Here is a 127,319-nt window from a genome sequence, read left to right as displayed (position 1 = left end):
AGGGTGGTTCTGCTGGAAAGGCAGGTAGTGTAGACAGGGTGGACCTGCTTGAAAGGCAGGTACTGTACACAGGGTGGATCTGCTGGATAGGCTGGTAGTGTAGACAGGGTGGATCTGCTGGCCAGGCAGGTAGTACAGGCAGGGTGGATCTGCTGGCCAGGCAGGTAGTATAGACAGGGTGGATCTGCTGGCCAGGGAGGTAGTATAGACAGGGTGGATCTGCTGTATATGAAGGTAGTGTAGACAGGGTGGATCTGCTGGCCAGGCAGGTAGTGTAGATAGCGTGGATCTACTGGCCAGGCAGGTAGTGTAGACTGGGTGGATCTGCTGGGGAGGCATGTACTGTAGACAGGGTGGATCTGCGGGGCAGGCAGGTAGTGTAGACAGGGAGGACCTGTTGGACAGGCAGGTAGTGTAGACAGGGTGGATCTGCTGGCCAGGCACCGAGTGTAGATAGCGTGGATCTGCTGGCCAGGCAGGTAGTGTAGATAGCGTGTATCTACTGGCCAGGCAGGTTGTGTAGACAGAGTGGACCTGCTGGACAGGCAGGTACTGTAGACAGGGTAGAAATGCTGGACAGGCAGTTAATGTAGACAGGGTGGACCTGCTAGACAGGCAGGTAGTGTAGACAGGTTGGATCTGCTGGACAGGCAGGTAGTGTAGACAGGGTGGATCTGCTGGCAAGGCAGCTAGTATAGACAGGGTGTATCTGCTGGCCAGGCAGGTAGTATACACAGGGTGGGACGGCTGGCCAGGCAGGTAGTATAGACAGGGTGGATCTAGTGGACAGGCAGGTAGTGTAGACAGGGTGGATCTGCTGGGCAGGCAGGTAGTGTAGACAGGGTAAATCTGCTGGACATGCAGGTAGTGTAGACAGGGTGGATCTGCTGGACAGGCAGGTAGTGTAGACAGGGTGGATCTGCTGGGCAGGGAGGTAGTGTAGACAGGGTGTACCTGCTGGATAGGCAGGTATTGTAGAAAGGGTGGATCTGCTTGACAGGCAGGTAGTATAGACACGGTGGATCTCCTCCACAGGCAGGTGGTGTAGAGAGCGTGGATCTACTGACCAGCCAGGTAGTGTAGACAGGGTGGATCTACTGGCCAGCCAGGTATTGTAGACAGGGTGGATCAGCTGGGCAGGCACGTAGTGTAGACATGGTGGATCTGCAGGAGAAGCAGGTAGTGTACACAGGGTGGATCTGCTGCCCAGGCAAGTAGTGTAGATAGCGTGGATCTAATGGCCAGGCAGGTAGTGTAGACAGGGTGGATCTGCTGGGCAAGCAGGTAGTGTACACAGGGTGGACCTGCTGGACAGGCAGGTAGTATAGACAGGGTGCATCTGCCCGAAAGGCAGGTAGTATAGACAGGGTGAATCTGCTGGACAGGCAGGGAGTGTAGATAGCCTGGATCTAATGGCCAGGCATGTAGTGTAGACAGGGTGGATCTGCAGGGTAGGCAGGTAGTGTAGACAGGGTAGACCTGCTGGAGAAGCAAGTAGTGTAGACAAGGCGGATCTGCTGCCCAGGCAGGTAGTGTAGATAGGCTGGATCTACTGTACAGGGAGGTAGTATAGACAGGGTGGATCTGTTGGGTAGGCAGGTAGTGTAGACAGGGTGGATCTACTGGACAAGCAGGTAGTGTAGACAGGGCGGATCTGCTGGGCTGGCAGTTAGCGTAGACAGGGCCGACCTGCTGTGCAGGCAGGTAGTGTAAACAGGTTGGTCTGCTGGACAGGCAGGTAGTATAGACAGGGTGGATCTGCTGGTCCGGCAGGTAGTATAGACAGGGTGGATCAGCTGGCCAGGGAGGTAGTATAGACAGAGTGGATCTGCTGGACAGGCAGATAGTATAGACAGGGTGTATCTGCTGGCCAGGCAGGTAGTGTAGATAGTGTGGAGATAATGGCCAGGCAGGTAGTGTAGACATGGTGGATCTGCTGGCCAGGCAGGTAGTGTAGATAGCGTGGATCTACTCGACAGGCAGGTAATGTAGACAGGGTGGATCTGCTGGGCAGGCAGGTAGTGTAGACAGAGTGGATCTGCTGGCAAGGCAGGTAGTATAGACAGGGTGGATCTCCTGGCCAGGGAGGTAGTATAGACAGGGTGGATCTTCTGGACAGGCAGGTAGTATAGACAGGGTGGATCTGCTCGCCAGGCAGGTAGTTTAGATAGCGTGGATCTACTGGGCAGGCAGGTAGTGTAGACAGGGTGGATCTGCTGGGCAGGCAGGTAGTGTAGACAGGGTGGACCTGCTGGATAGGCAGATAGTGTAGACAGGGTGGATCTGCTGGCTAGGCAGGTAGTGTAGATTGCGTGGATCGGCTGGACAGGCAGGTAGTGTAGACAGTGCGGATCTGCTAGCCAGGCAGGTAGTATAGACAGGGTGGATCTGCTGGCCAGGGAGGTAGGATAGACAGTGTGGATCTAATGGACTGGCAGGTAGTATAAACAGGGTGGATCTGCTATCCAGGCAGGTAGTGTGGACAAGGTGGATCTGCTGTGGAGGCAGTTAGTGTAGACAGGGTGGATCTGCTGGGAGGCAGGTACTGTAGACAGGTAGGATCTGCGGGGTAGGCAGGTAATGTAGACAGGGTGGACTTGCTGGACAAGCAGGTAGTGTAGACTGGGTGGATCTGCTGGCCAGGCAGGTAGTGTAGATTGTGTGGATCTGCTGGCCAGGCAGGTAGTGTAGATTGTGTGGATCTGCTGGCCAGGCAGGTAGTGTACACAGGGTAGATCTGCTGGACAGGTACGTAGTGTACACAGGGTGGATCTGGTAGACAGGCAGGTAGTGTAGACAGGTTTGATCTGCTGGATAGGCAGGTAGTATTGACAGGGTGGATCTGCTGGACAGGCAGGGAGTGTAGATAGCATGGATGCAATGGCCAGGCAGGTAGTGTAGACAGGGTAGATCTGCAGGCCAGGCAGGTAGTTTAGACAGGGTGGATCTACTGGACAAGCAGGAAGTGTAGACAGGGCGGATCTGCTGGGCAGGCAGGTAGTGTAGACAGGGGCGACCTGCTAGGCAGGCAGGTAGTGTAGACAGGTTGGTCTGCTGGACAGGCAGGTAGTATAGACACGGTGGATCTGCCGGCCAGGCACGTAGTATAGACAGGGTGGATCAGCTGGTCAGGGAGGTAGTGTAGACAGGGTGGATCTGCTGGACAGGCAGATAGTATGGACAGGGTGTATCTGCTGGCCAGGCATGTTGTGCAGATAGCGTGGACATAATTGGCAGGCAGGTAGTGTAGACAGGGTGGATCTGCTGGTCAGGCAGGTAGTGTAGATAGCGTTGATCTACTGGACAGGCAGGTAGTGTAGACAGCGTGGATCTGCTGGGCAGGAAGGTAATGTAGACAGGGTGGATCTGCTGGCCAGGCAGGTAGTGTAGACAGGTCGGATCGGCTGGCCAGGCAGGTAGTATAGACAGGGCGGATATGCTGGCCAGGGTGGTGGTATAGACAGGGCGGACATGCTGGACAGGCAGGTAGTGTATACAGGGTGGATCTGCTGTCCAGGCACATAGTGTAGATAGCGTGGATCTACTGGCCTGGCAGGTAGTATGGACAGGTTGTATCTGCCGGGCAGGCAGGTAGTGTAGGCAGGGTAGATCTGCTGGATAGGCAGGTAGTATAGACAGGGTGGATCTGCTGGAGGGGCAGGTAGTGTAGAGAGGGTGGATCTGCTGGACGGGCAGGTAGTGTAGATAGGGCGGACCTGCTGGACGGGCAGCTAGTGTAGACAGGGTCGACCTGTTGGACAGGCAAGTAGTGTAGACAGGGTGGACCTGCTGGCCAGGCCTGTAGTGTAGATATCGTGGATGTATTGGCCAGGCAGTTAGTGTAGACAGGGCGGATCTGCTGGTCAGGTAGGTAGTGTAGACAGGGCGAATCTGCTGGCCAGGCATGTAGTGTAGATAAGATGGATCTACTGGCCAGGCATGTCGTGTAGACAGGGCGAATCTGCTGGACAGGCAGGTAGTATAGACACGGTGGACGTGCTGGCGAGGGAGGTAGTATACACAGGGCAGATCTGCTGGAGAGGCAGGAAGTGTACACAGAGTTGATGTGCTGGACAGGCAGGTCGTGTAGATACGGTGCACGTGCTGGACAGGCTGGTAGTTTAGACAGGGTGGACCTGCTGGGAAGCAGGTAGTGTAGACAGGGTGGATCTCCTGGCAAGGCATGTAGTTGTAGATAGCTTGGATCTTCTGGCCAGGCAGGTAGTGTAGACAGGGTCGATCTTGTGGACAGGCTGGCAGTATAGAGAGGGTGGATCTGCTGGACAGGTAGGTAGTGGAGATAGCGTGGATCTACTGGCCAGGCAGGTAGTGTAGATGGGGTGGATCTGCTGGCAGGAACGTAGTGTAGACAGGGTGGACCTGCTGGACAAACAGGTAGTGTAGAGAGGGTGGATCTGCTGGCCAGGGAGGTAGTGTAGATAGCTTGGATCTAATGACCAGGCAGGTAGTGTAGACAGGGTGGATCTGCTGGGCAAGCCGGTGGTGTAGACAGGGTGGACCTGGTTCATAGGTAGGTAGTATAGACAGGGTGGATCTGCTGGACAGGCAGGTAGTATAGACAGGGTGGATCTGCTGGACAGGGAGTGTAGATAGCATGGATGTAATGGCCAGGCAGGTAGTGTAGACATGGTGGATCTGCAGGGCAGGCAGGTCGTGTAGACGGGGTAGACCTGCTGGATAAGCAAGTAGTGTAGACAGGGCGGATCTGCTGGCCAGGCAGGTAGTGTAGATAGCGTGAATCTACTGGCCAGGGAGGTAGTATAGACAGGGTGGATCTGCTGGGCAGGCAGGTAGTGTAGACAGGGTAGATCTACTGGACAAGCAGGTAGTGTGGACAGGGCGGATATGCTGGGCAGGCAGGTAGTGTAGACAGGGGCGACCTGCTGGGCAGGCATGTAGTGTAGACTGGTTGGTCTGCTGGCCAGGGAGGTAGTATAGACAGGGTGGATCTGCTGGACAGGAAGATAGTATAGATAGGGTGTATCTGCTGGCCAGGCATGTAGTGCAGATAGCGTTGAGATAATGGCCAGGCAGGTAGTGTAGACAGGTTGGATCTGCTGGCCAGGCAGGTAGTGTAGATAGCGTGGATCTACTGGACAGGCAGGTAGTGTAGACAGGGTGGATCTGCTGGGCAGGCAGGTAGTGTAGACAGGGTGGATCTGCTGGCCAGGCAGGTAGTATAGACAGGGCGGATCTGCTGGACAGGCAGGTAGTATAGACAGGGCGGATCTGCTGGCCAGGGAGGTGGTATAGACAGAGCGGGCATGCTGGACAGGCAGGTAGTGTATACAGGGTGGACATGCTGGACACTCAGGTAGTGTATACAGGGTGGATCTGCTGTCCAGGCACATAGTGTAGATAGCGTGGATCTACTGGCCAGGCAGGTAGTATAGACAGGTTGGATCTGCTGGGAAGGCAGGTGGTGTAGACAGGGTAGATCTGCTGGATAGGCAGGTAGTATAGACAGGTTGGATCTGCTGGCCAGGCAGGTAGTGTAGATAGCGTGGATCTACTGGACAGGCAGGTAGTGTAGACAGGGTGGATCTGCTGGACTGGCAGGTAGTGTAGACAGGGTGGATCTGCTGGAGGGGCAGGTAGTGTAGGTAGGGCGGACCTGCTGGACAGGCAGCTAGTGTAGACAGCGTGGACCTGCTGGACAGGCAGGTAGTGTAGACAGGGTGGATCTGCTGGCCAGGCCGGTAGTGTAGATAGCGTGGATCTATTGGCCAGGGAGGTAGTGTAGACAGGGCGGACCTGCTGGCCAGGCAGGTAGTGTAGACAGGGTGGATCTGCAGGGCAGGCAGGTAGTGTAGACAGGGTATTCCTGCTGCACAATCAAGTAGTGTAGACAGGGCGGATCTGCTGGCCAGGCAGGTAGTGTAGATAGTGTGGATGTACTGGCCAGGGAGGTAGTATAGATAGGGTGGATCTGCTGGCCAGGCATGTAGTGCAGATAGGGTGGATCTACTGGCCAGGCAGGTAGTGTAGGGAGGGCGGATCTGCTGTTCAGGCAGGTAGTGTACAGGGTGGATGTGCTGGTTAGGCAGGTAGTATAGACAGGGCGGATCTGCTGGACAGGGAGGTAGTGTAGACAGAGTGAATCTGCTGGACAGGCAAGTAATATAGACAGGGCGTGTCTGCTGGTCATGCAGGTAGTGGAGATAGCGTGGAACTACTGGCCAGGCAGGTGGTATAGACAGGGTGGATCTGCTGGGAAGGCAGGTAGTGTAGGCAGGGTAGATCTGCTGGATAGGCAGGTAGTATAGACAGGGTGGATCTGCTGGAGGGGCAGGTAGTGTAGAGAGGGTGGATCTGCTGGACGGGCAGGTAGTGTAGATAGGGCGGACCTGCTGGACGGGCAGCTAGTGTAGACAGGGTCGACCTGTTGGACAGGCAAGTAGTGTAGACAGGGTGGACCTGCTGGCCAGGCCTGTAGTGTAGATATCGTGGATGTATTGGCCAGGCAGTTAGTGTAGACAGGGCGGATCTGCTGGTCAGGTAGGTAGTGTAGACAGGGCGAATCTGCTGGCCAGGCATGTAGTGTAGATAAGGTGGATCTAGTGGCCAGGCATGTCGTGTAGACAGGGCGAATCTGCTGGACAGGCAGGTAGTATAGACACGGTGGACGTGCTGGAGAGGCAGGTAGTATACACAGGGCGGATCTGCTGGAGAGGCAGGAAGTGTACACAGAGTTGATGTGCTGGACAGGCAGGTCGTGTAGATACGGTGCAAGTGCTGGACAGGCTGGTAGTTTAGACAGGGTGGACCTGCTGGGAAGCAGGTAGTGTAGACAGGGTGGATCTGCTGGCAAGGCATGTAGTTGTAGATAGCTTGGATCTTCTGGCCAGGTAGTATAGACAGGGTCGATCTGCTGGACAGGCTGGTAGTATAGAGAGGGTGGATCTGCTGCACAGATAGGTAGTGGAGATAGCGTGGATCTACTGGCCAGGCAGGTAGTGTAGACGGGGTGGATCTGCTGGCAGGCACGTAGTGTAGACAGGGTGGACCTGCTGGACAAACAGGTAGTGTAGAGAGGGTGGATCTGCTGGCCAGGGAGGTAGTGTAGATAGCTTGGATCTAATGACCAGGCAGGTAGTGTAGACAGGGTGGATCTGCTGGGTAAGCCGGTGGTGTAGACAGGGTGGACCTGCTTGATAGGTAGGTAGTATAGACAGGGTGGATCTGCTGGCCAGGCAGGTAGTGTGGATAGCGTGGATCTATTGGCCAGGCAGGTAGTGTAGACAGGGCGGATCTGCTGGTCAGGTAGGTAGTGCAGACAGGGCGAATCTGCTGGCCAGGCATGTAGTGTAGACAGGGTGGATCTACTGGCCAGGCAGGTAGTGTAGACAGGGCTGAACTGCTGGAGAGGCAAGTAGTATAGACAGGGCGTGTCTGCTGGTCAGGCAAGTAGTGGAGATATCGTGGAACTACTGACCAGGCAGGTAGTATAGACAGGGTGGATCTGCTCGGAAGGCAGGTAGTGTATACAGGGTGGACCTGCTGGAGAAGCAGATTGTGATGACAGGGTGCATCTCCTGGCCAGGCAGGTATTGTAGATAGCGTGGATCTACTGGACAGGCAGGTTGTGTAGACAGCGTGGATCTGCTGGGCAGGGTAGTAGTGTCGACAGGGTGGACCTGCTGGATAGGGAGGTAGTATAGAGAGGGTGGATCTGCTCAACAGGCAGGTAGTATAGACATGGTGGATCTGCTGGATAGGCAGGTAGTTTAGATAGGGTGCACCTGCTGTACTGGCAGGTAGTGTAGACAGGGTGGACCTGCTGGACAAGCAGGTAGTGTAGACAGGGTGGATCTGCTGGACAGGCAGGTAGTGGAGATAGCGTGGATCTACTGGCCCGGCAGGTAGTGTAGACAGGGTCGATCTGCTGGACAGGCAGGTAGTATAGACAGGGTGGATCTGCTGGACAGGCAGGTAGTGGAGATAGCGTGGATCTACTGCCCAGGCAGGTCATGTAGACAGGTTGGATCTGCTGACAGGCATGTAGTATAGACAGGGTGGACCTGCTGGACAAGCAGGTGGTGTAGACAGCGTGGATCTGCTGTCCAGGCAGGCGGTGTAGATAGCGTGGATCTACTGTCCAGGCAGGTAGTGTAGACAGCGTGGATCGGCTGCGCTAGCACGTAGTGTAGACAGGGTTTACGTGCTGGATAGGCAGGTAGTATAGACAGGGTGGATCTGCTCAATAGGCAGGTAGAATAGACACGGTGGATCTGCTGGGCAGGCAGGTAGTGTAGATAGGGTGCACCTGCTGGACAGGAAGGTAGTGTAGACAGGGTGGACCTGCTGGACAAGCAGGTAGTGTAGACAGGGTGGATCTGCTTTCCAGGCAGGCAGTGTAGATACCGTGGATCTACTGTCCAGGCAGGTAGTGTAGACAGCGTGGATCTGCTTGGCAAGCAGGTAGTGTAGACAGGGTGGACTTGCTGGATAGGCAGGTAGTATAGACAGGGTGGATCTGCTGGAAAGGAAGTTGGTATAGACAGGGTGTATGTGCTGGACAGGCAGGGAGTGTAGATAGCGTGGATCTACTGGCCAGGCAGGTAGTGTAGACAGGGTGGATATGCTGGGCAGGCAGGTAGTGTAGGCAGGTTGGACCTGCTGGACAAGCAAGTAGTGTAGACAGGGTGTAGCTGCTGGCCAGGTAGGTAGTGTAGATAGCGTGGATCTATTGGCCTGGCAGGTAGTATAGACAGGGTGGATCTGCTGGACAAACAGGTAGCGTAGATAGGGTGGACATGCTGGACAGGCAGCTAGTGTAGACAGGGTGGATCTGCTGGAGAAGCAGGTAGTGTAGACAGGGTGGATCTTCTGGGCAGGCAGGTAGTGTAGACAGGGTGGATCTGCTGGCCAGGCAGGTTGTACAGACAGGGTGGATGTGCTGGCCAGGCAGTTAGTATAGATAGGGCAGATCTGCTGGACAGGAAGGTAGTGTAGACACAGAGGAACTGCAGGACAGGCAAGTAGTATAGACAGGGCAGGTCTCCTGAACAGGCAGGTAGTGGAGATAGCGTGGAACTACTGGCCAGGTAGGTAGTGTAGACAGGGTGGATCTGCTGGGTAGGCAGGTAGTGTAGACTGGGTGGACCTGCTGGACAAGCAGGTAGTGTAGACAGGGTGGATCTGCTGGCCAGGCAGGCAGTGTAGATAGCATGGATCTACTGTCTGGGCAGGTAGTGTAGACAGGGTGGATCTGCTGGCTACGCAGGTAGTGTAGATTGCGTGGATGGGCTGGACAGGCAGGTAGTGTAGACAGGGCAGATCTGCTGGCCAGGCAGGTAGTGTAGACAGGGTGGACCTGCTGGGGAGGCAGGTAGTGTAGACAGGGTGGATCTGCTGACCAGGCAGGTAGTGTAGAAAGGGTGGATCTGCTGGCCAGGCAGCTAGTGTAGACAGGGTGGATCTGCTGGCCAGGCAGGTAGTATAGACAGGGTGGATCTGCTGGACAGGCACGTAGTGTATAGAGGGTGGACCTGCTGGACAAGCAGGTAGTGTAGACAGGGTGGATCTGCTGGGCAGGCAGGTAGTGTAGATAGGGTAGATCTGCTGGACAGGCAGTTAGTATAGACAGGACGGATCTGCTGGACAGGCAGGTAGTGTGGACATGGCGGATGTGCTGGCCAGGCAAGTAGTACAGAAAGGGCGGATCTGCTGGGCAGGCAGGTAGTGTAGACAGGGCGGATCTGCTGGACAGGCAGGTAGTGTAGACAGGGTGGTTCTGCTGGAAAGGCAGGTAGTGTAGACAGGGTGGACCTGCTTGAAAGGCAGGTACTGTACACAGGGTGGATCTGCTGGATAGGCTGGTAGTGTAGACAGGGTGGATCTGCTGGCCAGGCAGGTAGTACAGGCAGGGTGGATCTGCTGGCCAGGCAGGTAGTATAGACAGGGTGGATCTGCTGGCCAGGGAGGTAGTATAGACAGGGTGGATCTGCTGTATATGAAGGTAGTGTAGACAGGGTGGATCTGCTGGCCAGGCAGGTAGTGTAGATAGCGTGGATCTACTGGCCAGGCAGGTAGTGTAGACTGGGTGGATCTGCTGGGGAGGCATGTACTGTAGACAGGGTGGATCTGCGGGGCAGGCAGGTAGTGTAGACAGGGAGGACCTGTTGGACAGGCAGGTAGTGTAGACAGGGTGGATCTGCTGGCCAGGCACCGAGTGTAGATAGCGTGGATCTGCTGGCCAGGCAGGTAGTGTAGATAGCGTGTATCTACTGGCCAGGCAGGTTGTGTAGACAGAGTGGACCTGCTGGACAGGCAGGTACTGTAGACAGGGTAGAAATGCTGGACAGGCAGTTAATGTAGACAGGGTGGACCTGCTAGACAGGCAGGTAGTGTAGACAGGTTGGATCTGCTGGACAGGCAGGTAGTGTAGACAGGGTGGATCTGCTGGCAAGGCAGCTAGTATAGACAGGGTGTATCTGCTGGCCAGGCAGGTAGTATACACAGGGTGGGACGGCTGGCCAGGCAGGTAGTATAGACAGGGTGGATCTAGTGGACAGGCAGGTAGTGTAGACAGGGTGGATCTGCTGGGCAGGCAGGTAGTGTAGACAGGGTAAATCTGCTGGACATGCAGGTAGTGTAGACAGGGTGGATCTGCTGGACAGGCAGGTAGTGTAGACAGGGTGGATCTGCTGGGCAGGGAGGTAGTGTAGACAGGGTGTACCTGCTGGATAGGCAGGTATTGTAGAAAGGGTGGATCTGCTTGACAGGCAGGTAGTATAGACACGGTGGATCTCCTCCACAGGCAGGTGGTGTAGAGAGCGTGGATCTACTGACCAGCCAGGTAGTGTAGACAGGGTGGATCTACTGGCCAGCCAGGTATTGTAGACAGGGTGGATCAGCTGGGCAGGCACGTAGTGTAGACATGGTGGATCTGCAGGAGAAGCAGGTAGTGTACACAGGGTGGATCTGCTGCCCAGGCAAGTAGTGTAGATAGCGTGGATCTAATGGCCAGGCAGGTAGTGTAGACAGGGTGGATCTGCTGGGCAAGCAGGTAGTGTACACAGGGTGGACCTGCTGGACAGGCAGGTAGTATAGACAGGGTGCATCTGCCCGAAAGGCAGGTAGTATAGACAGGGTGAATCTGCTGGACAGGCAGGGAGTGTAGATAGCCTGGATCTAATGGCCAGGCATGTAGTGTAGACAGGGTGGATCTGCAGGGTAGGCAGGTAGTGTAGACAGGGTAGACCTGCTGGAGAAGCAAGTAGTGTAGACAAGGCGGATCTGCTGCCCAGGCAGGTAGTGTAGATAGGCTGGATCTACTGTACAGGGAGGTAGTATAGACAGGGTGGATCTGTTGGGTAGGCAGGTAGTGTAGACAGGGTGGATCTACTGGACAAGCAGGTAGTGTAGACAGGGCGGATCTGCTGGGCTGGCAGTTAGCGTAGACAGGGCCGACCTGCTGTGCAGGCAGGTAGTGTAAACAGGTTGGTCTGCTGGACAGGCAGGTAGTATAGACAGGGTGGATCTGCTGGTCCGGCAGGTAGTATAGACAGGGTGGATCAGCTGGCCAGGGAGGTAGTATAGACAGAGTGGATCTGCTGGACAGGCAGATAGTATAGACAGGGTGTATCTGCTGGCCAGGCAGGTAGTGTAGATAGTGTGGAGATAATGGCCAGGCAGGTAGTGTAGACATGGTGGATCTGCTGGCCAGGCAGGTAGTGTAGATAGCGTGGATCTACTCGACAGGCAGGTAATGTAGACAGGGTGGATCTGCTGGGCAGGCAGGTAGTGTAGACAGAGTGGATCTGCTGGCAAGGCAGGTAGTATAGACAGGGTGGATCTCCTGGCCAGGGAGGTAGTATAGACAGGGTGGATCTTCTGGACAGGCAGGTAGTATAGACAGGGTGGATCTGCTCGCCAGGCAGGTAGTTTAGATAGCGTGGATCTACTGGGCAGGCAGGTAGTGTAGACAGGGTGGATCTGCTGGGCAGGCAGGTAGTGTAGACAGGGTGGACCTGCTGGATAGGCAGATAGTGTAGACAGGGTGGATCTGCTGGCTAGGCAGGTAGTGTAGATTGCGTGGATCGGCTGGACAGGCAGGTAGTGTAGACAGTGCGGATCTGCTAGCCAGGCAGGTAGTATAGACAGGGTGGATCTGCTGGCCAGGGAGGTAGGATAGACAGTGTGGATCTAATGGACTGGCAGGTAGTATAAACAGGGTGGATCTGCTATCCAGGCAGGTAGTGTGGACAAGGTGGATCTGCTGTGGAGGCAGTTAGTGTAGACAGGGTGGATCTGCTGGGAGGCAGGTACTGTAGACAGGTAGGATCTGCGGGGTAGGCAGGTAATGTAGACAGGGTGGACTTGCTGGACAAGCAGGTAGTGTAGACTGGGTGGATCTGCTGGCCAGGCAGGTAGTGTAGATTGTGTGGATCTGCTGGCCAGGCAGGTAGTGTAGATTGTGTGGATCTGCTGGCCAGGCAGGTAGTGTACACAGGGTAGATCTGCTGGACAGGTACGTAGTGTACACAGGGTGGATCTGGTAGACAGGCAGGTAGTGTAGACAGGTTTGATCTGCTGGATAGGCAGGTAGTATTGACAGGGTGGATCTGCTGGACAGGCAGGGAGTGTAGATAGCATGGATGCAATGGCCAGGCAGGTAGTGTAGACAGGGTAGATCTGCAGGCCAGGCAGGTAGTTTAGACAGGGTGGATCTACTGGACAAGCAGGAAGTGTAGACAGGGCGGATCTGCTGGGCAGGCAGGTAGTGTAGACAGGGGCGACCTGCTAGGCAGGCAGGTAGTGTAGACAGGTTGGTCTGCTGGACAGGCAGGTAGTATAGACACGGTGGATCTGCCGGCCAGGCACGTAGTATAGACAGGGTGGATCAGCTGGTCAGGGAGGTAGTGTAGACAGGGTGGATCTGCTGGACAGGCAGATAGTATGGACAGGGTGTATCTGCTGGCCAGGCATGTTGTGCAGATAGCGTGGACATAATTGGCAGGCAGGTAGTGTAGACAGGGTGGATCTGCTGGTCAGGCAGGTAGTGTAGATAGCGTTGATCTACTGGACAGGCAGGTAGTGTAGACAGCGTGGATCTGCTGGGCAGGAAGGTAATGTAGACAGGGTGGATCTGCTGGCCAGGCAGGTAGTGTAGACAGGTCGGATCGGCTGGCCAGGCAGGTAGTATAGACAGGGCGGATATGCTGGCCAGGGTGGTGGTATAGACAGGGCGGACATGCTGGACAGGCAGGTAGTGTATACAGGGTGGATCTGCTGTCCAGGCACATAGTGTAGATAGCGTGGATCTACTGGCCTGGCAGGTAGTATGGACAGGTTGTATCTGCCGGGCAGGCAGGTAGTGTAGGCAGGGTAGATCTGCTGGATAGGCAGGTAGTATAGACAGGGTGGATCTGCTGGAGGGGCAGGTAGTGTAGAGAGGGTGGATCTGCTGGACGGGCAGGTAGTGTAGATAGGGCGGACCTGCTGGACGGGCAGCTAGTGTAGACAGGGTCGACCTGTTGGACAGGCAAGTAGTGTAGACAGGGTGGACCTGCTGGCCAGGCCTGTAGTGTAGATATCGTGGATGTATTGGCCAGGCAGTTAGTGTAGACAGGGCGGATCTGCTGGTCAGGTAGGTAGTGTAGACAGGGCGAATCTGCTGGCCAGGCATGTAGTGTAGATAAGATGGATCTACTGGCCAGGCATGTCGTGTAGACAGGGCGAATCTGCTGGACAGGCAGGTAGTATAGACACGGTGGACGTGCTGGCGAGGGAGGTAGTATACACAGGGCAGATCTGCTGGAGAGGCAGGAAGTGTACACAGAGTTGATGTGCTGGACAGGCAGGTCGTGTAGATACGGTGCACGTGCTGGACAGGCTGGTAGTTTAGACAGGGTGGACCTGCTGGGAAGCAGGTAGTGTAGACAGGGTGGATCTCCTGGCAAGGCATGTAGTTGTAGATAGCTTGGATCTTCTGGCCAGGCAGGTAGTGTAGACAGGGTCGATCTTGTGGACAGGCTGGCAGTATAGAGAGGGTGGATCTGCTGGACAGGTAGGTAGTGGAGATAGCGTGGATCTACTGGCCAGGCAGGTAGTGTAGATGGGGTGGATCTGCTGGCAGGAACGTAGTGTAGACAGGGTGGACCTGCTGGACAAACAGGTAGTGTAGAGAGGGTGGATCTGCTGGCCAGGGAGGTAGTGTAGATAGCTTGGATCTAATGACCAGGCAGGTAGTGTAGACAGGGTGGATCTGCTGGGCAAGCCGGTGGTGTAGACAGGGTGGACCTGGTTCATAGGTAGGTAGTATAGACAGGGTGGATCTGCTGGACAGGCAGGTAGTATAGACAGGGTGGATCTGCTGGACAGGGAGTGTAGATAGCATGGATGTAATGGCCAGGCAGGTAGTGTAGACATGGTGGATCTGCAGGGCAGGCAGGTCGTGTAGACGGGGTAGACCTGCTGGATAAGCAAGTAGTGTAGACAGGGCGGATCTGCTGGCCAGGCAGGTAGTGTAGATAGCGTGAATCTACTGGCCAGGGAGGTAGTATAGACAGGGTGGATCTGCTGGGCAGGCAGGTAGTGTAGACAGGGTAGATCTACTGGACAAGCAGGTAGTGTGGACAGGGCGGATATGCTGGGCAGGCAGGTAGTGTAGACAGGGGCGACCTGCTGGGCAGGCATGTAGTGTAGACTGGTTGGTCTGCTGGCCAGGGAGGTAGTATAGACAGGGTGGATCTGCTGGACAGGAAGATAGTATAGATAGGGTGTATCTGCTGGCCAGGCATGTAGTGCAGATAGCGTTGAGATAATGGCCAGGCAGGTAGTGTAGACAGGTTGGATCTGCTGGCCAGGCAGGTAGTGTAGATAGCGTGGATCTACTGGACAGGCAGGTAGTGTAGACAGGGTGGATCTGCTGGGCAGGCAGGTAGTGTAGACAGGGTGGATCTGCTGGCCAGGCAGGTAGTATAGACAGGGCGGATCTGCTGGACAGGCAGGTAGTATAGACAGGGCGGATCTGCTGGCCAGGGAGGTGGTATAGACAGAGCGGGCATGCTGGACAGGCAGGTAGTGTATACAGGGTGGACATGCTGGACACTCAGGTAGTGTATACAGGGTGGATCTGCTGTCCAGGCACATAGTGTAGATAGCGTGGATCTACTGGCCAGGCAGGTAGTATAGACAGGTTGGATCTGCTGGGAAGGCAGGTGGTGTAGACAGGGTAGATCTGCTGGATAGGCAGGTAGTATAGACAGGTTGGATCTGCTGGCCAGGCAGGTAGTGTAGATAGCGTGGATCTACTGGACAGGCAGGTAGTGTAGACAGGGTGGATCTGCTGGACTGGCAGGTAGTGTAGACAGGGTGGATCTGCTGGAGGGGCAGGTAGTGTAGGTAGGGCGGACCTGCTGGACAGGCAGCTAGTGTAGACAGCGTGGACCTGCTGGACAGGCAGGTAGTGTAGACAGGGTGGATCTGCTGGCCAGGCCGGTAGTGTAGATAGCGTGGATCTATTGGCCAGGGAGGTAGTGTAGACAGGGCGGACCTGCTGGCCAGGCAGGTAGTGTAGACAGGGTGGATCTGCAGGGCAGGCAGGTAGTGTAGACAGGGTATTCCTGCTGCACAATCAAGTAGTGTAGACAGGGCGGATCTGCTGGCCAGGCAGGTAGTGTAGATAGTGTGGATGTACTGGCCAGGGAGGTAGTATAGATAGGGTGGATCTGCTGGCCAGGCATGTAGTGCAGATAGGGTGGATCTACTGGCCAGGCAGGTAGTGTAGGGAGGGCGGATCTGCTGTTCAGGCAGGTAGTGTACAGGGTGGATGTGCTGGTTAGGCAGGTAGTATAGACAGGGCGGATCTGCTGGACAGGGAGGTAGTGTAGACAGAGTGAATCTGCTGGACAGGCAAGTAATATAGACAGGGCGTGTCTGCTGGTCATGCAGGTAGTGGAGATAGCGTGGAACTACTGGCCAGGCAGGTGGTATAGACAGGGTGGATCTGCTGGGAAGGCAGGTAGTGTAGGCAGGGTAGATCTGCTGGATAGGCAGGTAGTATAGACAGGGTGGATCTGCTGGAGGGGCAGGTAGTGTAGAGAGGGTGGATCTGCTGGACGGGCAGGTAGTGTAGATAGGGCGGACCTGCTGGACGGGCAGCTAGTGTAGACAGGGTCGACCTGTTGGACAGGCAAGTAGTGTAGACAGGGTGGACCTGCTGGCCAGGCCTGTAGTGTAGATATCGTGGATGTATTGGCCAGGCAGTTAGTGTAGACAGGGCGGATCTGCTGGTCAGGTAGGTAGTGTAGACAGGGCGAATCTGCTGGCCAGGCATGTAGTGTAGATAAGGTGGATCTAGTGGCCAGGCATGTCGTGTAGACAGGGCGAATCTGCTGGACAGGCAGGTAGTATAGACACGGTGGACGTGCTGGAGAGGCAGGTAGTATACACAGGGCGGATCTGCTGGAGAGGCAGGAAGTGTACACAGAGTTGATGTGCTGGACAGGCAGGTCGTGTAGATACGGTGCAAGTGCTGGACAGGCTGGTAGTTTAGACAGGGTGGACCTGCTGGGAAGCAGGTAGTGTAGACAGGGTGGATCTGCTGGCAAGGCATGTAGTTGTAGATAGCTTGGATCTTCTGGCCAGGTAGTATAGACAGGGTCGATCTGCTGGACAGGCTGGTAGTATAGAGAGGGTGGATCTGCTGGACAGATAGGTAGTGGAGATAGCGTGGATCTACTGGCCAGGCAGGTAGTGTAGACGGGGTGGATCTGCTGGCAGGCACGTAGTGTAGACAGGGTGGACCTGCTGGACAAACAGGTAGTGTAGAGAGGGTGGATCTGCTGGCCAGGGAGGTAGTGTAGATAGCTTGGATCTAATGACCAGGCAGGTAGTGTAGACAGGGTGGATCTGCTGGGTAAGCCGGTGGTGTAGACAGGGTGGACCTGCTTGATAGGTAGGTAGTATAGACAGGGTGGATCTGCTGGCCAGGCAGGTAGTGTGGATAGCGTGGATCTATTGGCCAGGCAGGTAGTGTAGACAGGGCGGATCTGCTGGTCAGGTAGGTAGTGCAGACAGGGCGAATCTGCTGGCCAGGCATGTAGTGTAGACAGGGTGGATCTACTGGCCAGGCAGGTAGTGTAGACAGGGCTGAACTGCTGGAGAGGCAAGTAGTATAGACAGGGCGTGTCTGCTGGTCAGGCAAGTAGTGGAGATATCGTGGAACTACTGACCAGGCAGGTAGTATAGACAGGGTGGATCTGCTCGGAAGGCAGGTAGTGTATACAGGGTGGACCTGCTGGAGAAGCAGATTGTGATGACAGGGTGCATCTCCTGGCCAGGCAGGTATTGTAGATAGCGTGGATCTACTGGACAGGCAGGTTGTGTAGACAGCGTGGATCTGCTGGGCAGGGTAGTAGTGTCGACAGGGTGGACCTGCTGGATAGGGAGGTAGTATAGAGAGGGTGGATCTGCTCAACAGGCAGGTAGTATAGACATGGTGGATCTGCTGGATAGGCAGGTAGTTTAGATAGGGTGCACCTGCTGTACTGGCAGGTAGTGTAGACAGGGTGGACCTGCTGGACAAGCAGGTAGTGTAGACAGGGTGGATCTGCTGGACAGGCAGGTAGTGGAGATAGCGTGGATCTACTGGCCCGGCAGGTAGTGTAGACAGGGTCGATCTGCTGGACAGGCAGGTAGTATAGACAGGGTGGATCTGCTGGACAGGCAGGTAGTGGAGATAGCGTGGATCTACTGCCCAGGCAGGTCATGTAGACAGGTTGGATCTGCTGACAGGCATGTAGTATAGACAGGGTGGACCTGCTGGACAAGCAGGTGGTGTAGACAGCGTGGATCTGCTGTCCAGGCAGGCGGTGTAGATAGCGTGGATCTACTGTCCAGGCAGGTAGTGTAGACAGCGTGGATCGGCTGCGCTAGCACGTAGTGTAGACAGGGTTTACGTGCTGGATAGGCAGGTAGTATAGACAGGGTGGATCTGCTCAATAGGCAGGTAGAATAGACACGGTGGATCTGCTGGGCAGGCAGGTAGTGTAGATAGGGTGCACCTGCTGGACAGGAAGGTAGTGTAGACAGGGTGGACCTGCTGGACAAGCAGGTAGTGTAGACAGGGTGGATCTGCTTTCCAGGCAGGCAGTGTAGATACCGTGGATCTACTGTCCAGGCAGGTAGTGTAGACAGCGTGGATCTGCTTGGCAAGCAGGTAGTGTAGACAGGGTGGACTTGCTGGATAGGCAGGTAGTATAGACAGGGTGGATCTGCTGGAAAGGAAGTTGGTATAGACAGGGTGTATGTGCTGGACAGGCAGGGAGTGTAGATAGCGTGGATCTACTGGCCAGGCAGGTAGTGTAGACAGGGTGGATATGCTGGGCAGGCAGGTAGTGTAGGCAGGTTGGACCTGCTGGACAAGCAAGTAGTGTAGACAGGGTGTAGCTGCTGGCCAGGTAGGTAGTGTAGATAGCGTGGATCTATTGGCCTGGCAGGTAGTATAGACAGGGTGGATCTGCTGGACAAACAGGTAGCGTAGATAGGGTGGACATGCTGGACAGGCAGCTAGTGTAGACAGGGTGGATCTGCTGGAGAAGCAGGTAGTGTAGACAGGGTGGATCTTCTGGGCAGGCAGGTAGTGTAGACAGGGTGGATCTGCTGGCCAGGCAGGTTGTACAGACAGGGTGGATGTGCTGGCCAGGCAGTTAGTATAGATAGGGCAGATCTGCTGGACAGGAAGGTAGTGTAGACACAGAGGAACTGCAGGACAGGCAAGTAGTATAGACAGGGCAGGTCTCCTGAACAGGCAGGTAGTGGAGATAGCGTGGAACTACTGGCCAGGTAGGTAGTGTAGACAGGGTGGATCTGCTGGGTAGGCAGGTAGTGTAGACTGGGTGGACCTGCTGGACAAGCAGGTAGTGTAGACAGGGTGGATCTGCTGGCCAGGCAGGCAGTGTAGATAGCATGGATCTACTGTCTGGGCAGGTAGTGTAGACAGGGTGGATCTGCTGGCTACGCAGGTAGTGTAGATTGCGTGGATGGGCTGGACAGGCAGGTAGTGTAGACAGGGCAGATCTGCTGGCCAGGCAGGTAGTGTAGACAGGGTGGACCTGCTGGGGAGGCAGGTAGTGTAGACAGGGTGGATCTGCTGACCAGGCAGGTAGGGTAGAAAGGGTGGATCTGCTGGCCAGGCAGCTAGTGTAGACAGGGTGGATCTGCTGGCCAGGCAGGTAGTATAGACAGGGTGGATCTGCTGGACAGGCACGTAGTGTATAGAGGGTGGACCTGCTGGACAAGCAGGTAGTGTAGACAGGGTGGATCTGCTGGGCAGGCAGGTAGTGTAGATAGGGTAGATCTGCTGGACAGGCAGTTAGTATAGACAGGACGGATCTGCTGGACAGGCAGGTAGTGTGGACATGGCGGATGTGCTGGCCAGGCAAGTAGTACAGAAAGGGCGGATCTGCTGGGCAGGCAGGTAGTGTAGACAGGGCGGATCTGCTGGACAGGCAGGTAGTGTAGACAGGGTGGTTCTGCTGGAAAGGCAGGTAGTGTAGACAGGGTGGACCTGCTTGAAAGGCAGGTACTGTACACAGGGTGGATCTGCTGGATAGGCTGGTAGTGTAGACAGGGTGGATCTGCTGGCCAGGCAGGTAGTACAGGCAGGGTGGATCTGCTGGCCAGGGAGGTAGTATAGACAGGGTGGATCTGCTGGCCAGGGAGGTAGTATAGACAGGGTGGATCTGCTGTATATGAAGGTAGTGTAGACAGGGTGGATCTGCTGGCCAGGCAGGTAGTGTAGATAGCGTGGATCTACTGGCCAGGCAGGTAGTGTAGACTGGGTGGATCTGCTGGGGAGGCATGTACTGTAGACAGGGTGGATCTGCGGGGCAGGCAGGTAGTGTAGACAGGGAGGACCTGTTGGACAGGCAGGTAGTGTAGACAGGGTGGATCTGCTGGCCAGGCACCGAGTGTAGATAGCGTGGATCTGCTGGCCAGGCAGGTAGTGTAGATAGCGTGTATCTACTGGCCAGGCAGGTTGTGTAGACAGAGTGGACCTGCTGGACAGGCAGGTACTGTAGACAGGGTAGAAATGCTGGACAGGCAGTTAATGTAGACAGGGTGGACCTGCTAGACAGGCAGGTAGTGTAGACAGGTTGGATCTGCTGGACAGGCAGGTAGTGTAGACAGGGTGGATCTGCTGGCAAGGCAGCTAGTATAGACAGGGTGTATCTGCTGGCCAGGCAGGTAGTATACACAGGGTGGGACGGCTGGCCAGGCAGGTAGTATAGACAGGGTGGATCTAGTGGACAGGCAGGTAGTGTAGACAGGGTGGATCTGCTGGGCAGGCAGGTAGTGTAGACAGGGTAAATCTGCTGGACATGCAGGTAGTGTAGACAGGGTGGATCTGCTGGACAGGCAGGTAGTGTAGACAGGGTGGATCTGCTGGGCAGGGAGGTAGTGTAGACAGGGTGTACCTGCTGGATAGGCAGGTATTGTAGAAAGGGTGGATCTGCTTGACAGGCAGGTAGTATAGACACGGTGGATCTCCTCCACAGGCAGGTGGTGTAGAGAGCGTGGATCTACTGACCAGCCAGGTAGTGTAGACAGGGTGGATCTACTGGCCAGCCAGGTATTGTAGACAGGGTGGATCAGCTGGGCAGGCACGTAGTGTAGACATGGTGGATCTGCAGGAGAAGCAGGTAGTGTACACAGGGTGGATCTGCTGCCCAGGCAAGTAGTGTAGATAGCGTGGATCTAATGGCCAGGCAGGTAGTGTAGACAGGGTGGATCTGCTGGGCAAGCAGGTAGTGTACACAGGGTGGACCTGCTGGACAGGCAGGTAGTATAGACAGGGTGCATCTGCCCGAAAGGCAGGTAGTATAGACAGGGTGAATCTGCTGGACAGGCAGGGAGTGTAGATAGCCTGGATCTAATGGCCAGGCATGTAGTGTAGACAGGGTGGATCTGCAGGGTAGGCAGGTAGTGTAGACAGGGTAGACCTGCTGGAGAAGCAAGTAGTGTAGACAAGGCGGATCTGCTGCCCAGGCAGGTAGTGTAGATAGGCTGGATCTACTGTACAGGGAGGTAGTATAGACAGGGTGGATCTGTTGGGTAGGCAGGTAGTGTAGACAGGGTGGATCTACTGGACAAGCAGGTAGTGTAGACAGGGCGGATCTGCTGGGCTGGCAGTTAGCGTAGACAGGGCCGACCTGCTGTGCAGGCAGGTAGTGTAAACAGGTTGGTCTGCTGGACAGGCAGGTAGTATAGACAGGGTGGATCTGCTGGTCCGGCAGGTAGTATAGACAGGGTGGATCAGCTGGCCAGGGAGGTAGTATAGACAGAGTGGATCTGCTGGACAGGCAGATAGTATAGACAGGGTGTATCTGCTGGCCAGGCAGGTAGTGTAGATAGTGTGGAGATAATGGCCAGGCAGGTAGTGTAGACATGGTGGATCTGCTGGCCAGGCAGGTAGTGTAGATAGCGTGGATCTACTCGACAGGCAGGTAATGTAGACAGGGTGGATCTGCTGGGCAGGCAGGTAGTGTAGACAGAGTGGATCTGCTGGCAAGGCAGGTAGTATAGACAGGGTGGATCTCCTGGCCAGGGAGGTAGTATAGACAGGGTGGATCTTCTGGACAGGCAGGTAGTATAGACAGGGTGGATCTGCTCGCCAGGCAGGTAGTTTAGATAGCGTGGATCTACTGGGCAGGCAGGTAGTGTAGACAGGGTGGATCTGCTGGGCAGGCAGGTAGTGTAGACAGGGTGGACCTGCTGGATAGGCAGATAGTGTAGACAGGGTGGATCTGCTGGCTAGGCAGGTAGTGTAGATTGCGTGGATCGGCTGGACAGGCAGGTAGTGTAGACAGTGCGGATCTGCTAGCCAGGCAGGTAGTATAGACAGGGTGGATCTGCTGGCCAGGGAGGTAGGATAGACAGTGTGGATCTAATGGACTGGCAGGTAGTATGAACAGGGTGGATCTGCTATCCAGGCAGGTAGTGTGGACAAGGTGGATCTGCTGTGGAGGCAGTTAGTGTAGACAGGGTGGATCTGCTGGGAGGCAGGTACTGTAGACAGGTAGGATCTGCGGGGTAGGCAGGTAATGTAGACAGGGTGGACTTGCTGGACAAGCAGGTAGTGTAGACTGGGTGGATCTGCTGGCCAGGCAGGTAGTGTAGATTGTGTGGATCTGCTGGCCAGGCAGGTAGTGTAGACAGGGTGGATCTGCTGGATAGGCAGGTAGTGTACGCAGGGTAGATCTGCTGGACAGGTACGTAGTGTACACAGGGTGGATCTGGTAGACAGGCAGGTAGTGTAGACAGGTTTGATCTGCTGGATAGGCAGGTAGTATTGACAGGGTGGATCTGCTGGACAGGCAGGGAGTGTAGATAGCATGGATGCAATGGCCAGGCAGGTAGTGTAGACAGGGTAGATCTGCAGGCCAGGCAGGTAGTTTAGACAGGGTGGATCTACTGGACAAGCAGGAAGTGTAGACAGGGCGGATCTGCTGGGCAGGCAGGTAGTGTAGACAGGGGCGACCTGCTAGGCAGGCAGGTAGTGTAGACAGGTTGGTCTGCTGGACAGGCAGGTAGTATAGACACGGTGGATCTGCCGGCCAGGCACGTAGTATAGACAGGGTGGATCAGCTGGTCAGGGAGGTAGTGTAGACAGGGTGGATCTGCTGGACAGGCAGATAGTATGGACAGGGTGTATCTGCTGGCCAGGCATGTTGTGCAGATAGCGTGGACATAATTGGCAGGCAGGTAGTGTAGACAGGGTGGATCTGCTGGTCAGGCAGGTAGTGTAGATAGCGTTGATCTACTGGACAGGCAGGTAGTGTAGACAGCGTGGATCTGCTTGGCAGGAAGGTAATGTAGACAGGGTGGATCTGCTGGCCAGGCAGGTAGTGTAGACAGGTCGGATCGGCTGGCCAGGCAGGTAGTATAGACAGGGCGGATATGCTGGCCAGGGTGGTGGTATAGACAGGGCGGACATGCTGGACAGGCAGGTAGTGTATACAGGGTGGATCTGCTGTCCAGGCACATAGTGTAGATAGCGTGGATCTACTGGCCTGGCAGGTAGTATGGACAGGTTGTATCTGCCGGGCAGGCAGGTAGTGTAGGCAGGGTAGATCTGCTGGATAGGCAGGTAGTATAGACAGGGTGGATCTGCTGGAGGGGCAGGTAGTGTAGAGAGGGTGGATCTGCTGGACGGGCAGGTAGTGTAGATAGGGCGGACCTGCTGGACGGGCAGCTAGTGTAGACAGGGTCGACCTGTTGGACAGGCAAGTAGTGTAGACAGGGTGGACCTGCTGGCCAGGCCTGTAGTGTAGATATCGTGGATGTATTGGCCAGGCAGTTAGTGTAGACAGGGCGGATCTGCTGGTCAGGTAGGTAGTGTAGACAGGGCGAATCTGCTGGCCAGGCATGTAGTGTAGATAAGATGGATCTACTGGCCAGGCATGTCGTGTAGACAGGGCGAATCTGCTGGACAGGCAGGTAGTATAGACACGGTGGACGTGCTGGCGAGGGAGGTAGTATACACAGGGCAGATCTGCTGGAGAGGCAGGAAGTGTACACAGAGTTGATGTGCTGGACAGGCAGGTCGTGTAGATAACGGTGCACGTGCTGGACAGGCTGGTAGTTTAGACAGGGTGGACCTGCTGGGAAGCAGGTAGTGTAGACAGGGTGGATCTCCTGGCAAGGCATGTAGTTGTAGATAGCTTGGATCTTCTGGCCAGGCAGGTAGTGTAGACAGGGTCGATCTTGTGGACAGGCTGGCAGTATAGAGAGGGTGGATCTGCTGGACAGGTAGGTAGTGGAGATAGCGTGGATCTACTGGCCAGGCAGGTAGTGTAGATGGGGTGGATCTGCTGGCAGGAACGTAGTGTAGACAGGGTGGACCTGCTGGACAAACAGGTAGTGTAGAGAGGGTGGATCTGCTGGCCAGGGAGGTAGTGTAGATAGCTTGGATCTAATGACCAGGCAGGTAGTGTAGACAGGGTGGATCTGCTGGGCAAGCCGGTGGTGTAGACAGGGTGGACCTGGTTCATAGGTAGGTAGTATAGACAGGGTGGATCTGCTGGACAGGCAGGTAGTATAGACAGGGTGGATCTGCTGGACAGGGAGTGTAGATAGCATGGATGTAATGGCCAGGCAGGTAGTGTAGACATGGTGGATCTGCAGGGCAGGCAGGTCGTGTAGACGGGGTAGACCTGCTGGATAAGCAAGTAGTGTAGACAGGGCGGATCTGCTGGCCAGGCAGGTAGTGTAGATAGCGTGAATCTACTGGCCAGGGAGGTAGTATAGACAGGGTGGATCTGCTGGGCAGGCAGGTAGTGTAGACAGGGTAGATCTACTGGACAAGCAGGTAGTGTGGACAGGGCGGATATGCTGGGCAGGCAGGTAGTGTAGACAGGGGCGACCTGCTGGGCAGGCATGTAGTGTAGACTGGTTGGTCTGCTGGACAGGCAGGTAGTATAGACACGGTGGATCTGCTGGCCAGGCAGGTTGTATAGACAGGGTGGTTCAGCTGGCCAGGGAGGTAGTATAGACAGGGTGGATCTGCTGGACAGGAAGATAGTATAGATAGGGTGTATCTGCTGGCCAGGCATGTAGTGCAGATAGCGTTGAGATAATGGCCAGGCAGGTAGTGTAGACAGGTTGGATCTGCTGGCCAGGCAGGTAGTGTAGATAGCGTGGATCTACTGGACAGGCAGGTAGTGTAGACAGGGTGGATCTGCTGGGCAGGCAGGTAGTGTAGACAGGGTGGATCTGCTGGCCAGGCAGGTAGTATAGACAGGGCGGATCTGCTGGACAGGCAGGTAGTATAGACAGGGCGGATCTGCTGGCCAGGGAGGTGGTATAGACAGAGCGGGCATGCTGGACAGGCAGGTAGTGTATACAGGGTGGACATGCTGGACACTCAGGTAGTGTATACAGGGTGGATCTGCTGTCCAGGCACATAGTGTAGATAGCGTGGATCTACTGGCCAGGCAGGTAGTATAGACAGGTTGGATCTGCTGGGAAGGCAGGTGGTGTAGACAGGGTAGATCTGCTGGATAGGCAGGTAGTATAGACAGGTTGGATCTGCTGGCCAGGCAGGTAGTGTAGATAGCGTGGATCTACTGGACAGGCAGGTAGTGTAGACAGGGTGGATCTGCTGGACTGGCAGGTAGTGTAGACAGGGTGGATCTGCTGGAGGGGCAGGTAGTGTAGGTAGGGCGGACCTGCTGGACAGGCAGCTAGTGTAGACAGCGTGGACCTGCTGGACAGGCAGGTAGTGTAGACAGGGTGGATCTGCTGGCCAGGCCGGTAGTGTAGATAGCGTGGATCTATTGGCCAGGGAGGTAGTGTAGACAGGGCGGACCTGCTGGCCAGGCAGGTAGTGTAGACAGGGTGGATCTGCAGGGCAGGCAGGTAGTGTAGACAGGGTATTCCTGCTGCACAATCAAGTAGTGTAGACAGGGCGGATCTGCTGGCCAGGCAGGTAGTGTAGATAGTGTGGATGTACTGGCCAGGGAGGTAGTATAGATAGGGTGGATCTGCTGGCCAGGCATGTAGTGCAGATAGGGTGGATCTACTGGCCAGGCAGGTAGTGTAGGGAGGGCGGATCTGCTGTTCAGGCAGGTAGTGTACAGGGTGGATGTGCTGGTTAGGCAGGTAGTATAGACAGGGCGGATCTGCTGGACAGGGAGGTAGTGTAGACAGAGTGAATCTGCTGGACAGGCAAGTAATATAGACAGGGCGTGTCTGCTGGTCATGCAGGTAGTGGAGATAGCGTGGAACTACTGGCCAGGCAGGTGGTATAGACAGGGTGGATCTGCTGGGAAGGCAGGTAGTGTAGATAGGGTGCACCTGCTGGATAGGCAGGTAGTGTATACAGGGTGGACCTGCTGGGCAAGCAGGTAGTGTAGACAAGGTGGATGTGCTGGCAAGGCAGATAGTGTCGATAGCGTGGATCTACTGGCCCGGCACGTAGTGTAGACAGGGTCGATCTGCTGGACAGGCAGGTAGTATAGACAGGGTGGATCTGCTGGACAGGCAGGTAGTGGAGATAGCATGGAACTACTGGCCAGGCAGGTAGTGTAGACAGGTTCGATCTGCTGGCAGGCACGTAGTGTAGACAGGGTGGACCTGCTGGACAAGCAGGTAGTGTAGACAGGGTGGATCTGCTGGCCAGGCAGGTAGTGTAGATAGCGTGGATCTACTGGACAGGCGGGTTGTGTAGACAGGATGGATCTGCTGGGCAGGTAGGTTGTGTAGACAGGGTGGTCCTGCTGGGCAGGGAGGTAGTGTAGACAGGGTGGATCTGCTCGGCAGGCAGGTAGTATAGACAGGAGGGATCTGCTCGACGGGCAGGTAGTATAGACAGGGTGGATCTGCTCGACGGGCAGGTAGTGTAGATAGCGTGGATCTGCTGGACAGGCAGGTAGTGTAGACAGGGTGGACCTGCTGGACAAGCAGGTAGAGTAGACAGGGTGGATCTGCTGGCCAGGTAGGCAGTGAAGACAGGGTAGATCTGCTGGGCAGGCAGGCAGTGTAGACAGGGTAGATATGCTGGATAGGCAGGTAGTATAGACAGCGTGGATCTGCTGGACAGTCAGGTAGTGTAGACAGGGTGGATCTTCTGGACTGGCAGGTATTGTAGAGAGGGTGGACCTGCTGGATAAGCATGTAGTGTAGACAAGGTGGATCTGCTTGTAAGGCAGGTAGTGTAGATAGCGTGGATCTGCTGTCCAGGCAGGTAGTGTAGAGAGGGTCAATGTGCTGGACAAGAAGGTAGTAAAGAGAGGGTGAATCTGCTGGAAAGGCAGGTAGTGGAGATAGCATGGATCTACTGTCCAGGCAGGTAGTGTAGACAGCTTGGATCTGCTGGCCGGCACGTAGTTTAGACAGGGTGGACCTGCTGGACAAGCAGGTAGTGTAGACTGGGTGGATCTGCTGGCCAGGGAGGTAGTGTAGGTACCGTGGATCTACTGGCCAGGCAGGTATTGTAGACAGGGTGGACCTGCTGGATAGGCAGGTAGTATAGACAGGGTGGATCGGCTCGAAAGGCAGGTAGTATAGACAGGGTGGGTCTGCTGGTCAGGTAGGGATTGTAGATAGCGTGGATCTACTGGCCAGGGAGGTAGTATTGAGAGGGTGGATCTGCTGGGCAGGCAGGTAGTGTAGAGAGGGTGGACCTGCTGGAAAAGCAAGTAGTGTAGACCTTGTGGATCTGCTGGACAGGCAGGTAGTGTAGATAGCGTGGATCTACTGGCCAGGTAGGGAGTATAGAGAGGGCGGATCTGCTGGGCAGGCAGGTAGTGTAGAGAGGGTGGACCTGCTGGAAAGGCAGGTAGTGTAGACCTTGTGGATCTCCTGGACAGGCAGGTAGTATAGATAGCGTGGATCTACTGGCCAGGTAGGGAGTATAGACAGTGTGGATCTGCTGGGCAGGCGGGTAGTATAGACAGGGCGGATCTGCTGGCCAGGGAGGTAGTATAGACAGAGCGGACATGCTGCACAGGCAGGTAGTGTATACAGGGTGGACATGCTGGACAGGCAGGTATTGTAGACAGGGTGGATCTGCTGGCCAGGCACATAGTGTAGATAGTGTGGATCTACTGGCCAGGCAGGTAGTATAGACAGGTTGGATCTGCTGGGCAGGCAGGCGGTGTAGACAGGGTAGATCTGCTGGATAGGCAGGTAGTATAGACAGGGTGGATCTGCTGGACTGGCAGGTAGTGTAGACAGCGTGGATCTGCTGGAGGGGCAGGTAGTGTAGGTAGGGCGGACCTGCTGGACAGGCAGCTAGTGTAGACAGCGTGGACCTGCTGGACAGGCAGGTAGTGTAGACAGGGTGGATCTGCTGGCGAGGCCGGTAGTGTAGATAGCGTGGATCTATTGGTCAGGCAGGTAGTGTAGACAGGGCGGACCTGCTGGTCTGGTAGGTAGTGTAGACAGGGCGAATCTGCTGGCCAGGCATGTAGTGCAGATAGGGTGGATCTACTGGCCAGGCAGGTAGTGTAGACAGGGCGGATCTGCTGTTCAGGGAGGTAGTGTACAGGGTGGATGTGCTGGTTAGGCAGGTAGTATAGGCAGGGTGGATCTGCTGGACAGGGAGGTAGTGTAGACAGAGTGAATCTGCTGGACAGGCAAGTAATATAGACAGGGCGTGTCTGCTGGTCATGCAGGTAGTGGAGATAGCGTGGAACTACTGGCCAGGCAGGTGGTATAGACAGTTTGGATCTACTGGGAAGGCAGGTAGTGTAGATAGGGTGCACCTGCTGGATAGGCAGGTAGTGTATACAGGGTGGACCTGCTGGACAAGCAGGTAGTGTAGACAGGGTGGATCTGCTGGCAAGGCAGATAGTGTCGATAGCGTGGATCTACTGGCCCGGCACGTAGTGTAGACAGGGTCGATCTGCTGGACAGGCAGGTAGTATAGACAGGGTGGATCTGCTGGACAGGCAGGTAGTGGAGATAGCATGGAACTACTGGCCAGGCAGGTAGTGTAGACAGGTTCGATCTGCTGGCAGGCACGTAGTGTAGACAGGGTGGACCTGCTGGACAAGCAGGTACTGTAGACAGGTTGGATCTGTTGGCCAGGCAGGTAGTGTAGATAGCGTGGATCTACTGGACAGGTGTGTTGTGTAGACAGGATGGATCTGCTGGGCAGGGAGGTTGTGTAGACAGGGTGGTCCTGCTGGGCAGGGAGGTAGTGTAGACAGCGTGGACCTGCTGGACAAGCAAGTAGTGTAGACAGTACGGACCTGCTCGCCAGGCATGTAGTGTAGATTGCATGGATCTACTGGCCAGGCAGGTAGTATAGACAGTGTGGATCTGCTGAGCAGGCAGGTAGTGTAGACAGGGTGTATCTGCTGGACGGGCAGGTTGTGTATGCAGGGCGGATGTGCTGTGTAGGCAGGTAGTATAGACAGGGCGGATCTGCTGGGCAGGCAGCTAGTGTAGACAGGGTGGTCTGCTGGACAGGCAGGTAGCATAGACACGGTGGATCTGCTGGCCAGGCAGGTAGTATAGACAGATTGGGTCAGCTGGCCAGTGAGGTAGTATAGACAGGGTGGATCTGCTGGAGAGGTAGGTAGTATAGACAGGGTGTATATCCTGGCCAGGCAGGTAGTGTAGATAGCGTGGAGCTAATGGCCAGGCAGGTAGTGTAGACATGGTGGATCTGCACGCCAGGCAGGTAGTGTAGATAGCGTGGATCTACTGGGCAAGCAGGTGGTGTAGAAAGGGTGGATCTGCTGGGCAGGCAGGTAGTGTAGACAGGGCGGATGTGCTGGCCAGTCAGGTAGTATAGATTGGGCGGATCTGCTGGACAGGCAGGTAGTGTAGACAGGGTGGACCTGCTGGACAGGCTGGTAGTGTAGACAGGGTGGACCTGCTTGAAAGGCATGTAGTGTAGACAGGGTAGACCTGCTTGAAAGGCAGGTAGTGTAGACAAGGTGGATCTGCTGGACAGGCAGGTAGTGTAGACAGGGTGGATCTGCAGGAAAGGCAGGTAGTGTAGACATGGCGGAACTGCTAGACAGGCAGGTAGTGTAGACAGGGCGGATCTGCTGGCCAGGGAGGTAGTATAGACAGGGGGTATCTGCTGTACAGGCAGGTAGTGTGTAGAGGGTGGACCTGCTGGACAAGTAGGTAGTGTAGACAGGGTGGATCTGCTGGCCAGGCACGTAGTGTAGACAGCGTGGATATACTGGCCAGGCAGGTAATATAGACAGGGTGGATCTGCTGGGCAGGCAGGTAGTGTAGACAGGGTAGATCTGCTGGACAGGCAGGTAGTGTAGACAGGGTGGATCTGCTGGACAGGCAGGTAGTGTAGAGAGGGCGGATCTGCTGGATAGGCAGGTAGTGTAGACAGGGCGGATGTGCTGGCCAGGCAGGTAGTATAGAAATGGCGGATCTGCTGGACAGGCAGATAGTGTAGACAGGGCGGATCTGCGGGACAGGCAGGTAGTGTAGACAGGGCGGACCTGCTGGATTGGCAGGTAGTGTAGACAGGGTGGACCTGCTTTAAAGGCAGGTACTGTAGACAGGGTGGATCTGCTGGACAGGCAGGTAGTGTAGACAGGGTGGACCTGCTGGCCAGGCAGGTAGTATAGACAGCGTAGGTCCGCTGGCCAGGCAGGTAGTATAGACAGCGTAGGTCCGCTGGCCAGGCAGGTAGTGTAGACAGCGTGGATCTTCTGGCCAGGCAGATAGTGTAGACAGGGTGGATCTGCTGGGCAGGCAGGTAGTGTAGACAGAGTGGACCTGCTGTATAGGCAGGTAGTATAGACAGCGTGGAGCCGCTGGACAGGCAGGTAGTGTAGATAGCGTGGATCTACTGGCCAGGCAGATAGTGTAGACAGGGTGTATCTGCTGGGCAGGGAGGTAGTGTAGACAGGGTGGATCTGCTGGACGGGCAGGTAGTGTGTATAGGGTGCATCTGCTGTACGGGCAGCTGGTGTAGACAGGGTGGACCTGCTGGACAAACAGGTAGTGTAGACAGGGTGGTTCTGCTGGCCAGGCAGGTAATGTAGATAGCGTGGATGTATTGGCCAGGTAGATAGTGTAGACAGGGCGGATCTGCTGGCCAGGTAGGTATTGTAGACAGAGTGGATGTGCTGGAGAGGCAGGTAGTAGAGACAGGGTGGATCTGCTGGACAGGCAGGGAGTGTAGATAGCATGGATGTAATGGCCAGGCAGGTAGTGTAGACAGGGTAGATCTGCAGGCCAGGCAGGTAGTTTAGACGGGGTGGACCTACTGGACAAGCAGGTAGTGTAGACAGGGCGGATCTGCTGGCAGGCACGTAGTGTAGACAGGGTGGACCTGCTGGACAAGCAGATAGTGTAGACAGGGTGGATCTGCTGGCCAGGCAGGTAGTGTAGATAGCGTGCATCTACTGGACAGGCGGTTTGTGTAGACAGGATGGAGCTGCTGGGGAGGAAGGTTGTGTAGACAGGGTGGTCCTGCTGGGCAGGGAGGTAGTGTAGACAGGGTGGATCTGCTCGACCGGCAGGTAGTGTAGATAGCGTGGATCTGCTGGACAGGCAGGTAGTGTAGACAGGGTGGACCTGCTGGACAAGCAGGTAGAGTAGACAGGGTGGATCTGCTGGCCAGGTAGGTAGTGAAGACAGGGTAGATCTGCTGGGCAGGCAGGCAGTGTAGACAGGGTAGATATGCTGGATAGGCAGGTAGTATAGACAGCGTGGATCTGCTGGACAGGCAGGTAGTGTAGACAGGGTGGATCTTCTGGACTGGCAGGTATTGTAGAGAGGGTGGACCTCCTGGACAAGCATGTAGCGTAGACAAGGTGGATCTGCTTGTAAGGCAGGTAGTGTAGATAGCGTGGATCTGCTGTCCAGGCAGGTAGTGTAGAGAGGGTCAATGTGCTGGACAGGAAGGTAGTAAAGAGAGGGTGGATCTGCTGGAAAGTCAGGTAGTGGAGATAGCATGGATCTACTGTCCAGGCAGGTAGTGTAGACAGCTTGGATCTGCTGGCCGGCACGTAGTTTAGACAGGGTGGACCTGCTGGACAAGCAGGTAGTGTAGACTAGGTGGATCTGCTGGCCAGGGAGGTAGTGTAGGTACCGTGGATCTACTGGCAGGCAGGTATTGTAGACAGGGTGGACCTGCTGGATAGGCAGGTAGTATAGACAGGGTGTATCTGCTCGACAGGCAGGTAGTGTAAACAGGGTGGCTGTGCTTGACAGGTAGGGATTGTAGATAGCGTGGATCTGCTGGCCAGGGAGGTAGTGTAGATAGCATGGATCTCCTGGCCAGGCAGGTAGTGTAGACAGGGTGGATCTGCTGGGCAGGCAGGTAGTGTAGACAGGGTGGACCTGCTGGACAGGCAGATAGTGTAGACAGGGTGGATCTGCTGGCCAGGCCCGTAGTGTAGATAGCATGGATGTACTGGCCAGGCAGGTAGTGTAGACAGGGTGGATCTCCTGGGCAGGCAGGTAGTGTAGACTGGGTGCATCTGCTGGACAGGCAGGTATTATAGACAGGGTGGATCTCCTGGACAGGTAGGGAGTGGAGATAGCGTGGATCTACTGGCCAGGCAGGTAGTGCAGACAGGGTGCTTCTGCTGGGCAGGCAGATAGTGTTGGTAGGGTGGATCTGCTGGGCAGACAGGTAGTGTAGACAGGGTGGATCTGCTAGCCAGGCAGGTATTATAGACAGGGCGGATGTGCTGGGTAGGCAGGTAGTGTAGACAGGGTGGATCTTCTGGACTGGCAGGTATTGTAGAGAGGGTGGACCTCCTGGACAAGCATGTAGTGTAGACAAGGTGGATCTGCTTGTAAGGCAGGTAGTGTAGATAGTGTGGATCTGCTGGCCAGGCAGGTAGTATAGAGAGGGTGGATCTGCCGAGCAGGCAGGTAGTGTAGACAGGGTAGATCTGCTGGATAGGCAGGTAGTGTAGACAAGGGGGATCTGCTGGACAGGCAGGTATTAGAGACAGTGTCGTTCTGCTAGACAGGCAGGTAGCGTAGATAGGGTGGACATGCTGGACAGGCAGCTAGTGTACACAGGGTGGATCTGCTGGCCAAGCAGGTAGTGTAGACAGGGTTGATCTGCAAGGCAGGCAGGTAGTGTAGACAGGGTATTCCTGCTGCACAAGCAAGTAGTGTAGACAGGGCGGATCTGCTGGCCAGGCAGGTAGTGTAGATAGCGTGGATCTACTGGACAGGCAGGTAGTGTAGACAGGGTGGATCTGCTGGGCAGGCAGGTAGTGTAGACAGGGTGGATCTGCTGGCCAGGCGGGTAGTATAGACAGGGCGGATCTGCTGGACAGGCAGGTAGTATAGACAGGGCGGATCTGCTGGCCAGGGAGGTAATATAGGCAGCATGGACATGCTGGACAGGCAGGTAGTGTATACAGGATGGACATGCCTGACAGGCAGGTAATGTAGACAGGGTGGATCTGCTCGACAGGCAGGTAGTATAGACAGGTTGGGTCTGCTGGCCAGGGAGGTAGTATAGACTGGGTGGATCTTCTGGACAGGCAGGTAGTATAGACAGGGTGGATCTGCTGGTCAGGCAAGTAGTGTGGATAGCGTGGATCTACTGGCCAGACAGGTAGTATAGAGAGGGTGGATCTGCTGGGTAGACAGGTAGTGTAGACAGGGTGGATCTGCTGGAGAAGCAGCTAGTGTAGAGAAGGTGGATCTGCTGGCTAGGCAGGTAGTGTTGATTGCGTGGATGGGCTGGACAGGCAGGTAGTGTAGACAGGGCGGATCTGCTGGCCAGGCAGGTAGTGTAGACAGGGTGGATCTGCTGGCCAGGTAGGTAGTATAGTCAGGGTGGATTTACTGGCCAGGGAGGTTGTATGGACATGGTTGATCTATTGGAAAGGCAGGTAGTGTAGAGAGGGTGGATCTGCTGGCCAGGCAGGTAGTGTAGACAGGGTATTCCTGCTGCACAAGCAAGTAGTGTAGACAGGTCGGATCTGCTGGCCAGGCAGGTAGTGTAGATAGCGTGGCTCTACTGGCCAGGGAGGTAGTATAGACAGGGTGGATCTGCAGGGCAGGGAGGTAGTGTAGACAGGGTATTCCTGCTGCACAAGCAAGTAGTGTAGACAGGTCGGATCTGCTGGCCAGGCAGGTAGTGTAGATAGCGTGGCTCTACTGGCCAGGGAGGTAGTATAGACAGGGTGGATCTGCTGGGCAGGCAGGTAGTGTAGACAGGACGGATCTACTGGACAAGCAGGTAGTGTAGACAGGGCGGATCTGCTGGGTAGGCAGGTAGTGTAGACAGGGCGGACCTGCTGAGCAGCCAGGTAGTGTGGACAGGTTGGTCTGCTGGACAGGCAGGTAGTATAGACACGGTGGATCTGCTGGCCAGGCAGGTAGTATTGACAGGGTGGATCAGCTGGACAGGGAGGTAGTATAGACAGGGTGGATCTGCTGTACAGGCAGATAGTATAGACAGGGTGTATTTGTTGGCCAGGAAGGTAGTGTAGATAGCGTGGAGATAATGGGCAGGCAGGTAGTGTAGACAGGGTGGATCTGCTGGCCAGGCAGGTAGTGTATAGCCTGGATCTACTGGACAGGCAGGTAGTGTAGACTGGGTGGGTCTGCTGGGCAGGCAGGTAGTGTAGACAGGGTGGATCTGCTGGCTAGGCAGGTAGTATACACCGGACGGATCGGCTGGACAGGCAGGTAGTGTAGACAGGGTGAACCTGCTGTATAGGCAGGTAGTGTAGACAGGGTGGATCTGCTCGACAGGCAGGTAGTATAGACAGGGTGGATCTGCTGGCCAGGCAGGTAGTATTGACAGCGTGGATCTGCTGGACAGGCAGGTAGTGTAGATAGCGTGGATCTACTGGCCAGTCACGTAGTGTAGACAGGGTGGACCTGCTGGGCAGGCAGGTAGTGTAGACAGGGTGGACCTGCTGGGCAGGGAGGTAGTGTAGACAGGGTGGATCTGCTGGGCAGGCAGGTAGTGTAGACACGGTGGACCTGCTGGACAATCAAGTAGTGTAGAGAGTTGGATCTGCTGGCCAGGCAGGTAGTGTAGATTGCGTGGATCTACTGGCCAGGCAGGTAGTATAGACAGTGTGGATCTGCTGAGTAGGCAGGTAATGTAGACAGCGTGTATCTGCTGGACAAGCGGGTTGTGTAGACAGGGCGGATGTGCTGTGTAGGCAGGTAGTATAGACAGGGCGGATCTGCTGGGCAGGCAGGTAGTGTAGACAGGGTGGTCTGCTGGACAGGCAGGTAGCGTAGACACGGTGGATCTGCTGGCCAGGCAGGTAGTATAGACAGGTTGGGTCAGGTGGCCAGGGAGGTAGTATAGACAGGGTGGATCTGTTGGAGATGTAGGTAATATAGGCAGGGTGTATATCCTGGCCAGGCAGGTAGTGTAGATAGCGTGGAGCTAATGGCCAGGCAGGTAGTGTAGACATGGTGGATCTGCTCGCCAGGCAGGTAGTGTAGATAGCGTGGATCTATTGGGCAGGCAGGTAGTGTAGAAAGGGCGGATGTGCTGGCCAGTCAGGTAGTATAGATTGGGCGGGTCTGCTGGACAGGCAGGCAGTGTAGACAGGGCAGATCTGCTGGACCGGCAGGTAGTGTAGACAGGGTGGACCTGCTGGACAGGCAGGTAGTGTAGACAGGGTGGACCTGCTTGAAAGGCATGTGGTGTAGACAGGGCGGATCTGCTGGCCATGCAGGTAGTGTAGATAGCGTGGATCTACTGTCCAGGGAGGTAGTATAGACAGGGTGGATCTGCTAGGCAGGCACGTAGTGTAGACAGGGTAGATCTGCTGGATAGGCAGGTAGTATAGACAGGGTGGATCTGCTGGATAGGCAGGGAGTGTAGATAGCATGGGTGTAATGGCCAGGCAGGTAGCGTAGACAGGGTAGATCTGCAGGGCAGGCAGGTAGTGTAGACAGGGTGGATCTACTGGACAAGCAGGTAGTGTAGACAGGGCGGATCTGCTGGGCAGGCAGGTAGTATAGACAGGGGCGACCTGCTGGGCAGGCAGGTAGTGTAGACAGGTTGGTCTGCTGGACAGGCAGGTAGTATAGACACGGTGGATCTGCTGGCCAGGCAGGTTGTATAGACAGTGTGGTTCAGCTGGCCAGGAGGTAGTATAGACAGGGTGGATCTGCTGGACAGGTAGATAGTATAGATAGGGTGTATCTGCTGGCCAGGCAGGTAGTGCAGATAGCTTTGAGATAATGGCCAGGCAGGTAGTGTAGATAGCGTGGATCTACTGGACAGGCAGGTAGTGTAGACAGGGTGGAATCGCTGGATAGGCAGGTAGCGTAGATAGTGTGGATCTACTGGCCAGGCAGGTATTGTAGACAGGGTGGACCTGCTGGGCAGGCAGGTAGTGTAGACAGGGTGGATCTGCTTGACAGGCAGGTAATGTAGACTGGGTGGATCTGCTGGACAGGCAGGTAGTATAGACAGGTTGGATCTGCTGGCCAGGGGGGTAGTATAGACCGGGTGGATCTTCTGGACAGGCAGGTAGTATAGACAGGGTGGATCTGCTGGGCAGGCAGGTAGTGAAGACAGGGCGGACCTGCTGGGCAGCCTGGTAGTGTGGACAGGTTGGTCTGCTGGACAGGCAGTTAGTATAGACATGGTGGATCTGCTGGCCAGGCAGGTAGTATAGACAGGGTGGATCAGCTGGCCAGGGAGGTAGTATAGACAGGGTGGATCTGCTGGACAGGCAGATAGTATAGACAGGGTGTATTTGTTGGCCAGGAAGGTAGTGTAGGTAGCGTGGAGATAATGGGCAGGCAGGTAGTGTAGACAGGGTGGATCTGCTGGCCAGGCAGGTAGTGAAGACAGGGCGGACCTGCTGGGCAGCCTGGTAGTGTGGACAGGTTGGTCTGCTGGACAGGCAGTTAGTATAGACATGGTGGATCTGCTGGCCAGGCAGGTAGTATAGACAGGGTGGATCAGCTGGCCAGGGAGGTAGTATAGACAGGGTGGATCTGCTGGACAGGCAGATAGTATAGACAGGGTGTATTTGTTGGCCAGGAAGGTAGTGTAGGTAGCGTGGAGATAATGGGCAGGCAGGTAGTGTAGACAGGGTGGATCTGCTGGCCAGGCAGGTAGTGTATATAGCCTGGATCTACTGGACAGGCAGGTAGTGTAGACTGGGTGGATCTGCTGGGCAGGCAGGTAGGGTAGACAGGGTGGATCTGCTGGCTAGGCAGGTAGTATACACCGGACGGATCTGCTGGACAGGCAGGTAGTGTAGACAGGGTGAACCTGCTGTATGGGCAGGTAGTGTAGACAGGGTGGATCTGCTCGACAGGCAGGTAGTATAGACAGGGTGGATCTGCTGGCCAGGCAGGTAGTATTGACAGCGTGGATCTGCTGGACAGGGAGGTAGTATAGACAGCGTGGATCTGCTGGCCAGGCAGGTAGTATAGACAGCGTGGATCTGCTGGACAGGCAGGTAGTGTAGATAGCGTGGATCTACTGGCCAGGTACGTAGTGTAGACAGGGTGGACCTGCTGGGCAGGCAGGTAGTGTAGACAGCTTGGATCTGCTGGCAGGCACGTAGTTTAGAGAGGATGGACCTGCTAGACAAGCAGGTAGTGTAGACTGGGTGGATCTGCTGGCCAGGGAGGTAGTGTAGGTACCGTGGATCTACTGGCCAGGGAGGTAGTATAGAGAGGGTGGATCTGCTGGGCAGGCAGGTAGTGTAGAGAGGGTGGACCTGCTGGAAAAGCAAGTAGTGTAGACCTTGTGGATCTGCTGGACAGGCAGGTAGTGTAGACAGAGTGGATGTGCTGGAGAGGCATGTAGTAGAGACAGGGCGGATCTGCTGGACTGGCAGGTAGTGTAGACAGAGTGGATCTGCTGCACAGGCACGTAGTATAGACAGGGCGTGTCTGCTGGTCAGGCAGGTAGTGGAGATAGTGTGGAACTACTGGCCAGGCAGGTAGTATAGACAGGGTGGATCTGCTGGTAAGGCAGGTAGTGTGTACAGGGTGGACCTCCTGGAGAAGCAGGTTGTGATGACATGGTGGATCTGCTGGCCTGGCAGGTAGTGTATATAGCGTGGATCGACTGGCCAGGCAGGGTGTGTAGACAGGGTGGATCTGCTGGGCAGGGTGGTAGTGTCGACAGGGTGGATCTGCTGGATAGGCAGGTAGTATAGACAGGGTGGATCTGCTGGACAGGCAGGTAGTGTAGATAGGGTGCACCTGCTGGACAGACAGGTAGTGTAGACAGGGTGGATCTGGTCGACGGGCAGGTAGTATAGACAGGAGGGATCTGCTCGTCGGGCAGGTAGTACAGACAGGGTGGATCTGCTCGACAGGCAGGTAGTGTAGATAGCGTGGATCTGCTGGGCAGGCAGGTAGTGTAGACAGGGTAGATCTGCTGGGCAGGCAGGCAGTGTAGACAGTGTAGATATGCTGTATAGGCAGGTAGTGTAGAGAGAGTGGACCTGCTGGACAGGCAGGTAGTGTAGACCTTGTGGATCTCCTGGACAGGCAGGTAGTATAGATAGCATGGATCTACTGGCCAGGTAGGGTGTATAGACAGTGTGGATCTGCTGGGCAGGCAGGTAGTGTAGACAGGGTGGACCTGCTGGATAGGCAGGTAGTATAGACAGGGTGTATCTGCTCGACAGGCAGGTAGTATAGACAGGTTGGATCTGCTGGACATGAAGGTAGTGTAGATAGCGTGGGTCTACTGGCCAGTCAGGTAGTGTAGACAGGGTGGATCTGCTTTGCAGGCAGGTAGTGTAGACAGGGTGGACCTGCTGGATAAGCAGGTAGTGTCGAGAGGGTGGATCTGCTTGCCAGGCAGGCAGTGTAGATAGCGTGGATGTACTGGCCAGTCAGGTAGTATAGACAGGGTGGACCTGCTGGACAAGCAGGTAGTATAGACAGGGCGGATCTGCTGGCCAGGGAGGTAGTATAGACAGGGCGGATCTGCTGGACAGGCAGGTAGTGTGTAGAGGGTGGACCTGCTGGACAAGCAGGTTGTGTAGACAGGGTGGATCTGCTGGACAGGCAGGTAGTGTGTAGAGGGTGGACCTGCTGGACAAGCAGGTACTGTAGACAGGGCGGATCTGCGGGACAGGCAGGTCATGTGGACAGTGTGGACCTGCTGGACAGGCAGGTAGTGTAGACAGGGTGGACCTGCTTTAAAGGCAGGTACTGTAGACAGGGTGGATCTGCTGGACAGGCAGGTAGTGTAGACAGGGTGGACTTGCTGTATAGGCAGGTAGTATAGAAAGGGTGGATCTGCTCGATAGGCAGGTAGTATAGACAGGGTGGATCTGCTGGCCAGTCAGGTAGTATAGACAGCGTGGATCCGCTGGACAGGCAGGTAATGTAGATAGCGTGGATCTACTGGCCAGGCAGATAGTGTAGACAGGGTAGATCTGCTGGGCAGGCAGGTAGTGTAGACAGGGTGGACCTGCTGTACAGGCAGGTCGTATAGACAGCGTGGATTCGCTGGACAGGCAGGTAGTGTAGATAGCGTGGATCTACTGGCCAGGCCGGTAGTATAGATAGGTTGAATCTGCTGGGCCGCCAGGTAGTGTAGACAGGGTAGATCTGCTGGATAGGCAGGTAGTATAGACAGGGTGGATCTGCTGGATGGGCAGGTAGTGTATATAGGGTGGATCTGCTGTACGGGCAGCTGGTGTAGGCAGGGTGGACCTGCTAGACAAACAGGTAGTGTAGACAGGGTGGTTCTGCTGGCCAGGCAGGTAATGTAGATAGCGTGGATGTATTGGCCAGGTAGATAGTGTAGACAGGGCGGATCTGCTAGTCAGGTAGGTAGTGTAGACAGGGCGGATCTGCTGGCCAGGGATACAGTGTAGATAGGGTTGATCTACTGGCCAGGCAGGTAGTGTAGACAGAGTGGATGTGCTGGAGAGGCAGGTAGTAGAGACAGGGCGGATCTGCTGGACTGGCAGGTAGTGTAGACAGAGTGGATCTGCTGCACAGGCACGTAGTATAGACAGGGCGTGTCTGCTGGTCAGGCAGGTAGTGGAGATAGCGTGGAACTACTGGCCAGGCAGGTAGTATAGACAGGGTGGATCTGCTGGTAAGGCAGGTAGTGTGTACAGGGTGGACCTCCTGGAGAAGCAGGTTGTGATGACATGGTGGATCTGCTGGCCTGGCAGGTAGTGTATATAGCGTGGATCGACTGGTCAGGCAGGGTGTGTAGACAGGGTGGATCTGCTGGGCAGGGTGGTAGTGTCGACAGGGTGGACCTGCTGGATAGGCAGGTAGTATAGACAGGGTGGATCTGCTGGACAGGCAGGTAGTGTAGATAGGGTGCACCTGCTGGACAGGCAGGTAGTGTAGACAGGGTGGACCTGCTGGACAGGCAGGTAGTGTAAACAGGGTGGATCTGCTTTCAAGGCAGGTAGTGTAGATAGCGTGGATCTACTGGCCTGGCAGGTAGTGTAGACAGGGTCGATCTGCTGGACAAGCAGGTAGTATAGACAGGGTAGATCTGCTGGACAGGCAGGTAGTGTAGATAGCGTGGATGTACTGGCCAGGCAGGTAGTGTAGACAGGTTGCATCTGCTGGCAGGCACTTAGTGTACACAGGGTGGACCTGCTGGACAAGCAGGTAATATAGACAGGGTGGATCTGCTGTCCAGGCAGGCAGTGTAGACAGCGTGGATCTGCTGTCCAGGCAGGTAGTGTAGACAGCGTGGATCTGCTGGGCAAGCAGGTAGTGTAGACACGGTGGACTTGCTGGGTAGGCAGGTAGTATAGACAGGGTGGATCTGCTGGGTAGGCAGGTAGTGTAGACAGGGTGGATCTACTGGACAAGCAGGTAGTGTAGACAGGGCGGATCTGCTGGGCAGGCCGGTAGTGTAGACAGGGTGGACCTGCTGGGCAGCCAGGTACTGTGGACAGGTTGGTCTGCTGGACAGGCAGGTAGTATAGACATGGTGGATCTGCTGGCCAGGCAGGTAGTATAGACAGGGTGGATCAGCTGGCCAGGGAGGTAGTATAGACAGGGTAGATCTGCTGGACAGGCAGATAGTATAGACAGGGTGTATTTGTTGGCCAGGAAGGTAGTGTAGATAGCGTGGAGATGATGTCCAGGGAGGTAGTGTAGACAGGGTGGATCTGCTGGCCTGGCAGGTAGTGTAGATAGCATAGATCTACTGGACAGGCAGGTAGTGTAGACAGGGTGGACCTGCTGGGCAGGCAGGTAGTGTAGACAGGGTGGACCTGCTGAGCAGGCTGGTAGTGTAGACAGGGTGGATCTGCTGGCCTGGCCCGTAGTGTAGATAGCGTGGATGTACTGGCCAGGCAGGTAGTGTAGACAGGGTGGATCTCCTGGGCAGGCAGGTAGTGTAGACTGGGTGCATCTGCTGGACAGGCAGATATTATAGACAGGGTGGATCTCCTGGACAGGTAGGGAGTGGAGATAGCGTGGATCTACTGGCCAGGTAGGTAGTGCAGACAGGGTGCTTCTGCTGGGCAGGCAGATAGTGTTGGTAGGGTGGATCTGCTGGGCAGACAGGTAGTATAGACAGGGTGGATCTGCTGGACAGGCTGGTAGTGTAGACAGGGTGGACCTGCTTGAAAGGCATGTAGTGTAGACAGGGTAGACCTGCTTGAAAGGCAGGTAGTGTAGACAAGGTGGATCTGCTGGACAGGCAGGTAGTGTAGACAGGGTGGATCTGCAGGACAGGCAGGTAGTGTAGACATGGCGGAACTGCTGGAGAGGCAGGTAGTGTAGACAGGGGGGATCTGCTGGACAGGCAGGTAGTGTAGACAGAGTGGACCTGCTGGACAGGCTGGTAGTGTAGACAGGGTGGACCTGCTTGAAAGGCATGTAGTGTAGACAGGGTAGACCTGCTTGAAAGGCAGGTAGTGTAGACAAGGTGGATCTGCTGAACAGGCAGGTAGTGTAGACAGGGTGGATCTGCAGGACAGGCAGGTAGTGTAGACATGGCGGAACTGCTGGAGAGGCAGGTAGTGTAGACAGGGCGGATCTGCTGGCCAGGGAGGTAGTATAGACAGGGCGGATCTGCTGGACAGGCAGGTAGTGTGTAGAGGGTGGACCTGTTGGACAAGTAGGTGGTGTAGACAGGGTGGATCTGCTGGCCAGGCACGTAGTGTAGATAGCGTGTATCTACTGGCCAGGCAGGTAGTATAGACAGGGTGGATCTGCTGGGCAGGCATGTAGTGTAGTCAGGGTAGATCTGCTGGATAGGCAGGTAGTATAGACACGGTGGATCTGCTGGCCAGGCAGGTAGTATAGACAGATTGGGTCAGCTGGCCAGTGAGGTAGTATAGAGAGGGTGGATCTGCTGGAGAGGTAGGTAGTATAGACAGGGTGTATATCCTATCCAGGCAAGTAGTGTAGATAGCGTGGAGCTAATGGCCATGCAGGTAGTGTAGACATGGTGGATCTGCACGCCAGGCAGGTAGTGTAGATAGCGTGGATCTACTGGGCAAGCAGGTGGTGTAGAAAGGGTGGATCTGCTGGGCAGGCAGGTAGTGTAGACAGGGCGGATGTGCTGGCCAGTCAGGTAGTATAGATTGGGTGGATCTGCTGGACAGGCAGGTAGTGTAGACAGGGTGGACCTGTTGGACAGGCTGGTAGTGTAGACAGGGTGGACCTGCTTGAAAGGCATGTAGTGTAGACAGGGTAGACCTGCTTGAAAGGCAGGTAGTGTAGACAAGGTGGATCTGCTGGACAGGCAGGTAGTGTAGACAGGGTGGATCTGCAGGACAGGCAGGTAGTGTAGACATGGCGGAACTGCTGGAGAGGCAGGTAGTGTAGACAGGGTGGATCTGCTGGCCAGGGAGGTAGTATAGACAGGGCGGATCTGCTGGACAGGCAGGTAGTGTGTAGAGGGTGGACCTGCTGGACAAGTAGGTGGTGTAGACAGGGTGGATCTGCTGGCCAGGCACGTAGTGTAGATAGCGTGTATCTACTGGCCAGGCAGGTAGTATAGACAGGGTGGATCTGCTGGGCAGGCATGTAGTGTAGACAGGGTAGATCTGCTGGACAGGCAGGTAGTATAGACAGGGTGGATCTGCTGGACAGGCAGGTAGTGTAGAGAGGGCGGATCTGCTGGACAGGCAGGTAGTGTAGACAGGGCGGATGTGCTGGCCAGGCAGGTAGTATAGAAATGGCGGATCTGCTGGACAGGCAGGTAGTGTAGACAGGGCGGACCTGCTGGACAGGCAGGTAGTGTAGACAGGGTGGACCTGCTTTAAAGGCAGGTACTGTAGACAGGGTGGATCTGCTGGACAGGCAGGTAGTGTAGACAGGGTGGACTTGCTGGCCAGGTAGATAGTATAGACAGCGTAGATCCGCTGGACAGGGAGGTAGTGTAGATAGCGTGGATCTACTGGCCAGGCAGATAATGTAGAGAGGGTGGATCTGCTGGGCAGGCAGGTAGTGTAGACAGGGTGGACCTGCTGTATAGGCAGGTAGTATAGACAACGTGGAGCCGCTGGACAGGCAGGTAGTGTAGATAGCGTGGATCTACTGGCCAGGCAGTTAGTGTAGACAGGGTGGATCTGCTGCGTAGGCAGGTAGTGTAGATAGGGTGGATCTACTGGCCAGGCAGATAGTGTAGACAGGGGGGATCTGCTGGAGAGGCAGGTAGCATAGACAGGGTGGATCTGCTGTATAGGCAGGTAGTATAGACAACGTGGAGCCGCTGGACAGGCAGGTAGTGTAGATAGCGTGGATCTACTGGCCAGGCAGGTAGTGTAGACAGGGTGGACCTGCTGAGCAGGCTGGTAGTGTAGACAGGGTGGATCTCCTGGCCAGGCAGGTAGTGTAGATAGCATTGATCTGCTGGCCAGGCAGGTAGTGTAGACAGGGTGGATCTGCTGGGCAGGCAGGTAGTGTAGACAGGGTGGACCTGCTGGACAGGCAGGTAGTGTAGACACGGTGGATCTGCTGGCCAGGCCCGTAGTGTAGATAGCGTGGATGTACTGGCCAGGCAGGTAGTGTAGACAGGGTGGATCTGCTGGATAGGCAGGTAGTGTAGACAAGGGGGATCTGCTGGACAGGCAGGTATTAGAGACAGGGTGGTTCTGCTGGACAGGCAGGTAGCGTAGATAGGGTGGATATGCTGGACAGGCAGCTAGTGTACACAGGATGGATCTGCTGGCCAAGCAGGTAATGTAGACAGGGTGGATCTGCAAGGCAGGCAGTTAGTGTAGACGGTATTCCTGCTGCACAAGCAAGTAGTGTAGACAGAGCAGATATGCTGGCCAGGCAGGTAGTGTAGATAGCGTGGATCTACTGGCCAGGGAGGTAGTATAGACAGGGTGGATCTGCAGGCCAGGCAGGTAGTGTAGACAGGGTGGATCTACTGGACAGGCAGGTAGTGTAGACAGGGCGGATCTGCTGGGCAGGCAGGTAGTGTAGACAGGGCGGACCTGCTGGGTAGCCAGGTAGTTTGGACAGGTTGGTCTGCTGGACAGGCAGGTAGTATAGACACGGTGGATCTGCTGGCCAGGCACGTAGTATTGAAAGGGTGGATCAGCTGGCCAGGGAGGTAGTATAGACAGGGTGGATCTGTTGGACAGGCAGATAGTATAGACAGGGTGTATTTGTTGGCTTGGAAGGTAGTGTAGATAGCGTGGAGATAATGGCCAGGGAGGTAGTGTAGACAGGGTGGATCTGCTGGCCAGGCAGGTGGTGTAGATAGCATGGATCTACTGGACAGGCAGGTAGTGTATACTGGGTGGATCTGCTGGGCAGGCAGGTAGTGTAGACAGGGTGGATCTGTTCGCCAGGCAGGTAGTGTATATAGCGTGGATCTACTGGGCTGGTAGGTAGTGTAGAAAGGGTGGATCTGCTGGGTAGGGAGGTAGTGTAGACAGGGCGGATGTGCTGGCCAGTCAGGTAGTATAGATTGGGCGGATCTGCTGGACAGGCAGGCAGTGTAGACAGGGCGGATCTGCTGGACAGGCAGGTAGTGTAGACAGGGTGGACCTGCTGGACAGGCAGGTAGTGTAGACTGGGTGGACCTGGTTGAAAGGCATGTAGTGTAGACAGGGTAGACCTGCTTGAAAGGGAGGTAGTGTAGACAGGGTGGATCTGCTGGATAGGCAGGTAGTGTAGATAGCATGGATCTGCTGGCCAGGAAGGTAGTGTAGACAGGGTGGATCTGCTGGGCAGGCAGGTAGTGTAGACAGGGTGGACCTGCTGGAGAGGCAGGTAGTGTAGACAGGGTGGATCTGCTGGCCAGGCCGGTAGTGTAGATAGCGTGGATGTACTGGCCAGGCAGGTAGTGTAGACAGGGTGGATCTCCTGGGCAGGCAGGTAGTGTAGACAGGGTGGATTTGTTGGACAGGCAGGTAGTATAGACAGGGTGGATGTGCTGGGCAGGCAGGGAGTGGAGATAGCGTGGATCTTCTGGCCAGGCAGGTAGTGCACACAGGGTACTTCTGCTGGGCAGGCAAATAGTGTAGGCAGGGTGGATCTGCTGGGCAGAGAGGTAGTGTAGACAGGGTGTATGTGCTAGCCAGGCAGGTAGTATAGACAGGGCGGATGTGCTGGGTAGGCAGGTAGTGTAGATAGGGGGGACCTGCTGGGCAAGCGGGTTGTGTTGACAGGGTGTATCTGCTGGCCAGACAGGTTGTGTAGATAGCGTGGATCTTCTGGCCAGGCAGGTAGTATAGACAGGGTGGATCTGCTGAGCAGGCAGGTAGTGTAGACAGGGTAGATCTGCTGGATAGGCAGGTAGTGTAGACAAGGGGGATCTGCTGGACAGGCAGGTATTAAGAGACAGGGTGGTTCTGCTGGACAGGCAGGTAGCGTAGATAGGGTGGACATGCTGGACAGGCAGCTAGTGTAGACAGGGTGGATCTGCTGGCCAAGCAGGTAGTGTAGACAGGGCGGATCTTCTGGGAAGGCAGGTAGTGTAGACAGGGTAGATCTGCTCGCCAGGTAGGGACTGTAGACAGGGTGGATATGCATGGACAGGCAGGTAGTACAGACAGGGTAGATCTGGTGGTCAGCCAAGTAGTGTAGATAGCGTGGATCTACTGGCCAGGTAGGTAGTGCAGACAGGGTGGATCTGCAGGGTAGGCAAGTAGTTTAGACAGGGTGGACCTGCTGGACAGGCAGGTAGTATATACAGGGTGTGTCTGCTGGTCAGGCAGGTAGTTTAGATAGCGTGGAACTACTGGTCAGGCAGGTAGTATCGACAGGGTGGATCTGCTGGGAAGGCAAGTAGTGTATACAGGGTGGACCTGCTGGAGAAGCGGGTAGTGATGACAGGGTGGATCTCCTGGCCAGGCAGGTAGTGTAGATAGCGTGGATCTACTGGCCTGGCAGGTAGTGTAGACAGGGTGGATCTTCTGGGCAAGCAGGTTGTGTAGGCAGGGTGGACCTGCTCGATAGGCAGGTAGTATAGACAGGTTGGATCGGCTCGAAAGGCAGGTAGTATAGACAGGGTGCCTCTGCTGGACAGGAAGGGAGTGTAGACAGCGTGGATCTACTGGCCAGGCAGGTAGTATAGACAGGGTGGATCTGCTGGGCAGGCAGGTAGTGTAGACAAGATGGACCTGCTGGGCAAGGAATTAGTGTAGACAGTGTGGATCTGCTGGACAGGCAGGTAGTGTAGATAGTGTGGATCTACTGGCCAGGTAGGGAGTATAGACAGGACGTCTCCGCTGGGCAGGCAGGTAGTGTAGACAGGGTCGACCTGCTTGACAGGCAGGTAGTATAGACGGGGTGAATCTGCTCGATAGGCAGATAGTATAGACTGGTTGGATCTGCTGGACAGGAAGGTAGCTTAGATAGCATGGGTCTACTGGCCAGTCAGGTAGTGTAAACAGGGTGGACCTGCTGGATAGGCAGGTAGTATAGACAGGGTGTAACGGCTTGAAAGGCAGGTAGTATAGACAAAGTGGATCTGCTGGATAGGCAGACAGTGTAGACAGGGTGGATCTGTTCAACAGGCGGGTAGTATAGACAGGGTGGATCTGTTGGAGAGGCAGGTAGTGTAGATAGGGTGCACCTGCTCCACAGGCAGGTAGTTTAGACAGGGTGGACCTGCTGGACAAGCAGGTAGTGTAGACAGGGTGGATCTGCTTGCAAGTCAGGTAGTGTATATAGCATGGATCTACTGGCCCGGCAGGTAGTGTAGACAGGGTCGATCTGCTGGACAGGATGGTAGTATAGACAGGGTGGATCTGCTGGTACCCTGCCCAGAGGCATGAGCCCCTGCCACACACTGGCTCCTCCCACGCTGAGAGAGGTCAGCGTGAGCCCTTGCCTCACACCGGCCCCTCCCACGCTGAGAGAGGTCAGCGTGAGCCCTTTGCCTCACACCGGCCCCTCCCACGCTGAGAGAGGTCGGCGTGAGCCCCTTGCCTCACACCGGCCTCTCCCACGTTGAGAGAGGTCGGCGTGAGCCCTTGCCTCACACCGGCCCCTCCCACACTGACAGAGGTCCATGGGAGCCCCTTGCCTCACACCGGCCCCTCCCACGCTGAGAGAGGTCGGCGTGACCCCCTGCCTCAACAGGCCACCGTGAGGGAGGAGCAGGGTCGCACGCGGGCTGCTGGGAGGCACGCAGGGACTTGGGCCTGGGAGGTTGCGGTGGGGCGAGAGCTGGGTCTGGAGACTCCCCTGGGAGGCAACAGCGGGGCCTACAGACTCTGTTCTCCAGCCGGAGCTGGGACTGTTCAGGTACTGGGAGGCGGGATGTGGGTCTGAAGAGCTTGGTTGCAGAAACTTCGGGGTCTACAAACGCAGGCGGGAGCTGAGCCAAAAAAGCTTGTTTGCTGGGAGGCGGGAGATGCAGCCAGGAGAAACAGCTGTGCCTGCAGAGGCCGCCATGCGGGAGGCGGAGGCCGGGCCTCCTCAAATCGGCCTCTCCAGACCCACTTGCAGCCTCCCGGCATCCTCTCCGGGCCCAGCTCTTCCTCCCGGCTGCGTCTCCAGGCCTGACTCTGGCCTCCCAACAACGTCTCTGGACTCAGCTCCTGCCCAACTCCCAGCAGGCCCAAGTTGTCGTCAAGTCGGCCTGGAATTGGGCCCGGAAGAGCAGCAAGTCGGCCTCCCCGGGCCCAGCTCCGTCCTCTCGGCGGCCTCTCCAGGTGCAAAACTTTCTCGAGTCAGCCTCTCCAGGCCCAGCTCCTCCTGCCTCCCAGTGGCCTCTTTCAGCCCAGACCAGCTCATGGCTCTCGGCGGCCTTCCCAGGCCCCGCTTTTGACTTTTGGCGGCCTCTTCAGGCCCAGAACTTGACCTCCAGTGGGCCTTTGCAGGCCCGGCCTCCTGCCTCTCGAAGGCCTGCACGGGCCCGGACTCACAGCGGACTCACAGCGGACTCTCCATGCCCAGCTAGCTCTCGCCTCATTGCGGCCTCCCGAGTCCAAAGCTCCTGCCTCTCGGCCGCTTCGGCAGGCCCAGCTCCCGCCTGCCAGTGGCCTCTTTAGGCCCAGCTCATTCCTCACAACGGCCTTCCCAGGCCCCGTTTTTCCCTTCTGGCAGCCTCTTGGCCTCTAATTTGTTTATCTTTTGTGTATAAATCCCAAAATATTGAATTTTGGAATATTTCCACCATTATGTAAATATTTTGGTAGGTGATTTATTTGGAGTGAGTTTCTGCACCAAGCCCGAATTTTTTATTTTATTTTCCTTATTATTTGGTGTTAAACAGGTTTAATGACGGTTATGGCAACTTTTTGGCACAATGAAAAATATCGCCCATGATCAACGTGTTCTGTTCTGGGGAAGGGGGCAAAGGCAGGGTGAATCACTTTCTGAAAAAATATAGCTCAAGTTGGGAGTGCAGAGGGAATGGGGAGAAAACCCTCCCGCTGCCTGTGTCGAAGTGCAGGAGCCCCCACCCCCATACTCACCTGAGTCCAGCCCCTCTGGGGAAAGAAGGGGTGCATGAACTCCCCCTAGTCCACAGGCACCTCCCTGTGGCCCAAGGCCCTCTTCACACTCCATCTTGTAGCCCCAACAGGAGCTATTTTCCGAAAAGTGAAAAGCTCTGAAGGTCCCACAATTCATGGTATGTACAGGGGCTCGGAGGAGGGAAACTGCCCAGCTTTCCCCCGGCGCAGCTGCAGGGGTAGGGGGTTATAGATAAGAGGAGCAGGCGTTGGCCAGGCGTGGTGGCTCACGCCTGTAATCCCAGCACTTTGGGAGGTGGAGGCAGGTGGATCACGATGTCAGGAGATCGAAATCAGCCTGGCCAAGATGATGAAGCCCCGTCTGTACTAAAAGTACAAAAATTAGCCGGACGTGGTAGCGTGCACCTGTAATCCTAGCTACCCGGAAGGCTGAGGCAGGAGAATGGGGTGAACCCGGCAGGAAGAGGTTGCAGTGAGCCAAGATCGCACCACTGCACTCCAGCCTGGGCGACAGAGCAAGACTCCGTCTCAAAAAAAAAAAAAAAAAAAAGGCAGGCCTTATTCCATCCCAAACCGAAAGGATTTGGGACCCTGATGACTGAGGAGCCTGGTAGCTCCAGGTCACCCACGCTTTCAGGCCTCTTGCCCCAGAAGGTGGCAGGATCCAATGGGAGGAAACAGGTCACCTTGGAAGGCGTCCGTGGGTCCCCATCCCCAGGGGTAGGGGCCATAGGGGGCCCGCTCTGCTGCCTTGACCATACTCCTGGGCTTTGAAGGCTCCTGGGCCCAGTGAGAAGGAGGTGGGTGCCAAGGTTGAGGAGGAAGCATCCGAGTATGTGTAGGAGGAGGACAGGGTGGGACCATAGACTTTGCCAAAAGCTGCAGGTGGATCGGGGGACCGTGGGGGCTCAGGATCCAGCAAGGGGCGGCAGGAGTAAAGGAGGAAGGAATGACAGGTGCAAATACCTTCCCACCAAAGCCCTTGTTGCCCTCTGGCTCCTCCCCAGAGTTGTCCCCACTCTCAGTCGGTCACCCACTCCTTGAACTTGAGATCAGTGTCAGTGGTGCTAAAGCCATCATCAGCAATGACATCATCACCCCCTCCTCCTCATGGATGACTGTGTGCTCCTCATCACTCGCTATGTCCTCACTGGCCATGTGCTGGGAATGAGCAGCTCAGGTGGACAGCAGCAGGGCTGCCCACTGGTCACCTCCCTCACCAGGGGCTGCAAAGTGGCCTGGAGCTCCATACTGAGTAGAAGGCTTTGGGCCAGAGTATGATGCAGTGCCAGACACCACCTGTGTCAGTTCCTGTAGTGCCTGACGGTCTATTTCCCTGCCGTCCAGGCTGTGTACCCCCCTGTGGGAGAAGGCTTGGGCCAGGCTGAGCCAGGTTCCCTGACTGTGCAGTTAACGCAATTATCACAGGGTCCTGCGGGGACATTCATCCTCAGCTTACGAAGATGACCGGATTAAGAGATTAAAGACAGGCATAGGAAATCACAAGGGTATTGATTGGGGAAGTGATAAGTGTCCATGAAATCTTCAGAATTTATGTTCAGAGATTGCAGTAAAGACAGGCCTAAGAAATTATAGAAGTATTAATTTGGGGAACTGATAAATGTCCATGAAATCTTCACAATTTATGTTCTTCTGCCGTGGCTTCAGCCGGTCCCTCCGTTTGGGGTCCCTGACTTCCCGCAACACGTTTCTCTCTACTCACAGATTTCTGACCAAATGTGTGTGCGGAGTTTCTACACCAGTTCTCCAACTCTCTGGATGCCAACTGCGTATCCCACGATTCCATTCTGACACTACCTAGAGTTAGCACAGAACCCACAGGTTAGGGGCTCAGCCCCACAAGACCACCCTCACTTCAGATGCCAGTTGCAAGTCCTAGGTTGTCACCTGTATTTGGACCAACCAGTTAGAAATCAGGGTTTCCCATGACCCTCTTCTTGAGTTTAATTATTTACTAGAACAACTCACAGAACTTAGAAAAACAGGTTTTTTTTCTTTTCTTTTTAAGACACAGGGCCTCGCTCTGTTGTCCAAGCTGGTGTGCAGTGGTGCAATCATAGCTCATTGAAGCCTCAACCTCCAGGGCTCAAGTGATTCTCCTGCTTCAGCCTCTCAAGTAGCTGGAATTACAGGGTTCCCACCACCACATTTGGCTAATGTCTTTTATTTTTTGTATAGATGGGGTCTTCTTATGTTGTTGGTTAGGGTTAGGGTTAGGGTTAGGGTCAGGGTCAGGGTGTTAGGGTTAGGGTCTGGGTCAGGGTCAGGGTCAGGGTCAGGGTCAGTTTAGCAATTCTAACAGATATAGACCAGCTGTGCTATCTCATTGTGGTTTTCAATTGTAACCACATTGTGGTTTCAATGTGTTTACTTGCCATCTGTAGATCTTCTTTGGTGAGGTGTCTGTTCAGATGTGTGTGCATTTTTAGTTGGGCTGTTTAACTTATTGTTTAGTTTTAATAATTTTTTATATATTTTGAAGACAAATTCTTTCTCAGATGTGTATTTTGCAAATATTTTCTTCAATATGTGGCTTGTCTTTTTGTTCTCTTAACAAGGTCTCTTCCAGAGTATAAACTTTAAATATTAAGAAATCCACACTGTCATTTCTTTTGTGTATATCTACCTTTTGTGTCATTTGTTAAAATTCATTACCAAACCCAAAGGCAGATAGCTTTTCTTCTATTGTTTCTTCTAGAAATTGTATAGTTTTGCATTTTTAGTGTAAGGATGATTTTGAGTGATTATTTGTGTAAGTTGTAAAGTTTTCATCTATATCCATATCATTTCTTATGGTTTCCAATTAATCGTTCCCTCACTATTTTTGGGAAAGTCACAGGATAGTGGGCTTTGTTAGAGTAGATAGGTAGCTAGACATGAACAGGAGGGGCCCTCCTGGAAAAGGGAAAGTCTGGGAAGGCTCACCTGGAGGGACCACCAAAAATTCACATATTAGTAGCATCTCTAGTGCTGGAGTGGATGGGCACTTGTCAATTGTGGGTAGGAGGGAGAAGAGGTGCCTATGCAGAAAGAAACACCCTAGAACTCCTCTGAAGATGCCCCAATCATTCACTCTGCAATAAAAATGTCAGAATATTGCTAGCTACATGCTGATAAGAAGGCCAAAGGGGACATTCTTAAGAGAAACCTGGCACCATAAGTACAGATTAGGGCAGAGAAGGACATTCAAAAGAGGCAGGTGCAGTAGGTACAAATGTGATCGCTGTCAGCGTGCCTGGGATGGTGGGAAGGAGGCTGGTGCTAAAGTGGATTCATATTGATCACCACACATGTACCTCAACCAACAGTGAGGAGGTCCCACAAGCCTAAGTGGGGCAAGTTGGGGAGCTAAGGCAGTAGCAGGAAAACCAGACAAAGAAAACAGGTGGAGACTTGAGACAGAGGCAGGAATGTGAAGAAATCCAAAATAAAATTCCCTGCACAGGACTCTTAGGCTGCTTTAATGCACGCTCAGCCCACTCCTCCCTATTTTTCTACAATAAGCTCTTTACACTGTATTTCTTTTCAATGAAGTTATCTGCCATCTTTGTACTGCCTCTTGGTGAAAATGTTTCTTCCAAGTTAAACAAGAACTGGGACATCAGCTCTCCCCAGTAATAGCTCCGTTTCAGTTTGAATTTACAGAACTGATGGGGCTTAATAACTGGCGCTCTGACTTTAGTGGTGCAGGAGGCCGTCACACCGGGACCAAGAGGGCCCTGCCTAGTCCCCATCTGCCCGCAGGTGGTGTGCTGCCACGACACTGACAGCAATAGGGTCCAGCAGTGTCCCCAGCTGCCAGCAGTGGGCGTACGACGACTACACTGTGAGCAAGAGGGCCCTGCAGTGTCCTCAGCTGCCAGCAGGTGGCGTACGGGCACCACACCATGAGCAAGAGGGCCCTGCAGTGCCCTGTCGTGCTGCCACTACACTGTGAGCAAGAGGATCCTGTCGTGTCCCCAGCGGCCAGAAGAGGGCGTGCCCCGACTACACTGCAAGCAAGAGGGCCTGGCAGTGTCCCCATCTGCCAGCAGGCGGGCGTGCTGCCACTACACTGTGAGCAAGAGGGCCCTGCAACGTCCCTAGCTGCCTGCAGGCGGCGTGCCGCCACTATATTGCGAGCAAGAGAGCCCTGCAGTGCCCCGGCGCCAGCAGGGGGCGCTGGCCACCACTGTAAGCAAGAGGGCCCTGCAGTTGCCCTAGTCGCTAGCAGGGGGGGCACTGGGACGGCACCGCGGACAAGCGGGTCCTGTAGTGTCCGGCTGCAAGCAGGGGGCGCCTGAGCCCGGCTTTTCGGATTACTGAGGTTCAACCCGTCTCTGCGCCGCGCCCCCGGGGACGTGCGTCTCTGCGCCTACAACGCTCCACCCCGGCGGTGGCGTGTGACTCTGCGTCTGCACCACTCACCTCCCCCCAAACCCACAGCCCAACGACGTGCGTCTCTGCGCCTGCGCTGCGCCTCCCCCCGCCCCCCAGGGGACGCGCCTGCGCCGGCGCGCCTCAGTCAATTTAGAAAGCTTATTTTGCCAAGATTAAGGACACGCCCATGACACAGCCTCAGGAGGTCCTGACGACGTGTGTCCAAGGTGGCCAGGGTAGAGCTTGCTTTTGTACATTTTAGGGATACATGAGACGTGTAAGATGTACAGTCATTTGGCCCAGTAAGGCGGGACAACTGGAAGCAGGAAGTGGGGGTGCTTCCAGGTCAGAAGTAGGTTAGAGACAAAAGGCTGCATTCTTTTGAATCCTTCATCAGCCTTCCACTGAATACACAATTTAGTCTGGCTCAATGAATCTGCATTTTTACATAAATAATAGGGCAGAGGAAGCAGTCAGATATGCATCTGTCTCAGGTGAGGGATGACTTTGAGTGCTGTCTGTCCTTTGTCCAAAAGGAAATTCTTTGTGGGCAAATTGTGAGTGAGGTATGTACCTTTTTATCTTTGTAGCTATCTTAGTTAGGAATAGAATGAGGGCAGGTTTGCCTGACATAGCTCCCAGCTTGACTTTTCCCTTGGCTTAGTGATTTGGGGGTCCTGTGATTTATTTTCCTTTCATGGTATCAGAACAGAGAAAAGGTAATGCGTTGAGCCATGAGCTTATGACAAGATGGCTAGGAAGGAATTTTTCAGCTCCATTTTTATCTCATGGGACCACCATCATATGTATGCAATGCACGAGTGTAAAATCACATTTAGTTAAGTCAGCTTACACTAAGCTATGGACCCAGATGGTCCTGGGGCCTTTTTCCACTGGGAGATCTTTAAGGACCTTTCTTAGCTTTTCTATGCTAATTGGTATATTCATAGTTGCCTTATTTCAGTGCCCATTTTGTTAATGTGTATTTTTACTAGGAAGTCACCCATTTTTTCTAGGTTTCCAGTTTGATGCAATTATTTGACTTTTAATTTCTCTTCTGTTCTTAGTTTTGTACATAATTTTCCTATCTACTTTTGCACTCTTTTTTCCATCAACAATATTTTTAAAATATACTTTTTAGCTTTTTTGAAGAATTGTTATGTTTGACAATTTTTTATGACCCAATCATGACCGTAAATGATTTTTAATTAATTTCAGGTTAATGTCTTTTGTAGGGCACAACTGTTAAAATACAAAATTACAACAAATGTGGGTTTGCAGATCTTAATTGGCTTTTTTTTTTTGTGGTCCTAGAATCAGGCAGCAGTCCAGACCAAAAATGGTTCAGAATGATCTGCCACACAACATGTGCGGGTTATATTTATAGCCAGAGAAAAAAAGTGACATACAGAAAACAGAAGTGAGGTATAGAGGTTGCTGGATTGGTTACAGACCTGGTTACAGCCCGGATTTGCCTTCTTGGAACTTGTTTTGAACAGCTGGCTGCCGGCCATTGACTGACACTCGGCTGATGTGATTGGCTGAACCGCCGCTATTTGTTACCATGATACATTCCCAAGTCAGATTTTCAGTTTGTTTCTATACTAAATTAGGTTGCGATTCTTCTTCTTCTTCTTTTTTCTTTTTTGAGGCGGAGTCTCGCTCTGTCGCCCAGGCTGGAGTGCAGTGGCGCGATCTCAGCTCACAGCAAGCTCCGCCTCCTGGGTTCATGCCATTCTCCTGTCCCGGCCTCCCGAGTAGCTGGGACTGCAGGCTGCCGCCACCAAGTCCGGCTAATTTTTTTGTATTTTTTTTTAGTAGAGACTGGGTTTCACCTTGTAAGCCATGATGGTCTCGATTTCCTGACCTCATGATCCACCCATCTCGGCCTCCCAAAGTGCCGGGATTACAGGCGTGAGCCACGGCGCCCGGCCGCGACTCTTTACAAGGACTCCTTGGGAGGCTTCTAAAGCCCAAATGTTGTTTGATGTAAGAATTCCTCCCTTTTGGTCAGCCTCTCAATTTTGAGATATTGATCAAAACTTTGGGCATTGGTGTCACTCTTTGTTATCGTTGTAAATTGAGTTATTAGGACTTATTTGCTTTCAGTGTGGCATTTTCAAGTTTTATTTGGTCTCAGTGCCCTCTGGGCAATATCAGAACACTGTTGTGTAAGGCGGAAATAGAGCAATAGAAAATAACAACTGATTTGTTAATATCAGATTACTTCAAGTTACTTGTTTTGGTAAGAATTAAAGCAGAGGGGACTTCTTTATGCTGACTCAGGTAGACTGGAATCTCTTCAGGGAAAAAGGGAGCTCTTTTGGGATCTATCTACTTCCTTAAAGTTTCAGCTTTGTTGTGTGTCATTCAGCGTGAGTGTCTCCATTCTGGTTTTGCCTGCTCAGTGTGGCCTAATGCGGGAGTTGTGACCAAAACAATGACCTCCCGTAATTTGTTCAACAGTTCTCCCCTTTTGGTTAGGTTCCTACCTAGATGAGGGTGTGACTAAAAACTTAGGGCATTAGCAGTATTCTCAGTAACTATCATTTTAGGTTTCCGGTCTCAACACATCATTTAAGAAGTCAGTAAAGCTTTCTTCTATTGTGACAGCATATTTAATACTGAGAAAGAAAAGAAAATTTCTATCTTGCGAATGTGAGCTTCCTCTAAATTATCAGGTCCAGGGAGGCGTGGGAATGAGGCAGCAGTCACGTCCCATTTCCCTCTTAGCTAAGTAATCATATCTTGAAGGTGCTTGCTATGTAGACTAGACTGACTGTCATCAGCTATAGATTAACCTAAGAGTGTCTTTGAATATTTTTTCCAGTGGCAAATATTTGCTTCTGTTGTATCGTAGCTGCAAGGAATGCTGGGAAACAAAATAAAGACAAGCATTCATTAGAACAAGTGATCCAGTCACAAGGAATCAATTTGAACTTTTTTTTTTTTTCACAAAGTCATACTTTGAAAACGTCCAGCCATAAATTGAAATAGTCTCCAAAATGTGAATTTTTTTCCCTGGTTCTAAGATGACCAGCTTTCTTAGAGAGTGAACTACACCATAAGAAAAATGATATGACCATGTTTACACGTATATGTTATCTTAACATAAAACATGTAAAAGGGGCATTTCTTTGAAAGTATATATTAGTCTGTATAATTTACTTTGCAGTATCATGAATGCTCTTATTTTTAAAAGTAGGAGTAGTTACTGTCAATTACTAATTTTTAGTACAAATAATTTAGCAGATATCTGAAAAAATTACAATTTTTAAAGAGGTTTTATTTTAAATTTGTTTTAGATTCATACAGAAATTGGGAAGAAAATGCAGATTTCCCATGTAGATGCAACCTAGTTTCCCCTCTTTTTAACATATCAACATGTATCAGATAGGTTTAACATTTTTTTTTTTTCCCAGACAGAGTCTCAACCAGGCTGGAGTGCAGTGGCATGATCTCGGCTCACTGCAACCTCCGCCTCCCAGGTTCAAGCGATTCTCCTGCCTCAGCCTCCTGAGTAGCTGGTATTACAGGCGCCTGCCATCATGCCCGGCTAATTTTTGTATTTTTAGTAGAGATGAGGTTTCACCACGTTGGCCAGGCTGGTCTTGAACTCCTGATCTCAGGTGATCCGCCCGCCTCAGCCTCCCAAAGTGCTGGGATTACAGGCATGAGCCACCACTCCTGACCAACATCTTACATCATTTCTTGTCATACTTAATGACTGGGTATTACTATATTATTAAATAAGCTCACATCTTATTTGGTTTCCCTTAGTTCTGCCTTTTTCTCTCCCAGGATCCTATCTAGGATCCCATAGGACATTTAGTCATCATGTCAGGCTCTTCTTGGCTGTGACAGTCTCTCAGACTTTACTTCTGAGGACCTGGAACAGTGTTAGGAGGATTGGTCAGGTATTGTGTAGAATGTCCTCCATTGTGGTTTACTTGGGGTTTTTCTCATAATCAGCCTGGGTTTAGGGGTTTGCGGGAAGCAGAGCAGATGTGTAGTGTGTCCACAAAAAGAGTCAAAGACTGTAAAATATTTGAAGAGATGTATTCTGAGCCAAATATTAGTGACCATGGCCCTTGACACAGCCCTCAGGAGACCCTGAGAACATGTGCTCAAGGTCGTTGGGGTACAGGTTGGTTCTATACATTTTAGGGAGATAGGAGACATCAATCAAGTGTATTTAAGATATATATTGGTTCGGTCCAGAAAGGTGGGACAACCCAATGGATTAGGGTGGGGTGGGGCTTCCAGGTTATAGGTACATTTAAAATTTTTCTGACTGGCAGTTTGTTGAAAGACTTACTATCAATAGAAAGGAGTGTCTGGGCTATGATAAGGGGTTATGGAGACCAAGGTTTTGTCATGGAGATGAAGCTTGCAGGTAGCAGGCTTCAGAGAGAATAGATTGTAAATGTTTCTTATCAGATTTTAGGTTGTGTTGATGTTAAATGCTGATTGGCTTTTCCTGAATTCCAAAAGGGAGGAGGGCATCATGAGGCATGTCTGACCACCTCTTTCCCATCATAGCCTGAACCAGTCTTCCAGGTTAACTTTGGTGTCCCCTGGTGGAGAGGTGGTTGTGGGAAAGATCTTTGAATTTTATTTTTGGTTTGCAAGTGCTAGTCTAGTCACTTCATGCTCTCAAGATGTGTTATCACCATTAATGTTAACTTTTATCACTTGGTTGAGGCAGTGTTTTCAGGTTTTTCACTGTGAAGTTACTTTTTTCCCATGTCTATATTGTATGTATGCTTTTGGAGGAAGTCATCATGCAGAGCTCATACTTAAAGGAGTGGGGAGTTAGCCCCACCTCCTTGATGGCTGTCTATATCAGGTATTTGGAATTCTTCTGTATAAGAGATTTCTATTCAGCCCATTTGCGTATCTGTTTAATCATTTATTTATACCAGTATGGGTCCACAGATAGTTACTTTAATCTTTTGGTGGTTATCTAATTCTACAGTATTTTGTTGCCCTTTGTTCATAGCTGTGGCCATTGGTAGCTCTTTCCACTGGCTCCTTTTACATAATTTCATGGGTTTTTTTTATAATTTATTTTTGTTACTTCAAAAGTACCCTGGCTCATATATTTTCTGTCCCAGTCCTAGTTTCAGCTATTTCTTCTAATAGCCCTGATTTCTTTTGTTAGAGAATGGTATGAAAAACTTACATCTGGCCACTAAATGTGGTCATTGCATCATGACACTTACAGCTGACAGTGCAAAGAAATATATGTGTGTCTTCTAACTTATATGTACCCACTTAATTATAAAGGTTTCTATGTGGAACCATCTATGTATATGTTAAGCTAAATGTGAGTTTATACTTATGTTGTATATATATATATTCTGACTCATTATGACAGAGATCATTCTAGGCTTCCCTATTTTTTATCTGTAACTTCTCACTGTAATAGTGAGGAACCTGGCTCCTACTATCTGCCATTTATTTCATCCCTTGTACCATTGGGAACAAGGAGTTCATTCTTGATCAAGATTCCAGGTTGGGACTTAATAAGAAATATATGTTTGGTCTGTGTCTGCAGTTCCTAGTACAGAGCTTCTAAAACTATTATAATTTCCTGAACAGTAGGGGTGCTAGGAGCATCTTGTGTTCTAATATTTGGTCTTTGGCCCTGGTTCCTGATGCAGAGTTCCTAAATCTCTTGGAATCTCCTGGATAATAGGAATGGCTTCTGTTCTAATAAGGACACTCTGTGGGTTCCTGGATGGTTTCAGGATGGGGATGGTCACCAGAAAGACCAAGCCATGATAAGAAGGTTGTAACTTTTAGCTTAACATGCAATCCTTTGAAGGTGTGAAGGGACTGGAAATGGAGTTAATAATCCGTCATGTCTACATGATGAAGCTTCCATAAAAATTCCTAAAATATGGAATTTGGAAAGTTCCAGATCAAGGCTGACAGATTTGATGTCTAGTGAGGGCTCATCTATCATAGATAGTGCCTTTTAGCATGTTGTGACATGGCAGAATGGGGAAACGGGCTCCTAGATGCTTTTATAAGGGCACTGGTTTCATTCATGAGGACAGCACTCTCATGATCCGATCACCTCTCGGTTACCTCTGAATACCATCCCTTTGGGGATTACATTTCAAAATAGGAATTTGGGGTGGGGGTGTACACACATTGAGACCATAATAACTAGTAAACATAAGTAAGTATTTCCTAGTTCCATAAGCCATCATAGCAAATTGTCAAACCTGAAGAGGGGGTGTAGGAATACCTAGTTTCTAGCCAAGTCATATAGAAGTTTGGGTAAACTGGGGATTCACAACTTGTGACTGGCATCTGAGGTTGTGGACAGTCTGGTGTTACTAAGCCCTTAACCTGTAGGGTGTATACTAACTCCAGGTAATCAGTGTCACAGTTGAATTACAGGATACCCAATTGTTTTCCAGAGAGTTGGAATATCCGTTGGTATGGGAAACACCCCCCATCCCCCACAATTTGCTGTTAAAAGTGGAGTATTGATAGTATAGAGGAAAATCATGGTTATTTTTCTTTTTACAGATATAGTAGTTTCAAAATTAACTATTATCCCTATGGGAAATAACTTTGTAAAATAGAGTCCACTGTTCGTGTATATAGTACGTTTTGTTTTTAGTCTATGGATTCTACTCATTTCCAGCTCAGCACCTTTGGCCCACCACTTGCAACATACATTGGTAATACAGTTAGATTCTTGGTTGCACTCTGTATTTTGTCCTTAGATACTTCCACATCCTAAATAATTTAATTTGTGTAGATTGTGATTTGTTCTTTGTGCATTAAAATTCTGTGGGTTTTATCAAATGCATAGTGTCAGATATCCACTACTGAAGTAGCATACAGAATACTTCAAATCCCCACCCCAGACAGTCACTGATCTGACTATCATCTCTTTGGTTGTGCTTTTTCCAGAATGTTATATGAATGGAGTCATATAATGTATAGCATCTTCATACTGCCACCCTTTACTTAGCAACATAGATGCAAGATTCATTCATTTGTTTTCATGGATTGACAGTTCATTCCTTTCTGTTGGTGAATGGTATTCCATTGCATGGTTGTACTTCAAATTGATTGTGCGTTCAGCTATTGAAGAACGTTCTGATTACTTCAAGTTTTGGCCATTATGAGTAGAGTGCCTCGTATATAATTACATGCTAGTTTTTGTTTGAACATAATTTTTCAAAGCAGCTGTCTAAACATACACAATTTAGGGGTGCATTTGTTGGATTGTAAGGTAAGACTTGTTTATCTTTGGGAAAAACTGTCAAACTATTTCCCAAAGTGGCTGTACCCATTCATGCATTCTGCCAGTAATGAATGGCCGTACCTATTGTTCTTCAACCTCCAATTGTTACTGTTGAGCTTTTTTAAGAGTCCCACAGTTGTACTAGGTGTGCAGTGATATCTCAGCATTATTTTAATTTGCAGTCTCCTAATGAGATATATTGAGCATCCTTTTGTGTGATTATGTGCTATCTGTATATTTTCTTTTTTTTCTTTTTTCTTTCTATTTTTATTGAGATAGAGTCTCGTTCTGTCACTCAGGCTGGAGTGCAGTGGCGTGATCTTGGGTCACTGCAACCTCCACCTCCGATGTTCAAGCAATTCTCTTGCATCAGCCTCCCAAGTAGCTGGGATTACAGGCACCCACCAACATGCCTGGCTAATTTTTTTGTATTTTTAGTAGAGAGGGGGTATCACTATGTTGGCCAGGCTGATCTCAAATTCCTGACCTCGGGTGACTCACCCACCTCAGCCTCCCAAAGTGCTGGGGTTATAGGCATGAGCCACCACACCTGGCCTGCTATCTATATATTTTATTTGGCTGGATGTCTGTTCAGATATTTACCCAGTTTTATTTGGGTTTTTAGTTTTCTTAGTGTTCGTTTGAAGAGTTCTTTGTGTATTTTCAATACAGTTTTTAAAATCACGTTTGTATTCTGTAAATATCTTCTCACAGTGTGTCTTGTCTTTTTGTTCCCTGAATAGGGATTTTCATAGTAGAAAATTTAGCTTTATAAAGTCTGTTCTCAGTATTTTCACGAATTGGCACTTGATGCTGTGTGTTAAAACTCAACACCAGATCCAATGTCTCTTAGGTTTTCTTTTAGATTATTTATAGTTTTGCATTTGAAGTTGTAGTCTCTGGACTATTTTGAGTAGGTTTTTGTGTTTTAATTTGTGTATAGAATCATTTCATTCTATATGGCTTCCAAATAATTCTTCCATCACCATTTATGGGAAGGGTATGGATATAGTGGCCTTTATTTCGGTTTGAATTTGCAAAATTATGACACTGAATAAACTGAATATTGAATTTTGTAGGTATTTCAGGACAGCCAGGAGGGGGCGCACATCCGCCGAGAAACTGTGGGCAAGAGCGTCTGTGCTGAACCACGGAGCCACCAGAGGGCGCGCGATCCCGCCCCAACCAACTTCCCGCGGAGGTGCCAGAAGCAGCGAGGAGCTTCAACTTCCTCAGGGCAGCACGAGGGTCGTGTTAACTTGGTGTTCTTCATTGGTGAGTAAAAAGCTCCTGTCCACGGCCCTGAGTGCCAAGGAGTGAGTCTTTAGAGTACTCAGCAGAGGAAGAAATTCATCTAGAAAAATAAAATCCCCAAATCTCACTGTTTGGAGTACACCTTAATATCATTGTCAACGTCCAAGACACAGTGGCTGCTAATATATATTCTTACAGTGGCCTCTAATATAATAATCACACGGTGCCCTACATTACTATGATATCCACACCGTGCCCTAACACCCATATAATATCCACACCATGCCCTAACACTGATGTAATCCACACCATCGCTTCCAATACTAATGTAGTAATATCCACACCATGCCCTAACACTGATCTAATCCACACCATCGCTTCCAATACTAATGTAATAATATCCACACCATGCCCTATCACTGATCTAGTCCACACCATCGCATCCAATACTAATGTAATAATATCCACACCATGCCCTATCACTGATCTAATACACCATCGCTTCGAATACTAATGTAATAATATCCACACCATGCCCTATCACTGATCTAGTCCACACCATCGCTTCCAATACTAATGTAATAATATCCACACCATGCCCTATCACTGATCTAATACACCATCGCTTCGAATACTAATGTAATAATATCCACACCATGCCCTATCACTGATCTAGTACACACCATCGCTTCCAATACTAATGTAGTAATATCCACACCATGCCCTATCACTGATCTAATCCACACCATTGCTTCCAATGCTAATGTAATAATATCCACACCATGCCCAATCACTGATCTAATCCACACCATCGCTTCCAATGCTAATGTAATAATATCCACACCCTGCCCTATCACTAATCTAATCCACACCATCGCTTCCAATACTAATGTAATAATATCCACACCATGCCCTATCACTGATCTAGTCCACACCATCGCTTCCAATACTAACGTAATAATATCCACACCATGCCCTAACACTGATCAAATCCACACCATCGCTTCAATGTTAATGTAATAATATCCACACCATCCCTGTCACTGATCTAATCCACAACATCGCTTCCAATACTAATGTAGTAATACCCACACCATGCCCTATCACTGATCTAATCCACACCATCGCTTACAATACTAATGTAATAATATCCACACCATGCCCTATCACTGATCTAGTCCACACCATCGCTTCCAATACTAATGTAGTAATATCCACACCATGCCCTATCACTGATCTAATCCACACCATCGCTTCCAATACTAATGTAATAATATCCACACCATGCCCTATCACTGATCTAGTCCACACCATCGCTTCCAATACTAACGTAATAATATCCACACCATGCCCTAACACTGATCAAATCCACACCATCGCTTCAATGTTAATGTAATAATATCCACACCATCCCTGTCACTGATCTAATCCACAACATCGCTTCCAATACTAATGCAGTAATATCCACACCATGCCCTAACACTGATCTAATCCACACCATCGCTTAGAATACTAATGTAATAATATCCACAACATGCCCTATCACTGATCTAATCCACACCATCGCTTCCAATACTAATGAAGCAATATCCACACCATGCCCTATCACTGATCTAGTCCACACCATCGTTCCCAATACTAATGTAGTAATATCCACACCATGCCCTATCACTGATCTAGTCCACACAATCGCTTCCAATACAAATGTAATAATATCCACACCATGCCCTATCACTGATCTAGTCCACACCATTGCCTTCCATACTAATGTAAGAATATCCACACCATCACCTCCAATACTAATTTAGTAATATACACACCATGCCCTATCACTGATCTAGTCCACACCATTGCCTCCCATACTAATGTAAGAATATACACACCATACCCTATCATGGATCTAATAAACAACATTGCTTCCAATAGTAATGTAATAATATCCACACCATGCCCTATCACTGATCTAGTCCACACCATCGCTTCCAATACTAATGCTGTAATATAAACACCATGGCCTTATACTGATCTAGTCCATGCCACCTCTTCCAATACTAATGTAATAATATCCACACGATGCCCTATCACTGATCTAGTCCACACCATCGCTTCAAATACTAATGTAATAATATCCACACCACGCCCTATCACTGATCTAGTCCACATCATCGCTTCCAATGCTAATGTAATAATATCCACACCATGCCCTATCACTGATCTAGTCCAGACCGTCGCTTCCAATACAAATGTAATGATATCCACACCATGCCCTATCACTGATCTAGTCCACACCATCGCTTCCAATACTAATGTAGTAGTATCCACACCATGCCCTATCACTGATCTAGTCCACACCATCGCTTCCAATACTAATGTAGTAATATCCACACCATGCCCTATGACTGATCTAGTCCACACCATTGCTTCCTATGGTAATGTAATAATATGCACACCATGCCCTATCACTGATCTATTCCACACAATCGCCTTGAATACTAATGTAATAATATCCACACCATGCCCTATCACTGATCTAATCCACACCATCGCTTCCAATACTAATGTAGTTATATCCACACCACGACCTAACACTGATCTAATCCACACCATCGCTTCCAATGCTAATGTAATAATATCCACAGCACGCCCTATCACTGATCTAGTGCACACCATCGCTCCCAATGCTAATGTAATAATATCCACAGCATGCCCTATCACTGATCTAGTCCAAACCATCGCTTCCAATGCTAATATGATAATATCCACACCCTGCGCTATCACTGATGTAATCCACACCATCGCTTCCAATACTAATGTAGTAATATCCACACCATGCCCTAACACTGATCTAATCCACAGCATCGCTTCCAATACTATTGTAATAATATCCACACCATGCCCTAACACTGATCTAATCCACACCATCACTTCCAATACTAATGTAATAATATCCTCACCATGCCTTAACACTGATGTAATCCTCACAATCGCCTCCAGTACTAATGTAATAGTATCCACCCCATACCCTATCAATGATCTAATTCACAGCATCGCTTCCAAGACTAATGTAATAATATCCACACCATGCCTTAACACTGATCTAATCCGCACCATCACTTCCAATACTAATGTAATAATATACACACCATGCCCTATCACTGATCTAATCCACACCATCGCTTTCAATACTAATGTAATAATATCCACACCATGCCCTATCACTGATCTAATCCACACCATCGCTTACAATACTAATGTAATAATATCCACACCATGCCCTAACACTGATCTAATCCACACCATCGCCTCCAATACTAATGTAATAATATCTGCACCATGCCCTAACAGTGATGTAATCCACACCATCGCTTCCAATACTAATGTAGTAATATCCACACCATGCCCTAACACTGATCTAATCCACAGCATCACTTCCAATACTATTGTAATAATATCCACACCATGCCCTATCACTGATCTAATCCACACCATCGCCTCCAATACTAATGTAATAATATCTGCACCATGCCCTAACAGTGATGTAATCCACACCATTGCTTCCAATACTAATGTAATAATATCCACACCATGCCCTATCACTGATCTAATCCACACCATCGCTTTCAATACTAATGTAATAATATCCACACCATGCCCTATCACTGATGTAGTCCAAACCATCGCTTACAATACTAATGTAATAATATCCACACCATGCCCTAACACTAATCTAATCCACACCATCGCCTCCAATACTAATGTAATAATATCTGCACCATGCCCTAACAGTGATGTAATCCACACCATCGCTTCCAATACTAATGTAATAATATCCACACCATGCCCTAACACTGATATAATCCACATCATCGCTTCCAATACTAATGTAGTAATATCCACACCATGCCCTAACACTGATCTAATCAACACCATCACTTCCAATACTAATGTACTAATATCCACACCATACCCTATCACTGATCTAGTCCACACCATGGCTTCCAATGCTAATGTCATAATATCCACACCATGCCCTGTCGGTGATCTAATCCACACCATCGCTTCCAATACTATTGTAGTAATATCCACACCAGGACCTAACAGTGATCTAATCCACACCATCTCTTCGAATACTAATGTAATTATATCCACACCACGCCCTATCACTGATCTAGTCCACGGCATTGCTTCCAATACTAATGAAATGATTTCCACACCATGCCCTATGACTGATCTAATCCACACCATCGCTTCCAATACTAAAGTAGTATTATCCGCAACATGCCCTATCACTGTTCTAATTCACACCATCGCTTCCAATACTAATATAGTAATATCCACACCATGCCCTGTCACTGATCTAATCCACACCATCGCTTCTGATATTAATGTAATAAAATCCACAACATGCCCTATCACTGATCTAGTCCACACCATCGCTTCCACTAGTAATGTAATAAAATCCACACCATGCCCTAACACTGATCTAATCCACACCATCATTTCCAATACTAATGTAATAATATACACAGCATACCCTATCACTGATCTAATCCACACCATTGCTTCCAATACTAATGTAATAATATCCACACCATGCCCTATCACCGATCTTATCCACACCTTCACTTCCAATACTAATGTAATAATATCCACACCATGCCCTATCACTGATCTAATCTACACCATCGCTTCCAATACTAATGTAGTAATATCCACACCATGCCCTATCACTGATCTAATCCACACCATCGCTTCCAATACTAATGTAGCAATATCCACACCATGCCCTATCACTGATCTAATCGACACCATCGCTTCCAATACTAATGTAGTAATGTCCACACCGCGTCCTATCAGTGATCTAATCCACACCACCGCTTCCAATACTAATGTAAGAATATCCACACCATGCCCTATCACTGATCTAATCCACACCATCGCTTCCAATACTAATGTAGTAATATCCACACCATGCCCTAACACGGATCTAATCCACACCATCGCCTCCAATACTAATATAATAATATCCACACCATGCGCTATCACTGATCTAGTCCACACCATCGCTTCCAATGCTAATGTAATAATATCCACAGCATGCCCTATCACTGATCTAATCCACACCATCGCTTACAATGCTAAAGTAAGAATATCCACACCATGCCCTATCACTGATGCAATCCACACCATCGCTTCCAATGCTAATGTAATAATATCTACACCATGCCCTAACACTGATCTAACCCACACCATCACTTCCAATACTTATATCGTAATATCCACACCATGCCCTAACACTGATCTAGTCCACACCATTGCTTCCAATGCTAATGTAATAATATCGACATCATGCCCTATCACTGATCTAATCCACACCATCGCTTCCAATACTAATGTAATAATATCCACACCATGCCCTATCACTGATCTAGTCCACACCATCGCTTCCAATACTAATGTAGTAATATCCAAACCATGCCCTAACACTGATCTAATCCACACCATCACTTCCAATACTAATGTAATAGTATCCACACCATGCCCTATCACTTATCTAATCCACACCATGGCTTCCAATACTAATTTAGTAATATACACACCATGCCCTCTCACTGATCTAGTCCACACCATTGCCTTCCATACTAATGTAAGAATATCCACACCATGCCCTATCATGGATCTAATCCACACCATCGCTTCCAATACTAATGTAATAATATCCACACCATGCCCTATCACTGATCTAATCCACACCATCACTTCGAATAGCAATGTAATTATATCCACACCATGCCCTATCACTGATCTAGTCCACGCCATCGCTTCCAATACTAATGAAATGATTTCCACACCATGCCCTATGACTGATCTAATCCACACCATCGCTTCCAATACTAAAGTAGTATTATCCACACCATGCCCTATCACTGATCTAATTCACACCATCGCTTCCAACACTAATGTAATAATATCCACACCATGCCCTGTCACTGATCTAATCCACAACGTCGCTTCTCATATTCATGTAATAAAATCCGCAACATGCCCTATCACTGATCTAGTCCACACCATCGCTTCCACTACTAATGTAATAATATCAACACCATGCCCTAACACTGATCTAATCCACAACATCATTTCCAATACTAATGTAATAATATATACAGCATACCCTATCACTGATCTAATCCACACCATCGCTTCCAATACTAATGTAATAATATCCACACCATGCCCTATCACTGACCTAGTCCACACCATCGCATCCAATACTAATGTAATAATATCCACACCATGCCCTATGTCTGATCTAGTCCACACCATCGCTTCCAATACTCATGTAATGATATCCACACCAGGCCCTATCACTGATCTAATCCACACCATGGCTTCCAATACTAATGCAGTTATATGAACACCATGCCCTATCACTGATCTAGTCCACACCATCGCTTCCACTGCTAATGCAATAACATCCGCACCATGCCCTAACACCGATGTAATCCACACCATCGCCTCCAATACTAATGTAGTGATATCCACACCATGACCTATCACTGACGTAATCCACACCATCGCTTCCAATACTAATGTAATAACATCCACACCAAGTCCTATCACTGATCTAATCCACACCATCGCTTCCAATATTAATGTAATTATATCCACACTGTGCCCTATCAGAGATCTAGTCCACACCATCGTTTCCAATACTAATGTACTAATCTCCACACCATGCCCTAACACTGATCTAATCCACACCATCGCTTCCAATACTAATATAATAATATCCACACACTGCCCTATCACTGATCTAATCCACACCATCGCTTCCAATACTAATGTAGTAATATCCACACCTTGCCCTATCACTGATCTAATCCACACCATCGCTTCCAATGCTAATGAAATAATTTCCACACAATAACCTATCACCGATCTAATCCACACCATCACTTCCAATATTAATGTAGTAATATCCACACCATGCCCTATCAGTGATCTAGTTCACACCGTCGTTTGCAAAGCTAACGTAATAATATCCACACCATACCCTAACACTGATCCAATCCACACCATCGCTTCCAATACTAATGTAGTAATACCCACACCATGACCTAACACTGATCTAATCCACACCATCGCTTCCACTGCTAATGTAATAATATCCACACCATGCCCTATCACTGATCTAATCCACACCATTGCTTTCAATACTAATGTAGTAATGTCCACACCATGCCCTAACACTGATCTAATCCACAGCATCGCCTCCAATACTAATGTGATAATATCCACAGGATGCAGTAACACTGATCTAATCCACACTATCCTTTCCAATACTAATGTAATAATATCCACACCATGTCCTATCACTGATCTAATACACAGCATCGCTTCCAGTACTAATGTAGTAATATCCACACCATGCCCTATCACTGATCTAATCCACACCATCACTTCCAATACTAATGTAATAATATCCACACCATGTCCTATCACTGATCTAATACACAGCATTGCTTCCAATACTAATGTAGTAATATCCACACCATGCCCTATCAGTGATCTAGTCCACAGCATCCCTTCCAATACTAAGGTAGTAATATCCACACCATGCCCTGTCACTGATCTAGTCCACACCATCGCTTCCAATACTAATATAATAATATCCACACCATGTCCTATCACTGATCTAGTCCACACCATCGCCTCCAATAGTAATGAAATAATATCCACACCATGCCCTATCACTGATGTAATCGACAACATCGCTTCCAATACTAATGTAATAATATCCACACCTTGCCTTAACACTGATCTAATCGACACCATCACTTCCAATACTAATGTAATAATATCCACACCATGCCCTATCACTGATCTAGTGCACACCATCACCTCCAATACTAATGTAATAATATCCACACCATGCCCTATCACTGACCTAATCCACACCATCGCTTCCAATACTAATGTAATAATATCTATACCATGACTTAACAGTGATCTAATGCACACCATCACTTCCAATACTACTGTAATAATATCCACACCATGCCCTATCACTGATCTAGTCCACACCATCGCCTCCAATACTAATGTAGTAGTCTCCACAACATGCCCTAACACTGATCTAATCCACACCATCGCTTCCAGTACTAATGTAATAATATCCACACCATGCACTATCACTGATCTAGTCCACACAATCACTACCAATACTAATGTAATAATATTCACAACATGCCTTAACACTGATCTAATCCACACCATCACTTCCAATACTAATGTAGTAATATCCACACCATGCTCTATCACTGATCCAATCCACATCATCGCTTCTAATACTTATGTAGTAATATCCACACCATGCCCTATCACTGATCTAATCCACACCATCGCCTCCAATCCTAATGTAATAATATCCACACCATACCCTAACACTGATCAAGTCCACACCATCGCCTCCAATACTAATGTAGTAATATTCTCACCATGCCCTATCGCTGATCTAGTCCACACCATCGCTTCCAATACTAATGTAATAATATCCACACCATGCCCTATCACTGATCTAATCCACACCATCGCTTCCAATACTAATGTAATAATATCCACACCATGCCTTAACACTGATCCAATCCACACCATCGCCTCCAATAGTAACGTAATAATATCCACACCATGCCCTATCACTGATCTAATCCACACGATCATTTCCAATACTTATGTAATAATATCCACACCATGCCTTAACACTGATCTAATCCACACAATCACTTCCAATACTAATGTAGTAATATCCACACCTTGCCTTAACACTGATCTAATCCACACCATCGCCTCCTATACTAATGTAATAATATCCACACCATACCCTATCAGTGATCTAATCCACACCATCGTTTCAAATACTAATGTAATAATATCCACACCATGCCTTAACACTGATCTAATCCACACCATGACTTCTAATACTAATGTAGTAATATCCACACCATGCCCTGTCACTGATCTAATCCACACCATCGTTTCCAATACTAATATAATAATATCCACACCATGCCCTATCACTGATGTAATCCACACCATCGCTTCCAATACTAATGTAATAATATCCACACCATGCCTAAACACTGATCTAATCCACACCATCGCTTCCAATACTAATGTAATAATATCCACGCCATGCCCTATCACTAATCTAATCCACACCATCGCTTCCAATACTAATGTAGTAATATTCTCACCATGCCCTATCACTGATACAATCCACACCATCGCCTCTAATACTAATGTTATAATATCCACACCATGCCCTATCAGTGATCTAATCCACACCATCACCTCCAATACTAATGTAGTAATGTCCACACCATGCCCTAACAATGATGTAATCCACACCATTGCCTCCAATACTAATGTAATAATATCGACACCATGCCCTATCACTGATCTAATCCACACCATCGCCTCCAGTACTAATGTAATAATATCCACACCATGCCCTATCACTGGTCTAATACACAGCATCGCTTCCAATGCTGGTATAATAATATCAACACCATGCCTTAACACTGATCTAATCCACAACGTCACTTCCAATACTAATGTAATAATATCCACACCATGCCTTAACACTGATCTAATCCACACCGTCACTTCCAATACTAATGTAATAATATCCACAACATGCCTTAACACTGATCTAATCCACACCATCGCCTCCAATAGATATGTAACAATATCCACACCATGCCCTGTCACTGATCTAATCCACACCATCGTTTCCAATACTAATATAATAATATCCACACCATGCCCTATCACTGATGTAATCCACACCATCGCTTCCAATACTAATCTAATAATATCCACACCATGCCTAAACACTGATCTAATCCACACCATCGCTTCCAATACTAATGTTATAATATGCACACCATGCCCTATCACTGATCTAATCCACACCATCGCCTCCAGTACTAATGTAATAATATCCACACCATACCCTATCACTGGTCTAATCCACAGCATCGCTTCCAATGCTGGTATAATAATATCAACACCATGCCTTAACACTGATCTAATCCACACCATCGCTTCTGATATTAATGTAATAAAATCCACAACATGCCCTATCACTGATCTAGTCCACACCATCGCTTCCACTAGTAATGTAATAAAATCCACACCATGCCCTATCACTGATCTAATCCACACCATCGCCTCCAGTACTAATGTAATAATATCCACACCATACCCTATCACTGGTCTAGTCCACACCATCGCTTCCAATACTAATGTATTAATATCCACACCATGCCCTAACACTGATCTAATCCACACCGTCACTTCCAATACTAATGTAATAATATCCACACCATGCCCTATCACTGATCTAATCCACACCATCGCTTCCAATACTAATGTAATAATATCCACACCATGCCCTAACACTGATCTAATCCACACCATCGCCTCCAATACGAATGTGATCATATCCACACCGTGCCCTAACACTGACGCAGTCCATAACATCGCTTCCAGTACTAATGTAATAATATCCACACCATGCCTTACCACTGATAAAATCGACACCATCGCTCCCAATACTAATGTAGTAATATCCACACCATGCCCTAACACTGATCGAATCCACACCATCAATTCCAATACTAATGGGAAAATATCCACACCATGCCCTATCACTGATCTAGTCCACACCATCGCTTCCAATACTAATGTAATAATATCCACACCATGCCCTTTCACTGATCTAGTCCACACCATCGCTTCCACTACTAATGTAATAATATCCACACCATGTCCTATCACTGATCTAATCAACAGCATCGCTTCCAATACTAATGTGGTCATATCCACACCATGCCTTAACACTGTTCTAATCCAGATCATCGCCTCCATTAGTACTGTAATATTATCCACACCGTGCCCTATCACTGATCTAATCCAGAGCATCGCTTCCAATACTAATGTAATAATATCCACACCATGCCCTATCACTGATCTAATCCACACCACCTTTTCCAATACTAATGTTATAATATCCACACCATGCCCTATCAGTGATCTAATCCACACCATCACCTCCAATACTAATGTAGTAATATCCACACCATGCCCTATCACTGATCCAATCCACACCATCGCTTCCAATAGTAATGTAATACTATCCACATCATGGCCTAACACTGTTCTAATCCACAACAACGGTTGCAATATTGATGTAATAATATCCACACCTTGCCCTATCACTGATCTAGTCCACATCATCGCCTCCAGTACTAATATAATAATATCCACACCATGCCTTAACAGTGATCTAATCCACACCATCGCTTCCAATACTAGTGTAATAATATCCACACCATGCCCTGTCACTGATCTAATCCACAGCATCGCTTCCAATACTAATGTAGTAATATCCACACCATGCCCTATCACTGATCTAATCTGCACCATCGCTTCCAATACTAATGTAATAATATCCACACCATGCCCTATCAGTGATCTAATCCACACCATCGCTTACAATACTAATGTAATAATATGCACACCATGGCTTTACAGTGATGAAATTCACACCATCACTTCCAATACTAATGTGGTCCTATCCACAGCATGCCTTAACACTGATCTAATCCACACCATCGCCTCCAATAGTATGGTAATAATATCTACACCATGCCCTATCACTGATCTAATGCACACCATCCTTTCCAATACTAATGTGATAATATCCACACCATGCCCTATCACTGATCTAATCCACACCATCGCTTCCAATACTAATGTAGTAATATCCACACCATGCCCCATCACTGATCTAATCCACACCATCGCTTCCAATACTAATGTAATAATTTCCACACCATGCCCTAACACTGATCTAATCCACACCATCGCTACCAATACTAATGTAATAATATCCACACCATGCCCTAACACTGATCTAATCCACACCATCGCCTCCAATACTAATGTAGTAATATCCATACCATGCCCTATCACTGATCTAGTCCACACCATCCCTTCCAATACTAATGTAATAATATCCACACCATGCCTTAACACTGATCTAATCCACTCCATCACTTCCAATACTAATATAATAATATCCGCACCATGCCCTAACACTGATCTAGTCCACACTATCGCCTCCAATACTAATGTAATAATATCCACACCATGCCGTATCACTGACCTAATCCACACCATCGCTTCCAATACTAATGTAATAATATCCACACCATGCCCAATCACTGATCTAATCCACACCATCACTTCCAATACTAATGTAATAATATCCACACCATGCCCTACCACTGATCTAATCCACACCATCGCTTCCAATACTAATGTAATAATATCCACACCATGCCCTACCACTGATCTAATCCACACCATCGCTTCCAGTACTAATGTAATAATATCCACACCATGCCCTAACACTGATCTAATCCATACCATCGCTTCCAATAGTAATGTAATAATATCCACACCATGGCCTATCACTGATCTAATCCACACCATCGCTTCCAATACTAATGTAATAATATGCACACCATGCCTTAACACTGATCTAATTCACACCATCCCTTCCAATACTAATGTGGTCATATCCACACTATGCCTTAACACTGGTCTAATCCAAACCATCTCCTCCAATAGTACTGTAATATTATCCACACCGTGCCCAATCGCTGATCTAATCCACACTATCCTTTCCAATACTAATGTAATAATATCCACACCATGTGCTATCACTGATCTAATCCACACCATCCCTTCCAATACTAAGGTAGTAATATCCGCACCATGCCCTGTCACTGATCTAGTCCACACCATCGCTTCCAATTCTAATGTAATAATATCCACACCATGCCCTATCACAGTTCTAGTCCACACCATCGCCTCCAATAGTAATGAAATAATATCCACACCATGCCCTATCACTGATCTAATCGACAACATCGCTTCCAATACTAATGTAATAATATCCACACCATGACTTAACACTGATCTAATCGACACCATCACTTCCAATACTAATGTAATAATATCCACACCATGCACCATCACTGATCTAATCCACACCATCTCCTCCAGTGCTAATGTAGTAATATCCACACCATGCCTTAACACTGATCTAATCCACACCATCGCTTTCAATACTAATATAATAATATCTATACCATGACTTAACACTGATCTAATCCACACCATCACTTCCAATACTAATGTAATAATATCCACACCATTCCCTATCATTGGTGTAATCCAGACCATCGCTTCCAGTACTAATGCATTGGGGGAGTAACCTGATGAGATTCATGGATTAGAGACATGGCTCTGGCTGCTGTGGAGAAGGCACCAGGGAGAGCAGATGGCTCAATGGGTGTGCAGGAGACCTCTCCCTGAGTTTAGGGAGAGGTTTTTAAAACAGAAGAAGTTTGAGTAATGTAAATGATGATGGGAAGGAGCTAAAAGTGGGGGATAGGTTAAAGATACAGGAGAGTGGGAGGAAGAACCGACAAGTGAGGTTCCAGAGAGGGCAGGAGAAGAGGAGATTCCCATAGGGGGATTAACACTTTCTTTTCTTTTTTCTTTCTAAGACAGGGTCTCACTCTGTCGCCCAGGCTGGAGTGCAGTGGCACAATCTTGGCTCACTGTAGTGTAGACTTCCCAGGCTCAAGGGATTTCTCCCACCCCAGACTCCCAGGTAGCTGGAACTACGGGTGTGCACCACTACCACACCTGGCTAATGTCTCTTTTTTTTGGTAGACACAGAGTCTCACTATTTAACACTGGTTGGTCTCTAACTCCTGGCCTCAAGCGATCCTCCTGCCTAGGCTTCCCAAATTGCTGGGATTACAGGCATGAGCCACAATGCCTGGCCTCTGCTAGTTCCGTATTCTCTAGAGTTGTCTTTACTTTTTGCTAGTGTGTCCCTCATTGTGCTGATCCTCTGTAAAAATTAATACCTTTTTTTTTTTTTTTGAGATGGAGTTTCACTCTTGTTGCCCAGGCTGGAGTGCAATAGCGCTATCTCTGCTCAGCGCAACCTCCACCTGCCGGGTTCAAGTGATTCTCCTGCCTCAGCCTCCCGAGTAGTTGGGATTACAGGCATGTGCCACCATGCCCAGCTAATTTTGTATTTTTAGTAGGGTTGGGGTTTCTCTATGCTGGTCAGGCTGGTCTCGAACTCCTGACCTCAGGTGATCTGTCTGCCTTGGCCTCCCAAAGTGTTGGGATTACAGGCATGAGCCATTTTGCCTGGCCAAAATTAATACTTTTTATATTAAATTTACATATATATATATATATATATATATACACGTTTTTTCTTTTTGATACCAGGTCTCACACTGTCACCCAGCCTGGAGTACAGTGGCACAACCTCTGCTCACTGCAGCCTCCACCTGCCAGGCTCAAGCAATTCTCCTGCCTCAGCCTCCCGAGTAGCTGGGATTACAGGTAAGTGCCACCACACCCAGCTGATTTTTGTGTTTTTTGTAGAGACGAGGTTTCGCCGTGTTTCCCAGACTGTTCTCAAACTCCTGAGCTCAAAGCAGTCCACCCACCTTGGCCTCCCAGAGTGCTGGGATTACAGGTGTGAGCCATCTTGCTCATTCTAGTTTAAACTTTTGAGTGGTTTGTGTCTCCTGATTGGACTCCTACAAATACAGAATTGATGCTAGGAAGGGTACCAGGAGATAGACACACACAGATGGGATTTGGGAATAGGTTTGGTTATCCAAGGAGCAGTGCTGAGCTCCTTGCTAATGGGATATGGGATGCTGGTGATTTCCAGGAAGTGAGCTCACAATGACTCAAGCTGCCACATACTGCTGATTGTGAAATGCCAGTTGAAGCATATGTCCTGCGAGCTTAGGGGTGCTACAAGTTGACCACTGCAGCAGTAAAGATGACTCTGAAGAATGGCGTGGGATGGATCCTTTCAAATGCACTTGAGCAGCGGTCTCCAACCACAGGGCCACAGAGCTGGAGGTGAGCAGCAGGCGAGTGAAGGGAAACTTCATCTGTATTTCTAGCCCCTCCCATCGCTTGCATGACCACCTGAGCTCCATGTCCTGTCAGATCAGCAGCAGCATTAGATTCTCATAGGAGCACAAACTCTGTTGTGAAGTGTGCATGTGAGGGATCTAGGTTGTGTACTCCTTATGAGAATCTAATGCCTGATATTCTGTTACTGTCTCCCATCACCCCAGATGGACAGTCTAGTTGCAGGAAAACAAGCTCAGAGATCCCACTGAGTCTACGTTATAGTGAGTTGTAGAATCATTTCATTATATATTACTATGTAGTAATAATAGAAATAAAGTGCACAATATACGTAATGCACTTGAATCATCCTGAAATTATTCCCTCACTCCCAGTCTGTGGAAAAATTGTCTTCCACACGTTCACTCTGTTTTTTGGTAGAGGCAGGGTCTTAATATATTGCCCAGGCTGATCTCAAACTCCTGGCCTCAAGTAATATACCTCTCTCAGCCTCCCAAAGTGCTGAGATTACAGGCATAAGCCACCACCCTCAACCAAGACTTTCTTAAACCAAATAAAAATTAAGTGAGATTACTTGAGCCCAGGTGGTCAAGGCTGCAGTGAGCTGTGATTTCGCCACTGCACTCCAGCCTTGGTGACAGTGAGATGTTGAAAAAAAGAAAGAAGAAAGTAAAGAAAGAAGAAATGAGCATGGTGGGCATGGGGACAAATGGCAATGTTAAATAGAATGGTCAGGGGTGGCCTCCTAAGTGAAAACTGAGTAAAGATTTGAAGGAGGGGAAGGAGGTGGCCAAGGTGCTGAGGGAAGAGGATTGTAGGCAGAAACAATAGAATAAACTGTCTGAGGTGTGTCTCTGGCTCTGGAAGGAGGCCCATGGAGCAGATGGAGAGAGGAAGAGAATTAGGGGAGGGAGCCAGGGAGTTGCTGGGTGGGGATCAGTACAGATCACATAAGCCCTGGGAGGCTATTGGTGGGGCTTTGGCTTTTACTCTGACTCAGATGGGAACTGCGGGAGGGTTCTGAGCAGAGAGGCGACATGATCTGTCTCCCGATTTAAAAGCATTCTCTGGCTGCTGAGTTGAGAAAGACTGTGGGAAGATGTGATAGAAGCGTGGGGGCCAAGCTTTGGCAACATCCAGGCAGGAGATGATGGTGGTCCTGACCAGGGTCGTGGTGGTGTTGAGAGATGGTCAGAGGGGAGAAGTAGGGGAGGAGGCCAGGGAGTTGCTGGGTGGGGATCTTTAGTAGATGTCGAAGACAATCAACAGGATTTCCTGACAGACTGGATATGGGGTGTGAGAGAAGGCAGGGGTCAAGGTTGAGTTTGATTGTTACTGAAATTATTAAGTAATTTTAAAAAACACTACTGCCTTTCCCAATCCTACCAAGTATGGGATGCTAGATTAAAGAAATCTCTTCAGGCTCATTGCAATGGCTCATGCCTGTAGTCCCAGCTCTTTGGTAAGCAGAGGTGTGAGTATCTTTTAAGGGCAGGTGTTCAAGACCAGCCTGGACAACACAGCAAGATCTGCTCTTTACAAAAATATTTTTCAAAATGAAATAAATGTAGCTAGGCATGGTGATGTGTACTTGTAGTTTCAGCTACTCAGGAGGCTGAAGTGGGCAGATCTCTTGAGGTCAGGAGTTTGAGGCCAGCTTGGGCAACATAGCAAGAACCCTCACTCTACAAAAAAATTAAAAAAATAACCAGGCATGGTGACACTCAACTATACTACCAGCTACTGGGGAGCTGAGGCAGGAAGATGGCTTGAGCCCAGGAGGTCGAGGCTGCAGCGAGCTGTAAATGCACAGCTGCACTCCAGTCTGGGTGACAGAGCAGTACCTGTCTCACAATACAAATAAAAATACAAGTAAAATAATATCTCAAGTCAGAGCCTTTTGGCTCTGCAGCCCTTGCAACCCCTCAGCCGTGCAGTGGGGTTTGCGTCGCTGGGAATGAGGAGACCCCTGCCCGGTGTTGTTGCCTGACTAATCAGTGTTTTAAAACATACATTAATCGGGGTGGGCGCGGTGGCTCACACCTGTAATCCCAGCACTTAGGGAGACCCAGGCGGGTGGATCACCTGAGGTCAAGAGTTCAAGACCAGCCTTGCCAACATGGTGAAACTCCTTCTCTACTAAGAAAATACAATAATTAGCTGGACATGGTAGTGGACGCCTGTAATCCCAGCTACTTGGGAGGCTGAGGTAGGAGAATCACTTGAACCTGCGGGGCGGAGGTTGCAATGAGCTGAGATTGAGCCACTTCACTCCAGCCTGGGCAAGAGAACAAGACTTTGTCTCAAAGAAAAAAAAGTATTATATCAACATGTAATGGTTTTATTATTAATATGTAATGAATATTAAATATTTTTAAAATCTTATATCAACATGTAATGGCTTTAATATGTGATGAATAATATTTAAAAATTTGGGTCTTATTTTCTAGTTTTCATATAATTATCAACAGAAAGAAATAGTCCTAGAGATCTTCAATAAAGTTAAAAAAGGTAAAGGGATGTTAGACCCCAAAAGACTGAGAATTTCTAGTTTACAAATATTCAGACTAAGCCACATACAACTTGCTACTTGAACTATTTTTTTTCTTTGTTTTTTATTGTAGGAGATGGGGTCTCACCCTGTCACCCACGCTTGAGTACAGTAGTGCTATCACAGCTCACTGCAGCCTTGAACTCCTCGGCTAAGGATACTCCTACCTGAGCCTCCTGAGTAGCTAGGACTGTAGGTATACATGACGTTACTTGGCTAATTTTTAAATTGTTTTGCAGACATGGGGTCTCACTTTGTTGGCCAGGCTGGTGTCAAACTAATGGCCTCAAGTGACCCTTCCACCCCTGCCTCCCATCCTCGAGGTATGTGCCACCACAAGGAGCACTTGTTCAATTTTCTAAAGAAAAAATTTCTAAAGTAAGGCTGTGGGATGATGGCAGGAAGATAAAAGAAAAACAGAAGAATAAGTTAAAATGACTTATTCACACATATTCTTTTGACAGCAAGAAGAACTTTTAGTATATACATTCCTTACAAACAAACAAACGGCAGATAAACAATGTTGTATAGGAACTTCAACACACACTGTACAATATTCCCACTTTGCTGACATAAGTTATGGAAATTTCGCGGTTTCCTTGAGTGTCGCTACCAGTATTTTGCTCCTCTGATGATTTTTATCAACTTCCTCATCTGTTAACTTCTCTCCAAGGTATGTCATGTCACGACATACTGCCGCTGCACGAACACGGCCAGTGTCTTCCTATTAAACATGTAGAATGCTTTCCTAATTTCTCTTTTTACTCTCTGTCTTTGTGTTCTGCATTTTCCTTACTTTTATTGTCAGAAACTCCAGAAAGTCAGTCGTACTAATTTATCACGATTTGCTTTATTAATTTATACTTTGCTTATATGGAATTTTGCCCAACAGACCTCATTATAATTTCTAACCTGTTTTATTTTGTTTTTTTTTTCTGAGACAGGGTCTCCCTCTGTTGTCCAAGGCTGGAGGGTAGTACTGCTATCGCAGCTGATTGCAGCCTCAACCTTCCAGGCTGAAGCGATCCTCCCATCTCAACCTCCCACGTGGCTGAGACTACAGGTGCTTGCCACTATGCCCAACTAATACTTGGAATTTTCGTATACGTGGATTCCAGAGAGGTGACAGCGAAACGTGAGTAAGCATGGATTTTGGTATATGCAGAGATGGGGGGCTGCAACTAATTCTGTATACTGAGGGACGGCGACTGTATATGTTTTTACAATTATGCTGTAGGATACATACTGTTGCATAGCCTTGAAAATAATAATTTTTAATTGAGTGGAATAATAATAATACTGCCAAAAGTAGCAGCTGCCCAGGTGTGGTGGCTCACACTGGTAATCGCAACACTTTGGGAGGCTGAGGCAGGAGGATGGCTTGAGGCCAAGAGTTTGTGATAGGCCTTGGAAACAAAGGGGGAGTCACCATCCCTACCGAAAAATACATGAATTAGCCTAGTGTGGTGGCACGTTCCTGTAGTCCCAGCTACTTGGGAGGCTGAGGTGGGAGGATCACTTGAGCCCAGGGAGGCTGAGACTGCAGTGAGTCATGATCAGGCCTCTGCACTCCAGCCTGGGTGACAGAGTGAGACCCTGTCTCAAAACAACAAAAAAGTAGCAGCTAACATCTACTGACCTTTTATACCAGGTGCCTATTGATACCATGGTTTGATTTCTTAGAACTGTTTCTTATTTCACTTACCAACTCTGTCTTCAGTTACTCCCAGATTTTTACTGTGTGTGTGCAGATGACCTTTCGGTTAGATTGAATTGTCTCCCCAGAAGTAAGATTACTGTGAGTCATGGTGAATGGACATTCTCATTACCCTTGATGTAAATTGACAGGGTTTTGGGTGCCTCCCAGCTATACTCTTAGCACTTTGGGAGGCTAAGAGAGGAGGATTGCTTGAGGCCAAGAGTTGGAGGAGGCAGTATGGCAGTATGGTGAGACCCTGTCTCCATTATTTTAAAAAATTGACAGACTTTACCCAGGAAGGCTTATACACAATTTAAACACCCCTCATAGTATAAGAAAGTGCCCATTTCACTGCACCTTTGCCAGCACAGGGTATTATAATTTAGTAAGTCATTTTTTGTTTGATTATTTTAAATAGACAAAAGACCTCATGTTACTTGTCACATTTCAACATCTTTCATCAGCTTATTGGCTCTATTTCTTTTCTGTCTGTAAATGGTTGTTGTTGTTTTGTTCTTTGAGACAGAGTCTTGCTCTGTCACCAGGCTGGACTGTAGTGGCATAATCATGCCTCGCTGCAGCCTTGACCTCCCAGGCTCAAACTTCAGCATTCCGAGTAGCTGGGACTACAAGTGTGCACCACCACTCCCAGCTAACTTTTTTCTTCTTTTGGATAGAGACAGGTTCTCACTGTGCTGTCCAGACCGGTCTCTAGCTCCTGGCCTTAAGCAATCCTCCTGCATTAGCTTCTCAAATTGCTGGAATTTCAGGCATGAGCCACCATGCCTGGCCTGGGCTAGTCCTGTATTCTCTAGCGTTCTGTTTACTTTGTGCTAGCCAATCTCTCATTATGCTGTTCACCTGTTATAATGAATAATTCTCCGTATTAAATTTTACCACTTTCAACTTTTGAGTGGTTTATGCTTCCTGATTGGACTCTGACTAATATGTTAGGAAGGGTCCCAGGAGATAAACCCACACAGATGGGATTTGGGCATAGGTTTGGTTTCCCAGGGGGCAGTGCTGAGCTCTTTGCCAGTGGGAAATGGGATGCTGGTGATTTCCAGTAGGTGACCTCACAGTGACTCAAGCTACCACTTACTGTTGATTGTGATGAAATGCCAGCTGAGGCACATGCCTTGGGAGCTAAGTGGTTGCTGCCCTTGACCACTGTGAAGACTGGTGTGGGAAGGGTCGCTTTGGATGCACTTGAGCAGGGGTCCCCAACCCCTGAGCCATGGAGCTGTAGGGAGCCACACAGCAGGAGGTGAGTGGTGTCGAGAGAGGGAGTGAGGGAAGCTTCATCTGTATTTACAGCCACTCCCCTTTGCTCACATTCCTGCTTGAGCTCCACCTTCTCAGATGAGCAGCAGCATTAGATTCTCATAGGAGAACGCACCCTGTTGTGAACCGTGCATGTGAGGGATCTAGGTTGCGCTGTTCTTATGAGAATCTAATACCTATTGATCTGTCACTTTCTCCCATCACGCTCAGGTGGGAACATCCAGTTTCAGGAAAACAAGCTTAACACGCCCACTGATTCTACATTATGGTGAGTTCTATAATTATTTTATTATATATTCCAGTGTAATAATGGAAATGAAGTGCCTAATAAATGTAAATGTGCTTAAATCTTTTGGCCCAGCTCCTACCTCCCGGCAACCTCGCCAGGCCCAGAACTCTCTCCAGTCAGCCTCTACAGACCAAGCTCATGACTCACAATGGCCTATTTAGGCCCATACCCTACCTCACGGCAGTCTCCGCAGATGAGCCTACTGCCTCACAACAGCCTCCACAGGCACAGCTCCATCGTTACAATGGCCTCTTTAGACCCAGCTCCTGCCGCCCAGCCTTCTCTCCAGGCCCTGAACTTTCTCCGTAAGTTGAGGTAGCTGGGACTGTAGGTATACATGATGATACTTGGCTAATTTTTAAATTGTTTTGCAGACATGGGGTCTCACTTTGATGGCCAGGCTGCTGTCAAACTAATGGCCTCAAGTGACCCTTCCACCCCTGCCTCCCATCCTTGAGGTATGTGCCACCACAAGGGGCACTTGTTCAATTTTCTAAAGAAAAAATTTCTAAAGTAAGGCTGTGGGATGATGGCAGGAAGATAAAAGAAAAACAGAAGAATAAGTTAAAATGACTTATTCACACATATTCTTTTGACAGCAAGAAGAACTGTTAGTATATACATTCCTTACAAACAAACAAACGGCAGATAAACAATGTTGTATAGGAACTTCAACACACACTGTACAATATTCCCACTTTGCTGACATAAGTTATGGAAATTTCGTGGTTTACTTGAGTGTCGCTACCAGTATTTTGCTTCTCTGAAGATTTTTATCAACTTCCTCATCTGTTAACTTCTCTCCAAGGTATGTCATGTCACGACATACTGCCGCTGCATGAACACGGCCAGTGTCTTCCTATTAAACATGTAGAATGCTTTCCTAATTTCTCCTTTTACTCTCTGTCTTTGTGTTTTGCATTTTCCTTACTTTTATTGTCAGAAACTCCAGAAAGTGAATCGTACTAATTTATCACGATTTGCTTTATTAATTTATACTTTGCTTATATGGAATTTTGCCCAACAGACCTCATTACAATTTGGGCCGGGGCCCAGGGTTAGGGTTGTTTTAGGCACACGGCCGGGGCCCAGGGTTAGGGTTGTTTTAGGGTCAGGGCCGGGGCCCAGGGTTAGGGTTGTTTTAGGGTCAGGGCCGGGGCCCAGGGTTAGGGTTGTTTTAGGGTCAGGGCCGGGGCACAGGGTTAGGGTTGTTTTAGGGTCAGGGCCGGGGCCCAGGGTTAGGGTTGTTTTAGGGTAAGGGCCGGGGCCCAGGGTTAGGGTTGTTTTAGGGTCAGGGCCGGGGCCCAGGGTTAGGGTTGTTTTAGGGTCAGGGCCGGGGCCCAGGGTTAGGGTTGTTTTAGGGTCAGGACCGGGGCCCAGGGTTAGGGTTGTTTTAGGGTCAGGGCAGGGGCCCAGGGTTAGGGTTGCTTTAGGGTCAGGGCCGGGGCCCAGGTTTAGGGTTGTTTTAGGGTCAGGGCCGGGGCCCAGGGTTAGGATTGTTTTAGGCTCAGGGCCGGGGCCCAGGGTTAGGGTTGTTTTAGGCTCTGGGCCGGGGCCCAGGGTTAGGGTTGTTTTAGGCTCTGGGCCGGGGCCCAGGGTTAGGGTTGTTTTAGGCTCAGGGCCGGGGCCCAGGGTTAGGGTTGTTTTAGGGTCAGGGCCGGGGCCCAGGGTAAGGGTTGTTTTAGGGTCAGGGCCGGGGCCCAGGGTTAGGGTTGTTTTAGGCTCAGGGCCGGGGCCCAGGGTTAGGGTTGTTTTAGGCTCTGGGCCGGGGCCCAGGGTTAGGGTTGTTTTAGGCTCAGGGCCGGGGCCCAGGGTTAGGGTTGTTTTAGGGTCAGGGCCGGGGCCCAGGGTAAGGGTTGTTTTAGGGTCAGGGCCGGGGCCCAGGGTTAGGGTTGTTTTAGGGTCAGGGCCGAGGCCCGGGGTTAGGGTTGTTTTAGGGTCAGGGCCCAGGTTTAGGGTTGTTTTAGGGTCAGGGCCCTGGGTTAGGGTTGTTTCAGGGTCAGGGCCAGGGCCCAGGGTTAGGGTTGTTTCAGGCTCAGGGCCGGGGCCCAGGGTTAGGGTTGTTTCAGGCCCAGGGCCGGGGCCCAGGGTTAGGGTTGTTTCAGGCCCAGCGCCGGGGCCCAGGGTTAGGGTTGTTTTAGGGCCAGCGCCGGGGCCCAGGGTTAGGGTTGTTTTAGGGTCAGGGCCGGGGCCCAGGGTTAGGGTTGTTTTAGGGTCAGGGCCGGGGCCCAGGGTTAGGGTTGTTTCAGGCCCAGGGCCGGGGCCCAGGGTTAGGGTTGTTTTAGGCCCAGCGCCGGGGCCCAGGGTTAGGGTTGTTTTAGGGCCAGCGCCGGGGCCCAGGGTTAGGGTTGTTTTAGGGTCAGGGCCGGGGCCCAGGGTTAGGGTTGTTTTAGGGTCAGGGCCGCGGCCCAGGGTTAGGGTTGTTTTAGGGTCAGGGCCCAGGGTTAGGGTTGTTTTAGGGTCAGGGCCCAGGGTTAGGGTTGTTTCAGGGTAAGGTCCCAGGGTTAGGGTTCTTTTAGGGCCAGGGCCCAGGGTTAGGGTTGTTTTAGGATCAGGGCCAGGGCCCAGAGTTAGGGTTGTTTTAGGGTCAGGTTCAGGGACAGGGCCCAGGGTTAGGGTTGTTTTAGGGTCAGGGCCTGGGCCCAGGCTTAGGGTTCTTTTAGGATCAGGGCCAGGGCCCAGGGTTAGGGTTGTTTTAGGGTCAGGGCCCAGGTTTAGGGTTGTTTTAGGGTCAGGGCCCAGGGTTAGGCTTGTTTTATGTTCAGGGCCCAGGGTTAGGGTTGTTTCAGGGTCAGGGCCCAGGGTTAGGGTTGTTTCAGGGTCAGGGCCAGGGCCCAGGGTAGGGTTCTTGCAGAGTCAGGGCCAGGGCCCAGGGTTAGGGTTGTTTCAGGGTCAGGGCCCAGGGTTAGGGTTGTTTTAGAGTCAGGGCCCAGGGTTAGGCTTGTTCTAGGGTCAGGGCCCAGGGTTAGGCTTGTTTTAGGGTCAGGGCCAGGGCCCAGGGTTAGGCTTGTTTTAGGGTCAGGGCCAGGGCCCAGGGTTTGGGTTGTTTTAGGGTCAGGGCCAGGGCCCAGCGTTAGGGTTGTTTTAGGGTCAGGGCCAGGGTCCAGGGTTAGGGTTGTTTCAGGGTCAGGACCTGGGCCCAGGGTTAGGGTTGTTTTAGGGTCAGGGCCAGGGCCCACGGTTAGGCTTGTTTTAGGGTCAGGGCCAGGGCCCAGGGTTAGGCTTGTTTTAGTGTCAGGGCCAGGGCCCAGGGTTAGGGTTGTTGTAGGGTCAGGACCTGGGCTGAGGGTTAGGCTTGTTTTAGTGCCAGGGCCCAGGGTTAGGGTTTTTTTCGCGTCGGGGCCCAGGGTTAGGCTTGTTTTAGGATCAGGGCCCTGGTTTAGGGTTGTTTTAGGGTCAGGGCCCATGGTTAGGGTTGTTTTAGGGCCAGGGCCCAGGGTTAGGGTAGTTTTAGGGTCAGGGCCGAGGGTTAGGGTTGTTTTAGGGTGAGGGCCCAGGGTTGGGTTTGTTTTAGCGTCAGGGCCAGGGCCCAGGGTTAGGGTTGTTTGAGGGTCAGGTCCAGGGCCCAGGGTTAGGGTTGTTTTAGGGTCAGGGCCAGGGCCCAGGGTTAGGGTTGTTGTAGGGTCAGGGCCAGGGCCCAGAGTTAGGCTTGTTTTAGGGTCAGGGCCAAGGCCCAGGGTTAGGGTTGTTTTAGGGAAAGGGCCAGGGCCCAGGGTTAGGCTTGTTTTAGGGTCAGTGCCAGGGCCCAGGGTTAGGCTTGTTTTAGGGTCAGGGCCAGGGCCCAGGGTTAGGGTTGTTTTAGGGTCAGGTCCTGGGCGCAGGTTTAGGGTTGTTTTAGTGCAAGGGCCAAGGGTTAGGGTTGTTTTAGGGTCAGGGCCAGGGCCCAGGGTTAGGGTTGTTTTAGGTCAGGGCCAGGGCCGAGGGATAGGGTTGTTTTAGGGTCAGGGCCAGGGCCCACGTTTAGGGTTGTTTTAGGGTCAGGGCCAGGGCCCAGGGTTAGGCTTGTTTTTTGGTGTGGTCAAGCTCCCACGGTTAGGCTTGTTTTAGGGTCAGGGCCACGGCCCAGGGTTAGGCTTTTTTTGGGGTCAGAGCTAGGGCCCAGGGTTAGGGTTGTTTTAGGGTCAGGACCTGGGCCCAGGGTTAGGCTTGTTTTAGTGCCAGGGCCCAGGGTTAGGCTTGTTTTAGGGTTAGGGCCAGGGCCCAGGGTTAGGCTTGTTGTAGGGTCAGGGCCAGTGCCCAGGGATAGGGTTGTTTTAGGGTCAGGGCCAGGGCCAAGGGTTAGGGTTGTTTTAGGGTCAGGGCCAGGGCCCAGGGTTATGCTTTTTTTAGGGTCAGGGCCAGTGCCGAGGGTTAGGGTTGTTTTAGGGTCAGGGCCAGGGCCAAGGGTTAGGGTTGTTTTAGGGTCATGGCCAGGGCCCAGGGTTAGGCTTGTTTTAGGGTCAGGGCCAGGGCCCAGGGTTAGGCTTGTTTTAGGGTCAGGGCCAGGGCCTAGGTTTAGGGATGTTTTAGGTTCAGGGCCAGGGCCCAGGGTTAGGGTTGTTTTAGGATCAGGGCCCAGGGTTAGGGTTATTTTAGGGTCAGGGCCCAGGGTTTGGCTTGCTTTAGGGTCAGGGCCCAGGGTTAGGGTTGTTTTAGGGTCAGGGCCCAGGGTTAGGGTTGTTTTAGGGTCAGGGCCCAGGGTTAGGGTTGTTTTAGGGTCAGGGCCCAGGTTTAGGGTTGTTTTAGGGTGAGGGCCCAGGGTTGGGTTTGTTTTAGGGTCAGGGCCAGGGCCCAGGGTTAGGGTTGTTTGAGGGTCAGGGCCAGGGCCCAGGGTTAGGCTTGTTTTAGGGTCAGGGCCAGGGCCCAGGGTTAGGGTTTTTTTAGGGTCAGGGCCAGGACCCAGGGTTAGGGTTGTTTTAGGCCCAGCGCCGGGGCCCAGGGTTAGGGTTGTTTTAGGGCCAGCGCCAGGGCCCAGGGTTAGGGTTGTTTTAGGGTCAGGGCCGGGGCCCAGGGTTAGGGTTGTTTTAGGGTCAGGGCCGCGGCCCAGGGTTAGGGTTGTTTTAGGGTCAGGGCCCAGGGTTAGGGTTGTTTTAGGGTCAGGGCCCAGGGTTAGGGTTGTTTCAGGGTAAGGTCCCAGGGTTAGGGTTCTTTTAGGGCCAGGGCCCAGGGTTAGGGTTGTTTTAGGATCAGGGCCAGGGCCCAGAGTTAGGGTTGTTTTAGGGTCAGGTTCAGGGACAGGGCCCAGGGTTAGGGTTGTTTTAGGGTCAGGGCCTGGGCCCAGGCTTAGGGTTCTTTTAGGATCAGGGCCAGGGCCCAGGGTTAGGGTTGTTTTAGGGTCAGGGCCCAGGTTTAGGGTTGTTTTAGGGTCAGGGCCCAGGGTTAGGCTTGTTTTATGTTCAGGGCCCAGGGTTAGGGTTGTTTCAGGGTCAGGGCCCAGGGTTAGGGTTGTTTCAGGGTCAGGGCCCAGGGTTAGGGTTGTTTTAGAGTCAGGGCCCAGGGTTAGGGTTGTTCTAGGGTCAGGGCCCAGGGTTAGGCTTGTTCTAGGGTCAGGGCCCAGGGTTAGGTTTGTTTTAGGGTCAGGGCCCTGGCCCAGGATTAGCCTTGTTTTAGGGTTAAGGACAGGGCCCAGGGTTAGGGTTGTTTTAGGGTCAGGGCCAGGGCCCAGGGTTTGGATTGTTTTAGGGTCAGGGCCAGGGCCCAGGGTTAGGCTTGTTTTAGGGTCAGGGCCAGGGCCCAGGGTTAGGGTTGTTTTAGGTTCAGGGCATGGGCCCAGGGTTAGGGTTGTTTTAGGGTCAGGGCCAGGGCCCAGGGTTAGGGTTGTTTTAGGGTCATGACCTGGGCCCAGGGTTAGGCTTGTTTTAGTGCCAGGGCCCAGGGTTAAGGTTGTTTTAGGGTCAGGGTCAGAGCCCAGGGTTAGGGTTGTTTTAGGTCAGGGCCAGGTCTCAGGGTTAGGGTTGTTTTATGGTCAGGGCCAGGGCCCAAGGTTAGGGTTTTTTTAGGGTCAGGGCCAGGGCCCAGGGTTAGACTTGTTTTAGGGTCAGGGCCAGGGCCCAGGGTTAGGCTTGTTTTAGGGTCAGGGACAGGGCCCAGGGTTAGGCTTGTTTTTGGGTCATGGACAGGGCCCAGGGTTAGGGTTGTTTTAGGGTCAGGGCCAGGGCCCAGGGTTAGGGTTGTTTTAGGGTCATGGCCAGGGCCCAGGGTTAGGGTTGTTTTAGGGTCAGGGCCAGGGCCCAGGGTTAGGGTTGTTTTAGGGTCAGGGCCAGGGCCCAGGGTTAGGGTTGTTTTAGGGTCAGGGCCAGGGCCCACGGTTAGGCTTCTTTTAGGGTCAGGGCCAGGGCCCAGGGTTAGGGTTGTTTTAGGTCAGGGCCAGGGCCCAGGGTTAGGGTTGTTTTAGGGTCAGGACCTGGGCCCAGGGTTAGGCTTGTTTTAGTGCCAGGGCCCAGGGTTAGGGTTGTTTTAGAGTCAGGGCCAGGGCCCATGGTTAGGCTTGTTTTAGGGTCAGGGCCAGGGCCCACGGTTAGGCTTGTTTTAGGGTCAGGGCCAGGGCCCAGGGTTAGGGTTGTTTTAGGATCAGGACCTGGGCCCAGGGTTAGGCTTGTTTTAGTGCCAGGGCCCAGGGTTAGGGTTTTTTTCGGGTCGGGGCCCAGGGATAGGCTTGTTTGAGGATCAGGTCCCAGGGTTAGGGTTGTTTTTTTTTCAGGGCCCAGTGTTAGGGTTGTTTTAGGGTGAGGGCCCAGGGTTGGGTTTGTTTTAGGGTCAGAGCCAGGGCCCAGGGTTAGGGTTGTTTGACGGTCAGGGCCAGGGCCCAGGGTTAGGGTTGTTTTAGGGTCAGGGCCAGGGACCAGGGTTAGGGTTGATTTAGGGTCATGGCCAGGGCCCAGGGTTAGGGTAGTTTTAGGGTCAGGGCCAGGGCCCAGGGTTAGGGTTATTTTAGGGTCAGTGCCCAGGGTTAGTGTTGTTTTAGGGTCGGTGCCAAGGGTTAGGGTTGTTTTAGGGTCAGGTCCAGGGCCCAGGGTTAGGCGTGTTTTAGGGGCAGGGCCAGGGCCCAGGGTTAGGGTTGTTTTAGGGTCAGGGCCAGGGCCCAGGTTTAGGCTTGTTTTAGGGTCACGGCCAGGTCCCAGTGTTAGGGTTCTTTTAGGGCCAGGTCCCATGGTTAGGGTTTTAGAGTCAGGGCCAGGGCCCACAGTTAGGGTATTAGGCTCAGGGCAAGGGCCCAGGGTTAGGGTTTTAGGCTCAGGGCCAGGTCCCAGGGTTAGGGTTTTAGGGTCAGGGCCTGGGCCCACGGTTAGGTTTTTGCGGTCAGGGCCCAGGGTTAGGGTTTTAGGGTCAGGGCCCAGGGTTCGGGTGATTTCCAGGAAGTGACCTCACAGTGACTCAAGCTACCACTTGCTGTTGATTGTGATGAAATGCCAGCTGAGGCACATGCCTTGGGAGCTAAGTGGTTGCTGCCCTTGACTACTATGAAGCCTGGTGTGGGAAGGGTCGCTTTGGATGCACTTGAGCAGGGGTCCCCAACCCCTGAGCCATGGAGCCGTAAGGAGCCACACAGCAGGTGAGTGGTGTCGAGTGAGGGAGTGAGGGAAGCTTCGTCTGTATTTACAGCCACTCCCCTTTGCTCACATTCCCGCCTGAGCTCCACCTTCTCAGATGAGCAGCAGCATTAGATTCTCATAGGAGAATGCACCCTGTTGTGAACCGTGCATGTGAGGGATCTAGGTTGCACTGTGCTTATGAGAATCTAATACCTATTGATCTGTCACTTTCTCCCATCACGCTCAGGTGGGACCATCCAGTTTCAGGAAAACAAGCTTAACACGCCCACTGATTCTACATTATGGTGAGTTCTATAATTATTTTATTATATATTCCAGTGTAATAATGGAAATGAAGTGCCTAATAAACGTAAATGTGCTTAAATCTTTTGGCCCAGCTCCTACCTCCCGGCAGCCTCGCCAGGCCCAGAACTCTCTCCAGTCAGCCTCTACAGACCAAGCTCATGACTCACAATGGCCTATTTAGGCCCATACCCTACCTCACGGCAGTCTCCGCAGATGAGCCTACTGACTCACAACAGCCTCCACAGGCACAACTCCATCGTTACAATGGCCTCTTTAGACCCAGCTCCTGCCGCCCAGCCTTCTCTCCAGGCCCTGAACTTTCTCCGTAAGTTGAGGTAGCTGGGACTGTAGGTATACATGACGATACTTGGCTAATTTTTAAATTGTTTTGCAGACATGGGGTCTCACTTTGTTGGCCAGGCTGCTGTCAAACTAATGGCCTCAAGTGACCCTTCCACCCCTGCCTCCCATCCTCGAGGTATGTGCCACCACAAGGGGCACTTGTTCAATTTTCTAAAGAAAAAATTTCTAAAGTAAGGCTGTGGGATGATGGCAGGAAGATAAAAGAAAAACAGAAGAATAAGTTAAAATGACTTATTCACACATATTCTTTTGACAGCAAGAAGAACTGTTAGTATATACATTCCTTACAAACAAACAAACGGCAGATAAACAATGTTGTATAGGAACTTCAACACACACTGTACAATATTCCCACTTTTCTGACATAAGTTATGGAAATTTTGTGGTTTCCTTGAGTGTCGCTACCAGTATTTTGCTCCTCTGACGATTTTTATCAACTTCCTCATCTGTTAACTTCTCTCCAAGGTATGTCATGTCACGACATACTGCCGCTGCAGGAACACGGCCAGTGTCTTCCTATTAAACATGTAGAATGCTTTCCTAATTTCTCCTTTTACTCTCTGTCTTTGTGTTCTGCATTTTCCTTACTTTTATTATCAGAAACTCCAGAAAGTCAATCGTACTAATTTATCACGATTTGCTTTATTAATTTATACTATGCTTATATGGAATTTTGCCCATCAGACCTCATTACAATTTGGGCCAGGGCCCAGGGTTAGGGTTGTTTTAGGGTCAGGGCGAGGGCCCAGTGTTAGGGTTGTTTTGGGGTCTGGGCCAGGGTCCAGGGTTAGGGTTGTTTTAGGGTCGGGGCCCAGGGTTAGGTTTGTTTTAGGGTCGAGGCCCAGGGTTAGGGTTGTTTTCGGATCGGGGCCCAGGGTTAGGGTTGTTTTAGGATCAGGGCCCAGGGTTAGGGTTGTTTTAGGGTCAGGGCCCAGGGTTAGGTTTGTTTTAGGGTCAGGGCCCAGGGTTACAGTTGTTTTAGGGTCAGGGACCAAGGTTAGGGTTGTTTTAGGGTGAGGGCCCCGGGTTGGGTTTGTTTTAGGGTCAGGACCAGGGCCCAGGGTTAGGCTTGTTTTAGGGTCAGGGCCAGGGCCCAGGTTTAGGCTTTTTTAAGGGTCAGGGCCAGGGCCCAGGTTTAGGCTTGTTTTAGGGTCAGGGACAGGGCCCAGGGTTAGGGTTGTTTTAGAGTCAGGGCCAGGGCCCAGGGTTAGGGTTGTTTTAGGGTCAGGGCCAGGGCCCAGGGTTAGGCTTGTTTTAGGGTCAGGGCCAGTGTTCAGGGTTAGGGTTCTTTTAGGATCAGGGCCAGGGCCCAGGGTTAGGGTTAAGGGTCAGGGCCAGGGCCCAGTGTTAGGGTTGTTTAAGGGTCAGGTCCAGGGCCCAGGGTTAGGGTTGTTTTAGGGTCAGGGCCATGGCCCAGGGTAAGGCTTGTTTTAGGGTCAGGGCCAGGGCCCAGGGTTAGGCTTGTTTTAGGGTCAGGGCCAGGGCCCAGGGTTAGGGTTGTTTTAGGGTCAGGACCTGGGCCCAGGCATAGGCTTGTTTTAGTGCCAGGGCCCAGGTTTAGGCTTGTTTTAGGGTCAGGGCCAGGGCCCAGTGTCAGGGTTGTTTTAGGTCAGGCTCAGGGCCCAGCATTAGGGTTGTTTTATGTCAGGGCCAGGGCCCAGGTTTAGGGTTGTTTTAGGGTCAGGTTCAGGGCCCAGGGTTAGGGTTGTTTTAGGGTCAGGGCCAGGGCCCAGGGTTTGGGTTGTTTTAGGGTCGGGGCCAGGGCCCAGGGTTATTCTTGTTTTAGGGTCAGGGTCAGGGCCAGCGCCCAGGGTTAGGCTTGTTTTAGGGTCAGGGCCAGGGCCCAGGTTTAGGCTTGTTTTAGGGTCAGGGCCAGGGCCCAGGGTTAGGGTTGTTTTAGGGTCAGGGCCAGGGCCCAGGGTTAGGGTTGTTTTAGGGTCAGGGCCAGGGCCCAGGGTTAGGCTTGTTTTAGGGTCAGGGCCAGGGCCCAGGGTTAGGCTTGTTTTAGGGTCAGGGCCAGGGCCCAGGGTTAGGGCTGTTTAAGGATCAGGGCCAGGGCCCAGGGTTATGGTTGTTTTAGGGTCAGGGCCAGGGCCCAGGGTTAGGCTTGTTTTAGAGTCAGGGCCAGGGCCCAGGGTTAGGATTGTTTTAGGGTCAGGGCCAGGGCCCAGATTTAGGGTTGTTTTAGGGTTAGGGCCAGGGCTCAGGGTTAGGGTTGTTTTAGGGTCAGGGCCAGGGCCCAGGGTTAGGGTTGTTTTAGGGTCAAGGCTCGGGACCAGGTTTAGGGTTGTTTTAGGGTCAGGGCCAGGGCCCAGTGTTAGGGTTGTTTTAGGGTCAGGACCTGGGCCCAGGGTTAGGCTTGTTTTAGTGCCAGGGCCCAGGGTTAGGGTTGTTTTAGGGTCAGGGCCAGGGCCCAGGTTTAGGCTTGTTTTTGGTCAGGGCCGGGGCCCAGGGTTAGGCTTGTTTTAGGGTTAGTGCCAGGGCCCATGGTTAGGCTTGTTTTAGGGTCAGGGCCAGGGCCCACGGTTAGGCGTGTTTTAGGGTCAGGGCCAGGGCCCACGGTTAGGCGTGTTTTAGGGTCAGGGCCAGGGCCCAGGGTTAGGGTTGTTTTAGGGTCAGGGCCAGGGCCCAGGTTTAGGCTTGTTTTAGGGTCACGGCCAGGTCCCAGTGTTAGGGTTCTTTTAGGGCCAGGTCCCATGGTTAGGGTTTTAGAGTCAGGGCCAGGGCCCACAGTTAGGGTATTAGGCTCAGGGCAAGGGCCCAGGGTTAGGGTTTTAGGCTCAGGGCCAGGTCCCAGGGTTAGGGTTTTAGGGTCAGGGCCTGGGCCCACGGTTAGGTTTTTGCAGTCAGGGCCCAGGGTTAGGGTTTTTTTAGAGTCAGGGCCAGGGCCCATGGTTAGGCTTGTTTTAGGGTCAGGGCCAGGGCCCACGGTTAGGCTTGTTTTAGGGTCAGGGCCAGGGCCCAGGGTTAGGGTTGTTTTAGGATCAGGACCTGGGCCCAGGGTTAGGCTTGTTTTAGTGCCAGGGCCCCGGGTTAGGGTTTTTTTCGGGTCGGGGCCCAGGGATAGGCTTGTTTTAGGATCAGGGCCCAGGGTTAGGGTTGTTTTAGGGTCAGGGCCCAGGGTTAGGGTTGTTTTTTGGTCAGGGCCCAGTGTTAGGGTTGTTTCAGGGTGAGGGCCCAGGGTTGGGTTTGTTTTAGGGTCAGAGCCAGGGCCCAGGGTTAGGATTGTTTGACGGTCAGGGCCAGGGCCCAGGGTTAGGGTTGTTTTAGGGTCAGGGCCAGGGACCAGGGTTAGGGTTGATTTAGGGTCATGGCCAGGGCCCAGGGTTAGGGTTGTTTTAGGGTCAGGGCCAGGGCCCAGGATTAGGGTTATTTTAGGGTCAGTGCCCAGGGTTAGTGTTGTTTTAGGGTCGGTGCCCAGGGTTAGGGTTGTTTTAGGGTCAGGTCCAGGGCCCAGGGTTAGGCGTGTTTTAGGGTCAGGGCCAGGGCCCAGGGTTAGGGTTGTTTTAGGGTCAGGGCCAGGGCCCAGGTTTAGGCTTGTTTTAGGGTCACGGCCAGGTCCCAGTGTTAGGGTTCTTTTAGGGCCAGGTCCCATGGTTAGGGTTTTAGAGTCAGGGCCAGGGCCCACAGTTAGGGTATTAGGCTCAGGGCAAGGGCCCAGGGTTAGGGTTTTAGGCTCAGGGCCACGTCCCAGGGTTAGGGTTTTAGGGTCAGGGCCTGGGCCCACGGTTAGGTTTTTGCGGTCAGGGCCCAGGGTTAGGGTTTTAGGGTCAGGGCCCGGGGCCCAGGGTTAGGGATTTAGAGTCAGGGCCCGGGGCCCAGGGTTACGGCTTTAGGGTCAGGGCCCGGGGACAAGGGTTAGGGCTTTAGGGACAGGGCCCGGGGCCCAGGGTTGGGGCTTCAAGGCCAGGGCCCGGGGCCCAGGGTTAGGGCTTCAGGGTCAGGGCCCGAGGCCCAGGGTTAGGGCTTCAGGGTCAGGGCCCGGGGCCCAGTGTTAGGGCTTCAGGGTCAGGGCCCGGGGCCCAGGGTTAGGGCTTCAGGGTCAGGGCCGGGGCCCAGGGTTTGGGCTTCAGGGTCAGGGCCCGGGGCCCAGGGTTTGGGCTTCAGGGTCAGGGCCCGGGGCCCAGGGTTAGGGCTTCAGGGTCAGGGCCCGGGGCCCAGGGTTTGGGCTTCAGGGTCAGGGCCCGGGGCCCAGGGTTAGGGCTTCAGGGTCCGGGCCCGGGGCCCAGGGTTAGGGCTTCAGGGTCAGGGACCGGGGCCCAGGGTTAGGGCTTCAGGGTCCGGGCCCGGGGCCCAGGGTTAGGGCTTCAGGGTCAGGGACCGGGGCCCAGGGTTAGGGTTTTAGGGACAGGGCCCGGGGCCCAGGGTTAGGGTTTTAGGGTCAGGGCCCGGGGCCCAGGGTTAGGGTGATTTCCAGGAAGTGACCTCACAACGACTCAAGCTACCACTTACTGTTGATTGTGATGAAATGCCAGCTGAGGCACACGCCTTGGGAGCTAAGTGGTTGCTGCACTTGACCACTATGAAGACTGGTGTGGGAAGGGTCGCTTTGGATGCACTTGAGCAGGGGTCCCCAACCCCTGAGCCATGGAGCCGTAAGGAGCCACACAGCAGGTGAGTGGTGTCGAGTGAGGGAGTGAGGGAAGCTTCGTCTGTATTTACAGCCACTCCCCTTTGCTCACATTCCCGCCTGAGCTCCACCTTCTCAGATGAGCAGCAGCATTAGATTCTCATAGGAGAACGCACCCTGTTGTGAACCGTGCATGTGAGGGATCTAGGTTGCGCTGTTCTTATGAGAATCTAATACCTATTGATCTGTCACTTTCTCCCATCACGCTCAGGTGGGACCATCCAGTTTCAGGAAAACAAGCTTAACACGCCCACTGATTCTACATTATGGTGAGTTCTATAATTATTTTATTATATATTCCAGTGTAATAATGGAAATGAAGTGCCTAATAAACGTAAATGTGCTTAAATCTTTTGGCCCAGCTCCTACCTCCCGGCAGCCTCGCCAGGCCCAGAACTCTCTCCAGTCAGCCTCTACAGACCAAGCTCATGACTCACAATGGCCTATTTAGGCCCATACCCTACCTCACGGCAGTCTCCGCAGATGAGCCTACTGACTCACAACAGCCTCCACAGGCACAACTCCATCGTTACAATGGCCTCTTTAGACCCAGCTCCTGCCGCCCAGCCTTCTCTCCAGGCCTTGAACTTTCTCCGTAAGTTGAGGTAGCTGGGACTGTAGGTATACATGACGATACTTGGCTAATTTTTAAATTGTTTTGCAGACATGGGGTCTCACTTTGTTGGCCAGGCTGCTGTCAAACTAATGGCCTCAAGTGACCCTTCCACCCCTGCCTCCCATCCTCGAGGTATGTGCCACCACAAGGGGCACTTGTTCAATTTTCTAAAGAAAAAATTTCTAAAGTAAGGCTGTGGGATGATGGCAGGAAGATAAAAGAAAAACAGAAGAATAAGTTAGAATTTCTTATTCACACATATTCTTTTGACAGCAAGAAGAACTGTTAGTATATACATTCCTTACAAACAAACAAACGGCAGATAAACAATGTTGTATAGGAACTTCAACACACACTGTACAATATTCCCACTTTGCTGACATAAGTTATGGAAATTTCGTGGTTTCCTTGAGTGTCGCTACCAGTATTTCGCTTCTCTGATGATTTTTATCAACTTCCTCATCTGTTAACTTCTCTCCAAAGTATGTCATGTCACGACATACTGCTGCTGCACGAACACGGCCAGTGTCTTCCTATTAAACATGTAGAATGCTTTCCTAATTTCTCTTTTTACTCTCTGTCTTTGTGTTCTGCATTTTCCTTACTTTTATTGTCAGAAACTCCAGAAAGTCAATCATACTAATTTATCACGATTTGCTTCATTAATTTATACTTTGCTTATATGGAATTTTGCCCAACAGACCTCATTACAATTTCTAACCTGTTTTATTTTGTTTTCTTTTTTCTGAGACAGGGTCTCCCTCTGTTGTCCGAGGCTGGAGGGTAGTAGTGCTATCGCAGCTGACTGCAGCCTCAACCTTCCAGGCTGAAGCGATCCTCCCATCTCAACCTCCCACGTGGCTGAGACTACAGGTGCTTGCCACTATGCCCAACTAATATTTGGTATTTTCGTATACGTGGATTCCAGAGGGGTGACAGCGAAACGTGAGTAAGCATGGATTTTGGTATATGCAGAGATGGGGGGCTGTAACTAATTCTGTATACTGAGGGACGGCAACTGTTTATGTTTTTACAATTACGCTGTAGGATACATACTGTTGCATAGCCTTGAAAATAATAATTTTTAATGGAGTGGAAGAATAATAATAATATTTCTAAAAGTAGCAGCTGGCCAGGTGTGGTGGCTCACACTGGTAATCGCAACACTTTGGGAGGCTGAGGCAGGAGGATGGCTTGAGGCCAAGAGTTTGCGATAGGCCTTGGAAACAAAGGGGGAGTCACCATCCCTACAGAAAAATACATGAATTAGCCTAGTGTGGTGGCACGTTCCTGTAGTCCCAGCTACTTGGGAGGCTGAGGTGGGAGGATCACTCAAGCCCAGGGAGGCTGAGACTGCAGTGAGTCATGATCAGGCCTCTGCACTCCAGCCTGGGTGACAGAGTGAGACCCTGTCTCAAAACAACAAAAAAGTAGCAGCTAACATCAACTGACCTTTTATACCAGGTGCCTATTGATACCATAGTTTAATTTCTTAGAACTGTTTCTTATTTCACTTACCAACTCTGTCTTCAGTTACTCCCAGATTTTTACTGTGTGTGTACAGATGACCTTTTGTTTAGATTGAATTGTCTCCCCAGAAGTAAGATTACTGTGAGTCATGGTGAATGGACATTCTCATTACCCTTGATGTAAATTGACAGGGTTTTGGGTGCCTCCCAGCTATACTCTTAGCACTTTGGGAGGCTAAGAGAGGAGGATTGCTTGAGGCCAAGAGTTGGAGGAGGCAGTATGGCAGTATGGTGAGACCCTGTCTCCATTATTTTAAAAAATTGACAAGCTTTACCCGGGAAGGCTTATACACAATGTAAACACCCCTCATAGTATAAGAAAGTGCCCATTTCACTGCACCTTTGCCAGCACAGGGTATTATAATTTAGTTAGTCATTTTTTGTTTGATTATTTTAAATAGATAAAAGACCTCATATTACTTTACTTGTCACATTTCAACATCTTTCCTTAGCTTATTAGCTCTACCTCTTTTCTGTCTGTAAATGGTTGTTGTTGTTTTGTTCTTTGAGACAGGGTCTTGCTCTGTCACCAGGCTGGACTGTAGTGGCATAATCATGCCTCGCTGCAGCCTTGACCTCCCAGGCTCAAACTTCAGCATTCCGAGTAGCTGGGACTACAAGTGTGCACCACCACTCCCAGCTAACTTTTTTCTTCTTTTGGATAGAGACAGGTTCTCACTGTGCTGTCCAGACCAGTCTCTAGCTCCTGGCCTTAAGCAATCCTCCTGCATTAGCTTCTCAAATTGCTGGAATTTCAGGCATGAGCCACCATGCCTGGCCTGGGCTAGTCCTGTATTCTCTAGAGTTCTCTTTACTTTGTGCTAGCCAATCTCTCATTATGCTGTTCACCTGTTATAATGAATAATTCTCCGTATTAAATTTTACCACTTTAAACTTTTGAGTGGTTTATGCTTCCTGATTGGACTCTGGCTAATATGTTAGGAAGGGTCCCAGGAGATAAACCCACACAGATGGGATTTGGGCATAGGTTTGGTTTCCCAGGGGGCAGTGCTGAGCTCTTTGCCAGTGGGAAATGGGATGCTGGTGATTTCCAGGAAGTGACCTCACAGTGACTCAAGCTACCACTTACTGTTGATTGTGACGAAATGCCAGCTGAGGCACATGCCTTGGGAGCTAAGTGGTTGCTGCCCTTGACCACTATGAAGACTGGTGTGGGAAGGGTCGCTTTGGATGCACTTGAGCAGGGGTCCCCAACCCCTGAGCCATGGAGCCGTAGGGAGCCACACAGCAGGAGGTGAGTGGTGTCGAGTGAGGGAGTGAGGGAAGCTTCGTCTGTATTTACAGCCACTCCCCTTTGCTCACATTCCCGCTTGAGCTCCACCTTCTCAGATGAGCAGCAGCATTAGATTCTCATAGGAGAACGCACCCTGTTGTGAACCATGCATGTGAGGGATCTAGGTTGCGCTGTGCTTATGAGTATCTAATACCTATTGATCTGTCACTTTCTCCCATCACGCTCAGGTGGGACCATCCAGTTTCAGGAAAACAAGCTTAACACGCCCACTGATTCTACATTATGGTGAGTTGTATAATCATTTTATTATATATTGGATATATAATACGTATATATATTTATATGTATGTAATAATGGAAATAAAGTGCCTAATAAATGTAAATCTGCTTAAATCTTTTTAAGCAGATTCTTCAGGCCCAGCATCTGCCTCACTGTGGACCCCCCAAGCCAAGCTCCCAACCTTTCAGCAGCTTCTACACACCCAGCTCCCGCCTGCCAGTGGCCTCTTCAGGCCCATGGGGCTCATTCCTCACAACAGCCTTTCCAGTCCCAGTTTTTCCCTTCCGGCGGCCTCTCCGGGCTGAGAACCTCCTCAAGTCGGCCTCTCCAGACTCACTTGCACCCTCCAGGCGTCCTCTCCGGGCCAAGCTCCTCTTCCTGGCTGCGTCTCCAGGCCCGACTCCTGCCTCTCAGCAACCTCTTTGGACTCAGTGCCTACCCATCTCCTGGCGTCCTTGGTCGGCCCATAGCTTCCTCAAGCCAAGCTCCCCAGGCCCAGGTCAGGCCTCACGGTGCCCCCTCCACGATGAGCTCCTGCCCTCCAATGGCACCTGCAGGACCCAAATGGTCTCCGGTCGGTGGGCTCCTCCACGCCAAGCTTGGGCCTCCCGGTGACCTCTGCAGGCCCAAGTTGTCCTGAAGTCGGCATCTCCCAGCCATGCCTCCCAGCAAGTAAGCAAGCTCTTTTGGCTCAACTCCTGCCCAGCTCCCAACCGCCTTTGTAGGTCCCGAACTTTCTCCAGCCAAGTTCTTTGGGCCTCATTCCTGCCGCCCGGTGGCCTGTACGGGCCCAGCAATGGTTGGAGAACGGCCTCTGCAGGTCCCGCTCTTGCCTCCCAGGGGCCTCTCCAGGCCCAGCTCTTGCCCCCACGGCGGCCACCTGGGGCCAAGTCCCTGCCTGCCTCCCAGCAGCCCGCATGCGGCCCAGCTCCTCCCTCACGGTGGCCTGTTGATGCCCATGCCTCTGGTACCCTGCCCAGAGGCATGAGCCCCTGCCACACACTGGCTCCTCCCACGCTGAGAGAGGTCAGCGTGAGCCCTTGCCTCACACCGGCCCCTCCCATGCTGAGAGAGGTCAGCGTGAGCCCCTTGCCTGACACTGGCTCCTCCCACGCTGAGAGAGGTCAGCGTGAGCCCTTGCCTCACACCGGCCCCTCCCACGCTGAGAGAGGTCGGCGTGAGCCCTTGACTCACACCGGCCCCTCCCACGGTGAGAGAGGTCAGCGTCAGCCCCTTGCCTCACACCGGCCCCTCCCACGCTGAGAGAGGTCGGCGTGAGCCCTTGCCTCACACCGGCCCCTCCCACGGTGAGAGAGGTCAGCGTCAGCCCCTTGCCTCACACCGGCCCCTCCCACGCTGAGAGAGGTCGGCGTGAGCCCCTTGCCTCACACCGGCCCCTCCCACGCTGAGAGAGTTCGGCATGAGCCCCTTGCCTCACACCGGACCCTCCCACGCTGAGAGAGGTCGCCGTGAGCCCTTGACTCACACCGGCCCCTCCCACGCTGAGAGAGGTCAACATGAGCCCCTTGCCTCACACCGGCCCCTCCCACGCTGAGAGAGGTCGCCGTGAGCCCTTGACTCACACCGGCCCCTCCCACGCTGAGAGAGGTCAACATGAGCTCCTTGCCTCACACCGGCCCCTCCCACGCTGAGAGAGGTCGGCGTGAGCCCTTGCCTCACACCGGCCCCTCCCACGCTGAGAGAGGTCAACATGAGCCCCTTGCCTCATACCGGCCCCTCCCACGCTGAGAGAGGTCAACATGAGCCCCTTGCCTCACACCGGCCCCTCCCACGCTGAGAGAGGTCAACATGAGCCCCTTGCCTCACACCGGCCCCTCCCACGCTGAGAGAGGTCAGCGTGAGCCCTTGCCTCACACCGGCCCCTCCCACGCTGAGAGAGGTCGGCGTGAGCCCCTTGCCTCACATGGGCCCCTCTCACTCTGACAGAGGTCAGCGTGAGCCCTTGCCTCACACCGGCCCCTCCCACGCTGAGAGAGGTCAGCGTGAGCCCTTGCCTCACACCGGCCCCTCCCACGCTGAGAGAGGTCAGCGTGAGCCCTTGCCTCACACCGGCCCCTCCCACGCTGAGAGAGGTCAGCGTGAGCCCCTTGCCTCACCCCGGCCCCTCCCACGCTGAGAGAGGTCGGCGTGAGCCCTTGCCTCACACCGGCCCCTCCCATGCTGAGAGAGGTCGGCGTGAGCCCCTTGCCTCACACCGGCCCCTCCCACGCTGAGAGAGGTTGGCGTGAGCCCTTGCCTCACACCGGCCCCTCCCACGGTGAGAGAGGTCAGCGTCAGCCCCTTGCCTCACACCGGCCCCTCCCACGCTGAGAGAGGTCGGCGTGAGCCCTTGACTCACACCGGCCCCTCCCACGGTGAGAGAGGTCAGCGTGAGCCCCTGCCTCAACAGGCCACCGTGAGGGAGGAGCAGGGTCGCACGTGGGCTGCTGTGAGGCAGGCAGCGACTTGGGCCTGGGAGGTCGTGGTGGGGTGAGAGCTGGGCTTGGAGACTCCCCTGGGAGGCAACAGCGGGGCCTACAGACTCTGTTCTCCAGCCGGAGCTGGGACTGTTCAGGTACTGGGAGGTGGGATGTGGGTCTGAAGAGCTTGGTTGCAGAAACTTCGGGGTCTACAAACGCAGGCGGGAGCTGAGCCAAAAAAGCTTGTTTGCTGGGAGGCGGGAGATGCAGCCAGGAGAAACAGCTGTGCCTGCAGAGGCCGCCATGCGGGAGGCGGAGGCCGGGCCTCCTCAAATCGGCCTCTCCAGACCCACTTGCAGCCTCCCGGCATCCTCTCCGGGCCCAGCTCTTCCTCCCGGCTGCGTCTCCAGGCCTGAGTCTGGCCTCCCTACAACGTCTTTGGACTCAGCTCCTGCCCAGCTCCCAGCAGGCCCAAGTTGTCGTCAAGTCGGCCTGGAATTGGGCCCGGAAGAGCAGCAAGTCGGCCTCCCCGGGCCCAGCTCCGTCCTCTCGGCGGCCTCTCCAGGTGCAAAACTTTCTCGAGTCAGCCTCTCCAGGCCCAGCTCCTCCTGCCTCCCAGTGGCCTCTTTCAGCCCAGACCAGCTCATGGCTCTTGGCGGCCTTCCCAGGCCCCGCTTTTGACTTTTGGTGGCCTCTTCAGGCCCAGAACTTGACCTCCAGTGGGCCTTTGCAGGCCCGGCCTCCTGCCTCTCGAAGGCCTGCACGGGCCCGGACTCACAGCGGACTCACAGCGGACTCTCCATGCCCAGCTAGCTCTCGCCTCATTGCGGCCTCCCGAGTCCAAAGCTCCTGCCTCTCGGCCGCTTCGGCAGGCCCAGCTCCCGCCTGCCAGTGGCCTCTTTAGGCCCAGCTCATTCCTCACAACGGCCTTCCCAGGCCCCGTTTTTCCCTTCTGGCAGCCTCTTGGCCTCTAATTTGTTTATCTTTTGTGTATAAATCCCAAAATATTGAATTTTGGAATATTTCCACCATTATGTAAATATTTTGGTAGGTGATTTATTTGGGGTGAGTTTCTGCACCAAGCCCGAATTTTTTATTTTATTTTCCTTATTATTTGGTGTTAAACAGGTTTAATGACGGTCATGGCAACTGTTTGGCACAATGAAAAATATCGCCCATGATCAACGTGTTCTGTTCTGGGGAAGGGGGCAAAGGCAGGGTGAATCACTTTCTTAAAAAGTATAGCTCAAGTTGGGAGTGCAGAGGGAATGGGGAGAAAACCCTCCCGCTGCCTGTGTCGAAGTGCAGGAGCCCCCACCCCCATACTCACCTGAGTCCAGCCCCTCTGGGGAAAGAAGGGGTGCATGAACTCCCCCTAGTCCACAGGCACCTCCCTGTGGCCCAAGGCCCTCTTCACACTCCATCTTGTAGCCCCAACAGGAGCTATTTTCCGAAAAGTGAAAAGCTCTGAAGGTCCCACAATTCATGGTATGTACACCTCCCTCACCAGGGGCTGCAAAGTGGCCTGGAGCTCCATACTGAGTAGAAGTCTTTGGGCCAGAGTCAGCATCTGGCTGACGGTCCGGATATCCTGGTTGGAGTGACCCTGGTGCGCCCTGCCAGGGCCTGGTGCCGCTTGCTGAAGATCATGACCGCCACTCATGGGCCACCGATGTGGTCCTTGTCCCATTTGTTGGGGCTGCGTCCATCCTTCTCAGAAGATGAGTCCTGTTCCTTGCGCAGGGCACTGAGGGACTGGGCCTGACATCATCTGAGTGGTAGAGGCAACTGGGTGTCAGGAGACATGATGGAGAGGAAAGCATCATCATGGTCATTCTCTGTCTCACTGTCCAGCAGGGACTCCCCTGAGGGGCCCAGGGCTCCTCCTCCATGGTGGGAGGTGAGCTTTTAACAGGTTCCACCACCCCCAAAGTGTGTGGGGTTGCGGGCCCTGGGCTTTCAGGGCAGGTGGCTCCAGGGGGCCGCCCAGGGTCAACACTCCCTGTGCCACCTGGTGGATGCTCATGAGCAACAGCTGCCAACTTGGCAGGTTGTTTTCTCTGGTTGGAGGCCACTGAGTAACTGGCAGGTTGCTGGGCCTCGTGTGGCTGCAGGGAGGGGTCAGGAAGGGGATGGAGTACCAGGGGAACACGGCCACAGAGTGACCTTCCACATTCCTCCACACGAACATGCTGACGCCACGGGAGGCCTCACTGAATGCAGGCCTGGGGGCCGAGTACTTGGTCCGGGCAGGGAGTTCCTGGCAGGGGCTCACACCTCACCCCCTCCTCAGCCCAGGTGGCTTGGGCCCAGAGAAGTGGGGGTTGGAGAGGAGCAGAAGACCAGGCCTCAAGTTTTGTTTTTTTTGTTTGTTTTTTTGTTTTTGAAATGTAGTTTGACTCTTGTCACCCAGGCTGGAGTGCAGTGGCACGATCTCAGTGGCCTTCATACCTGGCTAATTTTTTGTATTTTTACTGGGGATGGGGTTTTGCCATGTTGGCCAGGCTGGTCTTGACCTCCCGACCTCAGGTGATCCACCCACCTCAGCCTCCCAAAATGGGATTACGGGCATGAGCCACTGCTCCCAACTTCATTCATTTTTACTTGAAAAACTCCGTTAAGCATTTTTTTAAGGTAGACCTAGTGGTCCTGAATGCCCTCAGCTTTGTTTGTCGAGGAAGCACGTTATTTCTTTTTTCTTTCTGAAGGACAGCTTTGTCAGACATAGTATTAGTTGCTGGCACTTTTTTTCTTTCAGCACTTTGAATGTATTATTCGATTCTGTCCTGACCTGCAAAGTTTCTTTAACTTTTGACTATTTGATTATATTGTGACTTGGTGAGTATCTATTTGGTTTGAACCTCTTCAGGAATCTTTAAGTTTCATGGATTTAGATGTCTAAATCTTTCCCATGATTTAGGCAGTCTTCAGCCATTCTTTAAATAAGCTTTCTTCTCCTTTCTCTACTTTCCTTTTCAAACTCCCATAACCTGACAATGGGTTGCCTAATGGTGTCTTGTTGGCTTTCTTTTCTCTGTCTTTTTTTCTTTTTTTTTTTTTTTGAGACAGAGTCATGCTCTGTCACCCAGGCTGGAGTGCAATGTGTGGTCTAGGCTCACTAGGGTTAGGGTTAGGGTTTTAGGGTAAGGGCGAAGGGTTAGGGTTTTAGGGTCAGGGCCCAGGGTTAGGGTTTTAGGGTCAGGGCCCAGGGCCCAGCGTTAGGGTTTTAGGGTCAGGGCCCGGGGCCCAGGGTTAGGGATTTAGGGTCAGGGCCCGGGGCCCAGGGTTACGGCTTTAGGGTCAGGGCCCGGGGACAAGGGTTAGGGCTTTAGGGACAGGGCCCGGGGCCCAGGGTTGGGGCTTCAAGGCCAGGGCCCGGGGCCCAGGGTTAGGGCTTCAGGGTCAGGGCCCGAGGCCCAGGGTTAGGGCTTCAGGGTCAGGGCCCGGGGCCCAGTGTTAGGGCTTCAGGGTCAGGGCCCGGGGCCCAGGGTTAGGGCTTCAGGGTCAGGGCCGGGGCCCAGGGTTTGGGCTTCAGGGTCAGGGCCCGGGGCCCAGGGTTTGGGCTTCAGGGTCAGGGCCCGGGGCCCAGGGTTAGGGCTTCAGGGTCAGGGCCCGGGGCCCAGGGTTAGGGCTTCAGGGTCAGGGCCCGGGGCCCAGGGTTAGGGCTTCAGGGTCCGGGCCCGGGGCCCAGGGTTAGGGCTTCAGGGTCAGGGACCGGGGCCCAGGGTTAGGGCTTCAGGGTCCGGGCCCGGGGCCCAGGGTTAGGGCTTCAGGGTCAGGGACCGGGGCCCAGGGTTAGGGTTTTAGGGACAGGGCCCGGGGCCCAGGGTTAGGGTTTTAGGGTCAGGGCCCGGGGCCCAGGGTTAGGGTGATTTCCAGGAAGTGACCTCACAACGACTCAAGCTACCACTTACTGTTGATTGTGATGAAATGCCAGCTGAGGCACACGCCTTGGGAGCTAAGTGGTTGCTGCACTTGACCACTATGAAGACTGGTGTGGGAAGGGTCGCTTTGGATGCACTTGAGCAGGGGTCCCCAACCCCTGAGCCATGGAGCCGTAAGGAGCCACACAGCAGGTGAGTGGTGTCGAGTGAGGGAGTGAGGGAAGCTTCGTCTGTATTTACAGCCACTCCCCTTTGCTCCCATTCCCGCCTGAGCTCCACCTTCTCAGATGAGCAGCAGCATTAGATTCTCATAGGAGAACGCACCCTGTTGTGAACCGTGCATGTGAGGGATCTAGGTTGCACTGTTCTTATGAGAATCTAATACCTATTGATCTGTCACTTTCTCCCATCACGCTCAGGTGGGACCATCCAGTTTCAGGAAAACAAGCTTAACACGCCCACTGAATCTACATTATGGTGAGTTCTATAATTATTTTATTATATATTCCAGTGTAATAATGGAAATGAAGTGCCTAATAAACGTAAATGTGCTTAAATCTTTTGGCCCAGCTCCTACCTCCCGGCAGCCTCGCCAGGCCCAGAACTCTCTCCAGTCAGCCTCTACAGACCAAGCTCATGACTCACAATGGCCTATTTAGGCCCATACCCTACCTCACGGCAGTCTCCGCAGATGAGCCTACTGCCTCACAACAGCCTCCACAGGCACAGCTCCATCGTTACAATGGCCTCTTTAGACCCAGCTCCTGCCGCCCAGCCTTCTCTCCAGGCCCTGAACTTTCTCCGTAAGTTGAGGTAGCTGGGACTGTAGGTATACATGATGATACTTGGCTAATTTTTAAATTGTTTTGCAGACATGGGGTCTCACTTTGATGGCCAGGCTGCTGTCAAACTAATGGCCTCAAGTGACCCTTCCACCCCTGCCTCCCATCCTCGAGGTATGTGCCACCACAAGGAGCACTTGTTCAATTTTCTAAAGAAAAAATTTCCAAAGTAAGGCTGTGGGATGATGGCAGGAAGATAAAAGAAAAACAGAAGAATAAGTTAAAATGACTTATTCACACATATTCTTTTGACAGCAAGAAGAACTGTTAGTATATACATTCCTTACAAACAAACAAACGGCAGATAAACAATGTTGTATAGGAACTTCAACACACACTGTACAATATTCCCACTTTTCTGACATAAGTTATGGAAATTTTGTGGTTTCCTTGAGTGTCGCTACCAGTATTTTGCTCCTCTGACGATTTTTATCAACTTCCTCATCTGTTAACTTCTCTCCAAGGTATGTCATGTCACGACATACTGCCGCTGCAGGAACACGGCCAGTGTCTTCCTATTAAACATGTAGAATGCTTTCCTAATTTCTCCTTTTACTCTCTGTCTTTGTGTTCTGCATTTTCCTTACTTTTATTATCAGAAACTCCAGAAAGTCAATCGTACTAATTTATCACGATTTGCTTTATTAATTTATACTATGCTTATATGGAATTTTGCCCATCAGACCTCATTACAATTTGGGCCAGGGCCCAGGGTTAGGGTTTTTTCAGGGTCAGGGCCAGGGCCCAGGGTTAGGCTTGTTTTAGGGTCAGGGCCGGGCCCAGGTTTAGGGTTGTTTTAGGGTCAGGGCCGGGGCCCAGGGTTAGGGTTGTTTTAGGGTCAGGGCCGGGGCCCAGGGTTAGGGTTGCTTTAGGGTCAGGGCCGGGGCCCAGGGACAGGGTTGTTTTAGGGTCAGGGCCAGGGCCCAGGGTTAGGGTTGTTATACGGTCAGGGCCCGGGCACAGGGATAGGGTTGTTTTCGGTTCAGGGCCAGGGCCCAGGGTTAGGGTTGTTTTAGGGTCAGGGCGAGGGCCCAGTGTTAGGGTTGTTTTGGGGTCTGGGCCAGGGTCCAGGGTTAGGGTTGTTTTAGGGTCGGGGCCCAGGGTTAGGTTTGTTTTAGGGTCGAGGCCCAGGGTTAGGGTTGTTTTCGGATCGGGGCCCAGGGTTAGGGTTGTTTTAGGATCAGGGCCCAGGGTTAGGGTTGTTTTAGGGTCAGGGCCCAGGGTTAGGTTTGTTTTAGGGTCAGGGCCCAGGGTTACAGTTGTTTTAGGGTCAGGGACCAAGGTTAGGGTTGTTTTAGGGTGAGGGCCCCGGGTTGGATTTGTTTTAGGGTCAGGACCAGGGCCCAGGGTTAGGCTTGTTTTAGGGTCAGGGCCAGGGCCCAGGTTTAGGCTTTTTTAAGGGTCAGGGCCAGGGCCCAGGTTTAGGCTTGTTTTAGGGTCAGGGACAGGGCCCAGGGTTAGGGTTAATGGTCAGGGCCAGGGCCCAGTGTTAGGGTTGTTTAAGGGTCAGGGCCAGGGCCCAGGGTTAGGGTTGTTTTAGGGTCAGGGCCAGGGCCCAGGGTAAGGTTTGTTTTAGGGTCAGGGCCAGGGCCCAGGGTTAGGGTTGTTATAGGGTCAGGACCTGGGCCCAGGCATAGGCTTGTTTTAGTGCCAGGGCCCAGGGTTAGGGTTGTTTTAGGGTCAGGGCCAGGGCCCAGTGTCAGGGTTGTTTTAGGTCAGGGCCAGGGCCCAGCATAAGGGTTGTTTTATGTCAGGGCCTGGGCCCAGGTTTAGGGTTGTTTTAGGGTCAGGTTCAGGGCCCAGGGTTAGGGTTGTTTTAGGGTCAGGGCCAGGGCCCAGGGTTTGGGTTGTTTTAGGGTCGGGGCCAGGGCCCAGGGTTATTCTTGTTTTAGGGTCAGGGTCAGGGCCAGCGCCCAGGGTTAGGCTTGTTTTAGGGTCAGGGCCAGGGACCAGGTTTTGGCTTGTTTTAGGGTCAGGGCCAGGGCCCAGGGTTAGGGTTGTTTTAGGGTCAGGGCCAGGGCCCAGGGTTAGGCTTGTTTTAGGGTCAGGGCCAGGACCCAGGGTTAGGCTTGTTTTAGGGTCAGGGCCAGGGCCCAGGGTTAGGCTTGTTTTAGGGTCAGGGCCAGGGCCCAGGGTTAGGGCTGTTTAAGGATCAGGGCCAGGGCCCAGGATTATGGTTGTTTTAGGGTCAGGGCCAGGGCCCAGGGTTAGGCTTGTTTTAGAGTCAGGGCCAGGGCCCAGATTTAGGGTTGTTTTAGGGTTAGGGCCAAGGCTCAGGGTTAGGGTTGTTTTAGGGTCAAGGCTCGGGACCAGGTTTAGGGTTGTTTTAGGGTCAGGGCCAGGGCCCAGTGTTAGGGTTGTTTTAGGGTCAGGACCTGGGCCCATGGTTAGGCTTGTTTTAGTGCCAGGGCCCAGGGTTAGGGTTGTTTTAGGGTCAGGGCCAGGGCCCAGGGTTAGTCTTGTTTTTGGTCAGGGCCAGGGCCCAGGGTTAGGCTTGTTTTAGGGTCAGGGCCAGGGCCCAGGGTTAGGGATGTTTTAGGGTCAGGGCCAGGGCCCAGTGTTGGGGTTGTTTTAGGGTCAGGGCCAGGGCCCAGGGTTAGGGTTGTTTTAGGGTCAGGGCCAGGGCCCAGGGTTAGGGTTGTTTTAGGATCATGACCTGGGCCCAGTGTTAGGCTTGTTTTAGTGCCAGGGCCCAGGGTTAGGTTTGTTTTAGGGTCAGGCCCAGGGCCCAGTGTTAGGGTTGTTTTAGATCAGGGCGAGGGCCCAGGATTAGGGTTGTTTTAGGGTTAGGGCCAGGGCGCAGGGTTAGGGTTGTTTTAGGGTCAGGGACAGGGCCCAGGGTTAGGGTTGTTTTAGGGTTACAGCCAGGGCCCAGGGTTAGGCTTGTTTTAGGGTCAGGGCCAGGGCCCAGGGTTAGGCTTGTTTTAGGGTCAGGGCCAGGGCCCAGGGTTAGACTTGTTTTAGGGTCAGGGCCAGGGCCCAGGGTTAGGGTTGTTTTAGGTTCAGGGCCATGGTTCAGGGTTAGGATTGTTTTAGGGTCAGGGCCTGGGCCCACTGTTAGGGTTGTTTTAGGATCAGGGCCAGGGCCCAGGGTTTGGCTTGTTTTAGGGTCAGGGCCAGGGCCCAGGGTTAGGGTTGTTTTAGGGTCAGGGCCAGGGCCCGGGGTCAGGGATGTTTTAGGGTCAGGGCCAGGGCCCAGGGTTAGGGTTGTTTTAGGGTCAGGGCCAGGGCCCAGGGATAGGGTTGTTTTAGGGTCAGGGCCAGGGCTCAGGGTTAGGGTTGTTTTAGGGTCATGTCCAGGGCCCAGGGTTAGGGTTGTTTTAGGGTCAGGGCCAGGGCCGAGGGTTAGGAATGTTTTAGGATCAGGGCCACGGCCCAGGGTTAGGCTTGTTTTAGGGTCAGGGCCAGGGCCCAGGGTTATGGTTGTTTTAGGGTCAGGGCCAGGGCCCAGGGTTAGGGTTGTTTCAGTGTCAGGGCCAGGGCCCAGGGTTAGGGTTGTTTTAGGGTCAGGGCCAGGGCCCTGGGTTATGGGTATTTTAGGGTCAGTGCCCAGGGTTAGGGTTGTTTTAGGGTCAGTGCGCAGGGTTAGGCTTGTTTTAGGGTCAGGTCCAGGGCCCAGGGTTAGGCTTGTTTTAGGGTCAGGGCCAGGGCCCAGGGTTAGGGTTGTTTTAGGGTCAGGGCCAGGGCCCAGGTTAGGCTTGTTTTAGGGTCACGGCCAGGTCCCAGGGTTAGGGTTGTTTTAGAGTCAGGGCCAGGGCCCAGATTTAGGGTTGTTTTAGGGTTAGGGCCAGGGCTCAGGGTTAGGGTTGTTTTAGGGTCAAGGCTCGGGACCAGGTTTAGGGTTGTTTTAGGGTCAGGGCCAGGGCCCAGTGTTAGGGTTGTTTTAGGGTCAGGACCTGGGCCCATGGTTAGGCTTGTTTTAGTGCCAGGGCCCAGGGTTAGGGTTGTTTTAGGGTCAGGGCCAGGGCCCAGGGTTAGTCTTGTTTTTGGTCAGGGCCAGGGCCCAGGGTTAGGCTTGTTTTAGGGTCAGGGCCAGGGCCCAGGGTTAGGGATGTTTTAGGGTCTGGGCCAGGGCCCAGTGTTGGGGTTGTTTTAGGGTCAGGGCCAGGGCCCAGGGTTAGGGTTGTTTTAGGGTCAGGGCCAGGGCCCAGGGTTAGGGTTGTTTTAGGATCATGACCTGGGCCCAGTGTTAGGCTTGTTTTAGTGCCAGGGCCCAGGGTTAGGTTTGTTTTAGGGTCAGGCCCAGGGCCCAGTGTTAGGGTTGTTTTAGATCAGGGCGAGGGCCCAGGATTAGGGTTGTTTTAGGGTTAGGGCCAGGGCGCAGGGTTAGGGTTGTTTTAGGGTCAGGGACAGGGCCCAGGGTTAGGGTTGTTTTAGGGTTACAGCCAGGGCCCAGGGTTAGGCTTGTTTTAGGGTCAGGGCCAGGGCCCAGGGTTAGGCTTGTTTTAGGGTCAGGGCCAGGGCCCAGGGTTAGACTTGTTTTAGGGTCAGGGCCAGGGCCCAGGGTTACGGTTGTTTTAGGTTCAGGGCCATGGTTCAGGGTTAGGATTGTTTTAGGGTCAGGGCCTGGGCCCACTGTTAGGGTTGTTTTAGGATCAGGGCCAGGGCCCAGGGTTAGGCTTGTTTTAGGGTCAGGGCCAGGGCCCAGGGTTAGGGTTGTTTTAGGGTCAGGGCCAGGGCCCGGGGTCTGGGATGTTTTACGGTCAGGGCGAGGTCCCAGGGTTAGGGTTGTTTTAGGGTCAGGGTCAGGGCCCAGGTTTAGGGTTGTTTTAGGGTCAGGGCCAGGGCCCAGGGTTAGGAATGTTTTAGGATCAGGGCCACGGCCCAGGGTTAGGCTTGTTTTAGGGTCAGGGCCAGGGCCCAGGGTTATGGTTGTTTTAGGGTCAGGGCCAGGGCCCAGGGTTAGGGTTGTTTCAGTGTCAGGGCCAGGGCCCAGGGTTAGGGTTGTTTTAGGGTCAGGGCCAGGGCCCTGGGTTATGGGTATTTTAGGGTCAGTGCCCAGGGTTAGGGTTGTTTTAGGGTCAGTGCGCAGGGTTAGGCTTGTTTTAGGGTCAGGTCCAGGGCCCAGGGTTAGGCTTGTTTTAGGGTCAGGGCCAGGGCCCAGGGTTAGGGTTGTTTTAGGGTCAGGGCCAGGGCCCAGGTTAGGCTTGTTTTAGGGTCACGGCCAGGTCCCAGGGTTAGGGTTGTTTTAGGGTCAGGGCCCAGGGTTAGGGTTGTTTTAGGGTGAGTGCACATGGTTGGGTTTGTTTTAGGGTCAGGGCCAGGGCCCAGGGTTAGGTTTGTTTTAGGGTCAGGGCCAGTGCCCAGGGGTAGGGTTTTTTTAGGGTCAGGGCCAGTGCCCAGGGTTAGGGTTGTTTTAGGGTCAGGGCCAGGGCCCAGCGTTAGGGTTGTTTTATTGTCAGGGCCAGGGCCTAGGGTTAGCGTTGTTTTAGGGTCAGGGCCAGGGCCCAGGGTTACGGTTGTTTTAGGTTCAGGGACAGGGCCCAAGGTTAGGGTTGTTTTTGGGTCAGGGACAGGTCCCAGGTTTAGGGAGGTTTTAGGGTCAGGGCCAGGGCCCAGGTTTAGGCTTGTTTTAGGGTCAGGGTTAGGGCCAGGGCCCAGGGTTAGGGATGTTTTAGGGTCAGGGCGAGGGCCCAGGTTTAGGCTTGTTTTAGGGTCAGGGCCAGGGCCCAGGTTTAGGGTTGTTTTAGCGTCACGGCCAGGGCCCAGGGTTAGGCTTGTTTTAGGGTCAGGGCCAGGACCCAGGGTTAGGCTTGTTTTAGGGTCAGGGCCAGGGCCCAGGTTTAGGGTTGTTTTAGGGTCAAGGCCAGGGCCCTGGTTTAGGGTTGTTTTAGGGTCAGGGATAGGGCCAGGGTTAGGGTGGTTTTAGGGTCAGGTCCTGTGCCCAGGTTAGGCTTGTTTTAGTGCCAGGGCCCAGGGATACGGTTGTTTTAGAGTCAGGGCCAGTGCCCAGGGTTAGGGTTGTTTTAGGTTAGCGTCAGGGCCCAGGGTTAGGGTTGTTTTAGGTTAGGGCCAGGTCCCAAGGTTAGGGTTGTTTTAGGGTCAGGGCCAGGGCCCAGGTTTAGGGTTGTTTTAGGGTCAGGGCCAGGGCCCAGGGTTAGGCTTGTTTTAGGGTCAGGGCCAGGGCCCAGGGTTAGGGTTGATTTAGGGTCAGGGCCAGGGCCTAGGTTTAGGCTTGTTTTAAGTTGAGGGCCAGGGCCCAACTTAGGGCTTTAGGGCCAGGGCCCAGTGCCCAGGGTTAGGGCTTCAAGGCCAGGACCCGGGGCCCAGGGTTAGGGCTTCAGGGTCAGGGCCCGGGGCCCAGGGTTAGGGTTTCATGGTCAGGGCCCGGGGCCCAGTGTTAGGGCTTCAGGGTCAGGGCCCGAGGCCCAGGGTTAGGGCTTCAGGATCAGGGCCCGGCGCCCAGGGTTAGGGCTTCAGGGTCAGGGCCCGGGGCCCAGGGTTTGGGCTTCAGGGTCAGGGCCCCGGGCCCAGAGTTAGGGCTTCAGGGTCAGGGCCCGGGGCCCAGGGTTAGGGCTTCAGGGTCAGGGACCGGGTCCCAGGGTTGGGTCTTCAGGGTCAGGGCCCGGGGCCCAGGGTTAGGGCTTCAGGGTCCGGGCCCGGGGCCCAGGATTAGGGCTTTAGGGTCCGGGCCTGGGGCCCAGGGTTAGGGCTTCAGGGTCAGGGCCGGGGCCCAGGGTTTGGGCTTCAGGGTCAGGGCCCGGGGCCCAGGGTTTGGGCTTCAGGGTCAGGGCCCGGGGCCCAGGGTTAGGGCTTCAGGGTCAGGGCCGGGGCCCAGGGTTTGGGCTTCAGGGTCAGGGCCCGGGGCCCAGGGTTTGGGCTTCAGGGTCAGGGCCCGGGGCCCAGGGTTAGGGCTTCAGGGTCAGGGCCCGGGGCCCAGGGTTAGGGCTTCAGGGTCAGGGCCCGGGGCCCAGGGTTAGGGCTTCAGGGTCCGGGACCGGGGCCCAGGGTTAGGGCTTCAGGGTCAGGGACCGGGGCCCAGGGTTAGGGCTTCAGGGTCCGGGCCCAGGGCCCAGGGTTAGGGCTTCAGGGTCAGGGACCGGGGCCCAGGGTTAGGGTTTTAGGGACAGGGCCCGGGGCCCAGGGTTAGGGTTTTAGGGTCAGGGCCCGGGGCCCAGGGTTAGGGTGATTTCCAGGAAGTGACCTCACAACGACTCAAGCTACCACTTACTGTTGATTGTGATGAAATGCCAGCTGAGGCACACGCCTTGGGAGCTAAGTGGTTGCTGCACTTGACCACTATGAAGACTGGTGTGGGAAGGGTCGCTTTGGATGCACTTGAGCAGGGGTCCCCAACCCCTGAGCCATGGAGCCGTAAGGAGCCACACAGCAGGTGAGTGGTGTCGAGTGAGGGAGTGAGGGAAGCTTCGTCTGTATTTACAGCCACTCCCCTTTGCTCCCATTCCCGCCTGAGCTCCACCTTCTCAGATGAGCAGCAGCATTAGATTCTCATAGGAGAACGCACCCTGTTGTGAACCGTGCATGTGAGGGATCTAGGTTGCACTGTTCTTATGAGAATCTAATACCTATTGATCTGTCACTTTCTCCCATCACGCTCAGGTGGGACCATCCAGTTTCAGGAAAACAAGCTTAACACGCCCACTGAATCTACATTATGGTGAGTTCTATAATTATTTTATTATATATTCCAGTGTAATAATGGAAATGAAGTGCCTAATAAACGTAAATGTGCTTAAATCTTTTGGCCCAGCTCCTACCTCCCGGCAGCCTCGCCAGGCCCAGAACTCTCTCCAGTCAGCCTCTACAGACCAAGCTCATGACTCACAATGGCCTATTTAGGCCCATACCCTACCTCACGGCAGTCTCCGCAGATGAGCCTACTGCCTCACAACAGCCTCCACAGGCACAGCTCCATCGTTACAATGGCCTCTTTAGACCCAGCTCCTGCCGCCCAGCCTTCTCTCCAGGCCCTGAACTTTCTCCGTAAGTTGAGGTAGCTGGGACTGTAGGTATACATGATGATACTTGGCTAATTTTTAAATTGTTTTGCAGACATGGGGTCTCACTTTGATGGCCAGGCTGCTGTCAAACTAATGGCCTCAAGTGACCCTTCCACCCCTGCCTCCCATCCTCGAGGTATGTGCCACCACAAGGAGCACTTGTTCAATTTTCTAAAGAAAAAATTTCCAAAGTAAGGCTGTGGGATGATGGCAGGAAGATAAAAGAAAAACAGAAGAATAAGTTAAAATGACTTATTCACACATATTCTTTTGACAGCAAGAAGAACTGTTAGTATATACATTCCTTACAAACAAACAAACGGCAGATAAACAATGTTGTATAGGAACTTCAACACACACTGTACAATATTCCCACTTTTCTGACATAAGTTATGGAAATTTTGTGGTTTCCTTGAGTGTCGCTACCAGTATTTTGCTCCTCTGACGATTTTTATCAACTTCCTCATCTGTTAACTTCTCTCCAAAGTATGTCATGTCACGACATACTGCCGCTGCACGAACACGGCCAGTGTCTTCCTATTAAACATGTAGAATGCTTTCCTAATTTCTCCTTTTACTCTCTGTCTTTGTGTTCTGCATTTTCCTTACTTTTATTATCAGAAACTCCAGAAAGTCAATCGTACTAATTTATCACGATTTGCTTTATTAATTTATACTATGCTTATATGGAATTTTGCCCATCAGACCTCATTACAATTTGGGCCAGGGCCCAGGGTTAGGGTTTTTTCAGGGTCAGGGCCAGGGCCCAGGGTTAGGCTTGTTTTAGGGTCAGGGCCGGGGCCCAGGGTTAGGGTTGTTTTAGGGTCAGGGCCGGGGCCCAGGGTTAGGGTTGCTTTAGGGTCAGGGCCGGGGCCCAGGGACAGGGTTGTTTTAGGGTCAGGGCCAGGGCCCAGGGTTAGGGTTGTTATACGGTCAGGGCCCGGGCACAGGGATAGGGTTGTTTTCGGTTCAGGGCCAGGGCCCAGGGTTAGGGTTGTTTTAGGGTCAGGGCGAGGGCCCAGTGTTAGGGTTGTTTTGGGGTCTGGGCCAGGGTCCAGGGTTAGGGTTGTTTTAGGGTCGGGGCCCAGGGTTAGGTTTGTTTTAGGGTCGAGGCCCAGGGTTAGGGTTGTTTTCGGATCGGGGCCCAGGGTTAGGGTTGTTTTAGGATCAGGGCCCAGGGTTAGGGTTGTTTTAGGGTCAGGGCCCAGGGTTAGGTTTGTTTTAGGGTCAGGGCCCAGGTTTACAGTTGTTTTAGGGTCAGGGACCAAGGTTAGGGTTGTTTTAGGGTGAGGGCCCCGGGTTGGATTTGTTTTAGGGTCAGGACCAGGGCCCAGGGTTAGGCTTGTTTTAGGGTCAGGGCCAGGGCCCAGGTTTAGGCTTTTTTAAGGGTCAGGGCCAGGGCCCAGGTTTAGGCTTGTTTTAGGGTCAGGGACAGGGCCCAGGGTTAGGGTTAATGGTCAGGGCCAGGGCCCAGTGTTAGGGTTGTTTAAGGGTCAGGGCCAGGGCCCAGGGTTAGGGTTGTTTTAGGGTCAGGGCCAGGGCCCAGGGTAAGGTTTGTTTTAGGGTCAGGGCCAGGGCCCAGGGTTAGGGTTGTTATAGGGTCAGGACCTGGGCCCAGGCATAGGCTTGTTTTAGTGCCAGGGCCCAGGGTTAGGGTTGTTTTAGGGTCAGGGCCAGGGCCCAGTGTCAGGGTTGTTTTAGGTCAGGGCCAGGGCCCAGCATAAGGGTTGTTTTATGTCAGGGCCTGGGCCCAGGTTTAGGGTTGTTTTAGGGTCAGGTTCAGGGCCCAGGGTTAGGGTTGTTTTAGGGTCAGGGCCAGGGCCCAGGGTTTGGGTTGTTTTAGGGTCGGGGCCAGGGCCCAGGGTTATTCTTGTTTTAGGGTCAGGGTCAGGGCCAGCGCCCAGGGTTAGGCTTGTTTTAGGGTCAGGGCCAGGGACCAGGTTTTGGCTTGTTTTAGGGTCAGGGCCAGGGCCCAGGGTTAGGGTTGTTTTAGGGTCAGGGCCAGGGCCCAGGGTTAGGCTTGTTTTAGGGTCAGGGCCAGGACCCAGGGTTAGGCTTGTTTTAGGGTCAGGGCCAGGGCCCAGGGTTAGGCTTGTTTTAGGGTCAGGGCCAGGGCCCAGGGTTAGGGCTGTTTAAGGATCAGGGCCAGGGCCCAGGATTATGGTTGTTTTAGGGTCAGGGCCAGGGCCCAGGGTTAGGCTTGTTTTAGAGTCAGGGCCAGGGCCCAGATTTAGGGTTGTTTTAGGGTTAGGGCCAAGGCTCAGGGTTAGGGTTGTTTTAGGGTCAAGGCTCGGGACCAGGTTTAGGGTTGTTTTAGGGTCAGGGCCAGGGCCCAGTGTTAGGGTTGTTTTAGGGTCAGGACCTGGGCCCATGGTTAGGCTTGTTTTAGTGCCAGGGCCCAGGGTTAGGGTTGTTTTAGGGTCAGGGCCAGGGCCCAGGGTTAGTCTTGTTTTTGGTCAGGGCCAGGGCCCAGGGTTAGGCTTGTTTTAGGGTCAGGGCCAGGGCCCAGGGTTAGGGATGTTTTAGGGTCAGGGCCAGGGCCCAGTGTTGGGGTTGTTTTAGGGTCAGGGCCAGGGCCCAGGGTTAGGGTTGTTTTAGGGTCAGGGCCAGGGCCCAGGGTTAGGGTTGTTTTAGGATCATGACCTGGGCCCAGTGTTAGGCTTGTTTTAGTGCCAGGGCCCAGGGTTAGGTTTGTTTTAGGGTTAGGCCCAGGGCCCAGTGTTAGGGTTGTTTTAGATCAGGGCGAGGGCCCAGGATTAGGGTTGTTTTAGGGTTAGGGCCAGGGCGCAGGGTTAGGGTTGTTTTAGGGTCAGGGACAGGGCCCAGGGTTAGGGTTGTTTTAGGGTTACAGCCAGGGCCCAGGGTTAGGCTTGTTTTAGGGTCAGGGCCAGGGCCCAGGGTTAGGCTTGTTTTAGGGTCAGGGCCAGGGCCCAGGGTTAGACTTGTTTTAGGGTCAGGGCCAGGGCCCAGGGTTAGGGTTGTTTTAGGTTCAGGGCCATGGTTCAGGGTTAGGATTGTTTTAGGGTCAGGGCCTGGGCCCACTGTTAGGGTTGTTTTAGGATCAGGGCCAGGGCCCAGGGTTTGGCTTGTTTTAGGGTCAGGGCCAGGGCCCAGGGTTAGGGTTGTTTTAGGGTCAGGGCCAGGGCCCGGGGTCAGGGATGTTTTAGGGTCAGGGCCAGGGCCCAGGGTTAGGGTTGTTTTAGGGTCAGGGCCAGGGCCCAGGGATAGGGTTGTTTTAGGGTCAGGGCCAGGGCTCAGGGTTAGGGTTGTTTTAGGGTCATGTCCAGGGCCCAGGGTTAGGGTTGTTTTAGGGTCAGGGCCAGGGCCGAGGGTTAGGAATGTTTTAGGATCAGGGCCACGGCCCAGGGTTAGGCTTGTTTTAGGGTCAGGGCCAGGGCCCAGGGTTATGGTTGTTTTAGGGTCAGGGCCAGGGCCCAGGGTTAGGGTTGTTTCAGTGTCAGGGCCAGGGCCCAGGGTTAGGGTTGTTTTAGGGTCAGGGCCAGGGCCCTGGGTTATGGGTATTTTAGGGTCAGTGCCCAGGGTTAGGGTTGTTTTAGGGTCAGTGCGCAGGGTTAGGCTTGTTTTAGGGTCAGGTCCAGGGCCCAGGGTTAGGCTTGTTTTAGGGTCAGGGCCAGGGCCCAGGGTTAGGGTTGTTTTAGGGTCAGGGCCAGGGCCCAGGTTAGGCTTGTTTTAGGGTCACGGCCAGGTCCCAGGGTTAGGGTTGTTTTAGAGTCAGGGCCAGGGCCCAGATTTAGGGTTGTTTTAGGGTTAGGGCCAGGGCTCAGGGTTAGGGTTGTTTTAGGGTCAAGGCTCGGGACCAGGTTTAGGGTTGTTTTAGGGTCAGGGCCAGGACCCAGTGTTAGGGTTGTTTTAGGGTCAGGACCTGGGCCCATGGTTAGGCTTGTTTTAGTGCCAGGGCCCAGGGTTAGGGTTGTTTTAGGGTCAGGGCCAGGGCCCAGGGTTAGTCTTGTTTTTGGTCAGGGCCAGGGCCCAGGGTTAGGCTTGTTTTAGGGTCAGGGCCAGGGCCCAGGGTTAGGGATGTTTTAGGGTCTGGGCCAGGGCCCAGTGTTGGGGTTGTTTTAGGGTCAGGGCCAGGGCCCAGGGTTAGGGTTGTTTTAGGGTCAGGGCCAGGGCCCAGGGTTAGGGTTGTTTTAGGATCATGACCTGGGCCCAGTGTTAGGCTTGTTTTAGTGCCAGGGCCCAGGGTTAGGTTTGTTTTAGGGTCAGGCCCAGGGCCCAGTGTTAGGGTTGTTTTAGATCAGGGCGAGGGCCCAGGATTAGGGTTGTTTTAGGGTTAGGGCCAGGGCGCAGGGTTAGGGTTGTTTTAGGGTCAGGGACAGGGCCCAGGGTTAGGGTTGTTTTAGGGTTACAGCCAGGGCCCAGGGTTAGGCTTGTTTTAGGGTCAGGGCCAGGGCCCAGGGTTAGGCTTGTTTTAGGGTCAGGGCCAGGGCCCAGGGTTAGACTTGTTTTAGGGTCAGGGCCAGGGCCCAGGGTTACGGTTGTTTTAGGTTCAGGGCCATGGTTCAGGGTTAGGATTGTTTTAGGGTCAGGGCCTGGGCCCACTGTTAGGGTTGTTTTAGGATCAGGGCCAGGGCCCAGGGTTAGGCTTGTTTTAGGGTCAGGGCCAGGGCCCAGGGTTAGGGTTGTTTTAGGGTCAGGGCCAGGGCCCGGGGTCTGGGATGTTTTACGGTCAGGGCGTGGTCCCAGGGTTAGGGTTGTTTTAGGGTCAGGGTCAGGGCCCAGGTTTAGGGTTGTTTTAGGGTCAGGGCCAGGGCCCAGGGTTAGGGTTGTTTTAGGGTCAGGGCCAGGGCCCAGGGATAGGGTTGTTTTAGGGTCAGGGCCAGGGCTCAGGGTTAGGGTTGTTTTAGGGTCATGTCCAGGGCCCAGGGTTAGGGTTGTTTTAGGGTCAGGGCCAGGGCCGAGGGTTAGGAATGTTTTAGGATCAGGGCCACGGCCCAGGGTTAGGCTTGTTTTAGGGTCAGGGCCAGGGCCCAGGGTTATGGTTGTTTTAGGGTCAGGGCCAGGGCCCAGGGTTAGGGTTGTTTCAGTGTCAGGGCCAGGGCCCAGGGTTAGGGTTGTTTTAGGGTCAGGGCCAGGGCCCTGGGTTATGGGTATTTTAGGGTCAGTGCCCAGGGTTAGGGTTGTTTTAGGGTCAGTGCGCAGGGTTAGGCTTGTTTTAGGGTCAGGTCCAGGGCCCAGGGTTAGGCTTGTTTTAGGGTCAGGGCCAGGGCCCAGGGTTAGGGTTGTTTTAGGGTCAGGGCCAGGGCCCAGGTTAGGCTTGTTTTAGGGTCACGGCCAGGTCCCAGGGTTAGGGTTGTTTTAGGGTCAGGGCCCAGGGTTAGGGTTGTTTTAGGGTGAGTGCACATGGTTGGGTTTGTTTTAGGGTCAGGGCCAGGGCCCAGGGTTAGGTTTGTTTTAGGGTCAGGGCCAGTGCCCAGGGGTAGGGTTTTTTTAGGGTCAGGGCCAGTGCCCAGGGTTAGGGTTGTTTTAGGGTCAGGGCCAGGGCCCAGCGTTAGGGTTGTTTTATTGTCAGGGCCAGGGCCTAGGGTTAGCGTTGTTTTAGGGTCAGGGACAGGTCCCAGGTTTAGGGAGGTTTTAGGGTCAGGGTTAGGGCCAGGGCCCAGGGTTAGGGATGTTTTAGGGTCAGGGCGAGGGCCCAGGTTTAGGCTTGTTTTAGGGTCAGGGCCAGGGCCCAGGTTTAGGGTTGTTTTAGCGTCACGGCCAGGGCCCAGGGTTAGGCTTGTTTTAGGGTCAGGGCCAGGACCCAGGGTTAGGCTTGTTTTAGGGTCAGGGCCAGGGCCCAGGTTTAGGGTTGTTTTAGGGTCAAGGCCAGGGCCCTGGTTTAGGGTTGTTTTAGGGTCAGGGATAGGGCCAGGGTTAGGGTGGTTTTAGGGTCAGGTCCTGTGCCCAGGTTAGGCTTGTTTTAGTGCCAGGGCCCAGGGATACGGTTGTTTTAGAGTCAGGGCCAGTGCCCAGGGTTAGGGTTGTTTTAGGTTAGCGTCAGGGCCCAGGGTTAGGGTTGTTTTAGGTTAGGGCCAGGTCCCAAGGTTAGGGTTGTTTTAGGGTCAGGGCCAGGGCCCAGGTTTAGGGTTGTTTTAGGGTCAGGGCCAGGGCCCAGGGTTAGGCTTGTTTTAGGGTCAGGGCCAGGGCCCAGGGTTAGGGTTGATTTAGGGTCAGGGCCAGGGCCTAGGTTTAGGCTTGTTTTAAGTTGAGGGCCAGGGCCCAACTTAGGGCTTTAGGGCCAGGGCCCAGTGCCCAGGGTTAGGGCTTCAAGGCCAGGACCCGGGGCCCAGGGTTAGGGCTTCAGGGTCAGGGTCCGGGGCCCAGGGTTAGGGTTTCATGGTCAGGGCCCGGGGCCCAGTGTTAGGGGTTCAGGGTCAGGGCCCGAGGCCCAGGGTTAGGGCTTCAGGATCAGGGCCCGGCGCCCAGGGTTAGGGCTTCAGGGTCAGGGCCCGGGGCCCAGGGTTTGGGCTTCAGGGTCAGGGCCCCGGGCCCAGAGTTAGGGCTTCAGGGTCAGGGCCCGGGGCCCAGGGTTAGGGCTTCAGGGTCAGGGACCGGGTCCCAGGGTTGGGTCTTCAGGGTCAGGGCCCGGGGCCCAGGGTTAGGGCTTCAGGGTCCGGGCCCGGGGCCCAGGATTAGGGCTTTAGGGTCCGGGCCCGGGGCCCAGGGTTAGGGCTTCAGGGTCAGGGCCCGGGGCCCAGGGTTAGGGTTTTAGGGTCAGGGACCGGGGCCTAGGGTTAGGGTTTTAGGGTCAGGGCCCGGGGCCCAGGGTTAGGGTGATTTCCAGGAAGTGACCTCACAATGACTCAAGCTACCACTTACTGTTGATTGTGATGAAATGCCAGCTGAGGCACACGCCTTGGGAGCTAAGTGGTTGCTGCACTTGACTACTATGAAGACTGGTGTGGGAAGGGTCGCTTTGGATGCACTTGAGCAGGGGTCCCCAACCCCTGAGCCATGGAGCCGTAAGGAGCCACACAGCAGGTTAGTGATGTCGAGTGAGGGAGTGAGGGAAGCTTTGTCTGTATTTACAGCCACTCCCCTTTGCTCACATTCCCGCCTGAGCTCCACCTTCTCAGATGAGCAGCAGCATTAGATTCTCATAGGAGAACGCACCCTGTTGTGAACCGTGCATGTGAGGGATCTAGGTTGCGCTGTTCTTATGAGAATCTAATACCTATTGATCTTTCACTTTCTCCCTTCACGCTCAGGTGGGACCATCCAGTTTCAGGAAAACAAGCTTAACACGCCCACTGATTCTACATTATGGTGAGTTCTATAATTATTTTATTATATATTCCAGTGTAATAATGGAAATGAAGTGCCTAATAAATGTAAATGTGCTTAAATCTTTTGGCCCAGCTCCTACCTCCCGGCAGCCTCGCCAGGCCCAGAACTCTCTCCAGTCAGCCTCTACAGACCAAGCTCATGACTCACAATGGCCTATTTAGGCCCATACCCTACCTCACGGCAGTCTCCGCAGATGAGCCTACTGCCTCACAACAGCCTCCACAGGCACAGCTCCATCGTTACAATGGCCTCTTTAGACCCAGCTCCTGCCGCCCAGCCTTCTCTCCAGGCCCTGAACTTTCTCCGTAAGTTGAGGTAGCTGGGACTGTAGGTATACATGATGATACTTGGCTAATTTTTAAATTGTTTTGCAGACATGGGGTCTCACTTTGTTGGCCAGGCTGCTGTCAAACTAATGGCCTCAAGTGACCCTTCCACCCCTGCCTCCCATCCTCGAGGTATGTGCCACCACAAGGAGCACTTGTTCAATTTTCTAAAGAAAAAATTTCTAAAGTAAGGCTGTGGATGATGGCAGGAAGATAAAAGAAAAACAGAAGAATAAGTTAAAATGACTTATTCACACATATTCTTTTGACAGCAAGAAGAACTGTTAGTATATACATTCCTTACAAACAAACAAACGGCAGATAAACAATGTTGTATAGGAACTTCAACACACACTGTACAATATTCCCACTTTGCTGACATAAGTTATGGAAATTTCGTGGTTTACTTGAGTGTCGCTACCAGTATTTTGCTCCTCTGATGATTTTTATCAACTTCCTCATCTGTTAATTTCTCTCCAAAGTATGTCATGTCACGACATACTGCCGCTGCACGAACACAGCCAGTGTCTTCCTATTAAACATGTAGAATGCTTTCCTAATTTCTCCTTTTACTCTCTGTGTTTGTGTTCTGCATTTTCCTTACTTTTATTCTCAGAAACTCCAGAAATCAATCGTAGTAATTTATAACGATTTGCTTTATTAATTTATACTATGCTTATATGGAATTTTGCCCAACAGACCTCATTACAATTTGGGCCAGGGCCCAGGGTTAGGGTTGTTTTAGGGTCAGGGCCAGGGCCCAGGGTTAGGGTTGTTTTCGGGTCACGGCCAGGGCCCAGGTTTAGAGTTGTTTTAGGGTCAGGGCCAGGGCCCAGGGTTAGGCTTGTTTTAGGGTCAGGGCCAGGGTCCAGGGTTAGGGATGTTTTCGGGTCATGGCCAGGGCCCAGGGTTAGGGTTGTTTTAGGGTCAGGGCCAGGGCCCAGGGTTAGGCTTGTTTTAGTGTCAGGGACAGGGCCCAGGGTTAGGCTTGTTTTAGGGTCAGGGCCAGGGCCCAGGGTTAGGCTTGTTTTAGGGTCAGGGACAGGGTCCAGGGTTAGGCTTGTTTTAGAGTCTGGGCCAGGTCCCAGGGTTAGGCTTGTTTTAGGGTCAGGGCCAGGGCCCAGGGTTAGGCTTGTTTTAGGGTCAGGGCCAGGGCCGAGGATTAGGTTTGTTTTAGGGTCAGGGCCAGGGCCCAGGGTAAGGGTTGTTTAAGGGTCAGGGCCAGGGCCCAGGGTTAGGATTGTTTTAGGGTCAGGGCCAGGACCCACGGTTAGGCTTGTTTTAGTGTCAGGGCCAGGTCCCAGGGTTAGGCTTGTTTTAGGGTCAGGGCCAGGGCTCTGGGTTAGGCTTGTTTTAGGGTCAGGGCCAGGGCCCAGGGTTCGGCTTGTTTTAGGGTCAGGGCCAGGGCCCAGTTTTAGGTTTGTTTTAGGGTCAGGGCCAGGGCCCAGGGTTAGGCTTGTTTTAGGGTCAGGGCCAGGGCCCAGGATTAGAGTTCTTTTACGGTCAGGGCCAGGGCCCAGGGTAAGGGTTGTTTAAGGGTCGGGGACAGGGCCCAGGGTTAGGGATGTTTTAGGGTCAGGGCCAGGGCCCAGGGTTAGGCTTGTTTTAGGGTCAGGGCCAGGGCCCAGGGTTAGGGTTGTTAAAGGGTCAGGACCTGGGCCCAGGGATAGGCTTGTTTTAGTGCCAGGGCCCAGGGTTAGGGTTGTGTTAGGGTCAGGGCCAGGGCCCAGGGTCAGGGTTGTTTTAGGTCAGGGCCAGGGCCCAGCATTAGGGTTGTGTTAGGGTCAGGGCCAGGGCCCAGGGTTAGGGTTGTTTTAGGGTCAAGGCTCGGGCCCAGGTTTAGGGTTGTTTTAGGGTCAGGGCCAGGGCCCAGTGTTAGGGTTGTTCTAGGGTCAGGACCTGGGCCCAGGGTTCGGCTTGTTTTAGTGTCAGGGCCCTGGGTTAGGGTTGTTTTAGGGTCAGGACGCAGGGTTAGGGTTGTTTTCGGGTCAGGGCCCAGGGTTAGGGTTGTTTTAGGGTGAGCGCCCAGGGTTTGGTTTGTTTTAGGGACAGGGCCAGGGCACAGGGTTAGGGTTGTTTTAGGGTCATTGCCAGGGCCCAGGGTTAGGGTTCTTTTAGGATCAGGGCCAAGGCCCAGGGTTAGGGTTGTTTTAGGTCAGGGCCAGGGCCCAGGGTTAGGGTTGTTTTAGGGTCAGGGCCAGGGCCCAGGGTTAGGCTTGTTTTAGGGTCAGGGCCAGGGCCCAGGGTTAGGCTTGTTTTAGGGTCAATGCCAGGGCCGAGGGTTAGGGTTGTTTTAGGGTCAGGGCCAGGGCCCAGGCTTAGGGTTGTTCTAGGGTCAGGGCCAAGGCCCAGGGTTAGGGTTGTTTTAGGGTAAGGGCCAGGGCCCAGGGTTAGGGTTGTTTTAGGGTCAGGGCCAGGGCCCAGGGTTAGGGTTGTTTTAGGGTCTGGGCCAGGGCCCAGGGTTAAGCTTGTTTTAGAGTCAGGGCCAGGGCCAAGGGTTCGGCTTGTTTTAGGGTCAGGGCCAGGGCCCAGGTTTAGGGTTGTTTTAGGGTCAGGGCCAGGGCTCAGGGTTAGAGTTCTTTTAGGGTCAGGGCCAGGGCCCAGGGTTAGGGTTGTTTTAGGGTCAAGACTCGGGCCCAGGTTTAGGGTTGTTTTAGGGTCAGGGCCAGGGCCCAGTGTTAGGGTTGTTTTAGTGTCAGGACCTGGGCCCAGGGTTAGGCTTGTTTTAGTGCCAGGGCCCTGGGTTAGGGTTGTTTTAGGGTCTGGACGCAGGGTTAGGGTTGTTTTAGTGTCAGAGCCCAGGGTTAGGGTTGTTTTAGGGTGAGGGCCCAGGGTTGGTTTTGTTTTAGGGTCAGGGCCAGGGCCCAGGGTTACGGTTGTTTTTGGGTCAGGGCCAGGGCCCAGGGTTAGGGATGTTTTAGGATCAGGGCCAAGGCACAGGTTTAGGGCTGTTTTACGTCAGGGCCAGGGCCCAGGGTTACGGTTGTTTTAGGGTCAGGGCCAGGGCCCAGGGTTAGGGTTGATTTAGGGTCATGGCCAGGGCCCAGGGTTAGGGTTGTTTTAGGGTCAGGGCCAGGGCCCAGGGTTAGGCTTGTTTTAGAGTCAGGGCCAGGGCCAAGGGTTAGGGTTGTTTTAGGGTCAGGGCCAGGGCCCAGGGTTAGGGTTGTTCTAGGGTCAGTGCCAGGGCCCAGGGTTAGGGTTGTTTTAGGGTCAGGGCCAGGGCCCAGGGTTAGGGTTGTTTTAGGGTCAGGGCCAGGGCCCAGGGTTATTCTTGTTTTAGAGTCAGGGCCAGGGCCCACGGTTAGGCTTGTTTTAGGGTCATGGCCAGGGCCCAGGGTTAGGCTTGTTTTAGGGTCAGGGCCAGGGCCCAGGGTTCGGCTTGTTTTAGGGTCAGGGCCAGGGCCCAGGGTTAGGTTTGTTTTAGGGTCAGGGCCAGGGCCCAGGGTTAGGCTTGTTTTAGGGTCAGGGCCAGGGCCCAGGATTAGAGTTCTTTTACGGTCAGGGCCAGGGCCCAGGGTAAGGGTTGTTTAAGGGTCGGGGACAGGGCCCAGGGTTAGGGATGTTTTAGGGTCAGGGCCAGGGCCCAGGGTTAGGCTTGTTTTAGGGTCAGGGCCAGGGCCCAGGGTTAGGGTTGTTAAAGGGTCAGGACCTGGGCCCAGGGATAGGCTTGTTTTAGTGCCAGGGCCCAGGGTTAGGGTTGTGTTAGGGTCAGGGCCAGGGCCCAGGGTCAGGGTTGTTTTAGGTCAGGGCCAGGGCCCAGCATTAGGGTTGTGTTAGGGTCAGGGCCAGGGCCCAGGGTTAGGGTTGTTTTAGGGTCAAGGCTCGGGCCCAGGTTTAGGGTTGTTTTAGGGTCAGGGCCAGGGCCCAGTGTTAGGGTTGTTCTAGGGTCAGGACCTGGGCCCAGGGTTCGGCTTGTTTTAGTGTCAGGGCCCTGGGTTAGGGTTGTTTTAGGGTCAGGACGCAGGGTTAGGGTTGTTTTCGGGTCAGGGCCCAGGGTTAGGGTTGTTTTAGGGTGAGCGCCCAGGGTTTGGTTTGTTTTAGGGACAGGGCCAGGGCACAGGGTTAGGGTTGTTTTAGGGTCATTGCCAGGGCCCAGGGTTAGGGTTCTTTTAGGATCAGGGCCAAGGCCCAGGGTTAGGGTTGTTTTAGGTCAGGGCCAGGGCCCAGGGTTAGGGTTGTTTTAGGGTCAGGGCCAGGGCCCAGGGTTAGGCTTGTTTTAGGGTCAGGGCCAGGGCCCAGGGTTAGGCTTGTTTTAGGGTCAGGGCCAGGGCCGAGGGTTAGGGTTGTTTTAGGGTCAGGGCCAGGGCCCAGGCTTAGGGTTGTTTTAGGGTCAGGGCCAGGGCCCAGGGTTATTCTTGTTTTAGAGTCAGGGCCAGGGCCCACGGTTAGGCTTGTTTTAGGGTCAGGGCCAGGGCCCAGGTTTAGGCTTGTTTTAGGGTCAGGGCCAGGGCCCAGGGTTAGGGTTGTTTTAGGGTCAGGGCCAGGGCCCTGGGTTAGGCTTGTTTTAGGGTCAGGGCCAGGGCCCAGGGTTCGGCTTGTTTTAGGGTCAGGGCCAGGGCCCAGGGTTAGGCTTGTTTTAGGGTCTGGGCCAGGGCCCAGGGTTAGGGTTGTTTTAGGGTCAGGGCCAGGGCCCAGGGTTATGGTTGTTTTAGGGTCAGGGCCAGGGCCCAGGGTTAGGCTTGTTTTAGGGTCAGGGCCAGGGCCCACGGTTAGGCTTGTCTTAGGGTCAGGGCCAGGGCCCAGGTTTAGGTTTGTTTTAGGGTCAGACCCACGGCTCAGGGTTAGGGTTGTTTTAGGGTCAGGGCCAGGGCCCAGGGTTAGGGTTGTTTTAGGGTCAAGGCTCGGGCCCAGGTTTAGGGTTGTTTTAGGGTCAGGGCCAGGGCCCAGTGTTAGGGTTGTTTTAGGGTCAGGACCTGGGCCCAGGGTTCGGCTTGTTTTAGTGTCAGGGCCCTGGGTTAGGGTTGTTTTAGGGTCAGGACGCAGGGTTAGGGTTGTTTTCGGGTCAGGGCCCAGGGTTAGGGTTGTTTTAGGGTGAGCGCCCAGGGTTGGGTTTGTTTTAGGGACAGGGCCAGGGCACAGGGTTAGGGTTGTTTTAGGGTCATTGCCAGGGCCCAGGGTTAGGGTTCTTTTAGGATCAGGGCCAAGGCCCAGGGTTAGGGTTGTTTTAGGTCACGGCCAGGGCCCAGGGTTAGGGTTGTTTTAGGGTCAGGGCCAGGGCCCAGGGTTAGGGTTGTTTTAGGGTCATGGCCAGGGCCCAGGGTTAGGCTTGTTTTAGGGTCAGGGCCAGGGCCCAGGGTTAGGCTTGTTTTAGGGTCAGGGCCAGGGCCCAGGGTTAGGCTTGTTTTAGGGTCAGGGCCAGGGCCCAGGCTTAGGGTTGTTCTAGGGTCAGGGCCAAGGCCCAGGGTTAGGGTTGTTTTAGGGTAAGGGCCAGGGCCCAGGGTTAGGGTTGTTTTAGGGTCAGGGCCAGGGCCCAGGGTTAGGGTTGTTTTAGGGTCTGGGCCAGGGCCCAGGGTTAAGCTTGTTTTAGAGTCAGGGCCAGGGCCAAGGGTTCGGCTTGTTTTAGGGTCAGGGCCAGGGCCCAGGTTTAGGGTTGTTTTAGGGTCAGGGCCAGGGCTCAGGGTTAGAGTTCTTTTAGGGTCAGGGCCAGGGCCCAGGGTTAGGGTTGTTTTAGGGTCAAGACTCGGGCCCAGGTTTAGGGTTGTTTTAGGATCAGGGCCAGGGCCCAGTGTTAGGGTTGTTTTAGTGTCAGGACCTGGGCCCAGGGTTAGGCTTGTTTTAGTGCCAGGGCCCTGGGTTAGGGTTGTTTTAGGGTCTGGACGCAGGGTTAGGGTTGTTTTAGTGTCAGGGCCCAGGGTTAGGGTTGTTTTAGGGTGAGGGCCCAGGGTTGGTTTTTGTTTTAGGGTCAGGGCCAGGGCCCAGGGTTACGGTTGTTTTTGGGTCAGGGCCAGGGCCCAGGGTTAGGGATGTTTTAGGATCAGGGCCAAGGCACAGGTTTAGGGCTGTTTTACGTCAGGGCCAGGACCCAGGGTTACGGTTGTTTTAGGGTCAGG

General features: G+C 52.3%; 2 long non-coding RNA genes across 4 annotated transcripts; both read left to right on the top strand.

Moving 5' to 3' along the window:
• Positions 1 to 74,705: 74,705 nt before the first annotated feature.
• LOC134758389 (uncharacterized) lies at positions 74,706 to 99,388 on the top strand. Of its 2 annotated transcripts, XR_010133572.1 has the most exons (12): positions 74,706 to 74,929; positions 75,568 to 75,820; positions 76,077 to 76,218; positions 79,729 to 79,919; positions 81,978 to 82,035; positions 82,129 to 82,361; positions 89,815 to 89,872; positions 89,966 to 90,198; positions 95,078 to 95,135; positions 95,229 to 95,461; positions 98,494 to 98,551; positions 98,673 to 99,388. It is a non-coding gene; the product is annotated as an uncharacterized lncRNA (long non-coding RNA). The 2 variants fall into 2 exon arrangements; XR_010133571.1 differs by lacking the exons at positions 98,494 to 98,551; positions 98,673 to 99,388 and adding an exon at positions 96,237 to 96,777.
• Positions 99,389 to 104,781: 5,393 nt separating this feature from the next.
• On the top strand, positions 104,782 to 121,850 carry LOC134758391 (uncharacterized). 2 transcript variants are annotated; one of them, XR_010133575.1, is made up of 7 exons: positions 104,782 to 105,042; positions 105,270 to 105,327; positions 105,421 to 105,653; positions 113,253 to 113,310; positions 113,404 to 113,636; positions 120,865 to 120,922; positions 121,016 to 121,850. It is a non-coding gene; the product is annotated as an uncharacterized lncRNA (long non-coding RNA). The 2 variants fall into 2 exon arrangements; XR_010133574.1 differs by lacking the exon at positions 104,782 to 105,042 and having other exon boundaries at positions 105,057 to 105,327.
• The last annotated feature ends 5,469 nt before the right edge of the window (positions 121,851 to 127,319 follow it).

Source organism: Gorilla gorilla, chromosome 3 (genome assembly GCF_029281585.2).
Source record: "Gorilla gorilla gorilla isolate KB3781 chromosome 3, NHGRI_mGorGor1-v2.1_pri, whole genome shotgun sequence".
NCBI classification, from domain to species: Eukaryota; Metazoa; Chordata; class Mammalia; order Primates; family Hominidae; genus Gorilla; species Gorilla gorilla.
This window is presented reverse-complemented; position numbering and strand designations above follow the sequence as displayed.